Source organism: Hesperophylax consimilis, chromosome 12 (genome assembly GCF_061612785.1).
Source record: "Hesperophylax consimilis isolate HC1 chromosome 12, BYU_Hcon_1.0, whole genome shotgun sequence".
Lineage (NCBI taxonomy): Eukaryota > Metazoa > Arthropoda > Insecta > Trichoptera > Limnephilidae > Hesperophylax > Hesperophylax consimilis.
Genome location: NC_142847.1, coordinates 17,056,469 through 17,200,647, shown reverse-complemented (window position 1 = coordinate 17,200,647; position 144,179 = coordinate 17,056,469). Strand labels below are relative to the sequence as shown.

The 144,179-nt window shown below is 34.7% G+C and overlaps 2 protein-coding genes and 1 non-coding gene across 3 annotated transcripts; 1 reads left to right on the top strand and 2 right to left on the bottom strand.

Moving 5' to 3' along the window:
* Positions 1-35,330: 35,330 nt before the first annotated feature.
* LOC149419243 (membrane-bound acylglycerophosphatidylinositol O-acyltransferase frj-like) lies at positions 35,331-63,648 on the top strand. The gene is made up of 8 exons (XM_089638168.1): positions 35,331-35,397; positions 38,477-38,672; positions 52,068-52,351; positions 53,965-54,116; positions 57,531-57,742; positions 57,871-58,053; positions 58,347-58,482; positions 63,424-63,648. The coding sequence occupies exons 1-8, from the start codon at positions 35,373-35,375 to the stop codon at positions 63,646-63,648; spliced, it is 1,413 nt and encodes a 470-aa protein (XP_089494294.1). The 5' UTR covers positions 35,331-35,372.
* A 2,677-nt stretch (positions 63,649-66,325) lies between these two features.
* Mnr (Membrane-bound Notch regulator) lies at positions 66,326-113,225 on the bottom strand. Its single transcript, XM_089638169.1, has 5 exons — positions 113,024-113,225; positions 74,765-74,831; positions 73,914-74,051; positions 71,556-72,336; positions 66,326-69,383 (listed from the first exon to the last, which is right to left on the bottom strand). The coding sequence occupies exons 1-5, from the start codon at positions 113,030-113,032 to the stop codon at positions 69,332-69,334; spliced, it is 1,047 nt and encodes a 348-aa protein (XP_089494295.1). The 5' UTR covers positions 113,033-113,225; the 3' UTR covers positions 66,326-69,331.
* A 29,322-nt stretch (positions 113,226-142,547) lies between these two features.
* TRNAV-CAC (transfer RNA valine (anticodon CAC)) lies at positions 142,548-142,620 on the bottom strand. Its single transcript has one exon. It is a non-coding gene; the product is annotated as a tRNA-Val (tRNA).
* Between the last annotated feature and the right edge of the window lie 1,559 nt (positions 142,621-144,179).

Below are 144,179 nucleotides of genomic sequence, written 5' to 3'. Positions count from 1 at the left end.
ACAACAATCAATGGCCTATCTTCCCTGTTCCGGTACACATTTTAACTTATGTGTTAGGTAGGTACCTAGATGGTTTTACCCATAGATAATAGAAACAAAGCGGATATGGCATGGAAGCTTGCCAACTGTCATCGAGCTTAGACCATACTGCACGGGTTGTACGTTTGGTGACTATGTAGGAGTGTAGATGCAGGGCATTGTTAGGTTATGTGATGTTGGCGACACTGCACACCAACTAACAACAATCAATGGCCTATCTTCCCTGTTCCGGTACACATTTTAACTTATGTGTTAGGTAGGTACCTAGATGGTTTTACCCATAGATAATAGAAACAAAGCGGATATGGCATGGAAGCTTGCCAACTGTCATCGAGCTTAGACCATACTGCACGGGTTGTACGTTTGGTGACTATGTAGGAGTGTAGATGCAGGGCATTGTTAGGTTATGTGATGTTGGCGACACTGCACACAAACTAACAACAATCAATGGCCTATCTTCCCTGTTCCGGTACACATTTTAACTTATGTGTTAGGTAGGTACCTAGATGGTTTTACCCATAGATAATAGAAACAAAGCGGATATGGCATGGAAGCTTGCCAACTGTCATCGAGCTTAGACCATACTGCACGGGTTGTACGTTTGGTGACTATGTAGGAGTGTAGATGCAGGGCATTGTTAGGTTATGTGATGTTGGCGACACTGCACACAAACTAACAACAATCAATGGCCTATCTTCCCTGTTCCGGTACACATTTTAACTTATGTGTTAGGTAGGTACCTAGATGGTTTTACCCATAGATAATAGAAACAAAGCGGATATGGCATGGAAGCTTGCCAACTGTCATCGAGCTTAGACCATACTGCACGGGTTGTACGTTTGGTGACTATGTAGGAGTGTAGATGCAGGGCATTGTTAGGTTGTATGATGTTGGCGACACTGCACACAAACTAACAACAATCAATGGCCTATCTTCCCTGTTCCGGTACACATTTTAACTTATGTGTTAGGTAGGTACCTAGATGGTTTTACCCATAGATAATAGAAACAAAGCGGATATGGCATGTAAGCTTGCCAACTGTCATCGAGCTTAGACCATACTGCACGGGTGGTACGTTTGGTGACTATTTAGGAGTGTAGATGCAGGGCATTGTTAGTTTGTATGATGTTGGCGACACTACACACAAACTAACAACGATTAATGGCATATCTTCCTTGTTCCATTACACATTTTAACTTTTGTGTTAGGTAGGCACCTAGATGGTTTTACCCATAGATAAAAGTAACAAAGCAGATATGGCATTGTATTATTTCACAATTTATCTTTAAAAATAATATAAGGTATATTTGCGATACGTTCCAGATTGGAGGGTACTCTCAGTATTGCCCTGGTGTAATACCATCATTCAGAATTGAAAATTTGATTGAAATGGCCGTGTTTGGTGACCAGGTAGGTACTTCCCCACCTTTCTCTTCCACATCTCCTTCCTCTCTCCAATACTTTTAGCTTATCAACGAGCAATTTTGAGCTACCGGCATCTGTTTGTCCTCCCTCCTATAATGCGAGCCTCTTCAAGGCCCGCATTAATAAATATCTTCCTACAGCCCCTACCTTAATCTGCCTCACAACGCCGCCCAACCGGGTGGTGACATAGTTCCCCTGTCTGTACACTGCACGCACAGGCAGGGACGCTCTTGTGAGGTGTCATATAAATGTAGCCGTCTGAGCTTCTCTGATGCCCCATGACACGGAATGAACACATACAAACGCATTAAGTCGTCAACAATTTAGGCTCAAATCAAATTTACTTGCGCACGCCGGAATTCGAATCCGCGACCTAAAAATGCGTAGCCAAGGATCGTAATCTCAACCTCAAACACTATACTATTGACAACTATTTTGTAGTTTTTAAAATATTGCATTATTAATTTAACATGGCGATACTGAAAGTACCTATTTTCATTCTTGAACGTGCCGCAAATATACGATATAGTTATTAACGTATTATTTTAAACTAATAAATATTGTGAAATTATACAAATTTATCAATTCACATTCGCACTCCGTAATTTGAACCCGCGACCTCCGAATTCATAGCCAAGGATTGTTATCTCAATCTCAAAGTAGAAACTGGTAACAGTCATTTTTGTATTTTCTGTTTCGTTCGGGCTTTAATAATAGACATTTGTTTCAAATAATTGCCGCAAAAGAAATCCAAATGAGATAATATTACTTTTTGAATAATAATACAATAGTAAACGAGGCTGGTCAGTATATAAACTGCCGATGCGCGACGACCGGATGTGCAGATGTTTTTTTTACTGTTTTTTTTGTTGTTGACATTTTTTGTCTACAATTATTATTAGTTCTCAAACTGTGAAGATATGTTCGTGTGTGTGTTTTTTTTAAATATTATTTTTTTATACTTTTAAATACACCTTCTTGAATTTCACTTGCGTTTTCTTAAATGAATGTATGAATGAAGTGGAAATTCACCCATTTTCCAACATCCAAATAAAGCTGAAATTCGGCATATAGACTCGTTGTTGATTACAATGAACTGGCGGCAATCACGTCAATACACGCGGACATATTTGCATTTCTCTGAAATTGAATGACATTATAGGTAGCAGTTAATATAAAAAATAAATGCCGGTAATACCAAATCAGGATTTAGCTCAGTTAGTTAGCGCGGTTGATTCCAGTCTTTGGAGAGGAAGATTCAATCCTTAATCAAACCAAAAAAAAAATATTTTCAAATACATCTTTTGATAAAAATAGATGCTTCATATATTTAGTAGACGAACTTTTTACGGGTTGATTTTTCTCTTTCAAAATACCGGAACCGTTAGGTTTATTGCTTATTAGCTATTTAATGATTTATTTCTTATAGAAAATATACCTTACGTTTGCATTTATGGTCTAATAATGAGTTTTTATAGTATAATGAGATAGATAGTAAAAACAAAAACAAATATCCATGTAAGCAAGAAAGAAAACGATAAAATTAACGATAAAATAACGATTCGAAGGAATAGTAGACCCGCGTTAAATGCGTGTAATCAAATTTTTGGTTTTGTTTTGTTTTTAATAACTAGTTCATTTAATTTGATGAAAGTTTGCTGACCACATTTATTTAAATATTGTTGTTGCACTCGCACTACGCAAATAAAATATTAAATTGCATTTTTTTTTAATTTCCAGAAGCCACACTATACTTACCAAAGATATAAGAATTTCTAATATATTTGGTAACAATAATTTCTAATATCTTTGGTAAATATAATTTCAAATAGTAGAATTTCTAATATCTTTGTAAGTATAAGTTCTAATAGTAGAGTTTCTAATATCTTTGATACCTACCTACCTCCGTTTTCATTTTTTACCTGATTTTGGTTCATAAGTCCAACCTCGGTAAAAATAACATAAAAAAATTAAGTTCTACTTAATTAGTTTCAAATTTTTGCAAATTTTACGGACACCGTGTTCACGGGTAATTTAAACATGTATCTAAATTAATAAGTTATATTTTAATATAGTATGTATATATTTTTTTTTACACGCCCATAGGTCTTTTACATACAACGCAGTATATCTTTTTATGAAGAGTTACAATGAAAATAGAATATAAAAAATATAAGTTATGATATGAGGCTGTATTTTATATTCCTTTGTAAATAACGCTCAATTTAATTTATAAATAATTATCTAATTTTTACACGCCCATAGGTCTTTTACATGCAACGCAGTATATCTTTTTATGAAAAGTTACAATGAAAATAGAATATAAAAAATATAAGTAATGAAATGAGGCTGTATTTTATATTCCTTTGTAAATAATAATAATAAAATATTTTGATGATTTTTATAGCGCCTTTTTTGTGCAAAATCACCTTAAGGGTGATGTAAAAAACAAATAAAACATGTAAAAATATCTCTTCTAAAAAATACAAATATTAAATAATAAAATAATATTATATAGTTGGCATCGCGGCTGGCGTCGTAAATTCAATTCCTCGGCTGGCCAAGACTCCAACATGACACAAGCAACCTTTTCCGCTTACTACGGGGGTAGTGGGAGAATTTCAAACATTGTCGGGTTATTCGTATTTGGTGTTTGACTTTCTTTTAAATTAAACATAAATAAATAAAATTGTAACCGTTGTAAAGTTCAAAAAGATAAGAGATTATTTCAAAAATTTAGAAAACATAATATATATCCGAAGATAAGATAAAAAAGAGCTATTATAAGATTGATGCCAATTGCGGTATTTTCGTTCCTTTCCCTAATTCGTGGGTCGACTCGATAAAACTTTGCCTGCTTATACGCACCCTTTTACTATACATTGTAAAATATAATAAATGTTGGCTGTCCATATTAAAATAAATTACAAAAATTTAATTTGATAAAAAAAAGTTTGTAATTATATTAATCAGTAATCCTTAAAGTTGGAGAATTATCGGTAGGCGCGTTCTCGACCGCGAGTTGTCAAAAACCACCAGTAGTTAAAAAGTCCACCTGTTAAAAAGAGTTAGTTTCGGTTATTGTTCGACAGGAGATCCCGCCTGGCGCTTTTTACTTATTGCAGATGAGATTATTTTAAAATTAGGTACTTGCCCCGCGCAGACTAGACAAACCATGCGCACGGAAACAGAAGTTGCTTGATTTTTAATACGGAAGAGATTTTAAAATAATGATGAAAGAGAAAGTGGCCTGTTTGGCACGGAGCTCGTATGTCACTATATCAAAAAAATACGGAAAAGGTAAGAACGAAAATATTTTTAGCGTCCATTCCAGGCAATTTTTTGAAGAATCAACTATACTTTCCAGGACCGAAAAGCACCTTGCTTGGAAACATATATAAGAAACGTATAAAATGTTTAGTATTCATATTTTGATGTTTTGCTTTTCTATTGCTAAACTAACTTACCAACCATCTCCCCGTTCCACCGCAGGGGTAGGCAGAGAGGACGGACCGCAAAAAAACTCGGTCTTGGCACACACTTCTTGCCTCATTCACATTCATACATACTCTTCTATTATTCTGAATCTTTACATGGCCCGACTCTAGTATCTGATTCACTCGATCGTGCCACATTTTCCTCGGGCGTCCCCGACTTCTGCTACCATTCACATTTGTATTATATTCTCCTTACACTCCTTTCTTCGCTCATTCGCTCTATATAATGCCCAAACCATCTAAGCGTCCATTTCTTGATTTTACTCATTACACTTACATCAGCTTTGCACTATTTGCGGATCTCCACATTTCTCACACGAGCATACATGGTTTTATCACACAAACGCCTCGGGGATCTCATTTCAACAGCATTCAGTCTACTTTAATCCTTTCTCTGCCAGTTCCATGCCTCACTGCCACACATCAGGGTAGGTACCCATTGTGGACTGCTAGCTTTGCTTCTTTGGACAGTTCTCCATTTGAATGGAGTTACCTGCACTTACCCTTCTTTGCGTGCACTTAACCCATATTTCTGTTGCAGCAGCATTAGCTTCCAAGCATTCGTTTTTTTTTAATTTATCTTTTGTAGTAATTACCACTTACTTCTGTAAACTGCAGATCGAAACATTTTTTCTTGGTGTAATGTAAATAATTTTTTCATTAATTTTTAACGTTTTTCAAATTCTTGAAATGACCTGCCATTTAATTTATTTTTTATTTATGTTAATATTAACCCGCATAAGTGCCCCAACTGCTCCAAGCCATCTGTAGCCGGTGAGACTATGAAATCCCCAATTAGGGTATGTTGCGAAGCTGATAATAGTGGGGAGGGGAAGAGGAAGGTGGGGAAGTACTTGGCTATTCAGAACTGGTAACCAAACACAGTTAAAGTCATTTCAAGCCGTTTCAAGACTGGTGGTCTTACACAAGGGTGATACTGAGAGTATTTTCCACTCTGGAAAGTTCAGAAGCCATCTGGTTTGAAAAAGATAATAAAAGTACTAGAAGAGGCTACCAATAAATAATACTGTAAGCGCCATTGAGGTGATTGAATCACAGAGCGGCTCTGTATTCACTGGCGAACTGTAATAATTACCACTAAATAATGAGTTTGTTTTGTTATATTTTGAATTATAATGTCACATCACAAAGTATCTGCTTCCTATTCAAATATTTTCATTAATTACTCTTTGTAGACCTACTTATACAAATAGAAGACTAAAATTAAAATAATGTCCGTTCTTCTCCGTCACAAAATGTTCAGGCATATAATTCAAACTGACCATAATAATGATAGATATTGGTAATTCACAAATTGGTTAGCATCTTATCAGAATCCGATTGGTGACATTTCAAAGCACACTATATGCGCAGTTGTATTGTACATACGTTATTGAAATGTATCTTTACAAATAAAATATGCAGAATATATTTTTTTAAATTGGGTTTATTTGCATTGGATAAACTTTCATAAAGAAACTGAAATCTTGACATAAATTTTTTAATTCAAGATTTCTTGCCATTATATTTTGTGAAATATGTGGCAATATTTCACAAAATATGATATTTTTTATTTATTTAAAATGCGATAAAAATTATTTCCTTGTCTGTCAAATCATTTTTATTTTATTTTATTTGCGTTGTAAACAATAATAATAGTAACCATAAATATGAAGACATGAAAGCATAAGCCAGTAATTTTCAAAATAAAATCACTGTGCGCCCGTGAGCGCCTTCTGTAGCAAAAAATTATCACGCGTATTTTGCGTGTCAGTTGGTGCTATTATCACGTGTATTTTGCGTGTCAGTTTTCAAAATAAAAGAATTTTATCATAGATGAGCTTGGAACATCTTTTACGTTCTCATACTTCCGATGGCTGAATTAGAAAGTATCTTAACAGTAGCGTTTGTAATTTCGCTTCGAAAACTTACTGTGTCATTTCTTGTGAACATTATTTTTATAGCGCCGATTTTGCGTACACCACTCTAAGGATGCTTTATATCTGACTGAGATATATAACATAAACATCATATTTTTATAAATACAAATTTTGGCGACACTACACACAAACGAAAAAACAGTTTGTGGCCTATCTTCATTATTTCCGTCCATGTTTAATTTAGCTTTATTATAGGTACCTACATGGTTTTATTCATATATATTAGAAACATTAGAATAACTGTCATCGAGTATAGGCTATACTGCACAGGTTATAAGTTTGGTATATAGGGGCGAAGATGCGATTTGCATAGAATTAATATATAAGTGAACTATGTTGGCGTCACTACATACACACTAAAAACGGTTCATGCCATGTATCTTCCTTGTTTACGTTCATATATATACACACATATAAATACATATATTTTTATGTAACTTTGTGGTTTTATCATAGAAGCAATGGAGATATGGCGTGGAAGTGTGTCGACCGTCGTTGAGCTTGGTCCTTACTGCTCAGGTTATAAGTTTGGCATGTATGGGCGTAGATACAATTGGCATCAAATTAATGTATAGGTGAACTATGTTGGCGACACGACTAGTACTGTATCAAAATATAACTAGCCGTCGGAAACAATAGTTTTATTGTTTCAACATCCAACTCTGTTGATAATAATTAGCGCCAATAGTTGAAATATAATAACTACTTGCGAATATTACTTAACGCAGTCAACGATTCAACTGTCTAATAAATAAAAAGATTTAGAGTTTGCACTTCGTGAACAACATTACTCGATATTTCAAATGGTCTTTTGGTTACGTAACTCCTGCTAGACGTTTTACTTTTATTTTTCCATCCAATATGGCCGATACGCATCGCAAAGGGACAGTCAAATTTATCAACGACAAGCAAAATATATCTTCAATGTCTTTAATATTTCAACAGGGTAATGTTTTCAACACCGAAATGAACGTCTTCCAACAGTTTCAACTTTCAACTTTATTATAGAATTATTATTACGTGTGTGGGGCATAGAAATAATCGTAATACATCAATTATCTGGGGAACAACCCGTTAATAGGGATTCTAATACGATTTTGATCTATTTTTTGTTAGTATCGTTTCGATCTCCTATACGTTTAGTTTGATTGTACTGGCTTGTCGCGCGTCTATTTAATCTGTTTTTGTTAATTGTTTTACTTAGGAAGTAAAAATAAATAGGTGTTTGATATAAATTTTATGACTAAACTAATTTCTAAGTGAAGAATAATTATTAGTGTTAGTGTCGTAGTGTGATTGAACTTTGAACTGATGATAAATATTAAACAGTTGAAGTGCTTTCCTAAATAGATATCAAATATCAATGGCGAACAATAATCAGAGTGATTTGTGGAAGTATTTATAATCTGATGGAAAGACAAAAACTGCAAAATGTAATGTTTGTAAGCGTGCACTCTCACACAAATCAACAATTTCCAATCTAAAATGCCATTTAAAGCACAACCACCCGATTGAATTTTCTTTGCTTGGAGCTCATATACCCAGCGAATGTGGTCAACACGGAACCGTTTCTAAATTAAAATAATTTAAAAACCGTAATTACTAAATTATCTAAAAAAAGATAATAACATATGTGATGAATGAGGTTTCATCGAGTATGGAGAATTAAGCACTGAAAACAGACCTGAGCTAATAAATCATTACAAATAATCAATTATAGTTGCGTTAACGTCGGCGTTATTTTCAACAGTTGAAAATCGCTAACGATAACAACGTTGGCGTTGGATGGAATTATCGTCAACGCCCAGTACTAGACACGACCCACAAACTATTCATCGACTTTTCAACGGTTCATGGCCTATCTTTCTTGTTTCCATTTATGTGTAATTTAGCTGTTTTATAGGTATTTATACAATAGAAGCAATGGAGGTATGGCATGGAAGCGTGCCGACCGTCGACGAGCGTATATCATATGCATACTGCGCGTATACTTCGCAGGTTTGGTATTTAATTTTAATAATAATAATGAAAAATATTAATTATTATTTTTATTTGCAAAATTTGAAGAAGTTAATAATAATATTTGGAAAATTTCTATAAGGCCCTTTTTATGGGCAATGACCTTTGTGCACGCACAACATGAACCTAAAAAGGCCATGTTGGCATAATAGAACATATTACTTTGTGCAGGGTTGCCGATGCAAATGCATTAAAAACCCACAATATTAGTTCAAATGTTTAAATAAAATAATTTTACAAACAAAATTAAACAAAATTCTACGAAATTAGTTTTTTTATTATCTAGTCATTTTCGGCTTTTTTCTTTCGTTCAGACTTTAAAAGTAGAAATTTCGTTGAATATTTACTACTAAAGAAAACCAAATTATAGTACATTCTCACAATTGTTGTAAATATTATTTTTAATGTTGTTGGATAATCGATAAATGTCTAGACCCCCGCATTCTATACACAGAATATAAGTTCTTCCCGCAAAATAACCAATTCAGAAAAAAACTTGAGTTGAGTTGAGAAACCCAAGAGTTTGCAACCCAGGATGTTTTTGCAATCCTTTCTACATCGGCACTGTTGCACTGGGTGTTTCCAAACATACAAAGAGATCTTCAATATGTCATTTTATTAGATTTTTTCTGTATTTATTTTAATATTAAAATTAATTATTTAGTTAGTATTTAAAAATGTTTACTAAACTTTTACTAATGAAATGTTTTGAAATGAAATGTAATGAAATTATTATAAAAGCCTCATTTTATATTTTTTAGTACACAATATTTACTTTTCTTTAAAATAAAAAATAAATATTTTTAATCTAATAAGAAACTAGCATCGAGTCAAGTTCAGATTTGGCCGAAGCCGAAAAGTGAACAGTAAAAAAGGTTTACATGGCTAAATAATAAAAATTCAAACATCAGAGCAAAAGGGCCGAATAGAACACATTCTGTATCCATCTAAAATGTTCAGAAATGCACTGGTTTAGCAGGAATTCTTATTTTTTGTTCCAAATTTAAATAAAACAAGATTTAAAATATTTTTCTTTCTTACGAACCTCGGGGTTAGGCCTATTACCAAAAGTGGTTGCATCCATTTTATTATTAATTTATTTTTTATATTTTTAGTAATAGCTATATTAAAAACACAAGCCAAAGAATTTTATTCAAAGACCTCCTCACTGGGTATTCTTGTTCCGAGGCGGATTGTAGTATGTTGTAAGGGTGTTATGTCATGATTTAATCTAATTTGATCTAATGTGTCTACAGGTATGTTGATGTTTTAGACCACAACAATAACAATAACTATACTTAGAATGTTTCCATTTACCCCCCAACTTACACAAACTCCATAAATACAAAGTATAGAAAGATGGGGAATTTCGAGAAATACCAAAAAGTACCTATGTTATATACTAAATTTGTACGGACCAAACAAATACACAATCTATATCGTATCTGAATGCAAAAAATACTTAACCCTCGCTCTAACACTACGAGAAGGTATGGTAAAGTTAGTAGATAGGATATTAGAAGCAATGAATTATTTTTAGATACTTTAATAGAATCAGATGATGTTTCATATCAATAAATTTAAATATATCTAGAAATAATTGTTGGTGAAATAGTGATCTTTTTTTATTTTTCGAAACTTTACCATGGCATTCAAGTTATGTGAGAAAGGAAAAAAGATAACATTTTAAATTTATTTTAATGTAATTCTTGAAATCAAAAGGGTTCAATTCCCTCGCGATCTTTATGTGGCTAAAATTAGAATTTTCGAAAATTATGTTGAAAGTTCCCAAAAGAAATCAGCTCATAGTATGATTGTTGTAGGTACCTAATCCTACATGTTGGGTTCTGGTTTGGTCTAAAATAAATGCACACATTTTTATTATTTGTGAGCTAGGTTAATATGTGAACCATCCTATAACACGTTTTAGGCGCGTGATCGCTAGGCCTGGCTGAAAGTACCTATCTACATGTACCTACATATTTGGTTGGGACACAAGTTCATGCTAAACAAATTCGGGATCGGACATTTTTACCAAATTATAAAAATGATAATATTATATTACCATAGGTACCTATTGATAGGTGCATATCTCATGGTCCGATTGTTTCATGATTTAGATTATTGATTTTACGACAATTTGTAGGAATGTAGTTATGTTACGAACGTTTACTAGTACCAGGTACGGGGAGGGGAAGGAGATGAGAAAGAGGAAGGTAAAGAAGTACCTGACTCTTCAGATCTGGCACTATTATATTTTTAATTATAATGTCAAAACACAAAGTATCTGCTTCTTATTAAAATAGATCTATTTATATATTATGTAATAATTACCCTTTAGGTATTACGGTTTTACGGGAAAATCTATATTTAATTGCTTTGTGTGAATATTTTAGATTACCTGGAGTCCCCAGCGTTGCCCGGGTATTAGTTTCCGAAATCTAATATATACCTACTCTTGTTTTGAAGGCCAAGTATTAACTGTAGAGATGCCCCCGCGCGCCACAGCATCTGTAGAGTCAAGCCAACTTGGGATTTGGGAGGTGGGTATGGGTACCGGGAACCATTTATTGGATAACCAATACCTCTGCCATAGGTCACGTGGTTCGCTAAGTTTGGTGACTTAGCAGAGACACCATTGTTTAGGTCTTGGCGGCGGATGCATCTGTCGTTCTGTGTGAGGGGCCGGATTTAGAGAGACCGGTTGAAGGAGATCTATTTACCTCTCTGTTTAACTCTCTCGACCCATTGCCTTGTACCGAATTGGGAGTAATGAGTTTAAACATCTGTCACTCCTGGACACACTGACCCCCAGATTACTACCAAACAAACCCTCATACCTTTTTTCGTCCTAGATCTTCCTCTCCTAAAACGATTCATTATGAATCAACAAAAAGTTAGGTGGCAGAAATTTTTATAATACATTTGTCTATTACAATATTATTTTTATTCGTAACGAGTCATTTAAGACCGGTCAGTGGCTGAGTTGGCATCGCGTCTGGTTCCCATCCCGGCTTTGTGAATTCAATTCCTCGGCTGGCTAAGTCCTCCATCATGACACAAGCAAGATTTTCCGCTTACTGTGATAGTAGTGGGATATATTTAAAGATTGTCAGGTTATTCGTCACCTGGGTATGTTTGCCCCACTGTTGTACAAATCGCTAGCCAAATAGCCAAGAGAGTGTGCAGAAAACTATCTTTAGAGCACAGCCGTGAAGTATGTGTGCTCTTATTGATCTACCGGTATTACAATGAAAGATGCTCTGAAGAACCAGCATCATTGATCTCTTCGGTACCTTCTCGTTTCGTATCTACGACTGGTTCTTGAGTTCAACAGCTCGGCTGTGGAAAGATTTGCCGGCCTCTGTGTTTCCTCCCTCCTACAACATGGGTCTCTTCCAGTGCCTTGTTCAATCCTTCCTCTCATCCAAAAGACCCTTCACACAGTATCCGCAAAGATGTCATAAACCATGAGAGAAAACATTTTTCCTCGGGGCCTCCTATGTGATGTTAATGTTAAAAACAAGTCTGAGCGGAGCGCATCATAGTAATAAAATATGAATCATTATAGTATAGGTACCAACGTATTAAGTAAACATAATAAACTGTTAATTACACCTATTTATCAAATATTTTTTTCTTGCGCACGCCGTAATTTGAACCCGCGACCTCCGAATTCGTAGCCAAGGATCGTAATCTCAATCTCAACGGTGAAACAATGAACAACTATTTTGTAGTTATTTAAAATATTGCATTATTCACGTAACATGGCGATACTGAAAGTACCTATCTACCATTCTTGAACTTGCCGCAAATATACCATATAGGTACGAACGAATTATTTAAAACTAATAAGTATTGTGAAATTATAGAAATTTATCAAATAAAATTTACTTGCGCACGCCCTAATTTGAACCTGCGACCTCCTAATTCGTAGTCAAGGATCGTAATCTCAATCTCAACGGCGAAAAATTTAACAACTATTTTGTAGTTATTTAAAATATTGCATTTTTTACGTAACATGGCGATACTGAAAGTACCTATCTACCATTCTTGAACTTGCCGCAAATATACCATATAGGTACGAACGAATTATTTCGTATAATTTATCAAATAAAATTTACTTGCGCACGCCCTAATTTGAACCTGCGACCTCCTAATTCGTAGTCAAGGATCGTAATCTCAATCTCAACGGCGAAAAATTTAACTACTATTTTGTGGTTATTTAAAATATTGCATTTTTACGTAACATGGCGATACTGAAAGTACCTATCTACCATTCTTGAACTTGCCGCAAATATACCATATAGGTACGAACGAATTATTTCGTATAATTTACTTATCAAATAAAATTTACTTGCGCACGCCCTAATTTGAACCTGCGACCTCCTAATTCGTAGTCAAGGATCGTAATCTCAATCTCAACGGCGAAAAATTTAATAACTATTTTGTAGTTATTTAAAATATTGCATTTTTTAGGTAACATGGCGATACTGAAAGTACCTATCTACCATTCTTGAACTTGCCGCAAATATACCATATAGGTACGAACGAATTATTTCGTATAATTTATCAAATAAAATTTACTTGCGCACGCCCTAATTTGAACCTGCGACCTCCTAATTCGTAGTCAAGGATCGTAATCTCAATCTCAACGGCGAAAAATTTAACTACTATTTTGTGGTTATTTAAAATATTGCATTTTTACGTAACATGGCGATACTGAAAGTACCTATCTACCATTCTTGAACTTGCCGCAAATATACCATATAGGTACGAACGATTTTAAAAATGCGACATTCTCCGACAAAAGCAAGCGAAAAAGAATACAAACATAAATTAGGTAAATAGGTACCGAGCCTTTGCTAATTCGAAAATTCTCAATAGAAAATTTAAAAAATCTGAGAACGATACGATAGTGGCATTTATGGATATTTTAGTAATGTATGGCTCAAAGCATGCCTTCTGCATAATTTTAAAATTGGCTTCAATCTATGCGTTGCGTATATAATGCAAAGTGTTAGTTTGGGGACAGATACTTTGGGCCTGTCCCCAAACTATACAAATGTCCCCGAAGTATGGGCGCGCTCGAAAAACTGTCCTCATTCTATGCTTCCCACATATATATATATATATATATATATATATATATATATGTGGGAAGCATAGAATGAGGACAGTTTTTCGAGCGCGCCCATACTTCGGGGACATTTGTATATATTATATATAGATATTAGTTCGTCGTATTTTTTGGATAGAAATTCAGTAGACTGTGTGAGGGTCTCCATATCTTTTTTCATACTGTACATAATGCTAATTTTTTGATTTATTTCATTCAGAATATTCTTATTTTCTAAGATATTTTCTTGGTTTGAACCTTGTGACCCGCTGCCCTCGGCTCGTATGTTCACGGCTGTGTTATCACCTGCGTTCACGTTTAAAAAACATCAAAATTAAACAATTCATATACAATAAATCACGGATAAATTAATACTTTAAAACTATATTTGATTATAATCAATCTGAGAAGCGCTGACATACAGTTTTAATTAAATAGTGTTTGTATGAGGTTAAGCTAGTAATGTTTATAGATTCATCCAAAACATATTTATTACCAAGTACATGTAGGCGATTTATTATGGAATTGAGTTCAGCGTTAGATCCTGTATTGTTGCAATGATAGGGTAATTTGAAACGAACTGATCGACTAGGTACATGGAAACATATTAACGAAAGAAGTTCAGGGGAGTTCAACAGGTTGGTAACGATTTTAAATAAATAAAATAGGTTAAAACAAATTCTTCTTTCTTTTAATGTATCGAGTCCCAATAATTGTAACAGAGAGGGGTAATTAATGTTTTCGACGAATATTCCCAATTTAAAATTAATATAACGTAAAAATTTATGTTGGACTCGCTCAAGGGAATTCTCATGTACACTGTAGTAAGGACTCCAAATGGTGGTGTTAAATTCTAGTTGGCTTCTAACAAGTGAAGTGTAAAGTAATTTGACAGTTTTTAAATTTTTAAAATCCTTTGAAATCCGTAAGACAAATCCTAACATTTGCATTGCTTTACTGGTTATATTATTAATGTGTTTAATGAATGTTAATTTAGTGTCAAATGTTATACCAAGGTCTCTTATTTCATCCACAGATAATAAGGTGTGATTATTGAGAAAGTAGGTGAACAAAAATGGGTTTTTTTTTCTGTGGAATCTCATAAGTTGACATTTTTTTACATTAAGAGTTAATTTGTTTTTAAGACACCAATCGTAAAAGCTATTAATATTAGATTGAAGTGTTAGACAGTCCTCAATATTGTCAATAATTCTATATATCTTCATATCATCAGCGAACATTAGAATGAGAACACGGGTGAATATGTTTGTTACGTCGTTAATGAATAAATTAAAAAGTAAAGGACCAAGATGCGAACCCTGGGGTACGCCACTGGTAGCTTCGAACATGTAGGATAAGTGATCATTAATACAGACAGTTAACTGACGCCTAAGTAGGTAACTCTTAAACCAAGATAAAAGGTTTCCATTAATGCCGAGTTTCAAAAGTTTATTAATGAGGATTTTATGACAGACCTTATCAAACGCCTTACTGAAGTCGGTATATATAGAATCAACTTGTTGTTTGTTGGCAAGTGCATTGGAAATAAAATTTTCATATAATGTTATGTTAGTCAAAGTTGATCTGCCGGAGATAAAGCCGTGTTGACAAGTCGCGATACAAGAGTTTACAAAGAAGCTGATTTTCTTAAGAATCAATTTCTCAAAAAGTTTAGGTATAGACGATTGAATACAGATAGGCCGATAATTTTCAACAAAGGATTTATCACCACTTTTAAATACAGAAGTTAGGTAGCTAAGTTTCCATATTTGTGGAAAGTGTCCTGTGGAGAGTGACTTGTTGAACAGTATATTAAGCGGAACAGATAAACTTTGGACACAATTCTTAAGTAAGATGGAAGGAATCTTATCAGGTCCCGAGCTCGTTTTGGGTTCAAGTGATTTAATACAGACCAAAAAGTCTTCAATATCAATGTGTATTTGCGATAAGTGTAAATTTATATCCGAATTGAAGTAAGGAATTAAGTCATCTGGAATATCAGGTTCATACACGTCCTTAAAGTAATCAGCAAACATGTTAACAATTTCATAAATTTTACTGGAGCTATTTTGTCTGTAACGTATATTACCAGAAATACCAGCAACATTGTTTTTCATTGATTTTGTGTATTTCCAAAAGTATTTTACATCATGAAGTATCGTGTTCTCAACCGAATTAATGTAATTTTTATAACATCTTTTTGTCATTTTTTTGCAATCTCTTCTAATATTGTTGAATGCCGTATAGTTGGGAATTGTTCTGTGTTCTTTATATTTTTTATGTGTTTCTTTTTTAATAACAATTAACTGAATTAATTCTTTGCTGAACCATATCGGATACTTTCGTACTTTATGATGAATTAGAGGAATTGTGTCGGAAATGATACTATTCAGTTGAGAGTAAAATAGTTCTACGCTATAGTTGAGATCACCTTCCTTGAGAACAGACCAATTTACTTTGTTTAGTGCATGATTAATGTACTGGTAATTAGCATTAATGAAATTACGACTACAATTTTTAATTAGAGGGTCACACTCTATTGTAATAGGTACTAGTATTGTAAGTGGAGGGTGGTGACTATCAATTGGGTCAAAGGATTCGGGTGACTCATAGACTTTTATACCCTCATCAGTAGAAAAAATTAAATCAAGTGTCCGATTACTACAATACTACTACATTACTACATTGTCGATAGATGGCTCCACTAGTCCGGCCGGGCGTAAGCGAAGAGCGTTACGTCTGGAATTTCGACGGCCGTACGTTGATTTTGATATTTTTATTCAAATATCTCATGTAGGGTGGTATTTGTCTTCTAGAACTAAAGGCTCGTCACTTCGACTGAAGTCACAAATATTTGAGTTGCTTAAAACAAGATTGAATATATTGTTGAAATAATTTTTTAAAGCATTATATTGTCTGAGACCATTTAAGCTTAGGAAATAATATGAATGATCACGTTTTATCTCCTCGGGCTTGTTTGTGAGATTGTAATCGCCCAGAATTATTATATTTTTGTTGCTCAATACCTTCAATGTCTCTCGGTCGATGTATTCGTGGAATGTACAGGGTTTTCCAATAAGAGGTGTTATTTTGATATTCACAGAAACTTTTCCCGTAAAAGATCAATGGTTTCGTTGCTTGTGTGGCACGTAGCGCCGTGTTGTTGAAAGTAAACGCTGTCCAGATCAATACCATCCAATTCCGGCTAGAAAAAATCATTAATCATCTCTCAATAGCGCAATCCATTCACCGTAACTGTTGCTCCAGCCTGATTTTCGAAAAAGTAATGACTCCGCCGACCATAAACCGCACCAAACAGTCACACGTTGAGGATAGAGAGGCTTTTCAACAATAACTCTTGGGTTTTCCAAGCCCCAGATGCGACAATTTTGCTTGTTACACCGTTGAACCTAGGTAGAAATGGGCCTCATCACTCAAGAAAATTTTTCGATGGAATTATAATAATTAATAATAGTGAATTTTAATAATTTCAATGCGTTTTTGAAGCGTGTATCGTTCCATTTTTATTAATGGCGTAGTTTCTTCTTGTTAAATGTCAAAAAATGACAGCTTCAAAAGTAACATCTACCGAAATAGCGGGCTATTCAAAATAACACCTCTAATTAGAAAACTCTGTAATACGGTTTTCGGAGTCATCGGTGCAATAAAAATATACTACACATATGTAAGACTTGAAATTGTTTCAAGTTTTTGCATCCGTTGGGACGTCTTCGCATCTCTCAGCGAACACGTACGGTGTAAACCATAGTGCGAACAATAAAACTTGTAAAAGTAAAATAAATAAACGGGTAGCGCTCAAAGTATTCAAAAATGGTGCAGTGCAAAAAATGAAAAAAATATCTCGCTAAAGACAGTGAATCAATCAAGTGCAACGTCTGTAGTGGAACTTTCCATAAATCATGTACAAACAACGCCAGTGTCGGTAAGGAATTTATTTGTGAAATCTGTGATACACAACGAGCGATAAACGTGAACGCAGGTGATAACGCAGCCGTGAACATACGAGCCGAGGGCAGCGGGTCACAAGGTTCAAACCAAGAAAATATCTTAGAAAATAAGAATATTCTGAATGAAATAAATCAAAAAATTAGCATTATGTACAGTATGAAAAAAGATATGGAGACCCTCACACAGTCTACTGAATTTCTATCCAAAAAATACGACGAGCTAATATCGCTACACTTGGAATTGGGTAAAAAACTAGAAGAAAACGAGAACAAACTTAATGAAGTTATAAACAAAAATACATACCTAGAAAAATGTAACAAAGCACTGGAATATAGGATTCAAGAGATTGAACAAGCAGAAAAATACTGTAATATTGAATTGTTTGGTCTGGAAATGAAAAAAAATTAAAACATTGAAATACCCATTAAAAAAATTGCGGATAAACTATACACCAATTGCGACAACATTGAAAAAATTTGGAGACTTCCGAATAGAACAGACTCCAAACCGGCTAATGTAATAGTGAAGTTCTTACGTCAAAAATACCGAGACGAGTGGTTACAAAAAAAGAAAATCATACTGACAAACAATGATATATACGAAAATGGAAATAATGGCCGAATTTACATCAACGAAAATCTCATTAAAGAAAAAATAGACCTCCTGTACATCACAAAACAAAAAATGAAAACAAAATTTAAATATGTATGGGTTCAAAATGCAAAAATATTAGTAAGAAGTGAAGGTGAAGGCAAAATCATACACATCAAAAATGAGAGTGATATAAACAGATATATTTAACAATAAAATAAAAACACCTTTTGACTCGGAACACTTATTTTATCAGTTATAAATTCACGTCATGGAAGATTAAACACTATTTCAAACTCATAAATTTATCAAATGCTATAATTTGGATAGCTGGATAAATGATACAAAGATCAAAATGAGGTTTGTGGCTATTCACCTAAATATAAGATCACTAAAAAAGAATTTTAATTCATTTATTGCACAAATTAATGACGTTCTGCAGTTTATTGACGTAATCTTTCTAACGGAAATAAATACTAAAAATGAAACAATATCTATGTTCAATATTCCAAACTTCATCGCGATTGCAAATACTCGAGAAAAAAGAAGAGGAGGAGGACTTATCATGTACTTAAAAAACCATCATACTTTTAAGGAAATAAACATTTCTTTTAAAAGCTGCGAGACTATCTGCGGAGAAATAACCACCGTTTGTCAAGATATCATAAACATACTTGCAGTATATCGTCCGCCGAGCAGCAAAAAGAATATATATCTGAAGGAACTAAAGCAAATATTACAAATGACCTCATCTGATTCAAATTACTTGTACTGTGGTGACATTAACTTGAACTTATTGGATACCAAAAATAGTGTAATTACAGAATATCAAAATCTACTCAGTGAAAATGGTTTAGAAAGTGTAATATTAGATGTGACCCGGGATGAAATATTAAACGGTAAAAATGTTTATTCATGTATCGAACATATTGCAATACGTAACCGTTATAACACTGTATTTTCATGTATTGTAACTAACAAAATATCCGACCATTATATAACAGGAGTAGCAATCGGGAAAGAGGTACTTACAAAGGATTTAAATAAAAAAAGGGAAATCATTGATAATAAATTGGTAAATTCTAGATTAAAACAATTGAATGATTAAAACTAGTGAATTGGGGAAAACTATTACAAACTGAATGTCCCTCAGAACTGTACTATAGTTTGAAAAATATATTTGATAATATTTATTCGTCCTCGAAGAAAGAAATATCATTTGAAAATAATCTTAGGCACAGCAATCCGTGGGTTACTGAAGAAATTAAGAACATGATTAAAAAAAGAGATTATCTTTACCGAATATGTAAGAATAGCCCAAATAACCCGGTATTTCGTTTAGAATATACTAGACATAGAAACAAAACAAACAAACATATTAATATTACTAAAAACGCATTCCACAAAAATGTAATAAATAGCTTAAACGGAAACCCGAGGAAACTCCGAAATAAACAACCTAATAGGAAAACCTAAACAAAATTTAGATAAAATAATCCTTCAACATATGGGAAATCAAGGAGACACAAAATTTTTATGCGATAAATTTGCTTCAACATTCGTAAATGAAATAAAATACATTAGACACAATTGTACTACAAAATTCTTAGATCGTAACATGTATACAACTCCCGCTATTATGTCAATGAGATTTAGACCTGTAACAGAAAAAGATATTAAAAAAATAATTAATGATATGGATGTTAAAAAGTCAGAAGGCAACGACCAAATAAGAATTAAAGACCTGAAGTTAATTGCTGATAATATAATTCCAGTCCTTACTAAATTAATTAACCTTTGTGTAAATAAAAGCATCATGCCTGACGAACTTAAAACATCCATCATCAGACCTATTTACAAATCAGGAAATCACAAAGATTTCACAAACTATCGATGAACCGCGATTCTCTCGTGTATTGATAAAATTATTGAAAGAGCTATCTTTAACCAAATACATTTTTTTATAGAAAAAAACAGAATCATAAATCCCATACAGTACGGATTTCAAAAAGAAAAAAGTACTACACAATTACTTTCTAATTTCACTGACCACATAAATTGTCATTTAAATGAAAAATATTATGTTGGTATAATTTTTATAGACTTTAAAAAGGCCTTTGACACATTGGACCATCAAATATTACTAAAGACAATGGAAGAATGTGGTATTAGAGGTTCTTTAAATAAAATGTTTAAAAATTATCTGTTAAATAGAAAAATTAAAGTTAAAATTGACGGAATTTTCAGTGATGAAATGTTAACAGACACTGGAGTAGCAACAGGGTCGATATCGGGACCTACGTGTTATATAATGCAAGTAAACAGTTTACCTAACGTAATTAAACGTTGTAAATGTTACATGTTTGCAGATGATACTTGCATCATATGTGCTGACAGAAATCTACAGAAAATTGAGGAATTTTTACAAACAGACCTAAATAACATAATTAAATGGTCCCACGACAATGGAATTATTATTAACGCAAAAAAAACAAAACATATGCTTATACACTCTCCATATGCAAGTTGTCAGGATAAAGAACTGCATATAAAAAGTCATTCATACGATTGTTTTCACACAAAAAACCAATCTCTGCCATGTAAATGTCCAAACATAAAAAAAGTTTACCAATATACATACCTTGGTCTTACAATAGATGTCAATTTTAACTGGTCAAATCATATTGAAAATGTATGTAATAGATTAAGATCCATATTAGGGAAATTTTATCACCTAAAAAACTTTGTTAATAAAAATATATTATACTGTATATATAATGCATTAGCGGAATCAATTATAGGATACGGAGTAAATAGTTACGGATTAACGTATAAAACGTACTTAAATAAAATAGAACAATTACAAATCCGTTTCCTAAAATTGATATCAGGCAAAAAAAATACAACTATGTGAAGGCGATTATAAATTTTTTTTTTCTTTGTGTAATGTGCTCTCTATACATAGTAGGATAGATTACCAACTAACGCTAGATGAATTCTGGAATACAGAATTCAAAAAACCTGTAAACCATAACTACCCTACTAGGCATAGAGAAGCACAAATGTTTATTATTAAAATATCGCAAAATGTATACGGAGATAGAACAAAACGACATAAAATTCCGGAATTGTTTAACTCATTACCAGAAGATATTAAAAATGAGACATGTCATTCAAAAATAAAAACGAAAATTAGATCGTTCTACCTCCGTCAAACATAAAAACAACTAATATTGCGGTACCAAGATATCAAGTTGAAATTAAATTTATTGTTATAAGCTAATAAATAGAAAAAGTAAGAGATTTCTTACAATTAAACTGATTGATCAGTTTTGTAAGATCTAAGTAAGATAAAATAATGTACAAATAAAAAAAAACTGAATAAACACATATAAAAAAAAGTGTAGGTATTATTTACTGCTATGCATACATTGCATAATACACCACCTTCGCGAGAGTATCCGTCTCTGTCGCGCCTGTACACTTTATTGCGGTTGTCGAATAGTTGACATGACCTGAGTCATGGACAGAGGCGCTCAACCAAGTTTCAGTTGAGCAAATATTTCAGAATTTTGTATTTCTAAATTATTAATAAATTCATCTGTTGATTTTTTGAAACTTGACTATACGCAGGTAGGTACTTCTTTCACTGAGAAGATACCGTTTTTAAAAACAAACATTGATAATAGTTAGAGTGCCTTTCAACAGGTTACCGCCGAAGAGCGACGAGTATACTTCTAATAAACTATTTCTTAGAACAAATATTTTATTCGAAAATAAACTATTTCTCAGGACAGAAAGTTCCATATCCGGTGAATCCATAAAGCAAACATGGGATTTATTTTTAAGTGGGGCAGTATTAATTCGGACGAGTAGATTTTTTAGCATGGAATTTGAATAGCGCTGAATTTAAGGTGTGGTCAAATTATAATGCAAGTTAGTCTTATTTTTTATTAAAGGTAAACACATTTTTACAAGATAAGCGATTCATTGTAACGCGGATGACAGTACAGTTCATGATAGCTTTTTGTTTGACAAGCCCCCAAAGGGCACACAAACTCCAACGGCTCTGAGGGCTTTGAAGCAGAGAATGGACGGTTATCTCGAGAGTATTTCCTCCTGGGGTAAAAATAATCTCGTCGAATTTAATGTTTCAAAGACCCAATCCTGTCTGATTACGTCTAAAAGGGATCCAGATGATAATCTAGTCTCCTTCAACGGAAGCAATCTTCCGGACAGGCCTTCCATTGATATGCTTCGTGCAACTATAAGTGACCAGCTCAGGTACGGAGGCTCCATCGAAGCCAGAGTAAAGTTGGCCTCTCAGAAGCTGTGCGTACTGTACAGGGCCCGCAGATACTTTAATAGTACACAACTGCTGACCCTGTACAAATCGCAAGTGCGCCTTACTGTCGAATTTGGCAGCCATCTCTGGTCCGGAGCCCCTAAATACATGAAAAAAACTCTTGACTCTGTGCAAAAACGGGCGGTCCGTTTGACAGATTCCCCAATCTTAACAAACGGACTGCAATCTTTAGAGCACAGGCGTCAGGTAGGTATGCTGTCCTTGTTCTATCGGTATTACAATGGAAGATGCTCTGAGGAACTAGCGTCATTGATCCCTTCGGCACCGGTGCGTAGTCGGGATACACGCCAAACGCGCGCCCAATATTTGTACACGGTTGACATTTGTCACATGAGAACGGGTCGCTTCTACGATTCGTTCTTAAGTTCAACAGCTCGGCTGTGGAACGAACTGCCGGCCTCTGTGTTTCCTCCCTCCTACAACATGGGACTCTTCTAGACCCATGTTCACTCCTTCCTCTCCACAAAAAGACCCTCCACACAGCATCCCCAAAGATGACATAGGCCCTGAGGGAAATTATTTTCATCAGGGCCTCCTGTGTGGAGTTAATATATATATTAAAAAAAAGGTTTTATGCAAAGCACAAACGATAACACATTATTAGCCTGAAACACAAATATACATTGAAAAATCTTCCGAGAAAAAATAGTTCGATTCCCGTCGGTCGGTGTTTATTTTTCTCGGAAGATTTTTCATTTTATTTATTTAAACGCCATAAAATGGCTTTTACAATAGAGTGATACATTAGAGTGATTACAGAACAAGTAATGTGTACACAAAAATATTGTTGCAAGTGATACAGTTGTTAATAGAAGTGCAGTTAAACAATACATAATTAAAAGAAATATCTACTAGTATAAAAATAGTTGAATGAATACTAGGTTTGTATAAAACCTGACATAAATCGAGGTATGAGGTGTTTATGATAATGAATAGTAATTAATATAAAGTAAATTCTATTAGCCTAGAATGTTATAATAACAGAGAATATTTTATTTGAACAGAATATTAATATGTATAAAAAGGTGATTTTTTCACATGTATAATCTAGCAAAATATGATAATAATGTAATTAGTAGTGAGTTTATTGTTGCATTCAAAATTAATTCTACTTGGAATAGCTGGGCAAGTATCGCAAGCAGAGGCGGCTCTAGGGATTCAGTCGTGGTAGGTCATTTGAAAAAAATGTGTGACTAATCTTTATTTGATATTGTGAAAAATGCCCATATATTATTAACTATATCAATTTGTTATAGAGTTTTAGAGTCGCGGACTCTAAATAAATATTATGTTAATATAATAAATTGGAAATAAATACACAATCCATGTACTTACGGCAAATTATTTTTAAGATATTAAGTTTTAATGTAGTTGTCCACAACAATAAAATCAGTGTTTGATTCTATTTGACAATGATTTTTTACGTTTTTTGTTTTGTTTCATTCTAAATCGATAACAACATAAATAATTATTCTAATCCTTTCCCGAACTATGCAATTGAAAAACAACCATTGTTCCACACACTACAAGCGTGTAAAATGAAAAAACGACATTTGTTTATGTCACCATCTCTGTAAAACATATAATATTCACCGTGTTGTCTCCCCCACGGTCATGACCTAAGCGTCCCTAAACTTTCTTCGGAAGCTAATTTTTACTTCGACGAAAAATATAGTGCCATCTCGTTTATTCTATGGCGCGCGTAGGGACAGAAGATGCCAAATTGGACATTCTTTAAATTGACCCAGCGAATCGTGTGGACTTGTGAATGAAAGCTTCTATTAGAGACAACAGATGTCACTGCTAGTCACTCGCCGCCGCCGCTGTTTCGCGTTACATTTTACATAAATGTTTTGATGCACATAATTGATTATTATATTTATTATTGTTGTCTTATAATTTTGGGGGGTCAAACACCAATTGACCTAAGGGAAGAACCGCCACTGATCGCAAGTTAGCTTTAGTATAACAGGGCTGTCAACGATTTGTTGTTGTCAGCAGTTGTTCACTACATATTACAGTTGTGTATTATCATGTATTTCATACATATATATAAGCGTGATTCGTTTTTTAGATTTTTTTTGATTGGCGTGTCATTGTAATAAGTTTATAAATTGCATGTAAAAGTCACCCCTCTCCGAAAAGTGACTTTGACCACTATTTTTAGATCCCCATGTGCAATAAAATCTTCATAAACAAATGAATTTAGAAAAAAAAAGTTATTTAGTTTCAAAGTGTTAAATTCGGATATGCAGTCGATCGAATTCGAACAAAATCGAATCTATTTTTATTTATATTACACGCCCATAGTGGCTTTTACAGACATGTGATGTAATTATAATAATTTAGCACTAATAAAACAAAAGCTCACATTAATATGTATTTTTGAGGTATGTTATTATAGCATTCTTGTAACTATATTCCGTGCAATTGAACACATCAACTACATCTGAGAAAACATTGCCAACTGCATGTAATCTAGGTACAAGCGAGTATCTAAATGACTCAGTTCTGATTATTTTGTTGCAATTAAAAAGAATTTTAGATCGACTAGCTCTTGTAGGTATATGAAAGGTAATTAGACTCAATAAATCAGGGCTGTCTATAATACCATTAACAATTTTATAAATAAAAATCAAGTCGGAAACAAGTCTTCTATCTGAGAGTTTTAATAAGTTTAGTTCTTTCATCAAGTGATTGTAGTTTATTGTTTCAATTGGTAGACCGAGTTTATAGTTAATGAATCTTAGGAATTTATGCTGAATTTTTCCAATGGAGTCAGAGTGGATTTTGAAGTGAGGGGACCAGATAGAAGAATTATATTCGACTTGACTACGAACTAAAGAAGAATAAAGATTTTTAATGTAGAAATTTTACGAAAGTCTCTGCCATTTTGTAGAATGAAACCAAGCATTTTTAATCCTTTGTTGGTAATTGAATTTATATGTGATAGAAAGTTAAATTTTGAATCGAAAATAACGCCAAGATCTTTAATTTCACTGACAGAAAGAGAAACAAGTGAGAGAAACGTTATTTAGTTTATATTGGTAGTTAAAGGGTTGAGTGATTCTAGAAAAACTTATACCTAATGTGACATTTATTAATGTTAAGATGAAGTTTATTAAGTTGGCACCAATCTTGTAATTTGTTTTAGTTAATTTGAATGTTGGTACAGTCAGGTAGTGTTTTTATTATTTTAAATAGTTTTAAGTCATCGGCAAAAAGCAACACTTCAACATTGTTATCAAACAAAGTGACAATATCGTTACTTCCAAAAACAGTGACAATACGTTATTTATATTTTTGTATCAGGTTTTTAATTATTACATAAGAAGTTTTTTTTTAATTTCATTATATTTCTTATAGGAGTTGACGGACCAAGTTTAGAAAATGTGTTTATTTTGATGTTCTAAGATCTCGTTATTGTTATAGATTGACACATAAATGGCCTGCATAGCTCCAGTGAGCACTCAAGCCATATGAACATTGTGCTATCTCTCCTATTTCACTTTATTCCCGCAGAAGCCCTCCAATAAAGTCCACCAAGGGTGTGTCATTCAGCTATTGTGGTTATGATTCCACAACATATATTCTTAAGAAATATTATCTTATCCCCATCAAGGACATAGGCAAATGCGTGTTTCACGTTTCCTACAACTATTGGTGTTTTCTAATTCTTTAATAATTTTTTAATTGGTACTTTTTTTTAAAAATATTTTCCCACTCAACTGGTCTTTCCCGTCTAACGATATTGTAATTCCAAATTCTGATAAACTCCGCCCACTCTAACCCCTCCCCCTACTTCCACTTCTTATTTCCAATTGTAATCTATATTTAATTTTTGACTTTAATGTATACTTACTCCTTATGAGGTGAACTTCGTTCATGTAACATGTAGAGGTTGTATGTAATTAAGTGATGTAAACAAAGTTATTTATGTTTTAATAAAATAAATAATGCCATCACAAAGTGATAAGCTTCCAGAAGAAATCTTCCTATTAAATGATTGTTAATGGTCAAGTAATTTTGCGTATTGTTAGCTGCATATTTGAATATTTGCGCCAGTCATTTAGTTCGTTCTTATACCGCCAGAGGGGCAGAGTGGTCGAATTTTGCTTGCAGACCCCCTATTTGGGATTTACCCGAAAAATACGATTTGAATTCGACCAATCAGAGGGCCTAGATCGTCCAGACGCAAGCGTGATAATACTATCAGATAACTTGTCATCGTTCCGGAGCTCGAGTGCTTACCGCCAACGAACAAACAACAGTTCACAGCGACTAAGTGTTCTTAATTTATTCGTCATGAAGTGTTGTTTATAAGTTAGTGATCTGCAGTCGTGCTCTTAAAGAATGACAAGTTATCGACATTATTGATAAATCCTTTATCGATCGACCATGCTAGGTGCCATGATGTTCTGAGGTGGCAATTAACAGTCCTATCACACTCATCAGTTCACCCGTTTTGTAACAACTTGAGAGGAAAAAACCTAACTCGGCAATGAATAAATAATCACGTAATGATATTGGTTTGTTTTCTTACTATTACATTGATATCTCCTCATTGAATAAAGTATTGTGTTTAGATATGATTATATTATCTAAGCGAAGAGATAATGAGGCAATAATAATGGAGTGATTTAAAACAATTGTACACATTATACAGTGATAAAATATCTATTTTATTGGTAGTTTATTTGTTTAGCCATCCTTGTACCGTTTTTGAATGAATTTAGGATTTAATTAAACATTTATCTGTTTTTTATTGTTTTTACAAGAGCTATAGATTTTATTAATAGGTATGTTTTTTATGTGTGTAAAGGTATGTTAAATTTTAATAATTAAGATGATATAAGTAGACATTGAAAAGTAATGGCCAACAAAGAAGTCCATGAAGTTTGATGAGTCGATCCATCACTTCACCAACCCATAGGTGGCGCAAAGAGGAGGACGGAACGTGATCAAGGTCAAATTGGTACATGGAATATTAGAGGAGGAATGGAAAGAAGGATAAATGAATTGTGTGATACAATGGTGAGCAAATGTTTGGACGTACTTTGTATAACAGAGATTATGAAAAAAGCGAGCGGTAAAATGCAGAATAATGATAGGCTCGTCATTTGGTCTGGGAGACCAGATACGGAGAAGACTTGTTAAGGTGTTGCAGTGCTACTGTCTCCCAGAATGGTTGAATGTATGTTGCAGTATGAATGTGTAAGTCCGATAATAATGTGAATCAGATTCAAAATCGGTTTGACAAGGGTGTTTCTTGTTATTTGCTGCGCTCCTTTTCATTCTGAAAGCGACAAAGTGAAAGATGATTTTTGGACTGGTGTGAATGATGTAATGAGACTAAAAAATATGAATGTAAGGATTATAATGGCAGGTGATTTGAATGGGAGGGTGGGAATTAAACGTGACGGATTTGATTCGGCCTGAAAATAACGAACAGAATACTTGAAGTATGTTTAGAGTGGAACCTGTTGGTATCGAATACTATCTTCGATCTTAAATTCATCCACCAATATACGTGGGAAAAGGGAAATGAATGGTCAATTATTGATTTTGTAGTAATTGACTTGTGGCGTCGAGAGAATAATCCAGAATTAACTCATTAATAGTAAACAGCTCGACCTACTTAGGTACTTGCAAATTACTACCGAAAATTAATCGTAAACAACGCGACCTACCTACAAAAATACGTTGCAAGTCGGTCTGTAACATTACGCCAACTCACTAGAAGGTTCTAGCCTATCGCCTATGCGGAATAGCAGAGCCAACGAAAGTTCCAGTACGACCCAGTCTGAGCGAGTGTCTCCGTTTTATTTGCGATTTCACCTACCTACTGTCGCCGTCGGCTGTACCGTATAAATAAGCCCGACGCAGCGAGCAGTCAGTCAGCAAGGTTCAACGAGTTAGGACGATATTGCCGGCTCAATCATGGACTCCATTGGAACATCATCATAGCGCCTTGACCACCGTCCCTGGCCAGCGCTACACGGATCACAGCGCCCTGGTTCCAGCGCATCTGACCAGCGCTTCATCCATTCACTATGACCACCACGAGGAGACGCAGCATTCTCACTGGTCTACGCACCTCCCGCTCAACCGCCTACAAGGTCCACCGCACTTTCGGCCTTCCCGTCAGCACTGGAGTACCTGAAGACCCACGACCCACCCACACCGAGGACACAAGAGTTTTCATAGGGGCTGAGGTTAAAACTGACCACTTTCTGGTAGTGTCGAGAGTAAACCCGTTTCTTGGTAAAGTGGAAACTCCAACAAGAGTCAAAATAGAAAAAATTCAAAACGATAATGTGAGAAGTAAGTATCTGAATTGTTCAGATATGAGATTGAATGAGAAGGAAATTGACGGTCTAAGCATAGACGAAACATGGAACCACATACAAATGAGTCTTTGTGAATTTGCTAGCGAGGTTTATGGAATAAGTACGCAAGGTAGGAAGAAAGGTGATGCATGGTGGGATGATGAGATTTAATCACTGGTCTCATAGAAAGCATGGTTACGTCTGGTCCAGTGAGGAGAAGGATCGAGCAAAATAAGTGTATAAGGGATGTAAGAAAAAAGTTAGAGTTGGAGTGAAAGAATAAAAGAAACGCCTAGAAGAGGAAGAAGGAATCAAAATGACAAACGATTTCCAAGAAAATATTCAGTTGTTTTGGAAGGAAGTCAAAAGGTCCCAGAATGGCCCAGAAAACGAAAGAATGAAAGTGATAAAATCGAAAGATGGAAAAATGTGGACGAATGAGGAAAAAATAAAAGAGAGTTGGATGAAGTATTTGGAGGAAGTCTTCGAAAGTGACCTGAGAGATAGTGATTTCAGCGGCAAATCAGATATAAATGATGATGGAGTGAATGCTACCGAAATTAGCATGGATGAGATAAAAAAGATCGATTAAATGTATGAAGAATGGCAAGACTGTAGGTTTCGACAATATTGCTGCTGAATATTTTAAAGGATATAGCCGTATGGTTGTGCAATCTTTTTAACCAATATTTAAAGGAGGGTTAAATGTCTTTAGATTGGAGAAGGGCTGTGATCATGCCGTTATACAAGGGTAAAGGGTCACGTATTGAACGTGGGAATCATTCAAAAAGTCAGCCTTCTGACACTCATACATAATCTAATTGTACATAATTGTCAGCTAAATTGTAATTGCCACCCCTTGGAAAGTGTAGATTGTATCATGTATCTAGGTGTAAAGATTGATAAATTTATAAGATGGAATGACCATATCGATATGTTAACAAAGAATATCAGGAGACTTACATTTATTTTTAAAGAACTTCGACACATATTGGATAAAGAGAAATTAAAAACTGTCTATTTTGCCTTGGTCCAATCTCGACTTTCTTATAACATAGTATGCTGGGGATCATGTCTAAAGTCCAATGTTGAACCACTAAATATTACTCAAAAATTGATCCTTAAAGTGATGTACAAAAAAAATTATTTTTTCCATCCAACCTACTTTATAAGGAATGTAATGTTATGTGCATAAAACATCTATATATCAATCAAATACTTTGTCGATTTTTTATTAATATTTGCTGAAAGAACACAACAAATGCGGACAACTAGAATTAGCTCTACATTGAACTTTGTGGCGGTACATACTAAAACTTCTTGTGGTCAAAAAAATTATTTATATCAGGCACCACTTATGTTTAACATTCTTCCAAATCATATTAAGTCTGCCAATTCCTTTGTTAAATTTAAAAGGTTAATTAAGGTTTTTTTATTGACAGACGATTGTCTTAATATTTTTTCATCCTTATCCTTCCTTAAATAATCAGATTTTATATAAGTCCCATTTGCTAAAAATTGAATGACACCCTATCTGTCTTTATTATCTACTTTGCTTTTTCTTTTGAATAATGATTAATGATTAGTTATGGTTCAAATATTGTTACAATATACTGTCAAATTACCCATCTGGTAACACATCTAATACTTATTTTTTCTTTAATTTTGAAATATTTTGTGTTTGTATGTAGAATAACTTTATGTTTGTGATTACTTTTATGTTTGCTTCACTCAAATGTAAATTGTTAACCTCGATACAGGCTTAGTTCTAGTGAGGTTGATTTTTATGTGAAAAAAATGTTTTATGTTTAGTGAGATGCAATACATAAATAAATAAATTGGGCTATTAGCCTGCTAAGTTCAGTTGGCAAGCTGTATGATAAAATTTTGATTGAAATGGTAAGAAAGGAAACAAAGGATAAAATATTGGATGTGCAAGGTGCTTTTATGAGTGGAAGGGGGTGCATGGACCAAATCTTCTCATTGCGTATGCTCACTGAGAAGTTTCTGTCAAAAAACCAAAAACTTTTCTGTGCTTTTGTAGATCTCCAAAAAGCATATGACCAAGTCGACAGGAAAAAAGCTATGGAAGGTGTTGTCCAAGTATGGAGTGAATACGAATCTGACTCAGGCAATTGCGTCTCTGTATGAAGGAAGGAAGGGTGAACGGTGGTTTTACGGGGTGGTTTGATATCACTAAAGGTGTTAAACAAGTCATAGTCAAGTTAAAAGTCACCGTGGTTATTCAATCTACTCATGGATAATGGAAGATCTACAGTATCTCGTGTCTAGGATGATCGAAGTATGTATGAAGAATGAGTTAATGATGCATGTAAGTAAATCTAAAGTAATTGTGTTTTTAAAAAGAGAGAGTACGAAAACAGTGTGCAATATAGTTGTGAATGAGGAATACTTGGAGCAGGTGGATGAGTTTGTGTATTTATAAAGTATGTTTACGAGAGATGGTAAGGCCGACAGAGATATTGAAAGAAGGGTAAATGCAGGTAACTCCATTCATGAAAGAATGAACGCAGTTGGAGGCAGAAAAAAAATGTCCAAAGAAGCGAAGTTAGCAGTCCACAGTGGAGTGCTGGTACGTACCCTGATTTATGGAAGTGAGGCATGTAACTGGCAGAGAAAGGATGAAAGTAGATTGAATGCTGTTGAAATGAGATCCCTGAGGCGTATGTGTAGTAAAACCACGTATGATTGTGTGAGAAATGTGGAGATCCGCAAAGAGTGCAAGGCTGGTGTAAGCGTAATGAGTAAGATTAAGAAAGGGACACTTAGATGGTTTGGGCATGTAGAGCGAATGAGCGAAGAAAGGAGTGTAAGAAAGATCTATAATGCAAATGCGAATGGTAGCAGAAGTCGGTGACGCCCGAGGAAGACATGGCACGATCAAGTGAATCATTAGAACTAAAGGTAAATACTCCTCCCATAAACACGAGCTCCTGGAGCTCAAATTATGGAGTAGTAGAATAATAACGAAAAAATTATATATATAAGTCTGCATATTGTCATCATTTATAATGTTAATTAATTTACAAGTAATAAATAAATTTAAAAAAAATATATATATATATATACCTACTCAATTCGGACCATGTTAGAATAATAGAAGAGTATCTTTAAGACGATGCATGAATGTGAATGAGGCAAGAAGTGTGTGCCAAGACCGAGCTATTTGGCGGTCCGTCCTCTCTGGTTAGTTAGTTACAGAAATATTGTAGCGTTTGAATTTTGCTGAATTTCCCCATTTGTCTTTATCAGTGGTCTTAACGTTTTGTGTGACTGAAATAGATCACCAATTATTATTATCTACTCAAGTGATTTTCGGCATATTATGCTGAGTTTGTAAAACGTCTTGAGTTATCGCACGCCATAATATGCCTTTTTGACTCTCCGATTTGCTGCACTTACGATATTTTTATATTTTTTTAATAAATCCTAAAAATAAAGGATATACGATAAAATATAGGTGAATTCAACGGCTATATACATTAGGGTGGATCGATTTTTTGTTTTTATGTTTTTCTTAGCAGCGGGGTATGGAATGGATGCTCTATGGGGATACCTTTAAAAGTCATTATGACAGCATTAAGATATTTCGAGTGCAAGTACTGCCCCAAGTCAATTCAAATTTAAAAAAAATAGCGTGAAACTAGAAAAAGAAGGGTTTAATCTTTGCTCAATAAAAGTAGTTAAAATATAAAAAAAAATAACTTTTAATTTACTAATAATATTATCTACTAATCAAGAAACAATAAAAGTACCATTGCTACACAAAAAATCACAAACACCGTTAAAAAAAAAAGTCAAAAATCATGAAAGTTATTGTATTTTATAGTCCTTCTTCGAATTCAATACTGGCATTATTCGACAAGATTCTAGCTTGTTTTGTATCCACCCTTCACGTTTTTCAGGGCCGCAAACAGCAAAACATGATGCCGTTACCACTTTGATGCATCTTTCCGTGGCTTGCGTGTGACAGGGCATCATTCGGAACTTACACAAAATGTTGGATTCGATAATTTCGTGGTTTGCAATGGCATCAATTATTGTCTCGCTAGATATCAGTTTTGTAAGAGGTGCTTCTGATGTTTTTTTCCCAGTAGATCAAGTCAATATAGTCTTCTGCGTTGAAATTAAAAGTAGGTAGCTTAAATACTCCTATTGGAGAGAACCCCAACGTAAGTTCTCGGATACTTAGAATCCGTCTGAGAGCCAACTCTCTAATCTGTATTCGTTTGTCGTTTAACATACTAATAAGTATATTTTCGCTTAGCCAAAATACCCGTTTCGTTGAATTACGGGATCTACCACCTTTTTCAAATGCTCTGGAAGGTAACGAGACAATTTTATGGTTTCGTGGAGGTGTCTCGCCGGTTGAAGTCTGCTCTTGGTTGTCTCGAAGGCTGTGTTTTTTTTTTATTTTAAACCACATCGGAGCATACACTCTTAACACAAATTCAGTCAATATCACCTGATTTCTGTCGGATTCTTGGTTGATGTGTAAAGTCGGAGAATAGTTGTTGCTGAATAGTTATTGGCTGTTGTTAACCAACGCGAATGACAGATTTTACCCGGGTTTCTTTTCGTTAAGTTTTCATTACATTGTCTTTCGGCGATTGCTCGGCACATTTCCAATAAATAAAGCTGGTCTGTGCTAAGGTCGTCATGGGATTTCGTAATTTCATAAGTAAGGTTCATAGGTAAGTTGCATTCTATTGCTTGAAATTCTATCACAGGAAGATGTTCACAGTTCTTGAGTAACTTTCCTAGTTGGCCGCTAAAGCTTCTAGGACCTGTTGTCGTTCCATCAAGGTATTCGAAAAGGTGTCTCAAACTTAACTCATTAGCATGTAACTGACAAACCAACCACTGAAGTGGACGATGGAGCTTTCCTTCAACAAGTCGAATAATGCCAGACTTAGTTCCAGTATTAACTGCGGTTCCGTCACATCCGATAGCCACGATGCACGCTAAATCAATGGATTTTGCCACAAAATATGCAAACAATTTGTGAGCTATTGTTTTAGCATCGCTGAACTTAACGCCCATGTGGCCAATGTATTGTGAGCTAGGTTCTTTCAAAAGACTGATATGTTCTTCGATCACAACTTTTCTGCGTCCATCCTCCATGATTAATGTTTTATCCTTTGACCGTCAAACGATATCCAAATGCACAAATCAAAATGGGACTGGTTGATGGCAGTCAGTGTGGTCCTAGTTTTGGCACGAGCACGTCGAATCTTATTACGATCAATCACGTTTGTTAGATTATCTGTAGTCACTAATCAGAATCTTGCAATGTAGCGCAGACGATGGCAGCACCTACCTGATCAGAAATACTGTATCGATCCAATGTTCTGGATACAACAGATAGTCCACTGTCTGTTGGATTTATTACATACCAAAAAGGAGAAGATGAAGCAAAGTAATGTTGATTAGTTGGAAGATCAACGTTAGTAAAAGTTGAAACTGTACTGCGAGATATGGACGGTTGATCTAAAGATGCGCGGTGCGCGAGCGAGGCGCGAGAAAGTGGACTCGGCAATTTGTCAAATTTTCGCGGGAAAATAAATATTATCACATTTTTTTAATATTATTATTTAAGGCGCGACAATTTTTATTCATTATGAAATGTAAAAGTAAAAATTAAAGTGTCTATATTGACACAAAACTGTTTTATAAAGGGACAATTTTTTACCAGATTTTAAATAATTCAACTGCTTTGGGGCAGTACTTGCTATCAAAATTTTAAATTGATATTTTATATGCTTAATTGTATGTACCTAGAGCATCTATTCCGCACCCCGCGAAAACTAATTTATAAAAAAAAAAAATTCCATACAGTGGCGATCCACCCTAATATACATTGACTAATTACATGTAAATGCTGCAGACTCTTGCGGTTCGTAGCTTAGCGGGTACAAATTCCCACTGCCAACAATAATGTAATAACAACAAAAAACATAATGGACCCGATCAACTTATATTATAATAACATGATTTTCTTCGAAGACTTCAGTAGTGATTTTGGTATAGAAGACGAATAGTGTTGAAAATAGCACCATGGATACAATTTTCCACAATTTAGGTGCGTGTGCCGAGTTTTATTTTGTGAAATATTTTTGCTGTATTGTTTTAACCCAACAACATTGGAAAAAAACTTCTATTCAAATGAGTTAGCCTAAGAATTGAACTCAAGGCGCTCTATGGGGCCAAAGGGTACATTTCACCGCAAAATTCAGTTTCGTCGTGGGATTCAATCACTGAATCTAATTTCTAGGTCCTTTGACTTTTTTATGATGTGATTATTTGTAGGTTTTCCCGTTAATAATTTATAGACATATCGACAATTTCGATGAAGTTTAAAACCCACTTAGATATATATACACGGTGACCGGATAAACCATCACAATGATAATTCATGACATCTTTAAAAAGTTATATAAAGTCATGGAAATTGATGAAACAAAAACCTTATTAGCTGGGTTAAGTAGGTTAGGTTAGGTTAGGTTAGGTTAGGTTAGATATTTTTTTTCATCGTTTCTAATGAATTTATATCACTTTTTAAAAGTGTGTTGAATTATCACTGTGTTGAGTTATCATGGAACCCCGAAGATTTTAACCCCGAAATTCCTGAGCATATTTGGAGTAAAAAAATCAACCCGTTCAAAACTAAAGTTATTTCACTATGATACAGCTATATTTAAAAATGTTTTTAAGTAGATGCACGCACCGCGATGAAACGCTGCGGTATTAGAATAGCTAAAAAAGCCAAACCGCATACAAACACGCACCATGGCTGGCGTTTTACCTTAATTTAATGACTTTAGGTGGCAATCACGCATGCACAATGCACATACGGTCATAAATGCACTTCTTCGAAATTGCAGTAGTCAATATACGAAATAAATTTTGGTCCTATTTGGCTCAGTTGTCGCGGTTGACTCCAGTTCCTGGGAAGGAAGGTTCAATACTTAGTCAAACATACTCATTAAGTTATTCCAAAAAATAAATATAAGTTATTCCAAAAAGTCAATAGATGTCGCACATTAAAATAAAAATAAGATATATTTATCCAAGACACTGTCTGGATTGCATTAAGTTCAAATTGAATCATGTGATCATACATCAACATAGCAGCCGATAAAAATGAAGATGATGTTGGTAGTTCTTACTCGAAGTATGATACAGTTGCATATGACCGAAGGACATAGGGTCCCATTAGCAATTGGTAGAGCGGTGCCCCGGAAAGGCAATGGACTTCGGTTCAAGCAATATATGTGACCGTATCTTTTCAACAATGAAATATGTTTATTTTATTTTAGCTTTAAAAGACATTTTAAAAGTTCACAGTAGTTAAAATTAAAAGTTCACAGTAGTTAAATTTAAAAGTTCACAGTAGTTAAATTTAAAAGTTCACAGTAGTTAAAATTAAAAGTTCACAGTAGTTAAATTTAAAAGTTCACAGAAGTTAAATTTAAAAGTTCACAGTAGTTGAAATTAAAAGTTCACAGTAGTTAAATTTGAAAGTTCACAGTAGTTAAAATGAAAAGTTCACAGTAGTTAAATTTAAAAGTTCACAGTAGTTAAAATTAAATCCCTTGGGAGGAAGGTAAGTTTTTGTAAGTTTTTTACAAACAACAAAAACCCTTGGGAGGAAAGTTCAGTCCTCAGTTAAACCAAAAAAAATAAAATTAAATACAATTATTAATTAAAACAGATGTACTATGTACAGTAAGAAAACTACATTTTTTCTATTTTCTTTAAAATATCAATTTTAATCATTCAGTTTAATTTGTATTATAATTTTTTTTACTGCGTAATCTCTATTATTATGTTTATTACATTCCTAAACACCTTATTTAATTTTATTTTATAAATATTTTTTTAAATAGAACCTGGTAATAACATTTTTTTATTATTATTTTAATATAGATCATAGTTACATTAATACATATATATTTTGGAAAATATAATATTTAGGTACATGATTGGTCATGTATACCTTATCAGAAAAGAGAAGCTCTTGTGCCTGATAAGGGAGCCACGATTCTTACTTAGATTCAATGTTATAATATGATGTTACGTGTAAAATATAAATATAATATATATATCTATATACATATATTTTTTTTAAGATTAGGTTTTTTGGAAAAAAAGTTTGATTTTATTTATTTGTTCTTGTTGGTTCGTAATACAGCGCAATTCGGAAGGGAGATTATTGTAGTTTTTTATGGCTTGGTAAATATAATGGTTTTGCATTTGAGTTGTTTTAAAGATTGGCGTAATAAATTGATTTCCATTTCTCATCAGTTTGTAAAATTCTTGATATTCTGTGTTATTTTTTTCTTTACACATTTTTATAATTGAAGTTCGCTTAAATATATCATCAATATTTGGTACTGGAAACAATTTAAAAAGCAATTTTGTTGGGAAAGTAGAGTTTTTTTTAAGTATTACCTTTATAATAATTTTTTTCGAGACTTTTACTGAGTTTAGGTTGTTTTTATAAGATCCTCCCCAACCTATGATTCCGTAAATAAGCACGGAGTGCTTAGTAATATCTAGCCACTCGTATAGTATCAGAAATACCAACATAAGAAAATGTCACAACATAAATTATTTTTTCTTTCATCCCATACAATCCCATATTACGAAATCGAATGTTTATTTTACTTCATTAAAAATTAGAATGCTTAAATTAAAAAATTACCAAATGGAGTTAGTTTCCTTTTACAGTAATTAATGTGAATCAAAAGGTTTTATTTAAAAAAATCATATTAAGCGTGGTCAGCGATCCCGAATATTGACCAAAGTATTTAATCTTTTTTACTTCTAAAATCTTGTAGAATCACCCTCCGAAGTTAGCGCACTTTACCTCTGGACACCCTGTATTAAAAAAGTAATTTACCTGAAAGTACGCCTGCCTAAATTCTTGACACATCAGTACCAATTTTGAAAATTACCACTTTAATTAAGAAAAATATTATATTATGGATACTGTAAATAGTTCTTTATTGCTTGTTTGAAACGTTCAGATCAAATTTTTTAAAATGACACTTTTATTCAAAATAAAATCAGAGTTCATTGAACTAGAGTTACATCACAGACATACCCATAACCGAAAATAGTATATTTAATGATATGTGATTTTATCTACTCTTTAGAATGGGTAAATATCCTGGTTTTGAGTATGTGGGTATTTGCGTATTACCAGAGGACAGTGATCGGGCGAGAGGCCCGGAAATGGACCTCCACCCTTTGCGGACTGGTGATCACAGTACTTTCCATGCGCTCTCACTCTTGGCACCATATTTTAATGATCATTGCTGCGATCTTCCTCATGAGATCGGTGGGGAAAAGGTGAGTCTTTTATGAAAACAATAATAATGATTGGATTATTTATATAGCGCCGTTTTCGTGAGTAAATCACCCTAAGGGCGCTTAACAACTTAATTTATTCCTTTCACTTAGGCTTATTACTTTTGGCTTATAACTAGGTTTCATAACTAGTGACTTATAACTAGTGGCTTATAACTAAGATTAATTTCGAGTGATTTACAACTAACTAATGGCTTAAAACTATACATATTTTTATGATCTAGTGGGTATTTACACAAAACCGCTGTAATATGACTTGCAACTACGGCTTAAACTAGAGATTTACGACTTACATATTTACGTTTACAAATATATATTGTTATGATTTCTGCCCGTGGTGTCGGTAGTCAGGTATAAAATATTACAAAAATAGTTTACGTATAATAAATTGTTATTACATTAAAGTCGGTAGTCAAGGAGAAAAATCACCTGGACTGAGTAATCAAATACTACTGAAAAAAAACAAATAAGGTCATTATTCTGGATACGACAAGTTGAAAAGGTGAGTCTTTAGTTTTGCTTTGAACTCAGATGAGCTGTCGATCTTTCGTAAATGTGAAGGGAGTTTGTTCCAAGCTGTTGGGCCTGCTACTGCAAAAGCCCGGTCTCCAAAATTGGTATTGGGATTGTGCATAGGTACTGAGAGTCTACCTATGGCTGTTGAAGATGCTGATCGAAGGGTTGCTCGCCTAATATTAACATCATTTGGAATGCACAGTTCCGACAAGTAGTGTGGCGCCATGTCAAGTACGGCTTTGAAAACCATCCAGCAGAGTTTGAATTGGATTCTCTCAGGGCACTTAAGCCAATGAAGGTTCCGCAAATGTTGTGAGATGTGGGAATATTTGAAAACACCGGTTATCAGCCTTTCTGCAGTATATTTTAGGGAGACTTGTATATATTTATTTATTTATTTTATTTTATTTGGTACAATGTTTTTTAAATTTCAAAGTTTTCCAATAATGTTGGCCCCACTGGGTGGCTTGCCCGTGCTGAGGCCTTCGTTTTATAATATGAAAATATATTTTTGTTATTTGTTTTTGAGGTGTTATGTCGTGTTGCGCTAACTCCTTCTTTAGCCAACGTTTCGGACAGCATTGCAGTGTCCATCATCGGGGCAGATGTGTTATTTAATAATTGTAATTAATAATTTTAATAACTGTGGTCTATTTTCCAAAAAGCTTATAATCCAGGATAGTACCGTTCCATTTATTCCAATTAATTTTATTTCTTTATTAAGTTAGTGTGTGAAATACTATCAAATGCTTTTTTAAGGTCAATAAATATTCCAATGCCTTTTTCATTTAAGTCTAGGGCGGTATATATATAATTTGTTATTTTTGCAATAGCATCGTGGGTGCTGGTGTTTTTTTTTGAAACCATACTGTTTAGAATTAATAATTTGATGTTGTTCTAGGAAGGACCAGATTTGATTTTTTACATTTTTTAAATATTTTTGATATATTTGATAAAGGGATATAGGGCGGTAATTTTGTGGGTCGTTTTGGCAGTCAGCTTTATAAATTGGTGTTATTATTGTTCTTTTGTAATTATCAGGAAATACACCTTTTATAAGGTAAGTACTTATTATATGAGTTAGGGGGTAAATTAGATATTGTTTCATTGTTTTTATTACGTTTTTTTATTTTTTTTTATTTGGTACATTATTTTGTTACAATTTATGTTTTCCAGTAATGTAGGCCTCACTGGGTGGCTTGCCCGTGCTGAGGCCTTCATTTTATAATATGAAAATCTTATCTACATATTACATTTAAAGAGAAGATAGTAAATTTGAAAAGAAAATAATAAATTTAAAATTAAAAATAAAAATACATAATAATACATTTAAAATTAAAAAAATAATACAATGAAAATAATGTTTACATCTATGTTGTCATAACCAGAGGCGGATTTGCAGTCTTGGCCGCCCTAGGCCCCAGACCATGTAGCCGCCCTTTTTTCAGTACCCATCATATTGACCAGGAGTATCCAAACTTTTCAGTAAGTTCCTAGGGTCAAAACCGTTTTAATTTTCCTGCCATTATCATTCATGGTTCATGGGGTGAGATTTGTCCAGGTCTTGGCGGCGGATACATCTGCCCACCTGCTGCGTGGCGGGCCGGATCGAGAGAGACTGGGTGAGGGAGGCCTTTTGACCTTTCCAGCCGGACTATCTTGACCCATCGCCTTGCACCGCAGTTGGAGGGATGTATTCATACGTATGTCACTCCTGGACACACTAATCCCCAGATTCCTACCCACCCCTCATACATTTTCCTTTTCAGAACTTCCTATCCTTCCCTTCCTTAAAAAGACCCTCCAAACAGCATCACCTAAGATGACATAGGTCGTGAGGGAAAATATTTTCCTCAAAGCCTCCTGTGTGGAATTAATGTAAAAAAATACGCTTGCTAAATTCGCTAGTTCAATCACTGTATAATTGTCGATTGTCGCAGGCCGGATTGATGACATTAGCGGGCCGTTGTTTGGAGACCCCTGATATAGACTATAGACTACATAATGAATTTACTTTATTGACAACTTTTATCGAAATCGATTCAGAAATTTAGTTAACTATAATAGCTGCTAGTTTGTAATACTTTCTAAGGTTTCAAGGATTTGAATAAAATATTTAAAACAGTTCTCATACGTGTACATAACGTACATTCCAAATTGGAAAGTATGAAATACGCCATCCCACGCATATTATAGCTCTGTGTGTGAACACGCTATTATGCATAACAATACCTAACGCGGTTCAGTCACTAGCGCAACTGAATCACGGTAGGGATTGGAAATACGCGAGCGGGGGCGCGCTGTGTGCTGTGTGTGAACACGCTCTTGCATATCGCCATTTCGTACGTAGAATATGTAGGTACTTAGGAAGTAATTTCTTGTTATCATCTGTGACTTTTTTGTCACGATTAGCCGCCCCTAATATCTGGCCGCCATAGGCCCGAGCCTACATAGGCCTAAGGGAAAATCCGCCTCTGGTCATAACGGGGAGCGGAACCCCCCTTTAAATCATCGATAATTTTTCCGACATCAGTTTCTGTTATTTTGTTGAAATTATTATATTGGTGTTGGGAAGCGTGGGGATTTCATTTTATTATTGTTGGGACATGTTTTGATGGCGTTAACCAGATTTTTTCCAACATTTGCAAAATAGTTGTTTAGAATATTACAGCATTTTTTGGTGTTAAGAGAGACACTATACGTTTTTTTCCCATCTGAAATTTCGTATATACAACTGTTATTTCTATTCTTATTTATTATTTCGTTTATGGTAGTCCATATTTTTTTGTTACTGTTTTTAGCATCTAGAATTAATTGGGAGTAGTAACTGTTTTTCGTTTTTCGAATTAAAGTTGTTAAGATGTTTTTTATATCTTTTATAATAAGAAATAATTGATTTTTTGGCAGTCGGTTGATTACCTAATTTGTAAAGTTTAATGTATAACTGCTTTTACTAATCCGATAGTGATCCAGGGTTTTATTTTCTTTGTTTTTGAGTTTTGATGCAAATTTTTAATTTCAGAGGCATTTAAAATGTGTTCTGATATTTTTTTTCAAATAATGATGCACATTGATTGGCGCACTTACTGTTTATTATTTCAGTCCATTTTTCTGTTATGAGTGATTTTTCTAATAGTTGGTAGTTAAATGTGGTTTTTGTGGTACTTGATTAAGGTAGGTTTTTAGTTTTATTTATTGTTTCATAGTTAAAAAGGGTTGCGTGATGATCAGTTATGTTTATCATCCAGATTGAGGATTTGACATTTTTTATATAATTCAGGTTTACATTACACCAAATATGGTCTAGACAAGATGGCGTTTGATTTGGTACTTCACGGGTATAGTTGTTAATACACGATTTGAAGTTAAGATGAGTCATCATGTTCAAGAAGTTATTTTTTTCTATAGAATTATGGTTATTAGAAATATTTATGTTAAAGTCACCACATATAATCGTAAAAATCTTTGTTAAATTATTCAGGTGTAGATAAAGTTCGTTTGTAAAATTCGTTATGTTTGATTTGTGTGAGCGGTATATTGTTATGATTCTCTAAATAGAATTTTTAAATTTAATATCTATTTTTAAACAGTTGATAAATTCAATATTTAATTCTTCTGTGTTTATAACTTCACAATCGTCACGTACAAACATAATTATCCTACTATTTTTGTTTATAGATTTTTTAGTTGCTATTCCTCGGTAGTTGGGTAGCGCACTTATGCATTGATCGCTGTTGGAGTGTGTTTCAGTTAACCCTATGCACACCGGTGATGTATTTAAATTATTAATATTTATTAATAATTCATCTAGATTTCTTGAAATACTTCTTATGTTCATGTTTAGCACTAGAAAAGTAGAATCCTTATTTTGACACCATTTGTTAATTTCGGTAACGTTTTCGCATATTTCTTCTGTAATGTTGTAGTTTTGGTCGATTTTTTTGCAATGTAATCATCCATGTTAGTTTTAGTTGATTTGTTCCTTTGCAAATTGTTTGCATTCTTCATGATTTGTTAGAAAAGATTTGTTTTTCAAAAGATTGTTATTTGTGCAGTTTATGCACTTTGGGGCTTCATTTTTGTTATTACAGTCTCTAATGCCGTGATCTCCAGCGCAATGAGGGCAAATAGGTTTTTCGTTAATTCGTAGACAGCGCGTGGCTGTGTGGCCGTATTTTTGGCAGTGGAAGCACTGCATTAATGGGTTGCAGTCTTCCACCTTTATTTGGGAGAAATCCAGGTTTACTTTTTGCTTTTTTATTGCATTCAGTGCATTCGATAATAATGTTTATTTGTTTATATTTTTTTGTTGTTGATTGTTCCCTTTATTTTAATTTTTCTTCCACATATAATGTTTTTATGTCTTCGTTTTGTAGGATTAAGTCATTCATAAATTCTGCATTATTATAATTCTCGTCGATTCCTTTGAAAATCATACACCGACTTATTTTTTTTAAATCGCCCACGTTTATTCCTTCTAGGTTCATTTTTTCGATTTCGTTTTTTTGTCTTTTTTTTTTATTGAATATACCTACACAATACAATTATTTATAAATGTAGATATTTCGAGGCTGATTGCGAAAAAAATAGATTTTTTTAACGAAAACTGCCCAACTCAATTGAGAAATTATTTCTCGTACTTTGAGTTGGGGAGTGTTGAGAGTCATTATGGTTTATAGGCTGTAAAAATTCACTAGTTGATGAAGCTAAAAATTAACAAATAGTTATAAAACTAGATGATAAATTTCATAACACAATATAATTAAGAAACTAAGAAATTTAATTACAAACTAAAAAATATAACTTAAATAATATAATAGTTATTAAACTTAGAAAAAATATGATATAAAAATAAAAATGTACTTATTAGGTACCAAATAATAGAAGGTAGGTACAGTACTAGTTGTAAATTTTTCAAAGACCGAGCTGGCAATCTTTTATGAAATGGGTACTTAATAAAATGCAACAACAATAAACGCATATTAGGAAGCGCATAATATAACTTTAGAGGATATGTAAAAAAAATATATGTAGTTTTTTTTTTTTAAATATTAAATCTTGTTTATATATATTTTTTTATTAATCATAAATCAATTTTCCTAAATTCATAACGTGAATTTAGGAAAATTTAATCAATAAAAATTACAAATGAGTTCATATAAACAATTATTTGAAAAATGTATCCAATGAAATTAAATCTTGTGATTACCGTTGGGTTTATCTAAAAGTTTTTTGATTTGTCATTTGAAAGTTTTGTAATTTTTTTCAGTTTTAATTTTATCCGGAAATGCATTAAACAATTTTATACCTTGATAAGTATAATGATGTTGACCAGCACTAGTTTTACATTTAGGAATTTCTAAGTTACCACGTGATCTAGATCGGTTACTTATTTTTGTAGAAATTTTTGAATTGAAATGGTCTTTATGAATTTGTAACAGTGCATTCTTTTTAAAAATTTTGTTTAAGCTAAGAACCCTAAACGAGTCAAACAGCTGCGTGGTTGGAAATATCGATGGTTTTCTTAGGATGACTTTCAAAATTAACCTCTGAACCTTTTCTACAGGTGAAAGGTTAGTTTTGAAAGTCCCTCCCCAACCGATTATACCATATTGTAATATGGATTGAGCAAGAGAAAAATATATAATTGTAATCATACTGGATGATAGGATTGTTCTTAATCTAATAAATATATATATTAGTTTTCTTACTCTAGTTATAGTATTTTTAATTTGCTCGCTCCATTTTAATTGACTGTCAACTATAACACCCAGATACTTAATGCTATTTTTTCCCACTATGGGTGAACATTTCACATGATTACATTCTTTTTTATTTTCACACTCGGCAGAGTGGATTTTAATTCGAACATTATTTTCGACGTTTTTTTCTTTCAATGAGAATGGGATAAAATATGTTTTCTCAGTGTTTAGTGACAGGCAATTTTGGTCAAACCATATTTTTAGAGTGTTTATGTTGGAATTTGCTATCCTCGTTGTTTCCTCCCATGTTTTTCCCTTTGTTATCAGTACAGTGTCGTCTGCATACGATATGATATCTCCAACTATTGGGAGTATGAACATATTATTTACATAAATAGTAAAAAGGATTGGACCGATGACAGTTCCTTGCGGAATGCCAAAAGAGGTGGTTTCAGGCTCACTTAAGGTATTATTTATTTTAACGTATTGGAGTCTCTCATTTAAATAACTTTGGAACCATGATAGCGCTATTCCATCTATTCCAATTTGCTTTAGTTTTTCTATTAGTTTGGAATGTGATATGCTATCGAATGCCTTGCGGAGGTCAATGAAGATACCGAGGCACTTTTCTCCATTATCTAACTTTTGCATGATTGTCGATGTTAGTTTAGGAATTGCATCTTGTGTGCTGAGATTGTCCCTAAAGCCAAATTGATGAGGACTCATTATCTTTTTGTCTTTTATGTAGTCGTTGAGTTGTTTCTTAACAATTTTTTCATAAATTTTTGCTATGTTTGATGTAAGAGCTATTGGACGATAGTTAGAAATATTTTCTTCATCACCCGATTTAAAAATTGGGGTAACGATAGTTTTTTTATAATTATTTGGGAATACACCTTTTTTTAAACTGGTATTAATTATATGAGCAATTGGTTTACTGATTTCCTTATGTACGGCTTTCAATGTTGTAACCGTTATATTGTCGTATCCAGGACTTGCTGATGATCTTAAACTTATTATAATAGTTTCAACATCTTTGTCAGTTACTGGAACAAAGGTTTGGAAACCTTCCCCATAAAATGTGTTTTGTTCTGGTTGGTTAGTTTGTGTATTGTCAAGGATAATATTACGAGCAAGGTTTGTTCCAACATTTGCAAAATAATTATTAAAAACATTACCACATAGTTTTGGGTTTTTTTCGGTGTCAATGGTGATTCCCTGATGTGAGATTTCCTTAGGTACTTTTCGATTTGTGTTTTTGTTGGTTATTGTGCTGATGATCTTCCAGAATTTTTTGCTGTCTTGACCAGCGTCTTTTATTTTGTCACGAAAGTACTTTTCTTTTGTTAGTCTAATTAGGAGCGTAAGTTTATTTTGGTATTTCTTGTAAAAATTAACTTTTTTTGGTCGTTTGGGAATTTTTTGAAGTCCTGATAATATTTTTCTTTTTTTCTGATTGATATGACTAATCCTTTTGTTATCCATGGCTTAATTAATCTATGTTTAGATTTTGGTTTATAAACTGTTACTATTGTAGATAAATTTATGTGATCTTGAAAAATTGTTTCGAAATTTTCTGAACATGTATCTGGATTTTCCGATTCAAATACTGATGACCAGTTTTCCGTTTTAAGATTTGCTCCTAAAATTTCCAGATTCAAATTTTTTTTTTCATTTTTTTTTTCTCCAATTTGATTAGATTTTATATTTCTTTTATCAATATTGTAAACAAATATACAAGTGTAGTGATCAGTAATATTGGTTTTCCATAATATTGACATGGTTTTTTCAATGTTATTTGAGTTGCACCATACGTGATCGATGCAGGAAGGTGTTTGTCCGATCACATTTCGTGTAGCATTATTTATATATGATTTGTAATTTAGTGATGTCATTACATTTATATAATCTTCTTTCACTTTACTACATATACTGTCATCAATATTTATATTGATATCGCCTATGACGATATTGCAAGTATCCTTCAGAGTTAGTAATAATTGTTCCATTTCTATTATAAAATTATGTTGATCAGATCCATGTGTGCGATAGATAGCAATAACATGGTGAATGATTTTGTTCACTTTTAGACTCAGTTTTAAGCAGTTCGCTAATTGCATAGTAATTTCGGTAACTGTAACATTGTTGTGTTTATTCAGTATAAACACCGCAACACCACTGCATTTATTAATATGAGTTGTAGACGAGTGATATGTATAGTAAGGTATATCGTATCGGGCGTCAGCATTATATATATTTAAATGCGCCTCTGTTAACACAATGATGTCCGGTAATATTTCAAGAAGGCTTAAAGTTAGTACAAACTCTTCCAGGTTTTTTTGTAAACTTCGAATGTTTTGATGTAGAACAACGAATGCAGTCGGGACTTTATTTAATAAGGCATTACATTGTATTGATTCATCGCAAGTATACTGTGAAACTTCAGTTAATTTGTCAATTTCCTCCGTTATAAAGTCATCCATGACTTATTCATAGTCGATTCTCTGCTGTGCTATGATGGACATTCTTTTTCGGTAAAGGCATTTTTCGCTATTTGCACTGTGTTCAGTATTATTTTTTGTCCCCAACTATGCATTGTTTTTTTCGCAGTTATAGCATTTTACGATTTCTTTGGTTTTTTCGCATTCGCTAAAATAATGATCTTTTGCACAGTGTATGCTTCTGGGCTTGTTCATTTTGTTCAGACATTTTAGGGAAGTATGTCCGAAACCAAGGCAGTGGTAATATTGCATTAAGGGATTGCAATCTTCTATGTGCGCTCGGACAAAACCAATATTGACCCTTTGTTTACCAAGTAATATCTTTCGGATTGGGCCTGTTGTTTCTATTATTACATTGCGCAGTTGGTCACTTTTCTTGTTTTTTTTAATATTTTAGTTACTTTAATTGAATCATTTGGGGCATCACTTAGTTCATTGTTTTGCAACAAAAGGTCATTAAGAAAATTATCTTCACTATACTCCCCTCCCACACCTTTAATGATCATGCACGGTCTCTTCTTTTTTAATTCTGAAGCAGATATTCCGTTTTTATTTTTATTTATTTCCGTTTTTAGTTTATCTGCGTCTTCTTTTTTCGAGCAAGTCATAATTATTTTATTGTTTGATGCTTTTATGATCCCATTTATACCAATTCCTAGGTTAGGTACTTTGATTGTTTTTGTAATAATTTTCTTTATGTCCTCAGATGTTTCTTTGCCTTCTGCAGCAATCATAACGGCATATTTGGGTTCTTCGATTTGTACCGTTCGTTCTTTTAGTACCATTGCGTACGATTTTGGTTCATTATTTTTTTCGAGTTTGGTGATAACTTTTTTTTGAAGATCTATTATTTAATATTTCTATTTTTGAGACCGATAATTCGTGGTGGAATTCCATTATAATATATTATAATAAAACAAATAAAAAACTTTATTCCACTTAATTTTATTTTGACCGTAACCGGTTTCAGCTCGTCAAAGCCATCTTCAGACTGGTACACAAAATTCTTAGTCTACGGTTTATATACACAACATATGGGGGAGGGGGAGAGGGGTAGTTTATAGGGTTTTAATCAATTTTGTTTGTTACTAAGTCGTTTAAGATTGTCGAATTTCTAAATATTTGGTAAATCCAGTAAGCTAAACCCAAGGTAATTAGCTTACTGGATTTACCAAATATTTAGAAATTCGACAATCTTAAACGACTTAGTAACAAACAAAATTGATTAAAACCCTATAAACTACCCCTCTCCCCCTCCCCCATATGTTGTGTATATAAACCGTAGACTAAGAATTTTGTGTACCAGTCTGAAGATGGCTTTGACGAGCTGAAACCGGTTACGGTCAAAATAAAATTAAGTGGAATAAAGTTTTTTATTTGTTTTATTATAATATATCTATTATTTGTTCCAGGAAATTGTTTCTTTCTTGTTTCCAGGTTTCTTCTAATAGGTTTATGGTTAATTCGAGGTTATTTCGCACTTTCGAATCTTTTACTGTAGTTATATTTTTTAGGTCACTTTTAATGTTTTCGATTAATTTTAGCACGTCCATAATGTGTTAAAACTTGAGCAGCCGTGCACAAAATGCACGTCACTCCGGGTCAAACTATGTGACAATACTGTATTGATCCTATCTTCTTCTTTATTAAGGTAAATTATAAGTTGGTTTTTCGATGTTTTTCTGATGCTAGCAATACCAACGCCAGTGTTTGATATCTTTACGTTCTAAGTTATTATTTCCTTATTGTCTTCTTTTTCGTTTATTGAGCTTATAATAATGGGATATAAAACCGGGGATTTGTGTTGCGCGCTAACTTCAGCGTATGTTTTTACATTTTGATTTTTTGTGATTATTTTTTCTAATTTTTGACTGTAATTTGCATTATTAATAATTATTTGGTCTTGCAATTGAATTATTTTATTTTGTAGTTTTAATTGTTGACACTTTATTGCTTCTTCCAGCTTTTTAATATTGTTTTCCAAACTTTGTTTTATTTTCGAGTCTTTTATAGTTGTTATTTTATTAATATCGATTCTTATGTTTTCTATTAATTCTTCCATATTTAGGTCCGTTCACTCGTTCGGACGAGTGGTTGTTGAATTTATTAATATCAAATTACAATAAGAAATAAAAGTTTATAAAAATAAAAAATTATTGCCGGCACGCGGTTCGAACCGAGATGCGACAGCTATTCGCTTGAATTGGGCAGGGACGACGCATTAACCCACTAGACCACGGCCCTTGTATGCAGTTCGTGAAGTACTATTGTTTAGAATTACCCCCTAATGCTTGGTCCACACCGAAGCTAACCTTCCAACTTCAAAAGGTTGGACGATCGTGTGGAGGGGTAGTTCGTGCGTTGGAAGTTCGGGTTGGAAGGTTGGTGTTTGAGTTGGCCTGGGATCGCCTTCGAGGCGTTCGCTACGGCCAACTCTATGGCCAACCCGCACGAACCGGCCGTCCGAGCTGTCCATACATCTCTGCGAACGGCAGGCAATCATAACAAAAGTGACATTTGCGTATAAGTGACGTTTACGTATTATTTTTTTCGCGCCAATCCGTTAACACATAATGGCAGAGTGGAGTAACGGTTTAATATTGTCGGACTCGGATTCGTTCAAACGTTCGGAGTTGGAGGGTTGGCAGCAGTTTCTCCATTGAGGCCACCACACGATCGGCCAACTTTCCAACTTCGAACTAAGTTCGGAGTTGGAGGGTTGGCAGCAGTTTCTCCATTGAGGCCACCACACGATCGGCCAACCTTCCAACTCCGAACTAAGTTCGGAGTTGGAGGGTTGGCAGCAGTTTCTCCATTGAGGCCACCACACGATCGGCTTCACGATCATGACGATCACGATCGGTTGGCAGCAGTTTCTCCATTGAGGCCACCACACGATTGGCCAACCTTCCAACTCCGAACTAAGTTCGGAGTTGGAAGGTTGGCGTTGGTGTGGAAGAACCATAACACCCTGTATAATCATCGGTATTTTGCATAGACAGTGCAACGCCGACCGCTGAACATAATAATATTGGTAGCTATGTTCACCTTGTGTAAAGGTTATTAGCCAAATAATCGTGAGTGATATCAACCCTTTTTATATGAATAGCGGCTTTACACGACACATGAAGATTATCCGTCTCGTGTTTATTTATTTATTTATACATTTTAGGAAAAGTTGACAACAAATCTTTAATTATGTAATGATACAATAATAATATAGTTAATTATGCCAATTATGAACTTTCCACTGATGAATAGTTAATGGTAAGGTGTACAATGTCATAGAGATGTTCTCTTAAATTAATTTCTTGTTTAGTTAGAAAATATTAAAATAAAGGAGGGAGGGGGGTCGAGATAGTGATTACGTCAGCACTGCTCAGCAGTAGTTATTTTTTTTACACATTGGCAACCTTGAAAACCGAATACATATTCGGGGATTCCCACAAATAATTAATACGTTTAGGTACTCGCTTAAAAAGCAGAATACATTAACAGAAAAATGCATATAGGTACAAATTTTTACGTAAGCTTGGGAGGGGGGGGGGGGTAAGAGCTTTGCTTACTTTTGGTGACAAGGGGGAAGAGGGGGTAAACAATTGTAATAAATCTGCTTACGTAATACTTGAACGGCCCCTAAAGGTTGATGATTAATTGAGTATTCGTGTATAAATATGTTTTTATTTCTAGTAAAGCGTACGATGAAGCATTTAGATATATTTAATTCCAGACAATGGGCATTAACATACGCGCTTAAACGTTGTAAATCCTTTTGCAGCTTGTGACAGTATTCGATTGAGTTTATAGGTGAGAAGATTTTCATGTCATCTGCATATAGGATGGTCTGCGAGTATAAAAAGCAGTGACCAATATCATTGATATAGATATTAAATAGTAATGGTGTTTGTAATGTTAGTTTGGAATGATCTAAAAGATGGCGGTAATCCAAAATACAGTAAGTACATAATAATTTACTTTTGAAAGAAGCTATAACTTTGTGGTCATCCATTATATTTAAAAAAGAACCACTAATATATTTTATTAACGCCGACCGGTTTCGGAAAAACCGTTCCTTCCTCTTGCCCTGGGGAAGGAACGGTTGTATCGGAATATTTTAGTGGTTCTAACAAAGTAATATTATTTAATTTAAACATAATAATTTATTATCTTTTATCATTGAACGACTATGGAACCCCTGACATTTACAAAATTATCAATCCGTTTGGGTTTGCAGGGTCTTAAGGGTCTTGACTTAACTTTAACTAGTGATTCCGGACCTTATTTGGAGTAAAATAAATATGTCAATATATGAAATTGACATACATAATTATACATTTGTATATAATTTTTGTTTCCTGTGACATTTTTTTTCACACAAATAATTAAAATAAATTAGAAGTTATTCCAGAGATAGGTACCGAATGATGGGTTGGGCGATTACTGATAAGTGACCAATCGAGATAACATGCGGAAGAAATTATTTTTTGTTTCTTTTTGAAGAAAAAATTTTAAAAACAGTCACCGTATACCAAAATTTCACTTACATTTTTTACTCCAAATAATTTCAGGAATCACTGGTTAAAGGAAGTCTACGTACGTCGAAGTACGTACCTTAACACCCTGAATATAATAATAATATATTATAATTATTCTTTCAGAAAGTGCCATATCACCACATTGGCATTTCTCTTCACTTACCAACTTGTTTTCCGCTTGATCGTGTCTTCAACAAGACTCCAACCTCGTGCAGGCAATATCCAGCAAATGCTGACTATCCTCAAACTAGCCGGAGTTGCGTACGACATCCACCTCACCAACAGGGCCAAAGGCAATGAAGCAGAAGGGGAAGGCAAAAGGGACAAACATGATGCTGAAGAACCCATAGACCCCAGCTTCGTGGATCTCTTCCATTTTGCTTTTTCTTTTGTTGGAATGGTCGTCGGTACGAATTTATTTATTTATTTATACTAGGTTTTACAGATGTTCATACTTACGTGATAACAATCCTATTATAAAAACTCAGTTAATGTAAATTTTTTTTAGTTCCCATGAGCACTTAGGCCATCGGCCCATTGTACTATCTCCCATATTAACTCATTCCTTTAACAGTCACCGGTCCCTTTTATAATGTTCACCAGGGTTGTTATCGGATTTGTGGCTTTGTCTTTTGGTTCCACAATGTGGGTTCCCAGGTCTCATCTCTCCTCTCCAATTTCCCTTGGTTCCCCGAAGGCCCCACAAGGGAAGACTCCACTCCCCGTTGGTTCCCTAAAGGCCCCACGACGAGAGAGTCCACTCTCCCTTGGTTCCCCGAAGGCCCAACGAGGGAAGAGGGCCTAATCTATCCTCTCCACTCCCCCTCGGTTCTGGGCAGGCCCCACTAGGAAAGAGGGTCTCGTCGTTCTTCTCCACTCCTCCATGGTTCCCTGAAGGTACCAATAGGAAAGAAGCCTTCGTCTCACCTCTCTACTCCTCCTTGGTTCCCTAAACGCCCCACGATTGATGAGGGTTTCGTCTCTCCTCTTCACTCCACCTTGGTTCACTGAAGGCCCCACTAGGGAAAAAGGAGTTTTCAATTGGTCCATTTTTGTCCCATGGGTACCTAGGTAAATAGAAGGTCTACTCCAGCAGAGTCCCGAGTGCTGGAGTAAGGTCTAAATACTCCGAGATGCGACTCTGTTTCTTGTAGGCACCGTTCGTTCGACCCAGGTCATTTAGCCTGAGCACGGTAGCTCACATCTTAGCTTGAGATGGCTATTGCAGTTAGTGTTTTCACTCCCTGATCGATGGGTTTGCCACACTCCTTACACCAAGTTAATGTACAAATACGTTCAATAATTTCATAAACCTACACAGTCAAAGGACACTTAATATCTAGTTTTTTTTTTTTTTAATTTTATTCTTTCAACTTTATGTCCGGGTTAAATCTTCCCCAAAGGAAAAACTAAACCCTTCCACACAATTTTCCACAAATGATCATCTAGTCAATCCACATTATGCAAGTGCATTATATAAGCATAATAAATACAAAACAATACAAGAACAACACGTCAAATCACCAGAGATCAAATGGGAAAATAATTCACCGACTCCAGATATTTTCATATCAGAGGGTTCGGCTCGGTAGAAATTCTAATTGGACCTATAAATCCTACTGATCCCTCAACATAAATATTTAAAAAATCTTTCGTAATCCTACATGTTTTTTAAAATGACCATATTATATATTTTTAGTTAGATTTTATAATTTTATGATATTTCTTTGAATATGGTTTTGTGCAAAGATAATAGAAACAACGGAGATAGGCAACGAACCATTATTAGATTGAAACTCGACGTACAAGTGTCGCCAACATCATTCAACCAAAGGAATTGCCATAACTTTGATTGGCTCCGCTGCAACGCTTTAATAATCCGTGTAGTTCTTAGGTCGGTGACAGTCGGCACGCTTCCATGCCATACCTTTTCCACTAACTGACTTCACGTACATTAATATGCGATCCCATGTTTGTTATTATTAAAAGGTACAGACGTTTTTAAATATGTGGATTTCAGGTCCAAATTTACGATTCAGAACTTGGGACGACTACCTCAATCTACCTTTTTGCAACAGCTGTGATTCCAGAGCCCTCGTAAAATACCTGGTCCTCCACACGATCCCACAAGTGATAGCCTTCGAAACCATAGGCTATTTCTATCCAATCGAGGTAAATATATTGTGTTTATTGATCGACATACGCGGGGCTGTTGATATAAGGGCTGTTCACAAGTTCCCCTTTTGGTCTGAAGTTTGCTTTTATTTCGTAATATTAGCGCAATTAGAGCCAAAACTCCGTTTACTTGCTACCATCCCTTTGAAGAGACTTCTCATGCGATCGAAAATATTCACTGCTCTTTGAAGTTTTCTATGTTATGTAAATTACATTTGTCTTTAAGGCGCATAGTGCACGGGATGAGTTTCTGCACTGTTCTAATACGTGATTTGCCGTAATTTGTGTGATCTTTGGGGCACAGGTGTTGTTGTAAGTTATGTGAAGACTGAAGACTAGCAGAGCAATGCACAAATGCACTCAGGAATCCCCTTTAGTCCCAAATACTGCGATGGGATGGTCATGTAGAAAAAATGCCAGATAATGGGACACCGGAAATTATGATCGAGTGGATGCGACTGTGTGGCAGGCCGAGGAAGAGGTGGATAGACTGCCTGCAGGACAACCCGGAGTAAGACTATCAGTACAATGCACAAATGCACTAAGGAACCGCCTCTGGTCCCAAATACTGCGGTGGGATGGTCATGTAGAAAATATGCCAGATGATAGGACCCCGAAAATATATTGCGTAAGGCTTTTGACTCTTTTTATCGAATTTATATAATAATTATTCAAGTATATTCACGATATATGAGATTTGGATACTATGAACCTCGAATGGAAATTATATTTTTGTTATTGAAGACTTCTTGTGGAATTCATAAATGTAAATCAGGGCTTCATTGTGTTACATGAGTCGAGTTACGCTGAGTTTTGGATCAAAGTCATATTTTTTATAAAAACAGCTTCTTATCGCAGTCATCTTTGTTGAATCAAATTTATCTATTTAAAATAGAATTCCTAGTTTTGGAATAAGGAATTTGAGTAAAAAATATTTCACTTTAAAAAAATATATTCATTTGATCAAAAACACCGATTCTGAATAAACATAATGTATTTTTACTTTCAGAATGAATAAGTCGTTTGTTAAATGATGCACTTCTTTTCATGTCAATCCTTTTCTTTTATAATATTAAAAAAACGACGACTCTTTGTCACAAGCTATTTATTTCAGGGTTAGAAAATTTGAAGATAGATAATGGTAACAGAAAACACAAAAAGACATTATCATGGTAACATAGGAATCTACTAAATTAAAGTGACATCTGTTGACAATATTATATAAATCTTTAAAATGAAACATCGTTCTTGAAAAATGATTTAAAAGGTTTCTGTGTATATGCTCCATGATTGGTCGAACAAAATCTGATGTCAAATTTACTCCGTATTAAGTTTGTACAACAAACATCTCTTTTTGTTACATGCGAACTTTGATAATAAGAGGGAGAGGTCGCTATACAGGTTTGATTGTGTAGTTAGGCACGATGATCTGAGTTTTTGAGATGATTTATTTAATATATAACAAATTCTAACGTAAACAATTGATTTTAAAGTATACTGGAATTTTTTACTAAGGAATAAAAATAATCTCGATAAAAAATGAACCAACCACAGGAGGTTGAGCGCACGGATGACGTCACGCACCCACCCGCTTATTATCGCTCGGATTGCGATCGTTTTGGCGGGCTCAAAAATATAAAACTTGGAAAAATAATGTAACCAAGAAAAGTACTTAGTAAAAAAATACCAGTATTTAAGGTTAAATGTTGATATAGATTAAAAAACTGGACTCAAATTCCTTATTGCCTATTAGATTCTATTCCAGGAGTCAGGGAAAGTTTTTTGGCTATCACACCGAAACATTTTTTTGCTAGACGATTTTATCCTATTATTGTTTATTGGGAAAAAACAGATTGATTTAAAAACATGGCTTAAAAAAAGACAAAGAGGCTCACTAAACTGAGGACTGATTTAAAAACTTTAGAATTTGAACACGGTAAAGACGATAAGATTGAATTTTTTGCCACTTGACGTCGGCCTCTTGTTTCGATCTATACAAAAAGATATCATAAAAAGCAGGCTATATTTTATTTTGTGAAGCTCAGGCTCAAATGCGTTTTTTCGATTTTTCCGTAAACATCTCTTTTTGCCACATTATACTAAATCCGGAAAAGAGGAGATTCTATGCTGTAAAGATTTTTTTACTGATACGAGGTTTATTTTTTCTAGACTTTTAAAAATAGACAAAGAATAAAACTGCCTGATTAAACTCAAGGATAAACTGTGTTCTACTCGCTGTATAAAGCATTTATAATATTTCTTTGAGAAATTTTCAAGCCAATACACAATTTAACATGGTATCACCTGAAAAAAGATTTTTTGTGATAAGCTCTTAAATATCGGCCTGATTTATTGAGAATAACCCGAGATTACATTTTTTGACCAAACTGGAATTATTTAGACGATTCCCCAAACCCCACATCCTTTAATTCAATTTATTCGAATTCATCTTTTCTGATCACACATTTGGGGATCATGGTGAAGGCACGAAATAAAATAAAGTTGTGAAGGTCACATGTGTTTATTGGTGAGTCAGTTGCCGTGACGAGGAGATGATGTAGGACAGAAGAATACACCGGATGCTGGCTGATGATGGCAGGTCAAGCGCGGGTCAGTGAGTCGACGCCGGGCGCTGGTGACCGGGACTCGATGGAGGTCAGGCACTGGCGAAGAACGTAGGTCTTCAGGCACTCCAGTGCTGACGAGACGGCCGAAGGTGCGGCGGACCTTGTAGGCGGTTGAGCGGGAACGGCGTGACCAGTGAGGATGCAGCGTGTCCTCGTGGTGGTCATGGTTGCGTGGAAGAAGCGCTGGTCAGAGACACTGGAACCAGGGCGCTTGTAGTCCGAGCAGTGCTTGCCAGGAACGGCGATCTGGACAAGGCGCTAAGATGATGTCCCGATAGAGTCCATGATGGTACGGGCGAAGCCAGGTATACGTCCTTCGCGCTAGTAAAAAGAGCGCGGTTGATCACTCGTTGAGCCTCGTAGACTGACGGCTGGTAGATAACAGACTGACTGACTGACTCGCTGCGTCGGGCTTATTTATACTGGTGGCCGACGGTAGCAGTAGGTAGATGGATGGCAACTAAATTCTAGGCACTCGCACAGACTGTGTGTTTCGGGAACCTTCGATAGTGCGGCGATTATGCATAGGCCGTAGACTCGAACCTTCTGGCGAGTTCTCGTAGTATCCGAGACTGAGTGCGCGATAGTATTGTCGCGAGTAGGCAAGTAGGTCTTGTAGTACGTAGGTTGTTTACGTTGCGGTTTGGACTGCAGGTACATAATTCGGGAGTAGATACTAAGTAGGTCGAGCGGTTTATTATTAATTATTTAATTTAGATTTTTCTCGACGCTACACACATATTGTTTCTAAACGACATCAATTCTCTCCTATTTTTGTGTCCAGTACCTCTCGACCGCCGAGTTCGCCAGCAGCCATTTCCTCTACAAAAACTACTTCAACTTCATCCACCTCATAAGGTTCAAGGCATCACTCACGTCAGGCCTGCTAATGGTGCAAGCCATCGCCAGCATCGTGGGGGTAGGTGCCTACCCCAAATCCCTCCGGAGCGAGCCGTGCAATGGACCCACCAAAGATTATAGCCACCTCAAAAATATGTAAGTAAGGATTCTTTGGGAAGTAGCTAACAGTTATGTCATTGCGAAGCCATGACGTCACACCCGACACGCCATAGATTTGGTACTACAAAGTATTATGCTGTTGATTGTACCTATTTCTTTTGTAGAACACAGGATGAAGCAGATAAGCTGGAGTATGATTTCGAGACGATCAACACTCAGACTCTGTATGAGATCTACTGGACGCCCTGGCATAGTGACTTCTGGAAGTTGTGGAATAAGAACATCCAATACTTCATGGGGAGGTATATACACAAGGAACTATTCAAGAATATTTCAACCAAATATCGGTGAGTAGAACTGTTGGTAAAAATGGTATGCAAAATTCCGGAATGATATTTTATTTTGTTAATTGGGTAGTTCGAAACAGTCTCGAACAGGGCTAGCGGGTTGTGCACCTCTGTTGATCTATTGATCGTTTTTTTCCCTCTAGATACACCATCACTGCTTTATCGTCCACAGAGGGTGCCCAGCATAAATAAACCACTCTCGTGCCCAGAGAACTATTTAAACTATTCCAAATTATGTAATGGTTTGAAAAGGAAAATTGTTATTTGTAATGATGATCCTTGTCGTTTTTCAGTATTTTGGCCACACTGTTGTTCTCCGCAAATTGGCATGGTCTAGAACTGGGTCACTTTAGCAGTATGCTATTGTTTGGTGTTTATTTTCTGGCAGAGAAGCCATACCACAAGATGTACGAGTACACAACCGGATGGGTATGTCAAACATTAATTTATTATATTCATGCTTATTCATAGAAGGACCCAGTGCTGTCTTCTGGAGTTCCCGGAAAATTGTTTTTAATTATATATCGTCAGCAATATGCTTTTAAAGCATGGGTAATGAAAATTTTTGTTGGTTCTCAGTAAGAACTGGATCTCTGGATCACGTGCGATTATTTTTACTCCCGAACAACTTTTGTTACAGCCATTTACATAATCCTATCCCATTAATGTTTATTCTTTTTCTTGTGGTGTTTCTTATCGGAGGTTAGCTATAGCTATCGTCAGGGGAAACTTCACCCTGCAGGGTTCATATTTGATTTTTAGTCAATTAAAACTGAGCACCTCTCTAGAAAAAAAATGGCTTGGAGTATATTTAGATATTTATAATATATATCTGCAATTTTAAAATGTAGAAATTTTAATCCACTTTGGTGATTGTATATAGTATAATATGTAGCGTTTTTTTGTTCATTAATATAGTACCTACCTACATATGTGTTGGAAATGGCTAGTCTCTAGTTTGGTTAAAAAAAACCCTAAATGATGTCAGTAGCTGAAAGTGCAAAACACTGCCACCAAAAACTAAATAAATTCATTTTGCCGCGATTGAAGGGAATTTCCAAGTCAACATGCTAGCTCCCTCTAGCGGCTAGAGTTGTTGAAATTGCCACTATTTCACTCGAGTTGGACTTATTTTTAACATTATAGGTTATTTTGGTAGCAGTGAGTGGTTTATTTATAGTCAGTAGTGCCAACCATTGATTAAATGACAATTTTACGTCTGTATAGGAATAAAGACATTTAATAAGAAATATCTTTTTTAAATTTCTTGTTTTTTTATAAGAAAGCCAACATATTTTTTTACATCTTCAAATAATAAACTTAACAACAATACAAATTAAATATAATTACAGGTTTACAAGTAAATATAAAATTATAACAACAAACTAAGAGTCTAGTACCCGTGGGCTAAAAATATTTACAAAAAATACAATTTTTTTTTATTTTTATATTTACTCCACACAGGAGGCCCTGAAGAAAATAATTTCCCTCAGGGCCTATGTCATATTTGGGGATGCTGTGTGGAGGGTCTTTTTGTGGAGAGGAAGGAGTGAACATGGGTCTTGAAGAGTCCCATGTTGTATGATCGTTCCACAGCCGAGCTGTTGAACTTAAGAACGAATCGTAGAAGCGACCCGTTCTCATGTGACAAGTGTCAACTGTGTACAAATGTTGGGCGCGCGTTTGGCGTGTATCCCGACTACGCACCGGTGCCGAAGGGATCAATGACGCTAGTTCCTCAGAGCATCTTCCATTGTAATACCGATAGAACAAGGACAGCATACCTACCTGACGCCTGTGCTCTAAAGATTGCAGTCCGTTTGTTAAGATTGGGGAATCTATCAAACGGACCGCCCGTTTCTGCACAGAGTCAAGGGTTTTTTTCAGGTATTTTGGGGCTTCAGACCAGGGCTGCCAAATTCGACAGTAGGGCGCACTTGCGATTTGTACAGGGTGAGCAGTTGTGTACTATTAAAGTATCTGCGGGCCCTGTACCGTACGCCCAACTTCTGAGAGGCCAACTTTACTCTGGCTTCGATGGAGCCCCCGTACCTGAGCTGGTCACTTATAGTTACACCAAGCATATCAATGGAAGGCCTGTTCGGAAGACTGCTTCCGTTGAAGGAGACTAGATTATCATTTGGATCCCTTTTAGACGTAATCAGACAGGATTGGGTCTTTGAAACATTAAATTCGACGAGATTATTTTTACCCCAGGAGGAAATACTCTCGAGATAACCGTCCATTCTCTGCTTCAAAGCCCTCCGAGCCGTTGGAGTTTGTGTGCCCTTTGGGGGCTTGTCAAACAAAAAGCTATCATGAACTGTACTGTCATACGCGTAACAATGAATCGGTGCACATGTCAAAAGGTCATCGATGTGCAACAAAAACAAAGTCGGAGACAGAACCGATCCCTGTGGGACGCCAGCATTTATGGAGTGCGAAGAAGAGGTGAAACCGTCAGCAACCGCCTGAATCGACCTATCCCTTAAAAAGTCAGCAATCCACGTACACAGGGATGCGGGAAGTCCGTAAGAATGCAATTTGTTGACAAGTCCTCGGTGCCAGACCCGGTCAAAAGCCTTGGATATGTCTAGTGCGACCGTTTGGGTCTCACCGTGACGTTCCAGGCACCGCCCCCAAACATGCGTCACATACGCGAGAAGATCACCGCACGAGCGGTTCCGCCGGAATCCGTATTGACGGTCGTTGATAATTTTGTTCTTCTCGAGGTATGTGAGCAGTTTGTCGTTGATCACACGTTCCATCACTTTGGACAGAACTGATGTGATCGCTATGGGGCGGTAGTTGGCCGGGTTGGAGCGGTCACCTTTCTTGGGAATAGGGTGAATTACCGCTTTTTTCCAACCAGAGGGCACAGTGCCACACTTCAGGGACATTTTGAAGAGTTTTGTCAAAACTGGAACTATTTCCGCAGCACACCTCTGCAATACCAGGGCAGGTATTCCATCAGGTCCACTAGCTTTGTTAACATCGAGCCCCCGTATGACGTGGAGTACATCCCGATGCCGGATCCTCAGCTTTTTCATATAGAAGCCGCAGTGAGGAACCGACGGCGGAACAGCACCCCCGTCGTCGAGGGTCAAGTTTTCCGCAAACATTTTCCCTAATAAGTTAGCCTTTTCGGTGGCGAAGTTTGCTAGTGAGCCGTCAGGTCTGGTAAAAGGTGGCAAACTGGGTTTGCAAAAATTTCGACCTATTGAGCCCGCAAGCGACCAGAATGCTCTGCTGCCATGCGGGCAGGCAGCCAGCTTTTTGCTGATCTGCAGGTCGTGTTCGAATTTTGACCTATTAATGATTCTCTTGCATTCCTTTGCCGATTTGTTGTATGCTGATCTGCTTTCGGGCGTTCGAGATGTGTTGTAGGCTCGGTAAGCCGCGTTTTTTCGTCGAACTGCTTCGGAGCATTGTCGACTGAACCACGGCTTTGAGCCCACACCAGTTTCTTTAGTAGTCGATTGTATGAAGCCATCTATCGCCGATTTGATGACTTCACCAATCTCCTGGACACATCTTGAAGGGTCCGAAGTCCGAAAACAAACAGCTGACCACGGAAAAGCGTTGAAATGGGCCCACATACCGAACCAATCTGCTGACCTATAGTGCCACATTTTTCTCCTCAGCCTCTCATTGGTTGGTCTGAGGCTAACAGGGATTGATGTCGTCACTAAGCAGTGGTCAGATGATCCCAGAGGCGCTGTGACGTCAATCTTATAACCGTGTGGCACAGTAGTTAAGAATAGGTCTAACAGATTGGAGCGGTGAGTCTGGACATCAGGAACCCTTGTAGGCTCCTGAACTAATTGCTCTAATCCGTAGCAAATGGCAAAGGATTCCGCCTGTCGGCCAGCCGAGTCCGTTGGGCCTGAGAACTTCAACCATGGTTCGTTATGAACATTGAAGTCCCCCAGAACAACAAACTCGGCCGAAGGGTAGCGGGGCAAGAGATCATCAATAGTATCGCTCAAATGTTTGAAGAGCTCGGAAGTGTCTGATTCGCTATGGTTCGGTGAGCGGTATAGACATGCGTAGAATCTTGCCGTACTGGCAAAATTGACGCGCACCCACATTACGTCGAATCTGGAGTTTTCCAGACTCAATAGTCGTACACAGTTGACGTCAGCTTGACTATAGGGGCAGACTCCTCCTTTGAGTCGGAATTTGCTTGCGAGGGTGAAGCCCGGGCAGTCCAGATAGGAGGAGTCTGGCGGCTCGGCTATCTGAGTTTCGGATAGGAAAAGAAGGTTGGGACGTTGGGACAAAAGATGGTGATGGACGGAATTTAAATTTGTGTGCAGGCCGCGAATGTTTGCAAAATTTACCAACAGTTTTGGCCCGCACCGGGGACGCCTGCTACTCGCCGCTGTAACGATGTTAAAATTTTTGTGTTGTATGTTCATAAATTTAAAGTTTTTTTTTTTTGTAAGGGTAGGAGGTGAAAGGAAAGGTCTGGAAAGGAAAGGTATGAGGGGTAGGTAGGAATCTGGGGTTTGGGCTGTCCAGGAGTGATGAGCGTGTGGTTCCAGCCCACCCACTGCGGTGCTAGGCGATAGGCTGGGAGAGTCCGGCTGGAGAGGGCATCCAATGCGCCCCAAACGCTGCTGCTGGGTCCCCTCCGGTCACGAACCGGCACAACAGCAGTGGCGGGGTTTTTTCACTCGCTGATGGGGCAGCCCACCCTTAGTCGTGAGCCTGAGGGTCGGGCCCCTGTACTATCGAGCGGCCCGGACAGCGGTAACCGGTTGTAAAGGGTCTCCCTCAACCAGCATCTCCCAACCGGCCCGCCACGCAGAAGGTGGGCCGTCGCACCCGCCACCAAGACCTGGGCAAACCTTAACCCATGAACCCGGGCACCCCTGCTAAGTCACCAAACGTAGCGAACCACTTGGGGTGACCTGTGGCAGAGGTGTTGGTCATCCAATAAATGGTTCCCAGGGCGGCGGTACCCATTCCCGCCTACCAAATTGGAAAAAATAAAATAAAAGTTTAAAATAATATTAAACAAAATTAAAATAACATAGGATATAAGAACACAAATAAATGACAATATATTAATGTTATCCTACAACTAAACTGAGCAAATGTTTATAAATTGAACCACATGCAACTAGGAACTCTGTCAATTTATTCGTTAAAGGCATGCAGGCCCGTTTTAGGAAAACGAATAATTTTACGAGGTTTTTAATAAATTAACAGTATTCTAAATTTTATATATACATATATATGTATATTTTAAAAAATGTATAAAAATATTTGTTTGATGTATATATCTTACTATCTTCAAAACCTGATTCAATATTATAATGTTATGATATTTTTATCTATCTAATAAAAAGTATGTTTTTCCAGTATTCAGCAGGCTTCCTGGTAGTAATGTGGACCATCCAGGCGCACATCTGTAGTCACCTGTATATATCTTTCATAGGTCTTAAATATGAAACCATTTTCCTCCATGCAGCGGCCATGAACTATGTTCCGTACATCTCACTCGTATTATTCTATTTGTTTGGCAAAGTCGCTCTTCCTTATGTGCAAAGGAATTATAAATTAGAAAAAAACAAGTTATTGAATTAAAGGGGTTAAAAATAAATTGATTGGTATGGTTAAATAGTTTTAGAAAACACAATATTTAAATTATATGTGATTTGGTTTATGTATTTTGGCTTCCCTGAGACAGTGTGAAGAGGAATAATTGTCTCGGGGCGCATATCGAATACCTTTGATATCTCCAGCCAGACTCTCTCGACCCATCACCTTGCACTGCAGTGGGAGGCTTTCCTGAGGCACGCTGTGTGAAGAGGAATAATTGTCTCGGGGCGCATATCGAATACCTTTGATATCTCCAGCCAGACTCTCTCGACCCATCACCTTGCACTGCAGTGGGAGGCTTTCCTGAGGCACGCTGTGTGAAGAGGAATAATTATCTCGGGGCGCATATCGAATACCTTTGATATCTCCAGCCAGACTCTCTCGACCCATCACCTTGCACTGCAGTGGGAGGCTTTCCTGAGGCACGCTGTGTGAAGAGGAATAATTGTCTCGGGGCGCATATCGAATACCTTTGATATCTCCAGCCAGACTCTCTCGACCCATCACCTTGCACTGCAGTGGGAGGCTTTCCTGAGGCACGCTGTGTGAAGAGGAATAATTGTCTCGGGGCGCATATCGAATACCTTTGATATCTCCAGCCAGACTCTCTCGACCCATCACCTTGCACTGCAGTGGGAGGCTTTCCTGAGGCACGCTGTGTGAAGAGGAATAATTATCTCGGGGCGCATATCGAATACCTTTGATATCTCCAGCCAGACTCTCTCGACCCATCACCTTGCACTGCAGTGGGAGGCTTTCCTGAGGCACGCTGTGTGAAGAGGAATAATTGTCTCGGGGCGCATATCGAATACCTTTGATATCTCCAGCCAGACTCTCTCGACCCATCACCTTGCACTGCAGTGGGAGGCTTTCCTGAGGCACGCTGTGTGAAGAGGAATAATTGTCTCGGGGCGCATATCGAATACCTTTGATATCTCCAGCCAGACTCTCTCGACCCATCACCTTGCACTGCAGTGGGAGGCTTTCCTGAGGCACGCTGTGTGAAGAGGAATAATTGTCTCGGGGCGCATATCGAATACCTTTGATATCTCCAGCCAGACTCTCTCGACCCATCACCTTGCACTGCAGTGGGAGGCTTTCCTGAGGCACGCTGTGTGAAGAGGAATAATTATCTCGGGGCGCATATCGAATACCTTTGATATCTCCAGCCAGACTCTCTCGACCCATCACCTTGCACTGCAGTGGGAGGCTTTCCTGAGGCACGCTGTGTGAAGAGGAATAATTGTCTCGGGGCGCATATCGAATACCTTTGATATCTCCAGCCAGACTCTCTCGACCCATCACCTTGCACTGCAGTGGGAGGCTTTCCTGAGGCACGCTGTGTGAAGAGGAATAATTGTCTCGGGGCGCATATCGAATACCTTTGATATCTCCAGCCAGACTCTCTCGACCCATCACCTTGCACTGCAGTGGGAGATTTGGATTCAAATATCCTGCACCCCTGGATACACTGTTTCCTAGGTTCTCACCCCTTGCCTTATATCCTTTTCCTTCCCAGAACTTCATCTTAAAAATAGCCACCACATATCATCCCCGAAAATGACACAGGCCCTGAGGGAAGTTAATGGAGTTAGTAATTTATTGCAGCCAAGAAGTGTCTGTGTATTTGCAAGGAAGAGTATTTTTAAAATTTATGTAAAATATCATAAAAGTGTCACTGATGAATGTTATCAAGTTATTGTCTCAATTTGGAAGACAGGTTTAGGTACAACCGTCCCAGGAACCAATCATTGGATAACCAAAACCCCTGCCATAGGTCACCTTAAGTGGCTCGCTACATTTGGTGACTTCGCAGGGGTGCCCAGATATCATGGGGTGAGGCTTGAGGGAAAGTCAACTCAGTACGCACTAGCTGTACCTCTTCTTACACGTTCTTAACTTCCAAACCATACTGGAGGAAATTACCAACAGACAGAGGGGGGGAGATTATGGATGCAGAAAAAAGATTTTTTTTTTTCATAGCAGTTTGGATAATTTTTAAATTTAGGTTTAAATTCATGAATATTTTTGATAGTAAATAATAAAAAAAATGTTGTTACATTAAGTTATTCCAAGATAGAGGTAGGTATTTTGAATATGCTTGGAGTTCAATTTTATAATTTAATTTTAAATCGTACATGTAGGCATTTCACAGTTTCCGCTGGAGACCCGTACTCGGTGCACGCTTGTACCGTCAGATTCATTGGCATATCATGGAATCGCCTCATGTGCTATGTGCAACTTGGTTTTTAGGATATTTTATTTATTTATTAGTTTGTACCCCTTTCCCTGATAGGCTGTCTATCAATTTGAATATGTGTGGTATCTCTAGAATAATTCCACAAAGCCACTTTTGTCGCATCCCAGAAATGCCGATAGGCTGATGCAATCATTATAGACTTGATCGGACCCTCTCCAAAAGGATATGATGGTAATATACACATATTAAAAGCTTAGTTGATGTTTTGGTCAATTATTATTAAATATTCCTGATGTGAACTTGGAGGAATACTTGGAGCAATTGTGTGAATTTCATCAAAGATCCCCAAACTTTATGAGTTTGTAAGGAATGTGAAAAGTTTTGAACAATAATTTTTTGAGAGTTAAAATATTGTGGGTATCTACTTTATTACAGACTTGCCTTGTAAAATAAATAAAAATGTAAAAATAACATAAATTTTATTTTCATTTCGCTTAAAATGGATGCAAACAAAAAGTTAATATCATCACAGAGAGCTAAATACAATAAGATATTATACATTATATAAATATTCTAAAAAATAACATTTTATGTTTCTGCATAAAAGCATGTAACGATACACGCCATTGAAATAAATAATATACAACCAAAAGTATAAACTAGGTAATATTAATTACAGAATCATATCAAAAACCCAAGCGTATGTCAGCAAAGAGGGAGATCGGTGACTACCTGGTGCAATATGATGGGAGCACCCTCGCCAAAAGGGAGTCAATAATTATCTCCGACAGACTCAAGTAATCAGGCTACCAAGAAACTGGGCGTCTTGTACAGGGCAAGCAGATTCTATAGTGACCAGCAGCTAACCCTGTGAAAATAAGACCTTTTGGCAGGAGCTCCAATATACCTTATAAACCAAATGAGTGCTGTCCGTCTCATTGACAATCCGTTGTTAACTGATCGATCCCCTTCTCAACTATGAATCTGTTCTACAGGTATTTCAATGGAGCCTCATCAAAAGAGATAGCAGCTTTGATCCCCTGTGCACATAAACTCGAAGGATACGAGCGTAACACCCGTTTACAGATTATGAGCGTCAGTTGTTTCTGCAACTTGTTTTGTGTAATTCAGCTCACATGTGGAACAAGCTACCGGCATCTGTTTCCCTCCTTCGTGTAATCCAGGCCTCTTCAAGACCCGCATTAATAAATCCCTTCCTACAGCCTCTACCTTCACCCGCCTCACAATGCTGCCCAACGAAGTGGCTATAATATTGTTCCCTTGTCTACATCACACCGACAGGCACGCTCTTGTGAGGTGTAACATTAACAACATTAATTAAAATCACATAATATAAATCGAAACACCAAAACTAAGCCGAAGCATTTGACTTTAATTAAAAGTTTTTTTTTTTAATTCAGAGATTTGCAAGTGAAGAGTATTCTAGCTCTCCAGTTCTCACTTATTTAGAATATTTTTAGAATTGTGGGTTAATAATATTATGATAATGAATTAATTTAAGACACTCGTCAAGAATCATTTGTATGTTTGTTTCTCTCATTTACTGTATTTTTAAAAACAAGTTTCGATCTTCGTTCTTCGATGTAACTGTAGTTAAAAAAATGTAACTAATTTGAAGAGAAAATCTGTACTTTATATGGCCAAGATTATTCTTAATGGGTGAAAGCCAAAATAAATAAATAAATAAATAGAAAATGATTTTTGGCAGAACATAATCGTGGCGAAAAATCTCTGAACAAGAAATAGAATTGTATAGTTTAAATTATAATACAATAGTTTACAAGATTTTTGATTGATGGAAGAAAATTAACACTGTCTTTGCAAACAAAAATACAACATCAATATCGACACTGGAACGTATAAATGCCTAATAAATTATACTCTACAGCTCCAATGTTTGTGAGGATTCTGAATAGGGTTGAAATATAAGAATAATTATTATTCAAATAATTTAGTAAATTAAACATATTATCAAAACTGGAAAAAAGGTAGGGAACCATAGTTGAGAATATTTTTAAAAGAAACTTCACATATTGGACCTTGACATCAATATAATTATGAAGATACAAAATATTTAATTTCCAGCACTTTTGATTAGGCCATCTATGGACAGCAATGAAAAACTATGAATACAATTACAGATAAAACATTAAAAGAATCAAACACAAATTCGATCAACAGACATTAATTATTTGATAACAATATTATATTACACGTAGTTATAAAAGGCACCCACTTTCTTATACTATCTTGTAAGCACAAAACGGCAAAGGTTTTTTTCTTATGGAAAAATAGTTACCACTATTTCCTAGATAAGCTTTCCTGTTTATTAATCGTCTTGATTTCAGCACCGCTATTTTAAGGTTAAAAAAAATACTGCTCGATGTTTTAGACTAAAATATTGAATATTTAACCAATTTTTTTCTTAATATTTGACACTGGACTTTTCAATGCAATGTATCCATCAAGCGGCACGTTGTGACACAATGTACGTGTTTTATTGAAATTTCATGGATGGCATATATACTACATCTGCACAAGGTAGGCGACACATTACACTATACGCATCATGGCTTGGTCTATTTCAGCATATCGCTCGACATACACTACCAATGGGAATGTATGGTGAGCGAAATGCTGAAATAGGCAAAGCCACGAATATATATCGCGCTTATAGCGTGGTCTGTCACAGGCTTAACGGAATAGCAGCCTACAAAACAAGAAAACCACAAAACCAAATCGTCTTTCTTCTGTTATTTGTTGTCGATCACAAATAGCACAAACTTTCCACTGTTTGACGCGCCTGGTAATTAGATGTTAAATTATTTGTATTGATAAAACTATAAATCAAATGGGTAAAAGATTCAAATAAGATTCTGATAAATACATACTTTTAGCAAGAATGCCAATTTGGTGGTAATGTTTGTTATGACTTATTTTAGCTTCATTTTTAGATTTTAAAATATCTCCACAACTGTAATAATTAAACACTCTAGACTGAAAATGACGTTCTGTAAAGAATTATTCTTTGTAATAAATTTAATATACTTAACGAATAAATAAAAAACTTTGCATAAAAATACAATTTGCAAAAAAGGGAATAATGTACAATTTAATCTTATTATACATAATGCGCAAGTGGTAATGTCTTTCCTATAATAAAATATTATTACATCTATACAACCAGGATACAAAATAAGTTTTAACCATTTAGGTATCCTAATACAAAATTGATAGCTTAACTGTTTTAAAGCTTCAGTTTTGGAGTTTTGTAAAACTGGGATAGGTAACTAACTTAAAGCAATGTCTTTTCTGTTTCACAATCAAAATAAATTTTGGGATAGGGTGTAAAAAACATGGCTAGTATTTAATTCTATATTTTTGTAAAATCACGTAAAAAAAATTCAAGTAGAGAGAATTAGTAGAAAAGGTACGCAGAGTAGTTTCTTATACATTTTTCACAAATAAACCAGTAAAAAAGATGATCGTTGCAGCAATTCTGAAAATAGAAATATACAAAGGTTATTATTCATCAACAATACATGTGGAAAGGGTCACAAATAAATAAACAGAATGTCAAAGTGGTAAAAGGTATTTATTAGTAAATAAGTAATTAAATAATATTAAAAGCAAAATTATAAATAACAGTGTTATATATAATGAAGGTGCTTTATAAAAATTTGTTCTTTCACATATATTACAAAGTGCATGAAAATAATCATAAATCAAATTTAATAAGAAATAAATTATTGAAACGCAATAGAATACTGATTACTTGACGTCAGGCAATTAAAAGAAAACCCTAAACTTGACTATAAGCAGGTAGGTGCTTTGTTCACTGAGAAGAAATCGTTTTTAAAAACAAACATTTTTACAAAAGGTCAGCTGCCTGGCAACAGGTTACCGCTGAAGCGCCACAAATGTTTTTTTTAAATTTTTTTTTTATATTTACTCCACACAGGAGGCCTTGAAGAAAATAATTTCCCTCAGGGCCTATGTCATCTTTGGGGATGCTGTGTGGAGGGTCTTTTTGTGGAGAGGAAGTAGTGAACATGGGTCTTGAAGAGTCCCATGTTGTAGGAGGGAGGAAACACAGAGGCCGGCAGCTCGTTCCACAGCCGAGCTGTTGAACTTAAGAACGAATCGTAGAAGCGACCCGTTCTCATGTGACAAGTGTCAACTGTGTACAAATGTTGGGCGCGCGTTTGGCGTGTATCCCGACTACGCACCGGTGCCGAAGGGATCAATGACGCTAGTTCCTAATGTACTTCGAATAAACTATTTCTTAGAACAGAAAGTTCCATAAAGGATTGATAAATCCTTTGTCGATTGACCATGCTAGGCGCCATGATGGCCTTAGATAGCAGTGTCCGGTTAACAGTCCTATCACACTCCCTCTGTTAGTTTCATCCAATTTGTAACAACTTAAAATGTAAAAACTAACTCTGCCATGAATAAATAATTACATAATGATGTTGGTTTCTTTGTTTATTATTAAATTGATTTCTCCTCACTGAATAAAGCATTGTGTTTATATTTATGAGAAAATTATCTAAGCGAAGAGATAAGTAGCAATAATAATACAAACTGAAATATTGTAGCGTTTGACCTTTGCTGAATTTCCCTATTTGTCTGTATCAGTAGTCTTAACGTTTTGTGTGACTAAAATAGATATCTAATTATTATTGTCCACTCAAGTGATGAAGTGGAATATTACACCGAGTTTGAAAAACCTCTAGAGTGATCGCACGCCATAATATGTCATTTTTGACTCTCAAAATTCGCGCATTTAGGATTTTTTAAATAATTTTTCATAAATCTTAAAAATTTGGGATGGACGGTAAAATATAGGTGAATTCATCGGCTATATTGCACTAAAAATTCGGTGCTATAATTTTTTATAAATGAGGGCAAGAAATTTCCAACTCGAATGCCAATCGCTCAACTCACATTCTAGTTATTGACGCAAGCACTCGAGTGGTTATGTATTGTTATTAAAGTCTCGGTCACATGGAGTTGTTTCAACGCTGCTATTTGAATAGTAATGTCATAAGCAATTGCATCGTATGACAAGGTATTCACTATGATTACTCTCATCACTAGCGGCAACATAGTGGCGTCGAAATCGCTCCGTGTGACGAGGCTTTAGGAATTACTATTCAAATAATACAGTTTCACCAATGATTAAATAAATATGAGGTAGTAAGTAAATTTGTACACTTATTTGATTTAATAAAGGTACCTATTAAGTAACCAAGAATAAAAAGTTAAATTTAAATTGTATTTATCGGTTGTATTTGATCCAAAAAATGCACCCCATTCTGCAGATATTTCTACACCATCCACAAAATTAAATTATATTATGTATAGGAACGTTACTTTGGTTAGTGTCGACAATAATTAGGTAGGTAAGTAAGATCCTTGTCCAAATTATACACAATTATTATTCTAGGAACTATAAAAAAATGCAATACATAAGATTAAGAAATTATAAAAGAAGATTTTTTTTTAAATACATGGTCAAATTAACGATAATTTGATGTAAAACAAACAGCATGCAATCACATTTTGTACAAGCCAAACCGTTTAGCATTTTGGTTACAAGTTAAGCTTATGAAGGTTTATGTTACAAGTGCCGTTGCCATAACCAAAATATACTGTTTCCATTTACCCGAAATTCCATCCGTAGGAGGACACTGGCCTCCTCGTGGTGGAAGCCATACTCCTGGCTGCATTGTTTTTGCCGTAGTTCTTGGCCACGTAACCGTTTTGTTGGGTCGGTTGGCCGGCCTGACCCTGGCTCGGGTTGCTGTAGGATGGGTAGTAAGAAGCTGGTTGTTGATAGCCTGGCTGTTGACCGTACGGGTTCGGTTGTTGACCATACGGGTTCGGTTGTTGACCGTATGGGTTCGGCTGTTGATAACCTGGTTGCTGACCGTACGGGTTGGGTTGATTGTTCCTGTTGTTTTCAATCAGTCCCGGTCTGGTGAATGAAGGGTTGAGAGCTGGCAAGTTCTTTGTGAAGTTACTCAGAAATCCGCTGAGGATTGAAGTAATGGGGTTGCCACCTTGTCCATTGCTGGCAGATCCGGCTGTATTGCCGCCAAGTCCGTTCAAAAAACCTGAGAAGGGATTTGAGCCTCCTCCTGCACTGCCACCGCCTGTGTTTCCTCCCAGTCCATTCAAGAAACCGGAGAAGGGGTTGGATGATCCACCACTGCCTCCGCTTGAGCCTCCGTGGTTGTTGCTGCTTCCACCGTAGGGGTTGCTGCCACCACCGTAAGTATTGCCTCCGTAAGGGTTGTTGCCACCACTTCCAAAGGAAGATCCCCGGGGTGGTGCTGCGGGAGGGGCTGGTGCAGGATAGTTGGGGACTTCGTCGTACGTACTGGGCCGAAGTTCAGCAATAGGCTTTGGTGTGGTGGGTTTGGTAACTGGAACGTTGTGGGTCTCTGAAACATTAAAAAATTAATGATGAATCAACAGAAATTATGAGATAGAGTGACGTACACTGCTAAAAAATTTTTATCTGTTAATGTTATTTCTAGTCCATGACCTCATAAGTACTATGATAACTTAAAGTAATAAAAGAATACTAGTCCTACAAAGATTATTATGACAATACTGCAGATTTAAATTTATGCCCAGTGTTAATTAAATCAACTAAAATATCACCATATTTCAAATCCTTATGTTATTTTGAACATCTGTGATGTAACCATGTTACAATGAACTAGTATTAAAAGATAAAAATAATTTACTTTTATGTTTGGTTATTTGAAATTCAACACTCGTCGAAGGAAGTTCTCATAATTTATTGGCATACAGTCAAAATTATATTTCAAAGCTGAAAATATTTTTAATTAATTCTGTTGATAGTAAAAATAATGTTAGTTTGTTTCTCTATCAACAGACCAATCCGAATATTATGACAAAAAAAAAACAAATATTAGTACATTTGGCATGTTTTATCTCCATGACGTATCAAGCAAGCACGTATGAATATTTGAGATGACCTTGAAGAAGTATAAACTTGATTAGAGGTTTCTACAGTAGTTTATTGATAAAGTTTGATAGTGTTAAAAGCGTAAATGTTACAGTTTATGTTTATCTTTTGCGAAGTGCATTGTTGTGGTTTTCATACCACAGACCTAATTTAATTGGCTACCTGTGCAAGTTATCGTACTCAAACTTCCGATAACAATCTCAATAAAAAGTGTCAGGAAGCCAGAACAGATGACGATTCCATGATACAAAATCAACCTCGATAGTTCTGATTTTAGTTAGGAGCATAACACTAATTTCCTTTTTAAAACTCACAATTCAGGCAAAAAATACTTGCCATATAATAGAAACAAAGCAAACAAAACATAGCAGCGTAGCGCAAGTTGTGCGTTTGGTGTGGTGGTAGAAACAAATCCGCTGTACGGAGGGGGGATTTGTAGTAGGATGGGTGAACAATGTTGGCGTCACTTTTGTGTGCACGGATTCTTGCTAATAATTGGCCCATCTCCCTTGTTTCTGTTATCTATGGTACTGACTGATTGGTTGAATTGTATAGCTTCATAAACATTGAATATTAAAAATAAGTCCTCGACCGATTTTTTTGAAAATCTGTAGATGTCATAAAAAACTGTTTGGAACACTTTAAATACAAAAAGAATAATATCTTTTATGCTAAATATCAACATTCTTCTTCAGATATTTAGAGAAAAATATTTCTGATTCATTTTAAAATTAATTTAAGCACTTTTGTGAACGCATCAGAACCAGCAGAAATTCCCAGAGCGGGTTTTGCAAGTCGATGACTCAAATGAAAGCTGATCAGCATCTGAGTGGGAAAAAGTTCTCTAGGGAATCTATATACAACCAACTAACCATCACACCATTTCCCCACAGGTGGGCAGAGAGGATAGACCGCCAAACAACTCTATTTCATTCATATTCATGTATCTTATCTATGTATCACATAGGTTCTATAATTTGAAGATTTTAAAAAGAATGAATGATTAATGAATGGCAGATGTACCTCCATCAGCGGCAGTCTTCTTCTTGCAGGTGGGGTAGGTGCCGCAGTCGGAGGCTCGCCCGTAGCTGCAAGGATCCTCCACCAGGATGCAGGTCTCACTGTTGAGGCAGCCAATGTCCTTGCAAGAGCGCCCATACTCTGAAAATTACAAAATACCTTTTATAAACCAAAGTAAGCTCAGACTTAAATAAATTCAAAATATACAGAATTTCCTAAACAAGTCAATTCAGCAATCTTTAATAAGAAATAAATATGTACTCCCTTTTCATGAAATATAGAAATAATAGGCATATTGCATTACTATCCAAAATACTTTAATTTTTACATTAATTTATTAATATTCACTGATGTAGAGAGGGTAGGATCTCTTGTTGGAGGGGTGGTTCCCTGAAGGGGATGATCATCTGATGATTACCTTACATTATTTTTTAAATGTAAATCATTTTATCAGTAGTACATATGGACAATATGGACACATGGATCTAAGGAAAATATTTTGTATTAGCTCTGAAAAAATACCAATAAAGTAAATATTCATGATTTGTCCATTACAGCCGTCAGACCGCTGGCTACTACTAACGGTGAACGAAACCCCGTACCACTCTCGCTCACTATCGCACCACTCGGCATATATGTATTTTTCATGAAGAAATGATTTTTTCTCGATTTTTGAACGAAATATTTCTTCTGTTACGTTCGATAAATACTCACATATTTTGTATTATTTTAATACTATACATATAAAATTGTAAAAATTATAGACATGTTGACAGACCGGCAATAAAAAAAAAATACTTCATTTCATGATTGTCAATTTGTAAAAGCTATAACTAAGTGACTATAATAATTACTTGAGAATGCGTTGGTGGATAGCACCAGGAACAGCCCCAGGAAAAGGGAAGACCACATACTGCTGATCTGAAACATAAAAATGTTGGTTCAGTAAAAATTCAAGGTAAAATCCAAAGCAGCTTACAATTATCTAAAGGTCGTCAACTCATCTCAACTTTGGGTGACCTCACAGACATATGAATATATAGACTAGAAATTAAAGGTGAGGGGTAAAATCAACTGTTGAAGAACGAAGGGGGTAAAGCTGACTGTGATTCGCCAATAAATCAATCTGACAGTATATAGGCATCTCGCATTATAATATCACCATTTAGTTCTTAAAAGTATAATCTGCTTTTGAATGAATAGACATTTTTACATGGGAGCGCAAATTACTCGCCACGTTATGAACAATTTGCGAAGTCCAAATTCGGCAAAAAAAAATTTCTTCTATTTTCAGAGTCGAATATTTTGTTTACGTATTTAGTTAAGACACTTTTATAAGTGTTCATAATTTACTTCCCAGTAACAACGATGCGCACACTTGAGAATCGCTACATTCGACCAGATGTATCTCGATGTGATAGTATATGTTTCTACAACTGATTCATATTATACGATGTGAATAAGCTTAAAATGATGCTTACATATGGAATGTAATACGACAATTGGGTTTATTCTCTTTTCACATCTATTTTTACAAGTTTTCATATCACAAGCCACTATTTTGCCGTGTTATTTCATAAAATGCCTCGACCATAGCTCGACGCTAGTTCGAACAAGAATGATGACGTCACATTCTCAAGATTCACGGGAAGCCATACGCGAGCCCAGCCGGCTCCAATGGAACCGGTATGGGGAGTGGGGAATAATACGCTTTTAATCACTTAGGGCAGGTCTACTAATATTCATATGTCTATGGGTGACCTCCATTTCTCTTTCCCTTTAGGATTAACAGTGACAGGTAAATAAAACTGGCCAAAAGATGTTCTGGAAATATCACCCCGTTTCGGAGAAATAAACAATCCACATCTTCAGGGAAAGCTACTTTTTTTAATTAATGTATTCGTATCTAACCAGTTTTCTGAAAAACAATATAACCTTCCCAGATTTCATACGTTGCGAGTGGCCCGTTTCTGAAAATGCGAGGTGCACAAATTATTCAGTCTTCGGATTTTTGTGTGCTGATTTGGGATAGTGACAATTTGGGAGGCGGGTACGTGTACCACCGCCCCGGGTACTATTTATTGGTTAACCAACACCTCTGCCATAGGTTACCCTAATTGATCCGCTAAGTTTGGTGACTTAGCAGGGGTGCCGGGTTCGCCGGCTGAGGTGGGTTCAGGTTTCGGAGGTGGGTTCAGGTTTTGGCGGTGGATGCGCCTGCCCCCCAGCCGCGTGGTGATAGGCCGGCTGGGAGAGACCCTTTGACTTCTCTAGCTGGTCTCTCTCGACCCATCGTCTTGTACCGCAGCGGGAGGGATGCATTCATACGTCCGTCACTCCTGGACGTTCTGATCCCTAGATTCATAACCTCATACCTTTTTGCATCCCAGAACTTCCTCTCCACAAAAAGACCCACCACACATCACCCCCAAAGATGCGTGGAGAAAACTTACCGTTAAAAAATATTGCTAATTTATTAAAAATTTCTTCTAATTATTGCAGTAAAATACCAATGGAGTCACGATGTCGAAACACGTGTTCATAAAAATCCTAACATTTTTGCATTTCTTCATTTTATATTATCAAGACAAACGCAGGTGCATGAACGCGTGTTCAGATATTATTACGAATTTACTATAAGTCTATCAGGACTCAGGAGACGGTCTGCAGTGCAGTCTTTAACCAGATTACCAATAATTTGAAGAGTTTCTTAATAAATTAACAATACCTACTCATTTAACTCGTGTGACATAGGCCCTAAGGGAAATTATTTTACTTGGGACCGCCCGTGTGAGGATAATGTTAAAAAAATACCAAACCGGTGACAATGTTTTTGCTGCAAACATTCTGAAACTCCAGACCAAAATAATTTATCTTCTTTTCTGAGTAATTATTGTTTTCAATTGAAAATTCAAAGGATCAAAGCTTGGAATTGAAAATACTTTGACTTCAATAAAACGTTGTTTTGTTTAAATAAATATAATAATATCGCTTGCGTTCCGGAAGATTGAAGTGGGTCGGATAAATAAATTGATTACTATACAGCAGGCATTAAAATATCTGGGTTACAGGTTTACAATAAGTTCTGATAATTATTTGTTAAATGATTGCACAACACATTGTTTGCTTATATTATGCAAAAAAAACACGAATTAAATTAAATCGTAAACAAAAGTCAACCGACCGCATAAACTCAATAATAGACAGGTACGTAGAAATGCCTTTGTCCGGAAAACGCGAAGAACAATATTGCATTCCTAAACAAAGATAAAGCGGAGACAATTTTAATGGATTTGTTTTAATTTAAAGCATTTGTTTTTATACCTGAGAGTTTGATACAACGCCTGACTTGAATACTAAATTGGCAAGGTCGAATTTGGGAGGTCAAAATAATTATAGCATAGATCTCACCAAACCGCTTTAAAAAACTGATACCTACTAGACAAACATTTTTTGTTTGTTTTTGAAATGTTTCGTTAATTTATGCATTAGGTAATAAAAAGGCAGAATGGGGTACATACGTAGATGCCTAAATTTCCATAATATTTTATTATTGACTGATCGTAGTTTTAAGTCGAGAACTTTACATTTCGTCTATCTGTAAATTTATCCGGTCAATCTTGTCAAGATGGTAGCCGTGCTGGATAGTACCTTTTTACTCCGCTGGAGAACACGACTTTGAAAAACGCTGTCAAATAGGAATAATCAACATTGCATGAGGTCTACAGTTACAGAACTATGAGTATATTTTATTTACGTGGGTGCAAAAGCCTAGGGGACAAACACATGGACAGTATACCTACCTCAATAAACATATTTTTAAAGAAACGATTTAAATTAAATCATTTTTATGTACGATCTTGATCTTTAGATATTTAGTAGTAGAGGTAAAGTCTCAAAGAGGAAATCCATAATTGCTTTTATTTTGGCTATATAATACTTATGTACAAACTGATTAAATGTAAACTGTCGATTTCTTAATCCATCTATCTGAATCTATTGACCGGTCGGTGGCCAAGTTGACATCGCGTTTGGGTCCCACCCAGGCGTAGTGTGCTCAATTCCTCGGCTGGCTAAGTCCTCCATCACAACACAAGCAACATTTTCAGCTTACTGTGGTGGTAGTAGGAGATTTTCAAATATTGTCAGGTTATTCGTAACCCGGGAGTGTTTGTCTTTCTTTAAAAAAAAATCTATCTATCTATATAAATAAAAATGTAAATGTTCGTGCATTTGAATACGCGTGTTTTTATATACGTATATTATATAGGTGTCAACTGTGACAGGTAAAAACGTGCTTTAAAAAAACAGCGCAATCTGTTGGACAAACAATGAGCAGTAGTTTCTCTGTCTGCACAGAAAGACTGAACCAAAGTATCGCGCGGCGGGGTATGGCTAGTATCCAATAAAAATATAACATTGGAAAAGACCAAACACAAAGTTTTGTAAATCCAGTTTTATTAGCTATTTTTGAAGACCTTAGTCAAAACCCCAAAAATATTGGTTACAGAAACATATTACACGAAATGAGAGATAAATGAAAAACAACAAATAAACCAGTCTGTATAGGTGTGTAATAGTTATTATTTATTATGAATTTTGCTTCTGTTATGAGAAAATTAGATTGATGGGTATTAGGATGAATTAAAAAAGTAATAAAATGCCACCATAAAAGTGGCCGATTGTGGAATTATTCGACAGAATAATATTTTTTAACTCAATCGATACAAAAATACATATGATGAAACTCTAGGATTGTCAGGTTAGGTTAGGTAAAATCAAAAATTAAATTGAGTAGATCAGAAACTTCAGTATTTAATGGTTCCTAGCATATTAATAAATAATAAATATTATTATTTATTAATATACTACAAACCATTAAAAATTATTATTAATAATTATAGAGTTAGTGAATGCTGTTCATGACTTACATAAGTATCGTCCGTGGTTAGTGTTCACATTCCTTAGTTTAGCAATGCTGCAACCGACAATAGTAATTTGTTTATCAAACATGCTAATTTGAGATCTCCGTGTTTAGTTTCGTGGTCAAAGGTACTGTTATAATCCCAGCCTATGCTATAAATCTAAGTAATTAAAGTCAACCTTTATTTCCTTCTACATCTTAATATTACTGTTAATCCTAGCCGGTGCCCCAAAAGTAAGCTATAATGGCAAACATTCATTTCTTCGGCACTTTTAAAAGGAACCCTATTATTTTGGGAAACCAATCAATGATGCAATATTCAAATTAGTCACATGACCCTTTTTTGCATCTTAGGGATTAAAGCCCACAATGCTCTCACGGTCCCAGAGACGTGGAATACTATATAAACAGGAACAAGCTGTTCCCCTATGTTCACAATTAACATCACTTGTGCTGCTTACACGCTGCACCTCTACGCATTATTGTCATTGTCATTTAATTAATGTACTTATCATTTAATTAAGTAAATAAGTGTACTTCTATCTAAATAAAGTAATTCAACTAAATCTATAAAGTTGTTATTGTGTGGAATCCATATATTCACCTCAAGATACTTACACACTGGAACTTGTATCACTCCAAGATACTTACACACTTACACCTGCAGATCTTACATACACATCATCAGTGTCCAGATCTCTAAATTATACATCGACCACGAAGAGAACTTCTCGACAACCGCTCGCCGTACAGAGTTAAGTTTTTATTTACTGCGCCTCAACCGAGGGTCGTAGCAAATTGGTGTCAGAAGTGGGATTGCAAAGACATTCCCAAAGGATCTTTTGTGACGACGGAAGACTCCTACCTCATCACTTCACCGGAACAACGACGACAAGTCTGGCAGATACTCTCCTCGGAGAAACCCTTTTCGAAGGCAGGGACGGCTCTCCCTGAAATCAACCTAACTCATCGACGTGACCCTGGAGAAGAGAAGAAAACGGCAACAACGTAGATCGCGGAGACAACATCTACGGTGAACTTCAGTTCTTCAAGCAGCCAAGAATCCAATCCTGTCAACTCTAAACCACGAGCATCGAGACCTTCACTTCTACAAGCAGTATGAACTGGCGACTCGTCCTTCTTCTACTGTAAGTCCATAAAAATTTTTGTCCTGTAGAAATTTTTACACTGTATTTTCCCAATTCCCTTATTGACAATTAATGCATTTCTTCTCGCTTATACACCGTGAACCGTGTATTAGTGAAACTCTTGTATTTCTTTTTCTTTCTTCAACGCGTAATAATAAATTTCGTAAAATAATTAAAATTTAATAAAAACCTCTTAAATTAATTCGCGTTAAATTCAGTTAATTTCTTTAATAATAATAAATACTTCTCAAAATGAACGATATACCTACTTCGTCCTCTCAGGAATCCCAGGAAATGACTTTACCATTACCTGTTTTATTTAAATTTATTAAATCTTACGATGGAAACAGAGATAAACTCTGTGCCTTCTTAACTAATTGCGACCGTGCTGTAGTACTAGCTCAGCCTAATCAACAGAATACGCTCCTTTCATATATATTAACTTCATTAGAAGGCCAAGCAGAAGTCATCTGTGCCAATCACGTTCTCAATAATTGGTCAGAATTAAAAGATCTATTAAAAAGATCATTCGGTGAACGCAAACATTACGCACACCTACTATTGGAATTGCAAAATTGCAAACAATTTCACAATGAGAACGTTTCTCAATATATTTTACGGATAGAAAATTGCATAAAAAACCTCTTAGTCTCAATTAATCAAAATAATAATAATCCCGCAGAAATGTTAGGCAGAACAGCCAGCATCCAAGAACTCGGTATGCAAACATTTATGTATGGAACTAACCCTTCCATAGCTACAATTTTGAGATCGCGCAATCCGAAAGACCTCAATGAAGCTTTTACAATATCACTAGAGGAAGAGAGAATAAATAAATTACTAAATTCCTCTAAAACTAATAATAAATCATGTACGATTTGCGGTAAATCGGGACATAACAATTTCAATTGTTATAAAAATAAAAATCAAAGCAATAATTCGAACTTTAATACACGTAAAGTTATGTTCGTAAAAAATAATAATAATAATTTTAATAAATCTTATAACCCAAATTCGGGATCAAGTTATAATAATAACTATAATAAAAATTTTAGTCCAAATTCGGGACAAAATTATAATAATAAAATGTGCAGGTACTGTAAAAAACCTGGTCACATAATAGATGAGTGCAGAGTATTAAAATATAAAAATGAAAATCCAAATCCCAACAACTCTGCAACTCTTAATTCGTCTTCCCTACCAAGGAAAAATGATTCAAAGGTAAATCATTTAAACTCCAGATCTGCAGTAGAATCTCGAGCCGATCTACTGTAAGTCGCGAGCTAGGCTCAAGAGTATTCAAACGTTCCATGTTAACATCTAATAAAAATTATATAAATTATTCGCCATCTCATTCAGATACGTTGCGTCATGTGGTTCTTCAAATACCTACAAATGGTATTATTTTTAAAAGACATTTTCTTGTCGACACAGGAGCAGCCGTATCCCTCATCAAGACTCACTGTCTTGGCGAAGGTACTTCCGTAAATTCGGGCAAAATTATAGAGATTAATGGCATAAGTAGATCGAAAAAATCGATTGAATCTATTGGAATCGTTCAAATTAAATTAAGTTTCGGCAATGAAACTATTATTCATGATCTCCACGCGGTGGATAGTGACTTTTTAAACCTTGGTTATGACGGAATTTTAGGGAACGACTTTTTCGAAAACAAAAATGCGAAAATTGATTATAAAAATAACGTAATACGTATTAACGATTACTCTTTAAAGTTACATATTTCTGATCCTAATGAGCATTTGACTCCTATATTTACCTTATCCCCTAGATCAGAAACTCTTATTAAAATCGATATTTTAAACCCTGAAATCAAAGAAGGGATTATCGACGTAAAAATACCTATTGAAGGTGTATATTTAGCAAATGCTATAACTAAAGTAGATGCGAATAATAAATCGTATTGTACTATTTTGAATTCAACAGACGAATATGTTGACATTAATATAATGAAAATTTACTTAAAACCTATCCCAGAAAATGTTTACCATTTTAATCAAAATTCTAATAATGATGGTAAAAAACGTAAAAAATTAATTCGTGATCAAATTTGTATAGATCACTTAAATTCGGAAGAAATTAATTCCTTATTAGATATTTGCGACAATTATAATTCTATATTTTATCTCGAAGGCGACAAACTTACAGCAACCGATGCTATTAAACATCGAATTATAACAAATACTCAAAGTCCAATACATACGAAAAATTATAGATACCCTGAAGTACATAAAGAAGAAGTAAATAAACAAATAGATAAAATGTTAGAAGATGGTATTATTCAACCTAGTGTTTCACCATGGTCAGCTCCTATATGGGTTGTACCAAAGAAAAATGACTCCTCAGGAAAACCTAAATGGAGAATAGTCGTAGACTATAGGAAACTCAACGACGTGTCTGTCGGAGACGCCTTTCCATTACCTCACATTGTAGATATCTTAGATCAATTAGGTCATTGTAGATACTTCACAACACTAGATCTTGTTAGCGGATTTCATCAAATTCCTATGCACGAAGATGATATTCCAAAAACTGCTTTTTCTACTCCCAATGGACATTTTGAATATACACGTATGCCTTTCGGTCTTAAGACTGCTCCAGCAACATTTCAACGGTTAATGAATAACGCATTAATCGGCTTACAAGGATTATATTGTTTCGTCTATTTAGATGACATTGTCATATACGCAAATTCTATAGAAGATCACTCTAAAAAACTCACAGCTATATTTCAAAGACTTGCCGATAATAATCTGAAGATTCAACCAGATAAGTGTCATTTCATGCGAAAAGAAGTAACTTATCTAGGTCATTTAATTTCAAACGACGGTGTTACTCCTAACCCCGACAAAATCAAAGCAGTCTCTGAATTTCCTATTCCCAGGAATCCTAAAGAAATTAAATCATTCTTAGGTCTAGCTGGTTATTACCGAAGATTTATTGAAAACTTCAGTAAAATTACGAAACCCTTAACTTTTCTTCTAAAGAAAGATATTAAATTTGACTGGAAAAACGAACAGCAAAATGCTTTCGATACATTGAAAGAAAAATTAACTTCTTATCCTATATTACAATATCCAGATTTCACTAGAGATTTCGTTTTAACTACTGACGCCTCAAATTATGCAATAGGTGCAATTTTGAGCCAAGGAAAAGTTGGAGAAGATTTACCAATATCTTATGCGTCCAGAACTTTAAATAAAGCAGAAGGTAATTATAGTACCTCTGAAAAAGAACTTTTAGCCATTGTTTGGGCTGTAGGACATTTCCGTCCTTACCTTTTCGGAAGAAAATTTAAAATTTACACTGATCATAGACCATTAAAATGGTTAATGAATGTTACCAATCCCAGTAGCAAATTGTTACGTTGGCGATTAAAACTCGAAGAATACGAATACGAAATAGAATACAAACCAGGCAGAATAAATTCTAATGCCGATTGTTTGTCTCGTATTCCAATAAACATTGTAACAGAAGATGAAAATTCACCTTCTCAAGATATCATTGATCTTTTAAACGAACCATGTCTCGACGAAATAAATGTCGATGATTTAGAAACTTATCTTAATAATTTACATACAAATAATTTAGAAATAGATGATACTCTATCACCAATACCTTTAGAAAATAATATAAATAATGATACTTATGAAAATTACGTGAAATTTTATTCTAATAAAAATGAACCAACTATTTTTAGTTTTAATGAACATGATTCATTCTTTATAAATAATATGTCAAAATATATGGCATACCCAACTTCTATCGATCTAGATGATCAAAACCCTTTCTGTGCTGAAATATTATCCAATTGTTCAGACACTGACGAACTTTTAGAAATACCAAAAAATGTATATGGTATTCATGAATCAAAATCAACAGATAATAAGAAAACTTACTTTCATTGCTTTACCAAAACTCATTACTTCGACAAAGCAACTCCTAAAGATATTTTCCTAACACTTAAAAATTTACGATCTAAACTCATTGAAAAACGTGTAACTGAAATTACGTTACCGAACTTCCAAAACTCATTTGATTCCATTCCTTTTATAAAAATAAAGGAAATTATTCAATATCTTTTTAGGAACTTAAAGATTAAAATCAATATTAATCACAATAAAATCATTAACCCTTCAACTTCTCAAATTCCCGTAATATTAAAAGAATGTCACGATAGCCCTATGGCCGGACATCCAGGTTTCTTCAGAACCTACAGTCGGATCAAAGAAAGATACCGATGGGAAAAAATGAAAGATGATATAGAAAATTATGTGAAAAATTGTATCCACTGTCAGAAAAATAAAACTGACAGAAGAGCATATAAAGCTCCAATAGAAATCACTACCACTTCCACGGAAGCTTTTGAAAGAATTGCGGTCGACATAGTCGGACCACTTAATGAAACTGTCAATAATAATAAATACATCGTCACATTTCAAGACGATCTTACAAAGTTTTCTCAAGCTTATGCAGTTAACTCTACGGAAACAGAAACTGTAGCTGATTGCCTCGTTAAATTCTTTTCTCACTATGGAATACCTAAGTCAATCCTCACAGATCAAGGTGTTCAATTTACAAGTAATTTAATGAAACATCTTACCAACCTATTTAAAATAAAACATTTGAAAACTACTGTTTATCACCCACAAACAAATGGAGCACTAGAACGCTCTCATTCTACTTTAAAGGATTATCTTACTCATTATATAGATAGCGACCAAACAAATTGGGACGACTATATCCCTCTAGCTATGTTTTCATATAATACAAGTACTCACTGTACAACTAAATTCACTCCTTACGAACTTGTCTTTGGACATAAACCTATTTTACCAAGCTCTTTAGAAAACCCAGATTCAAACCCAACTTACGAAAGTTATCTTAACCAATTAAAGTATAAATTCGCCATTACCAGATCACTTGCCCGTGAAAGAATCGGACATGCCAAAGAGACATCCAAAAAATATTACGATAGAAATGTATCGAATAATATTTATAAAATTAACGACTTAATATTAATAAAAAATACTAATAAACCCAAATCATTAAGCAAGAAACTTATTCCTAATTGGAAAGGACCGTACAAGATTGTACAGGTTCATAATAATCATAATGTTACCATAAGAATGGAAAATAATTCATTAAAAAGATTCCATGTTAACAGAATTAAGCCATATCGCGCTTTCTCTCCTGTTCCAGGTCCTTCAAGACTATTTTAATTCTTTCCCAAGACGTCCAACCAATAACCACTGGAAATGGACTCTTCTTCGATCAAATTGGAAAATTAAAAGTTTATAATGATGATTGGAAAGTTATTACCTACTTAAATATTAGTACCTTCCCTAGACAAATACGAATTTTAGAAGATAATTATGCTTTAACTTAAAGCACATGTTCCAAATATTTATCATACGTACCTAACGACAATTGCAAAGATCTTTTAAAACCTGTTTTTAATACTATTAAAAAAATTAAAACTAAATATGAATCAATTACACACCTCGTTTCTAACCAACGCACAAAACGCGGTTTAATCGATGGTGTTGGAAAAATATTTAAAGCTGTTTTCGGAACCCTCGACTCCGAAGATGCGCAATATTATGATGATGCGATTGAACGCGTCATGTCAGATGACAAACATATTTATAATCTGATGAAAGAACAATTACAAGTCACTAAATTGACTCTCATAAATTTCAATTCTACCCTTACTAAACTTAACTATGACGAATATACTATGAATAAAAATATTATAAAAATAAATAACTATTTTAAGGAAGACCACGATAAAATGAATATGCAAGAAATTAAAAATATACTTATCTCGCAAACAAGCTCTTTATTCGAAACAACCGAATACTTTTATGAACAAATTGATTCCTTAATCAATGCTATTTTATTTTCTAAACAAGGAATTTTACATCCAGACATAATTACTCCTCAACAACTTTACTTCGAACTAAACTCTAATATTAAACATTTACCAAGCGGAAAAGAATTCCCCTTAAGTTTAAAACTCGAAAATATTCATTCTTTAATCGATATATCAGATTTAATTGCCTATTATATTGATGATAAACTCATCTTCATAACAAAAATACCTTTAGTAACTTCGCAGGAATACAACCTATTTCATGTAGTTCCTCTACCTGTTCCAAATATTGATATCCCTAATACCTTCTCCTTAATTATTCCTAACCATAAATATTTAGCAATCACAAAGGACAAATCTTTTTATGTGTACCTTGATAATTTTAAGAATAATTGTAAAACTATTACCAATGAAAATTTTGTATGTAAGGATCTAGATGTGTTATCCACTCTCTCCGATCCAATATGCGAGACAATTTTACTGTCTGCTTATATTAATGAAATACCTAATGAATGTTTTAGTAGGATCATCAAAGGCAACATAATCTTATGGCAGCCTATAAAAAAATAATAAATGGATTTTTACTTATTCTCATCCTTCTAAAGTAACTATCGACTGTAAAGATAGAAATAATATTTTTGATATCAAACTATTCCATACCGGAATATTAACTTTAAATTCAAGTTGTAGAGCCTATGCAGGTCTCACACAATTAATTGCAAAAAGTAATCTCATCACAGAATATGTTAACCCTATTCCAACTTTAAACATTGTCGACGACAATTGCTGTAATATGAAAAAATATAATGAAACCTTAAATGAACTTGAACCGATAAACTTAATTAACTTGCAACACGATGACATTAATTTGGCATCTCATAAAATCGATCAATTCAATGACGATCTTAAATCATATAATTCAAAGCCACTCATTATTAAACATTCAACAAAATTTCAAATTGTTATCTATACGTTATCTGCTATGCTAACTATTTTTATTGTTTACAAACTATTGAAATGTTGTAAATTCTTTAGAATAATTAATTCTTACTTTTTAAATAATGACGACGATAATAAATGTTGTGTCAGGATATATAATCAATGTAACAATCCTAGACGATCCACTACAAGGATCCAACCAAGTATGACATTCAGAAATTTAACAAATCTGGAAAACGAAGATGTACCTCTTCAAGAACTATCTTCAAGTGAAAATAATTTGAAGTATAATTACAGCAACTAAACTTAAAAAACCGTTGCTTTCATTTTAAGGGGGGAGATATGTTATAATCCCAGCCTATGCTATAAATCTAAGTAATTAAAGTCAACCTTTATTTCCTTCTACATCTTAATATTACTGTTAATCCTAGCCGGTGCCCCAAAAGTAAGCTATAATGGCAAACATTCATTTCTTCGGCACTTTTAAAAGGAACCCTATTATTTTGGGAAACCAATCAATGATGCAATATTCAAATTAGTCACATGACCCTTTTTTGCATCTTAGGGATTAAAGCCCACAATGCTCTCACGGTCCCAGAGACGTGGAATACTATATAAACAGGAACAAGCTGTTCCCCTATGTTCACAATTAACATCACTTGTGCTGCTTACACGCTGCACCTCTACGCATTATTGTCATTGTCATTTAATTAATGTACTTATCATTTAATTAAGTAAATAAGTGTACTTCTATCTAAATAAAGTAATTCAACTAAATCTATAAAGTTGTTATTGTGTGGAATCCATATATTCACCTCAAGATACTTACACACTGGAACTTGTATCACTCCAAGATACTTACACACTTACACCTGCAGATCTTACATACACATCCTCAGTGTCCAGATCTCTAAATTATACATCGACCACGAAGAGAACTTCTCGACAACCGCTCGCCGTACAGAGTTAAGTTTTTATTTACTGCGCCTCAACCGAGGGTCGTAGCAGTACCTACCCAACCGTTGCAACCAAAGATATTAGAATATGAGGAGATAATATGCTGTCAAGTATTTTTTACTGTGTAACCGTATGTGGCCGATTTTGTTAACCAATACTATTGCACGCCTTCGCTTAGGCTAGCTTTAAGCGGCCGCTACACTACTCGCTTCGACGCTTCGACGAAGTCCTCGACGAAGTTAGCCGAAGTTCGAAGTGCGTGCCCATACACTCGTGCAACTTCGCGAGTAACTCAGTCCAACCAGTCAGTGATTGGTTTATTTATGCCGTGACGCTTTGAGTCCTTTGACTCAGGCGCATTTACCGACAACAATCGGAAGTCGGGCGAAGCGAAGCGAAGTTGCCCGAAGCGAAGCGAAGTTCGTGCCCACATTATCGTATTCGGTCAACTTCGATCAACTTCGCGAGTAGTGTAGCTGGGCTATTAGATTTGTAAGTTTTTTCGTAAATTTACGACTTCTAGCCAATGGGCATATTGGATTTTCAAAATGCTAAAGTGTCCGCCCTTTCCAAACACACACATGAAACGTCTCAATTTTGTTGGCACTAACCTAGAACATATTCCCGTGCCTACACGTCACGACTCTTGCGCTATTAGCAACACTTACAACATTAATTAATGACAAAGGCTAGTGATTGCAAGACACAAATCGTTATAAAAATCGATATTTCTATCAAATCATTAAAGTTTACCGTTCATTTGATAAAACGTTCTTTCTCTCAGAACAGATAAAAAGGAATAAGTTTAGTGTGATCTGGACTCTGGACACGTTTAGCTTAACAATCTATGTCCATTGTTTCATACCTACAATTAGACAAAATTTCTTATGTACAGTTTTTTTGTTTATGTTTTGGCCATTAATGCTAATCAAAATAACACACGAAACATGTGTTTTTATTTTAGTAAAAATCCATAAAATGATTTTTTTTACTGTTTACCTAGTTGAATTTATAATATTAGTATGGTCTCACTGGCTCCAGAGAGTTGGGAGAAATGTCAACTCTTGTGCGGTATTCACACGAAAAGTCTCAGTTTGAAAATTTATTATGTCAATTACGAACTTGAGTGAAAATCAAGATCAACAAACGCTACAACAACAAAGGAGTGGGATTGATCCTACTGTTAACCGACAAATCGAGGTACGTATGACGTCACGTACCCCGTCATATTTCGATCGTTATGGCGGGCTTTGAAAATGATTTTCATCTTAATTTTTTTATTAAAGGTGGAGAAGCGCTGTAGACTTCTTGTAGTAGGATGATGTTTAATTAATTAATGTATTTTTTGTATTACAACATTTTAAATTTCATTTTTTTAATATACTGGATAGAACCGACATCTCTGGTCGTCTTGGTATAGATTCAGCTCTGCTATAGGGACGTGTCAATGAAGTCCATTTACCTGGGTTCATTTAAACAGCAGGATTTATTTGGATGATGTTGTTTAACGAGAGATGGAACTGCCAGTCCAGTTTTTTGGTCAATTTTTCGAACCATGATTTGGGACTGGATATTGTTGTCGCAAGACAGTTTTTTTAAAATTACAATGTATTATTCTGTATTCAAAATTCTACTCTCTTGAGAGCTGGCTGTGAATATTGTTCATGGTGCAAGTGATAGTTTATGGTGCTGATTATTTACCGTTGCCAATCTGGATATATCTTATGTATTTGAGTGATTGGATGGATGAATATTGTTCACGCTCCCCTGTACAAAGTGAATATTGCGATCAACCTTTTTTTATATAGGGAATTGAATAAAAAGGTAAACTTATGTTTACTAGACAAAGTTTTTATGCAAAGCACAAAGGGTAACAAATTATTGCTTGTAATATTTTGTTATTATTTTAACCATTTAAATCGACATTTAAAAAACATAATGGTATTTTAGTTAGAAGGTGATCGGTTCCATGATAACGCAACATAATGACAATTAAATTTATTTAATTTAATTTATAAACAACACCTTTAAAAAGTGATATAAAGTCATTAAAAGCGATGAAAAAATAACATAAACCTAACCTAAATAACCTATTTAACTTATTTTTTGTTTAATCACTTTTCATGACTTTTTATAGCTTTTTAAAGGTGTGTTGAATTGTCATTTTGATGAGTTATCCGGTCACCAAGGTTAACATTCATAAAAATAAAAAATGACTGGAATTCCTTATACCTAATACCTAAATATACACACCTACATAATATGATGTTGGTATAATATATAGGTATAGAGATACAATATCGGTAAAAAACAAACTTAAATTTGACAGTACATATTTTCTATTCACTTGACCCGAGTCAGCTTGAACTGAGGTGGGTGGGTGTACCTCCATTCAATAGCACTTTGGTTCCAATTATCGAATTGCTTTGATAAAATTAGTGCCGGCGTTTTGCAACCCACTCTCACCATTGCAAAATATCATAGTGAAATGTTACTAAGGCATTGAGGATTTCAGATGACATATTTAAAATATCCACAACTACAATAGACACAATGATTAGAGACGACATTGCGTTATGATTTTTACTAACATCACGTCGAAACGTGTTTCACTAACAATAATCGGTGTGAACTGCGAGTAGACTGAATTTCGTAGTTGGCGGCCAAATCAGACTAATTGGACAGACAAAATTGGAACCAATTTTTCACTTCACGTCTCATCTAAATATAATACATCAATGGCAACCTCTCCCATCGTATTAATTAAGTTGTAGGTATATTAGATGTATATAGATGTAATGTATATTGATATAACCGCACCATTAGTGTTAAAACATCTCAAAAATGTGGACACAAAAAAGAGTGCCTGTTGTGATAAGTTACACCCAATTTTTATTGTTAATTGTGCTGAAACACTAGTTACTCCTGTAACACTACTATTCCAAAAATCTTTTAAAGAAGGTGTATTTCCTACCATTTGGAAACAAGCTTTTGTTTCACCTGTTTTTAAAAAAGGGGACAAACACAACATTGAAAATTATAGAACTATCTCTAAACTATGTATCTTAAGTAAAATCTTGGAAAAAATCGTGTGTAACCAACTTTTTGACTCATGCAAAAATACTATTATTAGCACCTATCATAATGGTTTTTTTCAATGCAGATCTGTTGATTCGAACCTAGGACAGTTTACTGATTTTGTTCTTAACTCTATGAATATGGGAAACAGGTAGATTCCATCTACACAGATTTTTCTAAGGCTTTTGACAAAGTAAATCACGAAAACAAGCTCTCGAAGATTGGTATATGTGGAAATCTTCTGAGATGGTTCTCTGTTTTTTTTCAAGGCAGATCTGTTGATTCGAACCTAGGACAGTTTACTGATTTTGTTCTTAACTCTATGAATAATGGAAAACAGGTAGATTCCATCTACACAGATTTTTCTAAGGCTTTTGATAAAGTAAATCACGAAAACAAGCTCTCGAAGATAGGTATATGTGGAAATCTTCTGAGATGGTTCTCTTCATATGTTAAAAATAGAAGTCAAGCTGTTGCTTTAAAAGGTTACATGTCACAAATTATAATTATTCCCGCAAGGCTACGCTCCTACGCTCACGGGAAAACTGAAACAAAACTAAAACTAGTTTACAACTTCAGGTTTCCGACTAGTTGGCGATCAAGCCTCTCTCACGGCGCAACTCAAGTTTACGATTTCAGTAATTATCTCAGATTGTTTAACCATACAATGAAGAAAAACCCTTCTGCTGTAACTGTCATATTACCTTAAAAATGTATTTAGAATAAAGTGATGAAGACGTCATTATTTATTTTTGTTATCAACGGAGGCGGAATCGTCTAAAAATGAGATTTTGGGTTATCTAGTACAATCCACTACAATTTCAATGCGATTCGAATTGTGTTCGCAAAATATTTAAATTATAAAATTTTTAGATTTAAATTTTTATATTTAAATTTATAGCTTCACCACAAACAGCTCGCTGGTACTGAAATTGTCTTGTCCAATAATATATAAAAATAAATATAATTCATAGTGAATTTACTGTTCACCACTTAGTTCTAAGCTTTTCCTGTTATCTGTTTATTTTATTTTAATGTCTCAAAACAGTATTTATGTTATTTTTACGATAGTTACATAATGTGTGCTAATATAACTATGTATAACTATATATACTAGGGCCTCTCTTGTTTATTTTATAAATAAACGACATGAATCGTGTTATTAGTAATTCTTGTTTCCTATTTTACGCTGATGACATGAAATTATATAAATGTATTAGCTCCATAGATGATTGCGACCAATTACAAGAAGACCTTGGTAAAATTGAGGAATATTGCAAAAAACAATCAACTATATCTAAACATAGATAAATGTAACGTTATTACTTTTACACGAAAAAAACATTCAATTTATTATACTTACAAACTAAACCATGTACCCCTACAATGAGTAGAAACAATAAGAGATCTTGGAGTAATACTAGATTCTAAAATGTTATTTAGGGATCATATTGAAAATATTCTAAAAAAAGCTTATAAGCAATTTGGTTTCATTATTCGCATTACAAAGCCTTTTACGGTAGCACACACCCTAATTCTGTTATATATGTCATATGTACGGTCACAACTAGAATTCGCCTCAGTAATTTGGAATCCTCAATATCAAACATATATTGATCGCATTGAAAATATTCAGAACAAATTTATGGAACACCTATCGTATCGTTTTAGTGACCATCGATTTGTCCCTGTCACTTTATATAAACGCAGAAAAATCTCTGATGCATTATTCTTACACAAAATCGTGAACTGCCTTGTTTATTCATCATATGTGTTAGAAAGGATTACATTTCGTTGCCCCAAGCAAAACACCAGATCGAACGATTTATTTAGAATACCACATTGTAAATCCAAATACGCGCAAAACTCTGTAATAGTACGTATCTGTGAAACTCACAATGCCTCTAGAGATGTAGACATTTTCAACCATAACTTAATATCATATAAAATTCTGCTTAATAAATTAATAAATTAAAATACTTTTATTTTATCGATTTTTTTGTTGTGAAAATTACATTATTATCACCCGTAGTGAATAGTATAGCTATGCGAAAAGTTGTATTTTTTCTATTTGTTTTTAATTTTATGTATTTCTCTATTATGTTTATTTTTTTGCCATTTAATATGTTGTGTGGGTAAAAAATACTAAATCAACATTTAACTCAATAGAACTTAATTGGTCTAGAACAAATGAATGTTTATTGTTATAATTTTTTACTGTAGGACTGTTTGCTTCCTAAATAAAAAGAAATAAAAAAAATACAAATTCTGGTTTTTTTGGTAAGAAATGTTCCAGATTTTGTAGTTTCCGAGAACATTTTTACTTCAAATGCGGCGGAGAATTTCTACGCAAATTTCTTGGCAAATTCTAGATAGCACGAGTAGGTTTGTGTTGTAAAAATAATTAGATTAGTGTAGGTACTGCAGATTTTTTTTATGAGCTCCACATGTAGGTTCTAGTCATATTGTTGGGGATACTGGGTTGAGAGTCTTTTTAGTAAGACTTGGTCTAGATGAGACTCGTATCAGAGTAGGAAGTTCCACAGCCGAGCTCGACGAGCACAAGAACGAGTCGCAAAAATGCATTTCTCATGAGGATATGTCAACAAAATAAAGTTTGACGCGCGTCATCCGAAGAGCCCACTGCACCAATCACTGACTTTTGAAGAATACACAAGTCAAAAATATGTATTCATATTCTTGGTATGTTTTATTTCTCAATGAATATAGGTAATAGGCATAAAAATCGCTTGGCAAACGCAGTCTAGAAACGGACGATTTAAGCGCAAAAGTACTTTTTTATTTCTTTTGTGAATAATTTTAAATGAAAGAATAAAGTTGATCGAGAGAAACCTTCGCAAATAATCTTAGCCACAAAACTGTATTTTAAAAATTGATTCTTATATGCGTTCATAAATTTCTAATGAAAACAAATCATTTAGTAGTTATTTACGGTTATTTTTTAATTAAGTAATTTTTAATTTTATTTTTATTCTACTCAAACCAAATGATAGGAAAAGCTTCAATTTATCCAAAGCATATATTTTGGTATTCATAATGTAAACCGATTTGTAGTAAAGACTAATCTAAAATATTTCATATTAAGATTTAAGATTTTCACGGCCAAAAGTATTTTGGTTATTTGTTTTTGGGGTGTTATGCCGTGTTGCGTCCTACCATCTGCCCTGATGATGGACACTGTAACGTTGTTCGAAACGTTGGCTAAAGAAGGAGTTAGCGCTACACGGCATAACACCTCAAAAACAAATAACAAAAATTTTGACATTAAGCTTCGGCGCCTTCTAATGAAATATTGTTGAATATCTCTTCGTAAAAGAGTCACTTATGTTTGAAACTCGCTCGCCGATTTGTGTCCTACTGATAATAGAGTAACTAACACGTTACTATGTTAAAAAAATACCTTTAGTTACTTTACAGTTTACAACGTTATTCGAAACCGTCCGATCCTAGTATAATGGTTCCTAACTTTTGTGGCCTCGAGTGTAGTGATATGGAAAATCAACCCAATTCGATTCAAGCGTACAGGCAAATATTTTTTTAAAGAGGATTCGATTTGATTTGAGTTTCAGAAAAGGTTTTCGAAACCGTTTAGTGAAAGCAACATAAACATCAAGCGTAAAAATGTAAATAATATATTTTTTTAAATCCATCCAGTAAATCATAACACAAGCAAGAATATCTTCAATAATTTACCAGAACACCAGTACCATGAGAATCATTCAACAGTTTTAGACGTGCGTAGGATTGAAAAAAAATACTTAGTTATCGAGAGATGACCTTATGCAGGCCGCGAGATGCTTTCTTGGCCAAAAGATCAAGGATTATGAAGGCGGTCAATAAGAATGATATATCTTAAAATTTCCACCATAGAGTTGCTTATCCACAATCCTAAGTAGGTACTGCTTGATGGACTAGAAAAATCTAAGTATATTTTTCAGGGCCTTTTCATTCAAAGGTTAATTTTGGATTTGAGACTAAAATACCCAATCAAACTGAATGATATTTTTAAAAATAAAAATATTATCTAGTACACTCATTGACTAATGTCTTATTATATCAATGAGTGCACTGCTTTTCAAATATTATCTATTACACTCACTGACTCATGTCTTATTATATCAATGAGTGCACTGCTATTCATTTAAATTATAAAATATAGGCCAAGAAATCGATTATTCGTGATTTTGGAGGCAACTTTTAAGACGAGAGTAAGATGGCTGCGCTCTGTCTGTTCTTAGCCTTAGTTTAGCCCAGTTATTGAAGTTTGAAATGACACAGTTTCTCATTTGGGTGCGATTATCTCCCTACACCCGGGCAATGATTTTAGTCGTTTTCAGGTAAAAGTATTAAAAATAGATAAATTACATTTTGAAGTACAACAAAAACGAAACATGTAATAGAATTGCAGTAGGGGACTGACATGAATTACCTACACAATTTTGACGAAGCAGTAATAAGTAGGTTGCTTTGCTATTTATTAAAAGAATCGAGATAAATAGTAAAAACAGATGGCTCGAATTTTAGACAGCAACTGTTCAGTATTATTGTATTCTTTTTGTCAGACATGTTTAGGACTATGGAGCAAGATTTTTTTTTAAATCTTCATTCAGAAATCAATATACAGTACACGCATTACCAAAACGTAGCCCGCGTATGTTTGCGCTTGCAAAACTCGAAAAGTAGTCAAAATTTCAAAGTTTGTTCTTATTAGTGCCAAGAGTGTTTAGATGGTGGTTTGAATGGTAGAATAAGTCGGGGACGCCCAAGGAATACTTAACGCAATATCTCTGCACCGGAATGAGATACGGAGTCGATGAAATGTAGTTTTTTAACGGTAAAATTTTAGTATAAGTAGTGAATAGTGGAAAAAGTCGGGGACGTCCAAGAAGTATTCTTAATGTAACCGATTGGTGTTTATGGATGCAGCCCGAAGAGTAACCAGATGTGGAATATAATAAATTGGTTAGTGTTTATATTACGAAGGTATATTAGTTAAACACCTCATTTAAAAAATGCATTTAAAGCAGTAAAATTATTTTTGTGGTGCGGATCCGATTCTCGTTCAAAACTGTAATTTTGCTCCCAAGCCCTGACCACGTCAATTGTCGATGAATGTTGATTATTTAAACAGTACTGTTTGATTGCGGAAGAAATTTCTCCAAAACGGTAGAATTAGACCGACTCACTCCTACGTTAGTAATATGTAGTATAAACTAATATGCGACATGACGCGATTAGACGAATTTGGGTAAACACCAGTTGTGGGGCCAAGTGAATCAACAACTCGGATTAATTAGAATGCATGAATCAAAAAAACACTTGGGTTTAGGATTGACGGGCCTTTATTACGTATAAGTAGCTACTTAGGCATTTACTTAAACATGTCGTTTTTTTGTGGTTTTATTGAAACGGATTAAGGCGATGCACTACGTCGTTTAATATTTTGAATCGAGCCGCAATCAATAACACACCTTTCGTAGATGGCGATAAGGCTTAAATTCCCGCTTAACAACATCCACCTGTTTTGATTTATGCAAGAAAAAAACATTGCCAATAAGTGCTTTTATTTTATTTTGTGGATTTTCAGGCAAAAATATTTAAATGTTTTTCGATCATTTTATAAATAACTTGATTCGCCACATTATTCAATAAAACCATAACCGAAAATGGGTTCGTAAGTAGGAGATTTTGATCTTTAAAGCAGTTTTCATAGGCCCTTATACATTATTATTTTCTGGGCTTATAAAAAGACTTATCTTAAAAATACTCGATTATTTCAAAGGCCAAGATGTATTCTACTCGCAGTATTTAATTAAAGCATCTGAAACATTTCTAGGCGACCAAATTTTTAAACCAAAAACACATGATTTTGCATTACTACGTATGGCATCGCCTTAAGCATTATTTTAATTGCGGTGTTGTATGCATGTGCATTTAGAACGCCTTATGGATGTTACTCCGAAATACCACGGTTATTTATTCTTTATTTTATCTATGCAAAGCTAGCAAACCTTTTTGATTATTCGTTTTATGTAAAATCCTATAACAGTCACAAAACATTATGCGCTGAAACATTCAAATCAACCTTGAGAGAATTTTATCACGAAACAGCTTCTGAGCACTTCTCGTCTATGTGCTACCTACACTGTGCGAATTACACGGAGAAAAATGAGTGTTAGCTAACTTATTGAGAATCTCTTCAAATTGTTGATAATTTGGTTAAAATGGGATTGCAGGCCTTTAACGAATGAATTAATAGGTTTCCTCATAATCTTGTGTAAATTACGAATTTACTATCACGATTGTCGGAACACGAGTTCCGACAACAACATATTGAAAATAAATTCTCAGAAGAAATTCTCAAGAAGGAATTCGCAAAATTTTCTCTTCGCTGAAATTTTGGGAGGGGTATATAGGTATACTTAACGTGAATAAGTTATGTCTGCTAAAAAATAATGCCACTCGAAATGTGCGTGTCTAAGTACTATGAACTAATTTCATATTCGCATGCTTGTACCTAATTATTAGAAATCGGATGTATGCACTAATAGCAAATTGTTGAAGTGATAGAACCGATTCCTCAAAAGAGTAACTGGGACAACAGTGTCAACCATCTATAATCTAACAACACATTTATTTATTTATTTTCGGGAAATCGACAGTTTATATTTCATCACTTTGTAATTAGTCGTACAGCCAAAGTAATCAAATATGAATTTCCTCTTCATACTTATGTTAAATGGCTAAATATGGACCTAAACGATAAAATAACAAAATGCACTATGAAAATGCATTTAATCCGATGGTTAATAATTTATTTCAAGCGAGAAAAAACACAGATCAAAGATGTGGTGATGATTATTGCACGGAGAAAACTTACTGATATGAAATACTGTTAATTTATTAAAAATCTGGTAAAATTATTCGTTTTCCTGTTGAAAATGGAACTGCGGGCCAATACCGAATGAATTGAAAGAGTTCCTAACAAAGTATCAGTCAACAGCGAATGTTTTATGCGGGCGGCGGAACACGTGTTCCTATAAATACTCATATTGATACTGACATACTTATATTTTAGCATGCCGTCATGATATCTATTCCGAAAAGGACACGTGTTCTCGATATATTCTGAATGACTAATATTTTATCAGGAACTTAGCATGTTATCACTTTTTTAACAGGTAGGTAACCTATAATGTTCAATGATTAATGAAATCTCCATAGTGTAAACGTGATCTAATTATTCAATGTGTTATTATCATCGTTTCCGGGATGTAGGTACAGTTGTATAGCTTCTACCGGCTATAATTATAACTACTAATACCCATTATAATACCTGCATTGGCATCTCACCATTTTGATCGGTGCTAAGCGCATTAAAAAAAATAATACATACACAGCTCGATAAAAACTATTATCATTTGTTTAGTGATTGGATAGTGCACAGAAAAAAATTAACTTTATGGAAAAACGTTATGATACAGAGAAACTTACTGATATAAAATATTACTTATTTATTAAGAATTTCTTGAAATTATTCGAAATCCGGTTAAAAACGGGATTGCAGGCCTTTAACGAATGAATCGACAGGTTTCCTAAAAAAACTTTCAGTAAAACACAAATTTGTTTGCGCGATGTCGGAGTACGTGTTCATAAAAATTCTAATATTTTCACATTTCCTCATCATATATTATCAGGACAAATGCAAGTGCATGAACATGTGTTCCGATATATTAGGAAAGTAATATACCATTAATATTTAAAAAAAAAAAAACAATTAAGGCAGTGAGAGACCGCGCTACATAAGCGCGCTATGTTTTGGTGACTTGGGCTATTTCAGCATATCGCTCGCCATACATTCCAATTGGTAGTGTATGGCAGGCGATATGCTGAAATAGGCCAAGTCATGGTCATGATGCGTATAGCGCAATGCGTCGCCTACCTTATAAATGTATGAAAATAGTGATTATACTAGTCCCAGCGAGAGGTTGTACGTGGCGTCATCGTTCTGATATCTTGTACACTGATTTATACACGAACATAATAACAATTATACTGCATCATATGAACTGGTTATGGTAAGAATTAACCTCACTTAGGTACATGGTCTGTGTAGAAGTACAGGATACACGTTATTTTATGACGTTTAGGGATAATTATAAAATATATTTCAAATTGAGTATCAAGAAAAAAATAATAATACTGACGCTTTGGTTATCTGACAGCGACGTTGGGTTGCATATTTTTGTATTGTTGACTGGACTACCCATTTATAACACATTTCTCTTGAACACATTAAGTTTTCAAGTTTCTAAAAAAATATATGTTGTTTTTGAAAATAATATTTATACATTTGTAGAGGAGAAACGATAATTATATGAAATTCCCTTGATAGAAAAAAATCGGCAAGTGTGCCCCGAAAATTATTAAAAACACATTTTCTTCTTTTATTTAACATGTTTTAAGTGTGACAAATTTAGAGTGTATCTTTAAATGCGACTTAGGTATTGGTCGAGAGATTTTTTGCTCTTTTGTACGAGTCGTATTTTATTAAATATTTTCCAACATTTTCCCCCAATTATTATCGTTTTTTGTTAATTAGCACTTAACATCCGTATTTAAATTAAATTTAAATTTCAAACCTTATACTTCTTCATCTTTTTGAAAGCTTACTACGGAGCCTTAATGTTTGGTAAAACTATGGTGGCTAAACCGGTAACGTACGAGAACGAAAAGTACGTCGTATGAACTTGCTCAATGAAATAAAACACACGCAAAAAGATTTTTTGCAATCTCTTTTGGCATTTGGCGGTCACGTCCGGGTAATTTGTGAAATAATAAACCATAGGCAAAAACACTTCTCGGAATTCCATCGCCTCTGGCTGTGTATACAAAATGGTTTGCGATAGTGTGTTATTATTATCGGTAATTAAATAAGCTATGTTTTGAATACGCTCTCCAAGATCTTTTGTATTCTTTAAAAGAATCGAATACACCCTGTCAAGCATTAATATGGTACTCAATGCCTTCTTTACTATTATATCACGCGCTATAAAACGGATTAGCTACTGCGTTGAAGGATTGAGTATGATTGGTATTATTCACTCTAAGCAACATTCTACAAATCAACAAAAAAGTTTTATGTTTAATTTTTAAGAAAGACAAACATTCCCCGGGTTACGAATAACCTGAAAATATTTGAAAATCTCCTACTACCACCACCGTAAGTGGAAAATGTTGCTAGTGTTGTGATTGAGGACTTAGCCAGCCGAGGAATTGAACACACTACGCCTGGATGGGACCCAAACGCGATGTCAACTCAGCCACCGACCGGTGTAAATTCAATGTCTTACCAATTGGAAATTTCCCCTTCCCCACGCTAAAATAACATTCTCGTGTATCCACGTAATGTTTTCTTATTTAAGGCGATGCCATACGTAGTAATGCAAAATCATGTGTTTTTGGTTTGAAAATTTGGTCGCCTAGAAATGTTTCAGATGCTTTAATTAAATACTGCGAGTAGCATACATCTTGGCCTTTGAAATAATCGAGTATTTTTTAGATAAGTCTTTTATAAGTACCGAAAAAAATAAAGTAAAGGCCTATGAAAACTGCTTTAAAGTTCAAAATCTCCTACTTACGAACCCATTCGGATATGATTTTATTGTACAATGTGGAAAATTAAGTTATTTATAAAATGATCAAAAAAAAATTATGCCTGAACATCCACAAAATGAAAAATAAAAAAAGTGGGTGTGTCAAGCCTACGCAAGACAGAAGTGAAACTTCTAGTATTCCTCTCTCTCTATTTTCATTTCATCATCTCTATTTTCTCTCTTAGGTTAGTTTGAAAATTAGAGGTTAAATAATTCAACGACGAAGCATGGATTTGCTTTTTCTAATATTTTCTTATAGATGAATGACGTTCGATTAATGTATAGTTCCAAAAATTTTCAATTTATTCACAAGTATACAATATTACATAAATAACAATATTACAATTAAAAATTACAAAGAAATTACAATGACAATTTACCAATCATGTGCCATTTTCATTGTCAATTTCATGAATATCATTTCCTAATGTCGTGATAATTGGGTTATGGTAACTAAAGTGCGAGATATATACATGAGCACTTAAATCCTTAATGAATCGTGCAAAAACTGCATCGATTGTTGTCCCGTGTCGGGAGAGAACGTTCGTGAGCGGCTCCCCCACCTCAACAAGCGCATATGGTGAGAGAGGGACAGTGAACGGTGAGCGGTGGTGGGGGTACCCGCATTTTCGTGTCGATCCTGACTCGGTTTTACTCCGTCCCCGAAAATCCATTACGCGCCTAAAGAAGTTTCACTTCAAAAGGCACTTTTTGCCCATGTTTTTTTCTTGCATAAATCAAAACAGGTGGATGGTGTTAAGCGGGAATTTAAACTTTATCGCCATCTACGTAAGGGTTGTTATTGATAGCGGCTCAATTTAAAATATTACACGACGTAGTGCATCGCCTTAAGTTGTTTTCGTTATAATATCTATACCCAACAGTACTTGCATACATATTTTAGCTAAAGAAACATATTACTCAGTTTATTTTCATAACTTTTGAAGGTTATACACATCATCATAATATTTAATCACTGAAAAGATAATATTAATAAATATAAATGAAACATGAAACAGGAAAGGACACCAAAAATAAAGTAACAGTCGCAAGTGGGAAATTATAGAAATTAATTGACGATAAAAATTACAGAAAAAAATCAGATCTTAGGAGCTCAGTGGTAGAGTGTTGTCCTTGTAAGAAACATGCCCTGTTCGGCCAGATGCGATAATTACTTCTTCATTTCTCTATTTTGTTTCGTTGTTGTTTGAGTCTTTTTTGTTACTTATTAACCTGTCGACTGTGGATGGTACACCGGTGTCCTCCATACAAAAATCGAAGCATTTTTTTAAAGAGATTTTAACCCTTATGTACCTACAAAGGAACTGTATAAATAATAAGTTCAGAAACGCTTGCAGTAAATATTTTTATCTGATGTGTGCAGCTTCTCTGACGGCTTTGGAATAAATAAGTTACGATTTTAGGCGTGTTATTTTTTCTCAAGGTCACGGATGTCACCACAGTCACAGTGTTTATGAATAAATTATTTTAAAAACTAAGGACGGGTTGTTTCGGAGAATTTGAACAATTCATCAAATTTCAACTTTCATTTTCGGGTTCTGTGAAAGACTAAATCAAGTTCTGTTTTTATATCATTGTAGGCTAGTTGCTTGACAAAACTGAAATAAAAACAGAACTTTAAAAAATCTTTCACAGAACTTGAAAATGAACGTTGAAATTTGATGAATTGTTCAGATTCTCCGAAACAACCCGTCCTAAGTCAATTTAATAATTGCCTAATCATTCATCGGATAAATGTGGAAACAGAGTTTCCTAGAAACTAATGATACATTTCTAGGAAACTACCATTATCGTGTCCGACACTGAGGAGTGGTGATATAAATCTTAGAGGGTGTGTGAGGTGTTATAAATAAGGGCGTGACTATTTAGCACATGAAATATCACATGGTATGTATTTCACAACGTATTTAAAAAAATAATAGTGACATTATATAGCTTCATGATAATAATTATTAAAAAAGACATTGAAATATCGTGATTGATTAACAAGTACATATATTATAACTTGACGCTCGGCTGTGGGATGATTATCCAACCTCTGTTTCTCCCCTCTTGCAAGATGGTATCTTCAAGACCCATCATTTCCTCGGAAAACTCTCCACACAGCATCCCCAAAGATGATTCATCCGCGTCCATGAGTTCTATAGAAGTACCCCCACTTGAATTTTGTGACCTGATATATTGCCAAAAGTTTTTGACATCGCTTTTAATCCCATTTTCAATATTAGCCAAGTAAAGTTTCTTTTTTAAAAACATGTCTTTTCTTAGTATATATATTTTTGCAGAGAATAATGAGTAATCTAAATTGCTTTTACTTGCTTTATACAATTATACATTTGTCAAACCACACCGGATAGTTTGTAAGTCGTATTATAGCGGTATTGTGTAAATGCCCACTTGGTCATAAAAATATGCATAGCTTGACTCATTAGTTAAAAGTCTCAGTTGTAAATCACTCGACATTAGTCTTAGTTATACAGGGTGGCCACAAAAAACGGATTTCAAAATTCCCTGATAATTCCAGGTTTTCCAGGGCAGTTTCTATATTTTTCCCTGATATGTTTTATTTGGTATAAGGACATATCGTTCAAAATTTTATTTTTGAAACACGATTTTCATCTACGCCAGAAAATTAGAACAGATACATAAATAAAGGGGATTCCGTCATCTAAAGCAAGGCTGCCCAACCTTTTTAACAGTTGGGCGAAATTGACGATTTTGAATCACTGGCGGGCCACTGACGGTTTCTATTTCCTATGACGGTTATTATTAATCACGGAGGGGGGGTTGTTAGAGAATTTCTATAAAACAACATAATTCCCCACAAAAAAAAATTCAAAATGAGTGCTCCCCACAAAATATTTGAAATCCATGGGGGGAGGGGGGGTTGTTACGGAACTTCGCTGAGAAAAAATTCCGCGCACCCAAAAACATCATATGTGATTCCCCACAACAATTTTTCGAATTCCATGGGGGGGGGGGCTACAAGATTCCATTTCGGACGCAAAAAATATTATGTCAAAAACCGGTGTATTTTTGTTTAAAAAGTAAGTTCAACAGGTTAGATTTTTTCGTCGCTGATTCTCGTTCTGAGTAGCCTAAATAGCGATAAATCGCCTTCGTTGGCAACACTGGTGACCGCGCGCAAGCTGCATTGATTGTTTTACCGCGGGCCCGCGACACTTTTTCAAATTGGCGGATTGGCGGGTTTTTTGAAAATGGTTCACGCGGGCCACTTATAATTCGTTCGCGGGCCACATTGTGGCCCGCGGGCCTGGGGTTGGGCAGCCTTGATCTAAAGCATTTATTATTTCCTTGCACCACAATGATCTATTCAAAACAAAATACACTTATTACAAATTTATGATATTTCGCCTGAAGACAATTTGTGTACAAATGAAAAGACCAGAAAAAAATAGACAAATAAACAAAAGTAAGTACAGTAGAACCCCGATAATTCGAAAAAACGCGTAATTCGAAATTTTCGCCGAAAAATTTCCGCAGAAAAATTTTTTCATACAAAAATTTTTTAATTCGAAATTCGAATTCGTAATTTATTTTTGTCCGCACACGAAAATTTGTTCGTGAAATTCGAAAAAAATTGATTTATGCGAAAATAAATCATAATATTTCGTAAATCTGAATCTAAAAGTCGGCCGTGGCGATAAAACGCCGAAAAATGTATTTATACGTGGCTATACAACGTCCTAATTAGTATTATTATTTTGTAAATCTGAATCGATTTACACTGGAATGTTGTATTTTTTTAAATTTATTTCGAATATCCGAGTTTGAAGGGCCGAGAAAATACGTTTTACGCGGATATATGTCGTAGTTTTACGAGTTTACACCAAATATCTGTATTTAAAGGGTCGGCCGCGACGAAACTCGGCCGCGAAATTTCGATTTACACGTAAATGTATCGTATATTTACGAATTTATTTCGAATATTTGAATTTAAATGGCCCGCCGCGACGGAAATCGGACGCGAAATTTCAATTTACGCGGAAATATATGGTATTTTTACTAACTTTACTTCGAATATCCGAATAAAAAAATACGGCGCGACGGAAATCGGCCGAAATATTTCGATTCACGCCGAAATATGACATATTTTTACGAATTTACTTCAAATATCTGAACTTAAAAGGCCGGCCGCGACGAAAAACTGCCGATAAAATTTGATTTACGCGGAAATATTTCATATTTTTACGAATTTACATCAAATATCTTAATTTTAAGAGCCGGCCGCGACGGAATACGGCCGCGAATTCTCGTTTAACGCGGAAATATATCGCATTTTTACGAATTTAAATTCAGATATTTGAAATAATGTGCCGGCTGCGACGGAAAATTACCGCGAAATCTCGATTTACGCGGAAATATATCGTATTTTTTACGAATATCTCAATTCAAAGGGTAGGCCGCGACCGAAATCGGCAGCGAAATCTCGATTTACGAGTAAATATATAGCATTTTTGCGAATTTATTGCGAATATCTGAATTTAAAGGGCCCGCCGCACAGTGGGCTGAAAATCGGCTTTCATAGACATAGAGACTTGAATTTTCAAGGGTATTTTTTTTTGCTAGAAATGGATTCTGCTGATCATTACTATGCTATAAAATGTCGTACGAAGAAATTGCGTGTACAAATGAAGGAGTTATAATTTTTTTAAGAAAAATTTGTATGGCGCTGACATTAAAAATGAGGCTTTCTCTGGAATCATAAGGTTGGCCGTTCTATCTTTACACACAGATAATACTACTATTTATTTTTATTTTTTTGACATACTTCATATTGTGGCGCAAGGTGCGATTATTTTTTTTTAAATCCTCAAAGTTGAAAAAACCCTTTTTATTGTTGATGATTCATTTTAATGCTTAAATGCTTTTAGGCTTGCAGTGTAAATAAAATATTGTAAACTAGACAAAGCATACTCATATGTAAAGCATTTAAGCATTAAAATGAATCTTCAACATAAAAAAGTTTTTTTTTCAACTTTGAGGGTTTTTAAAAAAAAAATCACAAGTTTCGCCACAATACAAATTATGTCAAAAAAATACAAATAAATAGTAGTATATTTGTGTGTAAGGATATAATGGTCAACCTTATGATTCCAGAGATAGCTTCATTTTTAATTACAAAATGGATTAAACAACAAAAAAGACAATATTACCAAAATGTCATAGCATAAAATAAAAATAAAACCTACACGTAACACACAAAACCAACATAAACACACATCACTCACAAACACACAAGATTATTTTCATTGTATTATTTTTTTAATTTTAAATGTATTATTATGTATTTTTATTTTTAATTTTAAATTTATTATTTTCTTTTCAAATTTACTATCTTCTCTTTAAATGTAATATGTAGATAAGATTTTCATATTATAAAATGAAGGCCTCAGCACGGGCAAGCCACCCAGTGAGGCCTACATTACTGGAAAACATAAATTGTAACAAAATAATGTACCAAATAAAAAAAAAAAAAAAAAATGTCAGCTCTATACAAATTTTTCTTAAAAAAATTATGACTCCTTCATTTGTACACGCAATTCCTTCATACAAAATTTTATAGCATATTAATGATCAGCAGAATCCATTTCTAGCCAAAAAAAATACACTTGAAAATACAAGTCTCTATGTCTATGAAAGGCGATTTTCAGCCCACTGTGCACAGTGTTTTGGCTTGCAGTGTAAATAAAATATTGTAAACTAGACAAAGCATACTCATATGTAAAGCATTTAAGCATTAAAATGATTCATTAACAAAAAAAAAGATTTTTTTTCAACTTTAGGATTTTTAAAAAATAAATCGCACCTTGCGCCACAATATGAAGTATGTCAAAAAAATACAAATAAATAGTAGTATTATCTGTGTGTAAAGATAGAACGGCCAACCTTATGATTCCAGAGATAGCCTCATTTTTAATGTCAGCGCCATACAAATTTTTCTTAAAAAAATTATAACTCCTTCATTTGTACACGCAATTGCTTCGTACGACATTTTATAGCATAGTAATGATCAGCAAAATCCATTTCTAGCCAAAAAAAATACCCTTGAAAATTCAAGTCTCTATGTCTATGAAAGCCGATTTTCAGCCCACTGTGCGCCGCTACGGTAATCGGCCGCGAAAATAAAGAAATAATTGGTATTAATACGAATTTACAACTAAAATACCACCCGGATTCGAAGAGGCGGCCGAGAAAATCGATTTTCGGCCTTTTTTTTTTTTCACAAAAATTCGAATTACGTGGGAATTCGTTAATTCGAAATTTGATTTTTGATGTCCCGTAGATTTCGAATTAACGAGGTTCTACTGTATTGACACTTTGTAAAAATGTTGATAATGATGATCTTTAAATTTTATTACGACCGTACTGGGTGTCCGACCCTTTTGACACTTTGTTGTAACTTTGCTAGCTTTTTCTTTACAGATTTCGCACCTACATAGTATAGGGTAAAAACCAAGGCGGGTGGTTTACGACATGATTGTGTTGCAAGAGCTATTTACGAAAATAATAATAATAAAATACCTACTTATCTAGTTTGTCTTTTTCGGCATATCTTTTGTTACACACTGCAAGTAAAAGTAATAAAACACAACTTTGGGACTTCACAAATCGTAAATAACGAATTTCGTTTTAATTTTTTGATTCCCTGATATTTTAAGAATATTTTAAAATTCCCTGACATTTCCCTGATAATTCCCGGTTCAGTAAAATTCCCTGATAATTCCCGGTTTTCCCGGTTTTCCAGGTCTGTGGCCACCCTGTTATAAGTCTCTCTCTATCTATAAAACTTAGTTATAAACCAAAAGTAATTAAGTCTAAGTGATCAATGCATAATTTAAGTCGTTAAGCGCCCTTGAGGTGATTTTCTCACGAAAACGGCGCTATATAAATAATCCAATCATTATTATTATAGTTGACATTTACTTTGCGTGATTTTTTTTGTGGGTGCAGATCAAAAATACCACTCAATACCGAGTAAAAATATTCCACTGCATCAACAGATTTTATGTCATGTTAATATTTCCAGTAAAAAAAAGAAAATATTTGTTTACACAGGTTAATGTTTAAAATTTAATTTGTTGAAGTGAATTCTTCCCGGTGCGGAACATAAAAGTGCATTCAGGTTTAACCTTCAGGCGTGGAGTATAAAAATGTATTCAGGTGCGGAATATAAAAGTGCAAAAGTGCATCAGGTTTAATCTGCAGGTGCGGAGTGTAAAAATATATTCAGGTTTAAACTTCAGGTGCGGAATATAAAAATGTATTCAGGTTTAATCTTCAGGTGCGGAATATAAAGTGCATCAGGTTTAATCTGCAGGTGCGGAGTATAAACATATATTCAGATTTAATTTTCAGGTGCGGAATATAAAAGTGTATTCAGGTGCGGAGTATAAAAATGTACTCCCGTTTAATCTTCAGGTGCGGAATATAAAAGTGTATTTAGGTTTAATCTTCAGGTGCGGAATATAAAAATGTATTCAGGTTTAATCTTCAGGTGCGGAGTATAAAAATGTATTCAGGTTTAATCATCAGGTGCGGAGTATAAAAATGTATTCAGGTTTAATCTTCAGGTGCGGAGTATAAAAATGTATTCAGGTTTAATCTTCAGGTGCGGAGTATAAAAATGTATTCAGGTTTAATCTTCAGGTGCTGTGGAGTTGAATAAATTAATTTCACTATAGGTTGTAGGTACTTGTGTATGATGTCACGGCGGTTTTCGCCCTACTAATAGGTGATACAGGTCAGCAGCTGCGTGTTTGTGCTGCCAATCGATATCAGCGGTGTTAGTATTAGAACGTCACTCCCAGGGCAGGGGTCAAGTGATTAGGATATAAGAATTTCTTCTATGTATATAAGACCGGTCAAATTAATGTTATTTTATTAAAACACGAGGCCAGTCATTATTATGTTCTTAATCTTAAATAATATAAAGCGAATGAAATAAGTAAATGAAAAATAACTACTAGATTACATGAAAATAGGAGTTACCTATAAGACGTACGGAAGTGAATGAGCCAATGCTGCAGAAATTGTATTAAACAAAACCATGAAAAGTTATCTTGACTTTTCATTCCCTAGTTCGAGTATAAGAGGATGGGATTGCTTATTTTCAATATTGGTTGTTCCAAAACCAAACATTAGTTTATTCAATAAAAAACAATCTTTGTTTGACGGCCTTCTTGGTCGAAGGGTAAGGATCTCGACTAGCAATCCGGAGGTTGCGGTTTATATCCCGGCATGCGCAAGTGAATTTTATTTTAAAAATTTGTGGTGTTTCACAATTTATTCAATAACAATAATTTATAGTACATTTGCGACACGTTTCAGAGAGAAAGATACATCAAAGATATTCAGAACTGAAACTTTGCTTGTAATGTCTTTAGTTTGGTAACCATATCTGAATAGCCAGGTACTTCCCCACCTTCGTCTCCCCCATCTTCACCACCTTCAGCCACACAACATACCACAATTGGGTGTGCCATTGTCTCACTGACTGACGGTTGGGAGCAGTTGGGATTCTTGTGCGGTATTAAAAAAAACTATATACTACACTAGTCATTCTGACTTAAATCTCGGTTGAGGCTAGTAATTATATTTTTTGTGAATTAATTTATCGGAATCATAACGAATTATTTCGTTTGTATATCTCTTCCCGAGTCAGCAAACACTTGGTATTGATCCAAATTCTTAGAGATTTCCCAAGGAGGTGAAATTTGATGAACATGTGAGAAATGGTTGGGTCTTTAAGGTTAAACGCGACGCTAGTTATATTCTACGTGTTCATAGATGGCGTAATTAATTAATTTGATCAAAATTCGCTTGTTGCAAGGTATTGCTTTACAGTATTAAGACAAATTATATGTTTGCGCCCGCATATACGCAATATGAATATGAATAAATAGTTTTGTCTATATAAAAACTCAATTCTATCGAGAAAGGCATACAAATACAATATTGGATTGAATAATCGGTACAATATTGTATTTGTATGCCTTTCTCGAAAGAATTGAGTTTTTAAACGAACAAAACTATTGATTCATATTCATATTGCGTATATACGGGCGCAAACAAATGATTTTTCTTAATATTGTAAAGAAATACTTTGCAAAAGCGTATTTTAATAAAATTATTTAATTAACGCCATCTATGAACACGTAGAATATAACAAGCGTTGCGTTTAACCTTAACCTCTGTCAATCTAAATAAGTAAGTATTATTTATTATTTTCAGATCAACTAGTTTGAATAAATTTATATATTTCTATGTAGGTGCGTAGTTGATAATTCTAATTCCAACGTAAAAAAAGAGCGTGGAGAATAAATAAGATATATGGGGAAAAAAAGAGCGTGGAGAATAAATGAGATATTTGGGAAAAAAATAATAATCATAATAACCTCTATAAATTATTGGTAATCTGGTTAAAAACGAGATTGAAGGCAGTTTCCGGATAAACTTTTAGTAAATTTGTAATAATATCAGAACACGTGTTCATGCACTTGCGTTTGTCAATGAAATGCGAAAATGTTAGGATTTTTATGAACCCGTGTTTCGACATCGTGACAACGCATTGGTATTTTACTTAAAGTTTATCAGGAAACCCATCAATTCATTCGTTAAGGGCCTGCAATACCGTTTATAACTAGATTACAGTAATTTTTGTCAGAGCAGAACCCTCGGTAGTCTTGAGTATTGATTTTACAATCATAGTTCCATGTTCGATGGTCGCTTCTTCGGTAAAAAAAACTGTAGGATCATTTGTTTCCAATATCTTCATTTTTGCAACGATTCGATGGGCCTTTTTTATATAAGTCGCCTACGGACGATATACCGTATCCAAAACCGGTATGCACCATGTTTGGTACATTTTAATTTTAGTTTTCCGTCACGCCCTTAAAACGGTTTTTTTAAACTGCTGAATAAATGATATTACTCATTTATAAATGAGTAAATGGAATATGTTCCTAACATTGACATTAAAATACACAGGCAACTCGCATTGTAATAGGTATCACCATTCGGTCCCCGAAAATAAATTCTGAGTACATATTACTGGTCCTTTTTACAATGGCGCGTAAAAAACTTAATTTCATATCCAAGATCGAGTAAACAAAAATTTTATATTTTGTTACACTATTTAGTTAGACACTTTTACAATTGTGTTATAATTTTCCCACCTAACTCAATTTTAGTGTCGCTACGCCAGGCGGTTCGTTTAAAAATGAACATTCAGATCCTGCGCAGAAAAGCAAACCTTTGCCTTACTTTAGTGAACTTTACTATTCTGCTTATTTCAATACGACTAATGTAAGTCATAGTTTATTCAAAGCAATAATATGAAATGTTACCCAGATTTCAAGTTAGGGCGAGTCTATTAATTTGGAAGTCTATGATTCCTAACCAAGGCATTGTATTGTTTACCAACAGGAAATTGATAGTGGTTACTTTATTTTAATGTTATATTTATCTTGACCGCGTTCTAAAAAAACAGTTTTCGAACCCGTTACTAATAAAAATACTAATACTAAAAAAGTTCACATACTATAATTTTACTACAATTTAAATCAGATTCGTATCCAGAACATCCGAAATTGATATTAACACATCGGAAAGTTACGTAATTTTCATCGTAGGAAAATTGCAACAGGAAACATTAGACTTCCAAGGAATGTCAAATTCCTTTGCAATACAAATACGAGATTATTTGGTTTCTGAAATTATAACAGAGTTCATAAAATATATCGTAAACGAACGCAAACGAACCGTTCGGAGGTAAACGAACTAAGTCAGATCTACGTTTCTTTGTAAGAAAATTTGAGAGAAACTGGTACCTACGTTATGTTGGCGATGCTTTTTTTAAATATGAAATAAGTCGATATGTTGTCATATGGTTTTGACAACGTCCCTTCATGGGCTAATCTATTGTACTTATCGAACACTAATAATGAAATAAATAGTACAGAATCCAGAACTTTCCATGTAAAGGCGGCTCATTAGAGAATTCTTGACAGGTAGCTTCGTCACCGCATTTGACGTTACTAAGATGGAATAAAAATACGATTGCATTAATACCAAATGCCGTCATCAAACGATCAAACATTCCGCACAAGGAAATAATAATATTATCTTGTTGGTGTAAGACCTAAGACATAAATAAGAATATTGATTAATTCCACATAAAACTTCCATTGGAATTTTACAGCTTATTCCATCACTAAAGGTGAAAAGAGGTAATGTGATTTCAAAAAATATTTACAGTGCATACATTTTTAGTGTTATTTCACCCGCAATGCTAGGCATTTGCTTGTGTTATGTAATAATTAATTAATTAATAACTAGAAAAAAATACTTACCGATGCAAAATGTGGCTTGGTTATAATTAGGTTTTCAATTAATAATTGTTACTTCGAAGTAAGATAGATTTCAATATGCAACGCGTACATTTTAATCTTTTTATGAGTCTTCATATTATCATGGCTGAATTCGTGATTTTTTCTATATTTTTACCATTGATTTGTTTATCCATCTTTATTATTTATATTACATTGGTGATGTGCTGTGTCCGTCTCACTATACACTAGTGTGGTGAGAAAATGCAGAGGCGCCCCTCACAATAAGCATAAATTATTTTAAAAACATCCAAATAATAGATTCTGAGGAGAGTTTTTGGTAGTCTTTTAGAGTAACTGGACACGCTTGATACGTATATGTTTTATAAAAAAAAAAATTAAAAAACAACTATTTACGTCCGGGGAGATGGTAAAAGATGCATTCAAGGAAGATTTTTGGTGTTAAAATGTCGATAAATGATTTTTTTTTGTTTGAAGTTTTCGTATCGTGACCAGCTACTCTAAAATTTGATCTGGGATTTATTTGTATTTTCATTTTTAATTAACTCACACAAAGAATCTACTTTACAAAAGATATTATTAGTTTCTTAGTTTAGGTTTAGTTAAAAAAAAGAAAGAAAAAAAACAAACTAAAAAACAACTTTTCATTTATGTCAAAACGTAAGAAAATGGCATCAAAATGAACACGAAGAATTTTTCAAATATTAATGAAAAACAATTACGTTGCTTCTCCGTGGACTGAAATAGTTGTTCCTCGTTGTAATTAAACTGGTATGAAGTGTTTTTTTTATAATAATTTGTGCGCATAGGATAAGGTACGCCTCTGCATATTTACCATTTTTTATGCAAACCAAATATTACGAAACGTAAAAGTTGTCGCCTACACAATGGAAAGCCTAAAAACAGGTGATATTAGTAAACGGCAGCTATGAACAAATGCAAAGTTAATTGCTGTAAGAAAAACAACATAAGACTATTTTATCAATCGCCTCCATGTGAACTTGTTTCAAGGTGAAATAAACATCTAACATAAGAATAACATGATAAACTACCAACTGTGATCTTCAACAGCGTCAACTATTTATAAACACAAATAAAACTCACTCTGGCCATCTTAAATCCAAAGAACGATGCACTTTTCTTCGATATAAACACAATATAACTTTCTAACCACACTAGAATATGCACAAAATATGTAATTTGTGAACTAACACGTAAAACGTCAATAATAATTCTATGACGATATGGAGCAATACGTCGCCATTTTGACGACGAAAAGAAACAACTGAGCGCGCGGCGGCAAATCTGTTTACTGGTCTCGACTGGTCTCGACGTCCACCGAATGTCCAACTGTTCTAAATTCAAATAAAGTAGGTACTTATTTATATTTGGGTCATAAACATCGCAGGTACTTAGTCGATACGGTATTTTGTTTGTACGAATTCGAACATGAAAAATATTGACTATCTATCTGCTTCTCCTTGAATTTAATAGCGGTTTTGTTTTTTGAACTAGTTTCATCGCACGAATCCAATGGGACTAGAAGTCCCTATAATAAGGTGATGTTTTTATTGTTTTGGTATGGAAATAAATTGAAGGTATAATATGAGAAATAGGCAGTGGAAATTTAAAATTTTCAGATATTGTTATTCGACACTCATTTCAAATTTACTTTTCAATTTCGATTTGTTATATAACAAAACCAATATTTATACTGAACCGTGAATTGTGAACAGTCGGTACGACAGATGTAGAATATTTTTTTTGGTAGGACCACAAAACTTGAGACCCATAGGTACTTGACTTGGCAATTTTCAACAAAGATAATGATATTTATTTTTACATATTGATGTTAACTTTAGCGGAAGTCTCACAATGAAATACAAGAATTGGCTGAGGGTATAAATCAGTGACTCCGGGAGGTGATTCTCCATTAAAGTACACTTAAAAAACACTTTTTCCGGTATTCCAACGTTTAAATGTAATTTTCAGGTAAAAAAATCTATTTGGCAAAAAATTGTATAGGAAAGCAATGGAATTTCCGTGATTTATTTTTGGGTTGTTATGCGAGGAGTTATTATGAGGAAGCGCAACAAGGCATAATAATCCTAAAATAATTCAAGATAAGGCTATTTTTCTTTTTGCTTTTACCATCATGTAGAATCACCTTTTAAAGTTACTGCACCTTACCCCCGGACATCCTGTATGTAATCGTGTTGTGTTCATTTACTATCTTCTATTTGATAGTGAATCAAATAATTTTTAAATAAAATATTATATCATTTAGAACTTTGAGAGCCACTGACCAAATGTAAGAGTGAGAGGCAAGTATCGCATTGGCGGCGTGAACCATGAAGTACGTCACTTCATCGCTACGCTAACTAGTAACCCTAGTAACTACTCACGCTCGATGCGGATTGTGCTACAGCAGTATTGTGTTGACTGTATCTGGCTAGCCAGGTATTCCCCGACCTTCTCCCCTCTCCTACTTCATTCATTGGAGGCGACATAACCAATCAACTAACGAATATGATATAAAACGGATCGTATCGTCATAATATCATTGTCACTGCGTCATACATATTAAGAAACGGTTTTCACAAAGGACGGAAATTAATGACTAATTAATTACTCATCTGTCAATCATCTTAAATTTACAAAGCGGAGAGTGTCTGTGAGGCGTGGATTTGATTTTTATCTACAGTTAAATGCATTTTTACATTTTCTATCAAATTTGGCATACTTCACCTTCAAAACAAGAGGAAGGTAAATGTCTACATTATGGTACTTATACATTTGCGAACCGAGCCATGAATTTCGGGAAAGCAACGAAGCAACTGCAATTGGCGTTTCGCGCCATTTGCAGTTGTTTTGTTCCTTTCTCATAAGTTGAGGTTCAGTTCGGCAATTCGGTTCGCGTATGTATATTGTATACGTAGCATTAGATTTCGAAAACCTCCGTGGAAATCCCGGGCAGTTATAACGTTATAACGATTACGGCAATAGCGAGTGCACTGCTATAATGACAAATTATAATAATAAGTGTTTTATTATCTATGTTTTTTTGTAACAGATGCATAGATATTTTGATATCCTCACTGGGATCTCCCGTGCTGAGGATTTCATTTACATATTATTAAAATTTTGCAGTATGGATAATTTAAAGTAATTATAAATACATATATTAAACAGTGTTTTTCTGAAATACATAATTATAAATATTTTACATGGTGTTTTATTTTGTTCAGTTGAGTTTGTAGTATCAATTACAAAACGATATTTTAGTTTACATATCTTCATATAATTTTTGAGGAGGAATTGTTATAACGAGGTCGAATCACTGATATACTTGGCAAATTGTGCACTACGTCGTGTAATATTTCGAATCGAGCCGCCACTAATAACACTCCTTACGTAGATGGCGATAAGGCTTAAATTCCCGCTTGATTTAGGCAAGAAAAAAACATGGCCAAAAAGTGCTATTTATTTTATTTTGAGGATGTTCAGGCATAAATATTTAAATGTTTTCCGATCATTTTATAAAAAACTTAATTTGCCACATTATACGATGAAACCATAACCGAAAATGAGTTCGTAAGTAGGAAATTTTGAACTTTAAAGCAGTTTTCATAGGCCTTATAAATTATTTTTTTCTGGGCTTATAAAAAGACTTATGCAAAAAATACTCGATTGTTTCAAAGGCCATCAGATGTATTATACTCGCGGTATTTAATTAAAGCATCTGAAACATTTCTAGGCGACCCAATTTTCAAACCAAAAACACATGATTTTGCATTACTACGTAGTGCATCTCCTTAACAACACAGATTCTGAATACATGAATGGGTCGTTGGATCTAAACAATTAGGGACGGATTCATATTTTATGGCACTACCTGGTGTAGATCATCGGCTATGTGAACCATTGCTATCCATCGGGCACTATGTAAATTGTCATAAAGTCGTCGTGCGAAATTTGAGCTTCGCAAATTTGTTCCCTATTTACGTCTTCTTTTGTATTACAGCACGTCAATTTTATTTTAAAAACTAATATGTTTATGAAGTTACCTAGTTACGAGTACTTACATCCCTGCACGGATAAATTTACGATAGTTGATGCACAACATTTCAGCGTAGGGGCCGCTTTGCCTATTTGTTAAACAGGTCGCGACCTACAAGCGGATTTTTTTTTGTTTCTGTTGAGGGGGAGGGGGTTGACAGCAAAATTCAAGAGTTAACGTTTCTTTTGTTTTGTTTTTTTAATTTTTTGCTATGCAAACCGGTTGTTTTTTTGATTGTATTTAGAAAAAAGCCACGTAAATTAGGCAAAATCTGTAAAAAATGTTCTTAGCCACGGTTTTCAAGAATTACCCCAAGCATTTAGATGTTTCTCTATGGCCAAGTCAGCCGTATGAAATTGACATGCGGGCCGCAAGAATGGAGTCGCGGGTTGTGCATCACTGGTTTGTGACTTACAGCCGAAAACCAAAACAATTCCGCAAGTTAGTCATTTTGATGGCATACCCGGTCACCATTAGTAGGTACAGTCTGAGGTACAGATCTGCTTAATGACCTTCAAAGCATTGCAAGGAATGGCGCCAGCCTATATATCGGAACTATGTATCCGACAAAACTTAAGCAATAGACAGCTTACTCTAAGGTCAGCAGATCTATTTAGATGTTAGTAATCGTCTAATCGAACTTTCGAGGTCAAATAGAGCCGTTTACTATGATCGTTCTTTTAGTGTAACAGCTGTAACAGGCCTTCTCATCTGGAATAGACTTCCCTCAGCTCTTACCTCAGCTCCAGAATTTGGCTGAATTTAAACGGGCTTTAAAAACAAAATTATTTAAAAAATCTTAACTTCTTTTCAATATTTTATAATAAGAGATATTCTAAAACTTGCGGTAATTGTTTGGTTTCGGTTGCCTCCTTATTGTACCTTTTTAAAATCGTCTGCTCAGAAGATTATCATTTCTGAGCACAAACTGCCTCCTGTTTTATACTGGTTTTAGTTTTGATATTCTTGTTTTGTCCTGTCCTGCTGTTATTGTTATTCTAAGTTTTGTCGTCACTTTGTATAAACAGTGTATTTAGTGTTATAATATTAGATATGTATTGGGTAAGGCACACTGTAGGAATAATTTTAAGAACCACTAATACTGAATTACCATTTTTTTATTTTATTATACGAGTAGTTAAGCGCACTTGAAGTGAAATGACACTAAACTGGGCTTTATAAATGCCATTTTATTATTACACTACGCACAAGCTAGTGATATTAAGATAGACAATTTAGTGATATTTTTCTTGGAAGCCTTGAACCAGGTGGTGATAGTTAAAATGCGTTGATTGTTTTGAAGAGGAAATTGAGAAGCATAAAAGGGAAATCTTCAAAACAACCGTTCATAATAAATTTGAGTAATAAAAGTGTATTTTCAAAATAATTATTTTACTAAGTAAAACCTACTCGTATTTTGAAAATAAACTGTACTTTTGCAAATAATTCAAATTAAAAAAAAAAAAACATTTATTGCACAAAAATACAGAGTACAAAGGGTATAGCTTATAGCTTATAGGTTACATCCTATTTCTTCAGTTAACCCAACAAATGTATAAATAAATACATATACTGATAGTAGATGCAGGTAGGTAGGCTGTAAGGAGAAAGTTTAGTCGGTCCCCTAGTGCTCGTTATAATTATTTTTGACTTAATTATTTAAAAAAAAAACAAGAGTAATAATTTTTTTTCTCAATAATTAAATAAATTAATGTATTCCATAATATCCCAACAAAATGACAATTCGACACACCTTTAAAAAGTGAATTAAAAGCGATAAAAAACTAACATTTGTACCTAGAAAATTTAACCCACTTAACCTTGTTTTGTTTCATCACTTAATGACTCACTTTTTAAAAGTGCGCGGGGAAAAACGAGTATTACTGATTTATTAAAATCAGGTTAAAAACGAAATTGCTGGCCGTTTCCCGTTAAACTCTTAGTACAGTACCAATATATCACACGTGTTCATGCACATGCATTTGCTTGATAATATATAATGACGAAATGCGAAAATAAAATGATTTTTATGATCATGTGTTTCGACATTGCAATAATAAATTCCTTTTTTACTACAAGTTTAACAGTAAAGCTATCATATCATTGCCTACAGTCCCGTTTTTAATCGGATTACGAATAATTAGATTATATTATAGATTCTTACTAATTGCCAGTAAGTTTTCTACGTATGTGTTAAATTGTTATTGTGTTGAGTTTTTCGGTAACCAAATAAATAACACTCCTCCCGAATACACATAAGCATAGCTTTCATGGGGTACATCTTCAAATAAAAATATATATATCTACGTAATGAAATGGTACACTATGTAAGACAATGAAATGGTACAATAAATTAGATATTTGAATTATTACTCTGCAATTTGTTAATTCATAAATAAATTTCCATAAAAATATAAAATAATGAAAAGTGTTTGTGGCGCCACTTTGTTCTTTATGCAAATCTACAGTTTTATTTAGAGATTGGTGTCATTTTGTACACTTGACCTGAAAATTATTGTCTTAAACTGTTAAAGTTCGCACCCTGCGACGACCACATTATCAAGTATTGTACCAAATAATAAATAGTATAAAAAAAAAAATTACAATGGTGCGGATTATGCATGGTTTTCCAATAAGAGGTATTATTTTGATATTCAATCGTAAAAGATTAATGGTTTGGTTGCTTGTGTGGAACTTAGCGCCGTCTTGTTGAAAGTAAACGTTGTCCAGATCAATACCATCCAATTCCGGCCATAAAAAATCATCAATCTCGATAGCGCAATCCATTCACAGTAACTGTTGCTCCAGCCTCATTTTCGAAAAAGTAAGGTCCAATGACTCCGCCGGACCATAAGCCGCACCAAACAGTCACACGTTGAGGATAGAGAGGCTTTTCAACAATAACTCTTGGGTTTTCCGAGCCCCAGATGCAATAATTTTGTTTGTTGACGAAGCTACCGAGGTGGAAATGGGCCTCATCATTCAAAATGATTTGCAATTGATTCACTCAAGTGAATTTTAATAGGTTCAATGCGTTGTTGAAGCGTGTATAATAATGTAACGTAATATAATAACGTTTTAATAATGACGTAGTTTCTACTTGTCAAATGTTAAAAAATGACACCTTCAAAAGTAACATCTACCGAAATAGCGGGCTATTCAAAATAACACCTCTTATTGGAAAACCCTGTAGGTATTTTCTTTTGCATAGTTCAAACATGGCCTCCGTGGTCGAGGGGTAATGTTCTCGACTAGCAATCCGAAGATGGCGGGTTCAATCTCCGTGTTATTACACAATGTATTTATTTAAAATAGTATGTAGTACGCTTGCGGCACGTTCCAGAGTAGAATATACTCTCAGTATCACCCTGGTGTAAGACCACCATTCAGAATTGAAACATTGCTTGAAACTGATTGAACCATAATTTGGTGATCAAATCTGTATAGACAAGTACTCCCCCACCTTCCTCTTCGTCTTCCCCATCTTCTTCTCCACTTTTCTAACTTCAACATCACAACATAATCCAATTGGGGATGTATTGTCTGACTGACGGTTGGGAGCAGTTGGGACTCTTGAGTTGTATTCACATAAAAAAAGAATTGCATTTGAAGAATTACATATTATTTCACGATAAGGTGCGAGGCACCAGTGGCAGGCCGTGGTGTCGTAAATAATGAGTACGTAAATATTGTAAAAGTATAGTGTCAACAATTAATGGACAGACCGTTCATTCGTATATTTTATCGGTGACATGTCGTCATGTTTTTTTTCTTCCAATAAGTGGCGGCTCGTGACTCGTGACTGGGTACACAACTATAAAACGACCTTATGCACGCAGCTAAAAATGTTTCAAAATTAATTTTCGGCTGTATCATTTTAAAAATATCCTTGACTTTATAGTGGTACACCGTATCCATCAAAACACCATCTATTTTTTTTTTTTTTTTTTTAAAGAAAGACAAACATTCCCGGGTTACGAATAACCTGACAATATTTGAAAATCTCCTACTACCACCACAGTAAACGGAAAATGTTGCTTGTGTTGTAATGGAGGACTTAGCCAGCCGAGGAATTGAACACACTACGCCTGGGTGGGACCCAAACGCGATGTCAACTCGGCCACCGACCAGTCATGTAATATTTATTTTTATTTTTTCGAAGCTGAATAATGAAACAAAATATAAGAAGAGGCAGATACTACAGACCGCCAAACAACTCGGTTTTGGTACACAATCCTTGCCTCATTCACATTCATACATCGTCTCATACATACTCTTCTACTATTCTTGTCTCTTGACGTGGCCCGTCTCAAGTATCTGATTCACTTGATCGTGCCATGTCCTACTCGGGCGTCCCCGATTTCTGCTACCATTCACATTTCCGTCATACATTCTCCTTAACTCCTTTCTTCACTCATTCACTCTACATGTCCAAACCCTCTAAGCGTCCCTTTCTTAATCTTACTCATTACGCATTATTATTTTTGCGGATCTCCACATACATACATGGTTTTACCACACATACGCATAAGGGATCTCATTTCTATAGCATTCAGTCTACTTTCATCCTTCCACTGCCAGATCCATGCCTCACTACCATACATCAGGGTAGGTACCAGCACTCGATAGTGGACTGCTAATTTCGTTTCTTTGGACATTTTTTATGTTAGCGCCAACTGCGTTCAGTTCTCCATTAATGGAGTTACCTGCATTTACCCTTCTTTCAATATCTCTGTCAGCCTTCCCATCTCTCGTAAACATACTTCCTAAATACACAAACTCATCCACCTATTCACCTATTCGCTCCAAGTATTCCTCATTCACGACTATATTGCACACTGTTTTCGTAATCTCTCTTTCAAACTCCATTACTTTAGACTTACTTACATTCATCATGAACTCATTCTTCATACATACTTCGTTCATCCTAGACACGAGATATTGTAGATCTTCCATACTAACAACTAACAAGCAATAAACAAGCAATGAGATACTGTAGATCTTCTATGCTAACAACCAATCAGCACCGCATCATCAGCATACAACAGGCAACATACTTTCAGATTACTGAAATTCGCGCCCAATCCCACTTCTTTCAATTCTTGCAAACAATTATCCATGTATAGATTGAATAACCACGGTGACATTACGCAGCCTTGTTTAACACCTTTTTGATATCAATATACTGTAGATCTTCCATACTGTTAGCAATCAGCACCGCATCGTCAGCATACAATAGGCAACATACTCATTAGTACATATAGAGGTTACTCAAATTCACACCCGATCCCACATCTCTCAATTCTTGCATACACTAAGGACGGGTTTTTTTAGAGAATTTGAAAAATTCATCAAATTTCAAAGTTAATTTCCAAGTTCTGTGAAAGTCCAACTAAAGTTTTATTATTATATCAACATGGGCCATTTGCTTCACAAAACTGAAATACTAATAGAACTTTTACAGTCCTTGAAAATTAACTGTGAAATTTTATGAATTGTTGAAATCTTCTGAAACATCCGTCTTTAACCATGACTATATTGAATAACCACGGTGACATTAAGCAGCCTTGTTTAACACCTTCTGTGATATCAAACCACACCGAACTACCGTTCACATTCCATAACACATGCAACGCTTTTCTCATACAGAGACGTAATTACCTGTGTGAGATTCATGTTCACTCCATACTTGGACAATACTTTAGATAGATTTTTCTGTCAATTTTTATTGTGAGTTTCACTGTGTGCTCACCCGTGCTGAGGCCTCCATTTTACAATTTTATAAGATAAACAAAATGTATGTAAATAAAATGGACTGTATAAAAAAAATTAAATGAAATTAAACGAATTTTAATGAAATACTAATTCAATTTCATTGGAATAACTTTTATTTAAAAAAATTTTGAAGCTTATATAATATATCATTGAGGAAGAAGATAATACTAATAAATTTAAACAAAACATGAACCAATGAACAAGACACAAAAAGAAAAGTAGCGGTCTCAACAGGGAATCAAACATAGGATCTGTCTTACCGGAACAACCACTCTAACCACTCGGCTACTGGGACCTAATCATTTTATTTTTCTGTAAATTGTTCTGTTTCATATTACGTTTAGATTTATTAGTATCGGCGTACACAAATACATTCAAACGCGTCCTATTTGTGAAATAAATAAATGATTTGCCTGTACATATCTACCTATTCTCTCCAAAAATGAATGTAGGTAGGTACCCAGTACCTATCACCTACCGACAAATTAATGAAAGGCTTCATTGTTTTTCTTAGTTGGCACCGTGTGAGTAATTTGGCGTTTTCCGTTCACTTGTGTAATGGTTCCATCCTTCTACATTTATACCTATATTGAAATAATGGTTATTTCTCCTGTCTGATCTGCAAAATGTTGTAACATCCTGGTCATTGCCCTTCGATTTTCCTAAGCTGTTGGTGGCGCCCTTAGAGGACTACCTTAAGAAGAAACCCTAGCTAAGTCTTTCGACCCCCGTATGGAACATACGGCAGAAGATCTTAAGATTTAATTCGCAATAATGCCCCTTTTTCAGCGTTGTGTATTTTTTGGTTTTGAAATTCATATGAGATATGAACGGGCTATTAATGCATATATTTGTGGTAATCCTGGTTCGTTTAAATTAGAGTGAATGATCCCTTTACCATTGAAATTTTAAAACTTTCTTATAAGACCGCGCGTTTAGCCTACTCTCGTCTCCTACAGTACCCCTAACTCTAATACAGTAGTAATCAATTGTAAACCTTTCCTTTTAAGCTCTTTCCTACCTTAAATAAATCCGAGGACATGAAATAGTTTCGTTATTGCACAAATTAGTATAGTATGGTATTGACATGCATAGTGCGACGGTTTTCACCATCTCAGCTCCGGGGTCGCCTTCATTCTGTTTTACATATATTAATTTTGTTATTCGACACTTAATCTTTTATATGGAAGGGACGAGAGGGGGGGGGAGAGGAAGGGTAAACTATGTGATCGAAATGTTTTTTTTTTTTTTTGCAAATTACGTTGGCTCCTCCGCTGACCAAATACGAGAACGGTGGATGGTGATCAGAAATCAAACGCTGACTCCGACGTGGCTAGACTATACCCCACAGCTGGCGATCCATTTCATAAAGATACCCTGACCTTTCGGATCCATTCACGTCCAAGAGAAAGCGAATTAAGTCATCACGCCACTTCCGAAATCGCTCCAACGCCCATTCCTCCGGACGAGCTACTTTACTGAGTCTAGATGGGGAAGGTAATTGCATCCCATATCATGATACTAACGCGATAAGTGTGTCGTGTAGGTTTTGCCTGATGAAGCTCAATCTCCCACGTGCCGTCAGACCTACAGTTCACCTCAAAGGAGCTGCTGTAATTCCGCCAAGGGAGCGTTCCAGTTGGCTTACATCAGCCCCTCGGTCGACACCATTGAATAATGTGATAGCGCTGCGGACTTATTCCCACGAAATATTACGCCGCCGCCCTCCACGTGGATTTTCACAGACGTCCAAAGTGCCTTCATCCTAAACGCCCCAACTGCAGGCCGTGTTCTCGTTCATTACCAGTTGGCTTCATAATTTTCATTCCACTTTCGCGCCCTTGACTCTACACGGCCCCGTTAGAGGGAGTAGTTCTCCAGCGCTTCGTTGGCCTGATTCGTCCACGTTGGCAACCCCTCTCACGTGATAGCGTGAGAAAAAAAATCCTTCTGTCTAGTCCGTGTTTGTGAGAAACGGATTTGCAGCGACACTATCAGACATTACCCAACTATGAAGTTTATTCGAGAGGTAAATTTGGGAATGGGGTAAGGCTTGAGGGTAATTATATTGATTTTGTCGGGGGATCCTGAAAATTGACATGTTGGTTTTATGTACATATTAAAATGGATTAGTAGTAACTGTCAGTCGGCAATTATCAGCTTCACGCGTTCCAAGTCCATCTGGGAATTAGGTTGAATTGAATTGGAAATAAAACACTTACCCAATCCCTATCCGCTAAATAACAACATCCGGGTTGGGTTTTACACAACCGTTGCCATTTTGGGCGGGGTGTTCGCGAATATCACTAGATTTACCCTGAGCTTATACATAATATCTTTACCTCCACCTGATACATCCTCAACCTTATTTTCCTAATTTTTATTGTGTTACCCTCTCTACCGGCCGTAACGAATGTGCTTCGATATCTCCTCCCTAACCTGGTAGTTATTGAAAAATTTCGTTGTAACACGGCTTCGATCGAGCCCAAAGCGCGGTAGCAAGATACTTAGGTATATAGAATTCAGTTATAATTTGACTTTAATCCGAGGCTCCATTGAAGCCCCCAATTAAAGTTTTATCACTCTCGTTTAATTTTCTCCGAGAAGAATATTTTTGGTTTATTATCTTTTGACCACAATCTTTTATTTATGATCCGTGACTCTAATTGAATCCATAGCAATCGCGCTCAACTTTATTCGAGAAGAAATTTTAACGTTTATTAATTTTAATACAATTCATTTATAATCCGTGACTTTATTTGAATCCATAACAATCGCGTTCAACTTTATTCGAGAAGGAATTTTAACGTTTATTAATTTTAATTACAATTCATTTATAATCCGTGATTTTATTTGAATCCATAACAATCGCGCTCAACTTTATTCGAGAAGAAATTTTAACGTTTATTAATTTTAATACAATTCATTTATAATCCGTGACTTTATTTGAATCCATAACAATCGCGTTCAACTTTATTCGAGAAGGAATTTTTTGCGTTTATTAATTTTAATTACAACTCGTTTATAACCCGTGACTTTATTTAAAACATAAAATCGCGTTCAACTTTATTCGAGAAGGAATTTTTAGCGTTTATTAATTTTAATTACGATTCATTTAGAACAATTAAACTTTTCAACCTGAATTTATTATTACGTCAAGGACACTGAGTCTAATTTCTTCAAACACTGAATTGAACTGTATGTTTTGACCAGAAAATCTCTAAGTCCAGAATAAGTTATCAAGTGATAATTCCTCCTAGCGCGGCGCGTATACTCCCTTAAAAGGTCCTCGGCGACTTGTGACGAACTATCTCGATTTGTGCCCGCGCATGATGTTTTATAGCAGTAATTAACTACGCTTGTCATTGCGATCCAACCTTTATTGAAGCGTTACGGTCTTATATTTCTCGCACACTATCCTCTGTGTGACTTAAAACTTATCAGACCTACCCTTCTGCGTTTCTCAGAAAAAATGGGCATCTGCTGTCTCACAACACAGGCCCGTACTGGTGAAATTCTGAAGTTTGCCCCATCCTGCAGGTGCCTTATAATCCGTCAAAATTGACCTGTTTTTCTAATTTAAATTTTTCGCGTTCCTATTTGGTCCGTGATGTGTGTTCTGATGACCTTTCCTTTAGTGCGCTAAGACGTCCTCTTACGCGTAATTAATCAAAATTTTCCTCTTAACTTTCCGTTTTCGTGGATATATCCTACAGCCTACCTTCAATCTTCTTTCTTCCGTGTGAAAATAGAACTCGCAACTCGCCTTTTGTCGAATTGAATGCTGTACACGTCCGTTCCTCCCTTTACCTCCCGAATCGATCACTTCTGACAACCATTCCCCTTCCTCCGTATGATAAGTCCCTTGCGTAAGGTCGCCTCTTACATTGCACATTTATTCACCTTCCCCTTTCGTAGTTTAGTATAATAATCACACTTTCCACTGATTATTCCAAGTTTCTAAGGCCTTTTCGGTACTTGTTCTAGTTGAAATGTCCCAGTACACATCATGTCGCTCACCCTTTGCCTTTCGTCCGAGATTGCATCGGTTTGATAACCTGTTTATTTCTTTGGCCAGTTTCATTTTAAGAACTATTACTGAATTTTCACGATTCCTCTCTGCAATTATGGGTGTTGGCCTTAATGATTCTGTCACACGCCTATCTTCTCTCTTCGTCCCTCAACTCGTTTCAAATCAATCAGAGGTCTCAAGTTCCCTTCACAACAAACCCGTATGTACTCGGTCATAATTCCTCTGCCAAGCGTCTATACATTAATTTTAATGTATTTTCGTCTTCCATAAGCCACGTATAAAATTAAGTACTTTCGATAATGGTTATTACCGACTAAATGACGCAGAACCATGTTCGAAATTTTCCCAAAATCAACACTCCCAAGTGTCTGAAATTGGCAACCCTCTTACTTCTTTTAACCTCGAGTAACAGGCCTGTTGCCACCAAATCTCGCTCCGTCCGAGTGAAGTTATGCGTTCAAAAAAGGTTGTGAACTCCTAGAATGTCAAGTGATTTAACCTTGATCCTAGCCCCGTTCGTTCACCTATTCATTTTGTGGGAATATTTCCAAGGTAAAAAAAAAAAAAAAAAAAAAAAAAAAAAAATGAGCTTTTTAGCAAAAGAAAAAATAGAATATTGACTAGAAATAAGATTAAACCTGTCTCAAAATAGATTTAGTGTTATTACATTTTATTACATAAATATCGTTATAAAAATTATAAAAAATCACAAATTAACTAACAAAAATAACATTATTATATTACATTATTTTTTTAATAGTAATATCATAACGTCACCTTCAAAAACATTTTTTTGTTTACTTAAACATGCATTTTTTCACTGTGTACTATATTTCACATTTATAATTATAAAAACAGCTTTTAAATATGAAAAATATTCTGAAATAACACTAGATGTGAACATACAGTTTATTTTATATTTATTAAGCCTTTATCAAAAATTACTTGTACCAATTAGCTTCAAATACAATCACTTTTATTTTGTTAAATATTTAACATTAAATTCTTCAATTTATACTCAAAATATGTCTGTTAAACAAAACAAGAAAACAATTAATTACCATCACGAATTAAATGGCGCAGAATAATTTTTCTTATATAGATAATGATAATGAAATAGAAAGTAGTACAGTAAATAATTTAGAAGATTGGATAAAAAAACAAAACATAAATTCGTCTGATAATCTTGTTTGTATTCAATTAAATATTAGATCTATACAAAAATATTGGGATGTATTGCATATATATTTAATTAATTGTTTGAAGCATATTGACATTCTGATGCTATGTGAAACATCTATTCAAACTGAAAGTATGTGTATTTACAATATTCCTGGATATAATGCATATAACTACTGCAGGACTGATAAGTCAGGAGGAGGAATTATATTGTATATAAGAAACAAATTTGAATTTAGACTAAAAACATTAAAATCAATACATTTTGAAAATATATCAGGAAAGCTCATACTCCAGGACAAAACTAAAGTCAATATAATAGCTATCTATAGACCTCCTAATTTCAGTAAATCTTCATTTCTGACGGAATTATCATCATATCTTGAGACAATTAATAGTAAGGAAAATATTATCTTACTTGGAGATATAAATCTTAATTTGCTTGATGAACAAGATAATATTGTAACTTCGTATGAAAACTTACTTACTAACCATTATTTAACTAAATGCATCAATGTAGTAACCAGAGAAGCTGTATCAAATGGACAAATTACTCGCACGTGTATTGACCATATATTTGTCAAATTTAGAGGCAAGAAAATAACAGCTTGCGTCTGTGAAAATAATATTGCCGATCATTTTATCACTGCTATTAATATAAAATGTCATAAACGTCAGGTAGACTTTGCAAATAAGTATATTCAAATCATCTCACAAAAGGATATTGATAGACATATCAGAGATTATAACTGGAGTAAACTTATAGAGGATAAGGATTGTATTTCATTATATGAAAAAATAAAATCTTTATTTAATAAATTTTACAAGAGTAGTTCTAAAACGATAGTGCAAAACCCGAAAACACGACCTTATGCAATAAATGAATGGGTAAGCAGTGAATTATTATGTCAAATAAATAAAAGGGATAAACAATATAAAAAATGGAAAAGTACACCAACAAACAAAACATATGAAACAGAATACAAAAAATCACGAAACCTTGTCAATAAAATTATAAATAAAGATAAAACTAACTACTATAATAATAAATTTAAAAACTGTTTTAATGATACAAAAAAAACTTGGGATGTGATAAATAATATTTTAGGACGTAAACCCAAAAACGATTGTGATGAAACAATAACACGATATATGTTAAAAGATAGAACTGAGGATTCTGTGTCAAATGATTTTGTGAATTACTTCTCGGATAGCATCAGCAACATGTTACATAAATGCAATCACAAAGCTACTAATATTGTACTGGAAGAACTGCCTCACAGTTTATTTATACCAAGAGCTACTATAACTGATATTGAAAACATTGTTAAAAAAATGAAAAACTCTAAAAGCACAGGTATTGACAATATAAGAATGTTTGATTTAAAAAGAAATATAAAAACTCTTGGGCCAATAATTACTCATTTAATCAATACGATAATAAAGCAAGCAAAAATTCCACAAGAATTTAAATGTAGCATTACTAGACCAATATTTAAAGGTGGAAAACACATTGAACTGGGAAATTATAGGCCTATTAGTATACTACCTGCGTTAGAAAAAATTCTCGAAAAATTTTTATCAAATAAATTAAATAATTACATAGAAAAATTCGCTATCATAGATCCAAATCAATATGGCTTTCAAAGAAAAAAAAATACTGAAAAATTACTGCAAGATTTTTCCAATTACATAAATAATCAATTAAATAATAAATTACATGTTATTGTGTTATTTATCGATAACTCTAAAGCTTTTGACACAATTAACTCTAAAAAACTGCTAGAAACCTTAGAAAAAATTGGAATAAGAGGAAATGTGTTAAATTTATTTAAAGATTATCTTAGAAATAGAAAAATATGTACCAAAATAAATAATACTTTTAGTAAAACAAAGAATGTATCTGCAGGAGTTCCACAAGGTTCCATATTGGGACCTACACTATATATAATTTATGTAACTATAATGAAAAAACTTTTCTCTTTTGTTAAACATTTTGTATTTGCAGATGATACGGCATTGGTCATATCACATAAAGATCTAAAAATTGCAATTGAACTCATGCAAATTGACTTTAATCAACTTTGTAAATGGTCACATGATGCAGGACTATTAATAAATGCTAACAAAACCAAAGTTATGCATATAAGATCACCTAATGCCAGATTTCAATTCAATCCTAATATTATTTCTCATAGTTTTAATTGCATCCATAAAAATATCCCGACTAATTGTAAATGTGAAAGCTTAAAATTAGTTACAGAATATGTCTATCTTGGTGTTACAGTAGATTGCTTTTTCAAATGGGACAAACATATTAAAAAAACCTGTAAAAGACTCAGATCAATTGCTGGCAGAATGTACACATTAAATTTTTTCCTATCAATTGAAACACTTAAAATAATTTATATGTCAATGGCAGAATCTATTATAAGATATGGATTAACCATATGGGGAAATACTAGTACAACCAATCTGAAACAAGTCCAAGTTGTACAAAACGCAATTGTAAAATTACTAGTCGTCCCTAATATTTTTAAACAGAGACATAATACACCGTTGCTGTTTCAGAGTGCCAAAATTTTACCTGTTAAGGCTATACTATGGCAAAAAATCATAATTCAGTATATATTTACCCCGCAGCATAAAGAAAAATTAGAACATAAATACAGTACTAGATTCACGCGCAATGACGGGTTAATAGTTCCGAAATTTAATAATAAATACGGACAGAGAACGTTTGAATACAACATACCGAAGATATTTAATTTATTACCTGACACTATAAAGCAATGTAAATCTATGAATAAGGTTAAATATATGGTGAAAAATTGGCTATCGGAAAAAAAATATTTATTTTAATATGTATGAAATATTGTATGAAAAAATTGTTAATTCTGTAGATATAAGATGTAAATTACAACTTTAAAAAATGTATTTGAAACTAACTTTAAGCACCTGTTGACAAGCCAATTCAATCGGCTTAGCAGGACTTGTTTTTTGATATTATGTATTAACTATTTATTCAATAAAAAAAAAAAAAAAAAAAAAAAAAAAAGGTCGATGCTATATAAATCAAAACCTAAACACGCCCCCTATCTGTAATTCCCTTTATCCTGTCAGAAAGTCACGCCTACCCCTTTCGTCGCAACCCTAAAGGAAACTCCCCCACCTTTGTATGCAGTTCCCTGTAATTCATATGCGACTGTGCCGACAGATAGCGCTACTATGACGGATTATATCATCTACCTCGGGAGAGACCTTGATTCATCACACTTGACACATCTACATACTGCCTATGTATAAATCTACAAAGAACCAACAAGAATTTAGTAACCATTGATTGTAATTATTCCAAGCGTGAAAAAACAAAAATTGACCTCAAAACACCACGATTATTAAAAAAACCTTCAGTTTTATCGCATACTGCAGGTTTTCAGATATCAGATATAGAAAAAAAATCCTTTAATTTTGAACGTCGAGTGTGCAAAATTTCATTGAAAAGTAAATAAGGGTGCGAAAAGGGGATTGTGGTTGTACTGGACAGGAGTCCGCACAAGACTGTAGATTTGGGCGCCGTGTCCAAACCGTGTCTTCAACCGATGGGAATGCTCATTTACGGCCGATGATGATGATAGTTGTACAAATTATTGCAATCTGCCTCCCGCACCCGGTGCTCGGTGAATGTTGGGCACTGGGTGTGCAGTCGTCTCTGCTCGTTTCTGGCATTTGGCGGTTTTCCTAGGCAGGGCCGGCTAGTCTTGAAGAGGTAACACCAGAAGATTTGGAGCAGAAGACTAGGCAAGGTGAGGCAAGATCACCTGTATTACAATTATATAGTTTTATTACACAGTAGTTATAACAATGTGTATCTTTACAACTTGATTTTTAGTTGACAAAAAATAATAAATATCTGAAAATAAAATTGTAAAAATGATCTTGAATCGATCAAATATGTAAAAAGATTATGATAGTATTTTTTGCAGGTCCCCAGTAACAAAGTGCTGCGAAAGAGGAAAGATTCACTATGCTACAAGGCTCCTGGATTTTTGTAGAGACAAATATGTAAAATAATTATTAAAAAATGGTTACATTAAATCGTTAAAAATATAAATATCTCCTCAGTGGTAGCATATCGCAAATAGTTTTTATTTAACTACCTCTGAGGAGATGTACAAGTTAAAATAGGTATTAGTAACATTTTGTAAATTATAATTTAGTTAGTATTTGTATACCAAAAAACTGAACATCGTACTGCTCGGCCGGGGTACGTGCGCGATACGGTATCGATGGTTTTTCGGGGTCAGAGTTTTCGGGCAATTTTGGCCGAAGATAGAGAGATAGATGATAGATTGATTGCGTAGTTTGTGGATTTTGCGCAGTTTGAGGATTTTTCGTGGCTTGTAATATAGCCACAAAACTGCTTCCGTCTGGCTTGTGTTCACACAGCCAGGCCCCAACACCTTACAGCCGGCCGGAGAAATTCAGCCGGCCTGGAGCAGGCGCACGCGCCCCAACTGCCCTTTTCAAGGCAATCTTCGCAATTCACTTACGTCGTCCCAACTGCCTTTCTCAAGGCATTCAGCAAATTACGCAACTAATATAAATTTTTCTCGTTTCAGAATAATTCAACCCAAAAATGCCGTACCACCGCACGCCAAGAGGAATAGCGACTTTTAAACGCAACAAGCCCCTGTCCATGGATTTCCCGGAGGGTGCCACAGGCTGGAGATTCAATCCAGATACACACGAGCAGGAATTCGTGTTTGGATCCTCGCAGATCGGCTCCGGCTCGGCAACCGGATCACCAAGAGCCACATCACCCATGGTGGAGGAATGGACGAGGGCTACGGCTTCAAAGCGCCCCCATTCCCCCCCAAAGCCCATTTTTCGTCTGGTTCACGAAAACAAATATGAACCCTTACATAAAGTAAGCGAACCGGCCCAGGATATCCCGTCGCCACCGACGAAGAAACGCCCGACGCCACCAAGACCAGTGGCGTCCACCAGCAGAGACCAGGCGCCCACCAGCCGAACGACTGCACCGACTCTTGGGAAGAGCACACGAGTCCCGCCCGTAATCATGACCATAGGGTCAATGACGCACGGAGACATCACGAAGGAAGTTCAGAGGCACATTGGAAGTGCCCACTTCAACTTCCGGTATGCCAAAGGAGGCAAAATCAGCGTTGTGGTGAGCTCGGTAGAAGCCCACAAAAAACTGACAGCAGCCCTACGTGGAGAGGAGAAGCCTTTCCACACCTTCACCACAGAAGCAGAGAAACTCAAGAAGACCGTCATCAGGGGACTCCCGAAGTTGTCACCAGGTGACATAATGGAAGACCTTGAGAATCAAGGCTTCCCGGCAAGGACTGTGGTCATGATGACCACCCCGGGAACAGAATACCCGCTTTACCTGGCACACTTTGGCCAGGAAACAAACATGGGCCACCTGAGAGCCGCGGTGATCTACCTGTGCCACTGCAGGATTACATTAAGAAAGTACCGAAGCAACCATCTACAACACGGAACACAGTGCCACAGGTGCCAAAATTTCGGACATGGGTCCAGAAATTGCGCACACGTCGCTCGCTGCGTCAAATGCGAAGGAAGTCACGCCACACCGGAGTGCCCGAAAACAAATCGAGAAGAGCCGGCCGTCTGCTGCAACTGCGGCGGAGCCCATCCCGCAAACTACGGCAAATGCCCCAACAGGGTGGCATACGTAGCTGCTCTCCAGCGAAGACAGGAGCAATCCAACGCCCAGAGGCGTAAAGAGGCAGAGCCCCGGGCACAGAGACCCGCGGCCAGAGTTGACGGCCGATCCTGGGCGGACGTAGCGGGCCGAAGCAACCACCAGCAACAGGCTCCTGAACAACAGGAACCACCAAGAACCACACCAGAACAACGCCAAGCGCCAAACACCGGATCCTCTGATGACGAGGACATAATGATCCTACTGCGAGGCCTCATCAGGGTACGAGAAAAATTGGCCTCCTGCTCATCAAAGACAGAGAAACTGATTATCCTAATGGAGCTCCTCAAGGAGATCACACCGTGAAGCTCCATGAGAAAAATAACAGCGATGACGAAGAAATAGTATCCTTTTTTAATATAACAAAATATGTTTTTTCTTCCACAGGAATTCTCTAACAAACTTTTTTGCAGGACCACCGAAGCGAAAAGGACGCAGCCAAAACATGAAAAAATGAAATACTTAAATTCAGTAAATCACAAAGTCAAACAGCGTAAAAAGTTCAGAACTTATTGTTTTCTTTTTCTTGTCATTGTATGAGGTTTTTTATCCAGTTAAGAATTTTTCCTCATAAAACTTATTAATGTTACATAAATTCAGTCAATTAAATACAACCATCAGATGGTGATAGTAATAAGGCTAATCAGCCGCAGTACTAGTTAGTTAGAAACATGAAGGGTATTGTTATAAGCCCTAGCTAGTTAGAGGATTACGAAAGAATCCATAAAATCAAAAAAAAAAAAAAATTTTGGCCGAAACGGGATACAAGTAAGAAGTGGCGGAGAGTGAGGAATTTGCCAGTGGCGTGGAGTTGGCACATTTTATAAATGAAATAATATTTTTCAAAAAATGTGGCCAACAACGTCTGTTACAGGGGTCGTTTTTAAAAAAATCGTATGTATACAGTGACCTTCCTGGACAAGTGTGCAAAATTTAATTGATCTCTGAAATCAACCGGAAATTTGTATAAAAAAAAGCCATGCCGCCCGGAACAACCTTCTTTATTAAGTGAGCGTAGCAAAGTTCTGTTTTAACTGAAGCTATGAATAACTGACCTTTTTAACATTACGGTTCCTACCTACCTAAAGAAAGTTTAAAATACGAATTGTCATCGAGATAATGATGTTTCTTTGGACGAATTGTGTATTTCCTTGTTTGAAATTACAAAAAATCATATGATTCATTATCAAGCAGCACGTGAGTATTTAAGTAAATATAAAAATTTTAAATTTAATTTATTGAATAAGAGATAATTAAAACTAACTTTTTTGGACGTGAGTTTCACGAAGTTCTACCAGTATAAAATATAAACGGTTTTCGAGTCTCCATCATATGAAGAACCAAAAAAACATTTTTATTTCGATGTGAGAATTACGAATTTTTTCAGCAACTAAAGGGTTGAGCACTTTTGGAGCTGGGTCTACACTTTGAAGCATTTCAAAATACTTTACACAGCTGATATTACCCTCTAGCTAAAATAGATTTTTTTCAAAATGGATAAAAAAATTCCAACTTCGCGTTCGATTTGCGAAAAGAAAATTCAAATAAAAAAAATTATATTATGAAATTGACAGTTTCTCGTACTATGAGTTTCCGAATACCGTGTACAGATAGCTTGTGACGGTTCCATGATAACTCAACACAGTGATTATTCAACACACATTTAAAAAGTGATATAAAGTCATTAAAAACGATAAAATTATTTTTTTTAACCTAACCTAACCTAAACTACTTAACCCAGTTAAAAAAATTTGTTTCATCATTTTCCATGACTTTATATAACTTTTTAAAAATGTGATGAATTATCATTTTGATGATTTATCCGGTCACCCTTGTGACATGTGCTACACTGTTGTTTACGGTAGTTTCGTTGCGGGAGTGCCATTTATACATATAGGCATAATAAACCATTAGGTGCATTATTGTTGAATAGTTTGTGTAATTGATTATTCATTTTTAGGAACCCATGGTTACGGAAATTGAATGACTGCTGCAAATAGCGGAAACCTTATAATTCCCGTGCACAATTACGATAGTGATGTGGCCACACGATTGTCTTTCTTGGGAAGCCATTTTATTTCTCATTTCCGTTTCTGGTTTTCGATTGCGGTACCAAACCTGAAACTACAATCTACTCGTAAATGAATTTTCACCAAATTAACTGTAACGACGAAGACCCCGTAGTAAACGTTTAAAGATGGTTTGAAAGGGACAAATGTAAATACGATTGTTAGAGGGAGCGCTCTAATACAGGGTTTTCCAATAAGATGTGTAATTTTGGTATTCAATCGTAAAAGATCAATGGTTTCGTTGCTTGTGTGGCACGTAGCGCCGTCTTATTGAAATTAAACGTTGTCCAGATCAATAACATCCAATTCCGGTCATAAAAAAATCATTAATCATCTCTCGATAGCGCAATCCATTCACCGTAACTGTTGCTCCAGCCTCATTTTCGAAAAAGTAAGATCCAATGACTCCGCCGGACCATAAACCCCACCAAACAGTCCTACGTTGAAGATAGAAAGGCTTTTCAACAATAACTCTTGGGTTTTCCGAGCCCCAGATGCGACAATTTTGCTTGTTGACGAAGCCACCGAGGTGGAAATGGGCCTCATCACTCAAGATGATTTGCATTTGATACACTCAAGTGAATTTTAATAATTTTAATGCGTTGTTAAAGCGTGTATCGTTCCATTTTTATTAATGGCGTAGTTTCTACTTGTCAAATGTCAAAAAATGACAACGTCAAAAGTAACATCTACCGAAATAGCGGGCTATTCAAAATAACGCCTCTTATTGAAAAACCCAGTATTAAAAAAACGATAATAATTAAGCGAAAATGGTGAAAGTATTTAATAAAACACGACTCGATTGAAATAGAGCAAAAATCTCTAGACAAATGCTTTAGTTTCATTTAAAGATACACTGTAATTTTTTTCATGCCTATAACACATCAAACAACAGAAAAAAACGTGTTTTTAATAATTTTCGGAGCTAACTTTGCGATTTTTTTCCATGTAGAGAATTTCATGTAGTTAAAGTTTCGGCATAAAAAATTTAAAGATATTATCATGGAAATTAAAAACTTAAAGAGAAACTTATTATAAATTGGTAGAAATTGGGTATGTGGGGGTTTATAAGCCCCATAAATATAATATAATATAATCCAACAAATATAATATATTATATTTATTGGATTCCTTTTGAAATAAAACATGATGATTAGTTTATATATTAAAAATATTATTTTTATATCGTATTTGTGGACGCCTTCAAAACAACAGAAACCTTCGATTATTAAATTTGTTATCAATATTATAATATTTATATTATCTATAAGTATTTGTTTTGCAATCTTACATTGTATTCAAATAAATTTATGTAAGAACTTACTAAATAACTAATCATTACGCCGTTTCCTCGCAGGGGTAGGCAGAGAGGATGGACCGCCAAACAACTCGGTATTGGCACACACTCCTTGCCTCATACACATTCATACATCGTCTCATACATACTCTTCTATCATTCTGACTTTTTATTTTGACATTTGGCCGCGCCATGTTTTCTAATACCATTATTTCTTAAATACAAGTTGAATATTACTCAGTTTTGTGAGACTTGTAAAATATACTAATTTAAAAAAATAAATTAATGATACTTAACAAAATATCACAAATAAGTTCCTAGTAAAATTTTTGTATATATAATGAACAGCAATAATAATATCAAACAATAATATTTTAAGCACAAAGGGTTACAATTAAGAGAAATAATTATTAGCCTGAAACACTCATCCACAAAAAAATAAAGGACACGGGTTCAAGTCCCATTGGCGTCATGTATCTTTTATCGGGAGATTTTTCAATGTGGATGAGTGTTTCAGGCTAATAATTATTGCTTATAAAATAATGTTACTCTTTGTGCTACGCATAAAAAATCTTGTCTTAAACATTAGTTTACCAAAAAAATAATATTTTTGTTACACACACAACACGCAGAGAGTACATAAAATGTCAAAGAAATACAAAAATATTTCGCTTTACCTAACCACGCAATTAAAAGCAATAGAATAAATTAATGATTTTACATAATATTATGGTAAAAATATTATAATAATAATTTTAAATAATACATAGAAGATATCTTATCGTAAAATTATTACACATTAAAGTACACGATAATATTTTATGTTCACATATCAAGATTGAACAGTTTTTACTAAAATTTTTTTTTTGATTGATTCTATTCCCTGTTTCGAAGCTATCGGGAAGGAGGTTGTAGTTGTGTATACCCTCATGGCCTATGCTCATTTAACTGGTGTCAAAACAACAAATCTGTTCATTTTTATAATATATGTGACAAGTGTAGTACCAGATACAGACGTAACGCATTGTCTCTGTCAGGGCCGGATTATCGCCTAGGCCCGAGAGGCCTTGGAATAGGGCACCAACCTCGCGGTGGGGGCCCGGCCAGGGACCGATTTTTATTTTATCTTAACATTAGCTTCGCAAAGAAGGCCCCGATTAGAAATAAGTTCCAAGGCATAATATGTAATATTTGTGGTATGTTGTGAAAATGGTATACATTAAAGACATAAGACAAAATAATAAATTTAATTTTCCATATGGCCCCAACGTCGAAGGGATCCCCGCTGCAAAAATGAAACACGTTGAGGAAATAGGGCAAAAACAAAAATGAAAGCATTGTAAGCAAGGTTTTGAGCTTCGACCTACAAAATTTTCGCCTGCCGTGCTATTTCATTTCTTCGTCAGAGATAAAACTAATTTTCTACTCCCTTAGCTCTTGTCACTTACTCCAGCTAGGGATGACATAGTTCCACAGGTTCCAAGATTATTGAGGAATTGAGACTAATGTGCGGCAATCGTAATTATTTTGCAGTGTTTTCTTTATACATGTGGAGGTAACCCACGCATTGAAATTTAGTGTAAATCTAAAATTTTATTTGACCTTTCAAAACGAAATTAATATTATCGTATGTATATTGTGTATTACACAATTCAAAATGATAATGGCGGTTTTAAGAATTAATTTAAACTTTCACATGCTCTTATATCTTTAAATTATGATTAAGTAGCATATCACTGTTTTGAACGAACCCCTTCAATAAAATTATATTTCAAAGGGGGCCCTTAAAATCAATAGGCCCATGCCCAGCCCATGGGTCCCTTCACGGCTTAAGACGATCCTGTTCATAACCCCGAGTAACGCCGGGTACACGTCAGTTCATTATAAGTTATAAGCAATAATTAGTCGCCAGAAATATCCATACAAATTGAAAATATCTACCGACAAGAACAATAATCAATAAACAATTTGTTATCCTTTGTGCTATGCATGAAAAACCTTGTCTTATAAACATTTTATATCATTGTATGTAAACATTTCTAGTTTATTCAGACTATTCTGACTAAAAAATAAATAAATAAAAAACAAATATTTGGTTTGATATTTTCTATTATATACCTAAATTAAAAATATTTTTAAAATTATTATGTCTTGTAATTATTGTAATTTTAAGTTTTGTATAAAAAATACTGATATTGTTGTGATAGTGAATGTGCAAATGTGATTGCTGCAGACACATTAGTCTAGGGACATTTATATTTTTGTATGTAAATTTATTTTATACTAACCACAAGAATGTACTTTAAATGTCCTGTTTGTGTCTCAAATAAAAAATTAAAAAATGAACTTTTCTCTACTTTCTATAAATTAAATATGCTCGTATTATAAATAAAAACCTTCCGGAATAAATTCTCTAAATGATAGTGCACACTTTATCAATTCCCGTAGCGTAGTTTGGAAGAACTAAGCGCACAAACAGACAGACGCGGATACCGACAGTATTTTATACTATTTAGGTATGTGTCCGTGGGTACGAGAAAGGGAGATAAGGAGATAGGGAGAAAGGAAAAATCCCTTTCTCCCTATCTAACCCCCACCCTTCCCTTACCCCTATACCTACCTGTCTCTGACGCCTCCCACCCCTTCTCTAAAATGCTTTCTCTTTCATTTTTGTTTACCTCATAAGAATTCTCTATACTATATTTAGTTTATATATTTATTGTCCTGAAGAAGGTTGGGAACAACCGAAACCTGTCGACATATACAGGGTGTATCGGCAAGTACCCGACAAATTTTAACCAGCTATTCGTCAGCACATTTGGAGTAAAAAATGTTATGGGCGCTTTGCTGTCCGGTAACATTTTCCATTAAAAACAAAAAATAAATAAAAAATCCACACTCCGTCACTGTCATTTGCATTGAATCTCGTGTTCAACAGCTGTTATTAGCAAGTGTGTCAAAAAGTGTCTTCGCTCTTTCGTACACACTAAATAATAATAGTTAAAAATGAGACGAATGGTGCCGTACCATTTCGTTGTGATTGTAAAAGCGCGCCAACGTAGGTACGTACTTACATTATTCAACGAAACTCGAACAAAATATTGCCAGATGGGTTTTCAAACTTTGACAAAGTGCTAAGGAATAGCTAGTTAAAGTTTGTCGGGTACGTGCCGATACACCTTGTATAATAAAATAAAGTGGTTTAAAACAAAAAAAACTTTTTCATTTTGTATAATGTCAAGCCACAAATTGTTTGCTTTCTTCGAGATTTTTTATAGCTATATTCTACATTATTTGTAAATCATCTAAGTAAGCAATGTGATATATTCATATTTTCAAAATTACTTAGTTTTCAGGTTTTCTTTTCAACCATCTGAAATACTGTTTATGTTCAAATGATAACCTATGAACTGTGTACGGTGTTCGTCTCTACCATCGGACATCGTTAGAGCAGGATGCTCAGTAGAATAAGGAAGTTGAGTCCATTTTTTTTATTTTTTTTTATCAATGTTCGCATTCAAACTTAAATACTGGTATTTTTTTTTTTTTTTTTTAAAGTTTGTTTTCATAATTAAATTAATTCTCAAAGTTTAAATTTTATTAAGCCCGCCAAAACGAGCGGAATCCGAGCGGTAAGAGGCGGGGTGTGGTGTGACGTCATTAGAACTGTGAAAACCACGACGCTCAAGCATTTTGTATGGAAAAAATTTCAATTCTTCAACAAGGAATTCCAGTATTTTTTTTACCAATGTTAACCGTCTATTAGAATTGATGTTATTAAAAAAAAGAAAATTGATTAAGATTTCATAGTTAAATTAATATTTTAAGTTAGAATATTTGCTTTTCCCGCCCAGTACGGTACTTGTACGGTATTGCCGTCGCTACTTGTTGACGTTTCACGCGCTAATTCAGGACCACCGCGCAGAAAAGTAAAGACCAAAAGTAAAATAACGGTTTACAGCCCAGTTCACTGTGAGACCTTTCTGGGCGGCCGGCGGCCTGAAGTGTATCACATGCTATGTGACATGTATAATAATAAAAACTTCTAAGTTATGCAATAAACAACATATTATTATAAAGCACTATACGAATATGTATCTTTAGAAATCCATTTCATATAATAATAACAACAAATACGTACATATATTTGACAAACCCAAATAAACCTTTGGCCTATACACCTCTCTCATCTAAACCGACCATCTCTCATGTAATAGAAAGAGATGCACCATAGGTGATCCGTTGAACGTACAAGTCACGACACATGTGACGTCAGAATTCTTTCGACCAATCGTGGAGCGTATACAGTCTATTGCTATTGAATGCTTTTTCAAGAACGTTTAACTAATTCTAAGAATAATAATATAGAAATATATTTATATTTTTAGAATCGATATTTTTTTATCTACATGAACATATTTTTTATAAGTCAAAATATTTTTCACTCAACTTCCTTATTGCGAAAACGTTTTCCATTCAATATTCAAATGAGTTGAATTTTCCAACTATGGCCTTGTTGGAATAAGGAAATGGAATTGTATTCACGCGACTAAGACGTGCTATGTAATATGGATATGTCTTCGAACCGAGCTCTCGGCTGCAGGATTTCGTGAATTTATTTGATTCGTTGCCAATTTATTTCTGAAACCATGAAATTAAAAATAGGTTTTGTAATTTATACAATGATATAATAATATGATATTCGTACTAGTTCACAAAATACTTACTCTCTACCCAACAAATCATAAACATTTTAAATTTTACTCTACTAATCAACTAACAACCATGTACCCATGGTAAACGGATATTTATCAATTATTATTTTTTTAATATTATATTGATACAATTTTAAAAAATCAGTTATAAAAAATAAGGACTTTGTTTTCTAAGCAAAAACAGTTTGTAGTCTTCTAATATAAGTAAAAATAATAATACAAAAAATAATCTTTCCTAATCGACACTTTTCCTCTTATTTTTCTACATTACCGCCATCTATAATGTTTTATCTAAAACTCGATAGGTAATAATTTTGTTTACTTCAAACACGGAATTTTAGTTACCAGAAACATCAATAGAGCGCGCTAGTATACCAAATTGGTGATCAACCAGAATTAAAAATATTATTAATTTGTTGATCCTTATATTTTTGTCGAATAATTCGATTTCTATCCAACTATTCAGTAATAATTTGATTTAAATGAGGAAATGATTTTTAGGTTAAATCTGCTACTGACGTCTAATTAGGAAAAATCTGCTCCTTGATGATAAAATCGTTTTTTTTTCAACTTCAAAAATATACACTGAGAGCAGACTGAACAGAGCATCGTCTATATCTCGACACATCTCTCAACCTACATCAAAATCAAATTTAAATTAGACTTAGACATATTGTTTCAACTTGAATTATCGATAAGCCTGGCAGAGAAAGGTACACAGTGCTAGACAGCTAGGCAACTAGGCTACAAGCCGTTAAAATTCTCTATCCTTTACCTTTACTTAGCGCCGACCAATCGGATTATCCGAAAAAGCTTTCAGGGAGTACCTAAAACTTTTTATTCTTACCTTATCGAATTTTCCCATTACGAATTCGACCTAAATAATTTTCTTTAAAACTTTAAAGCGACTTCCCGGCAGGGTTCAGAGGACAAACAAAATGGAGATTTGACAAATTATTGTTAGCTGAGCGGGACTTCGCTAAACGATACTTTCATGAGATTTAAATTTGGAACCTGCCCTTTTCAAAAGGAAGTCAATTTATTTTTTAAATGCTTGTTTAGAAGTATTTATTGATTGCCAGATGATACTAATCGGTAACTTATCCATATTTTTGTTTCCTTTTTTATCTATGTAGGACTTAATTGTTTCTGAACTTAAATTTTTACTATATTAAGCCAGTAGGTAATTTGACCATTATAATTTAACGTTTTTCTTTTATATATTCGATAGTATTATTATTCAATCTCTATGATCTATCTATATAAATAAAATTGTTAATTTTCGTTTGTTCTAAATCTTAAATAGATTGCTTTGAAATTTCGACACAACGTTTCATTCGAATAGGCATGTAATGCAAGAATAAGCTAGAAAGTACCGTATGCATATCTTTGGTTCATATTTATTCGAAATATATATATAGTCTGATTTATATTTATTAGCTTACGTTAGTTTTCGATTCCGCGAACTAATTTTAAATTTTTTAATTATTTAAAACAATATCAACAACTATCAATGAAATATGAAAAAGGAAATAACACAGAAAACATAAAAGCACGATTGCGTATAAGCTTCACATAGAAAATAATAACTTTATTAAACGAATCCTACAAAGAAGACAATGCTTTATACAAAGGTAATTTATAAAATGTGTACTAATTATTTTTATTGGCTCGAGGAAAAGTACTGACATAGAAATGGTGTAATATAAATTAAGAAAAAAAAAACGAAAATTATCAAAAGGATATGTTTCCGCCCGGGATCGAACCGGGGACCTTGTGCGTGTGAAGCACACGTGATAACCGCTACACTACGGAAACTGATGTCAATACTTTCGTATTGCTGAAACTGCCTGAAAGGCCAGTCTGAAATCCGCAATCATAGTCAGAATGCGCTGATTAGACAAGATACCTCATATTCATTTAATATAATTATCTTAGTTTCGATGTTATTTTATGATAATATTATAAAGGTACTGGTGTTTATTTTGTACAGAACCAAAATAAAATTAAAAAATAATACTTTGCATTTTACTGGAAATAATCAGATGACAACATATATTATAGTGTCTAAATAATTTATTACAATACAAATAAATAAACATTTAAACAAATCTTACTATGCTTTTAAAGTTTTTTGTGATATTATAATGAACTTGCAGGAATAATATTTTGTGTAATCGTATGTATGTATGTATACATATATTACTTCCTAGATTGTGAAGGTTCTACGTGTACATGTGTTAAGAGATGTACCCGACTGTTTTCCTGATATAATTTCGAGTGAAAAATGTAAATTAAATGTTGGCCTCTCCGGTGACTTAAAATAAAAAATAAATCAAATCTTACATGTGTTGTCACTGGTTAGTGTGCCAAGTAACCACATAGCACCCTGACTGTCCAATACATAATGATTTAAATAACATGTTTTTATATGAAAAAAAACCACTGGAGACCACAATGTCACCTACGTTTTTTACTAAAAATAACATCAGGAATCACTAGATAAAATAAGTCAAGTATTGCATCTCGTGACACATTACATACCAACTTATTTCTGGTTTTCTTAATGCCCAATGTCGCTGCTGTGTTCATTCGAATCTACAGCATCCTGAAGGTGAACGTATTTTTCTGCTCTCAGTTTAGTTTGATTGTTACGGATGTTTTTACTGATTCAACTTTTGGATATTGATCGACCAAGTATTGGTTTATTAACATTCCATGTCTAAGTAAGTGGTTAAAAATGTTATGTCTTGCAAACGGTAGCAATAGTAGTTCATGCATGAAACCGTTTTACGTAGAGGTGCTGCACTATTTGAATTAACTTGAGAAACATTAATGGCGTATCTGTCTTCTCCCGATATTTTTTGCAAATTGTAGTCACGGCTGCGCTACACGCTACTTCACTTATGGATGGGGTATTATAATGGCCGCAGTGTTATCTAACATGCACTTTATTTGCATGGATTACGACATTGAAGTCGGCTGTGCCTAGTGGAAGGCTCTGAATATTATTAATTAATTGATTAGTTAATAAAATAAATTAACTAACGGACTTACGTCCAATATACAGGGTGTATCGGCACGTACCCGACAAACTGTAACCAGCTATTCCTTAGCATATTTGGAGTAAAAAAATCTTATGTGCACTTTGCTGTCCGGTAACGTTTTTTTTTAATAAAAAATTTACTATTCATATTTTCACCACATGTCACCACTGTTTTATCCTTTGTCAAAGTTTGAAAACCCATCTGACAATATTTTATTCGAATTCCATTGAATAATGCACGTGTGTACCTATATTGGCGCACTTTTACAATTACAACGAAATGGCACGGCACCATTCGTCTCATTTTTAACTATTATTATGTAGTGTGTGC

Coding starts and splice junctions, on each gene's coding strand:
- LOC149419243 (XM_089638168.1), top strand. CDS start 35,373: ATGGATACAATTTTCCACAATTTAG. Junction 38,673..52,067: donor ATGAGATCGGTGGGGAAAAG/GTGAGTCTTTTA, acceptor TTATTCTTTCAG/AAAGTGCCATATCACCACAT. Junction 54,117..57,530: donor GCTATTTCTATCCAATCGAG/GTAAATATATTG, acceptor TTTTGTGTCCAG/TACCTCTCGACCGCCGAGTT.
- Mnr (XM_089638169.1), bottom strand. Junction 74,052..74,764: donor ATCCACCAACGCATTCTCAA/GTAATTATTATA, acceptor TGTAATTTTCAG/AGTATGGGCGCTCTTGCAAG. Junction 69,384..71,555: donor TCCTACGGATGGAATTTCGG/GTAAATGGAAAC, acceptor TTCTATTTTCAG/AATTGCTGCAACGATCATCT.